Source organism: Diadema setosum, chromosome 4 (genome assembly GCF_964275005.1).
Source record: "Diadema setosum chromosome 4, eeDiaSeto1, whole genome shotgun sequence".
NCBI classification, from domain to species: Eukaryota; Metazoa; Echinodermata; class Echinoidea; order Diadematoida; family Diadematidae; genus Diadema; species Diadema setosum.
Genome location: NC_092688.1, coordinates 271,310 through 397,506, shown reverse-complemented (window position 1 = coordinate 397,506; position 126,197 = coordinate 271,310). Strand labels below are relative to the sequence as shown.

The 126,197-nt window shown below is 38.3% G+C and overlaps 3 protein-coding genes across 5 annotated transcripts in view; all 3 read left to right on the top strand.

Moving 5' to 3' along the window:
* LOC140227497 (inactive peptidyl-prolyl cis-trans isomerase FKBP6-like) overlaps window positions 1-18,879 on the top strand; it is a 19,126-nt gene extending 247 nt beyond the window's left edge. Inside the window, exons 1-14 of one of the 3 annotated variants that reach the window (XM_072307896.1) lie at window positions 280-518; window positions 1,250-1,520; window positions 6,190-6,289; window positions 7,952-8,049; window positions 8,684-8,807; window positions 9,549-9,638; window positions 10,529-10,660; window positions 11,735-11,865; window positions 13,086-13,145; window positions 14,123-14,320; window positions 14,887-15,064; window positions 16,264-16,348; window positions 16,961-17,087; window positions 17,655-18,879. In XM_072307896.1, coding sequence (XP_072163997.1) covers window positions 1,323-1,520; window positions 6,190-6,289; window positions 7,952-8,049; window positions 8,684-8,807; window positions 9,549-9,638; window positions 10,529-10,660; window positions 11,735-11,865; window positions 13,086-13,145; window positions 14,123-14,320; window positions 14,887-15,064; window positions 16,264-16,348; window positions 16,961-17,087; window positions 17,655-17,699 — 1,566 coding nt within the window. In that variant the 5' untranslated portion in view covers window positions 280-518; window positions 1,250-1,322 and the 3' untranslated portion in view covers window positions 17,700-18,879. Of the gene's footprint in view, window positions 1-279; window positions 519-1,249; window positions 1,521-6,189; window positions 6,290-7,951; window positions 8,050-8,683; window positions 8,808-9,548; window positions 9,639-10,528; window positions 10,661-11,734; window positions 11,866-13,085; window positions 13,146-14,122; window positions 14,321-14,886; window positions 15,065-16,263; window positions 16,349-16,960; window positions 17,088-17,654 lie in introns of those variants that run through there. The other 2 variants (XM_072307898.1, XM_072307897.1) reach the window with 2 other exon arrangements.
* Window positions 18,880-46,788: 27,909 nt separating this feature from the next.
* LOC140227105 (green-sensitive opsin P521-like) lies at window positions 46,789-47,751 on the top strand. The gene is made up of 2 exons (XM_072307537.1): window positions 46,789-47,116; window positions 47,402-47,751. The coding sequence occupies exons 1-2, from the start codon at window positions 46,789-46,791 to the stop codon at window positions 47,749-47,751; spliced, it is 678 nt and encodes a 225-aa protein (XP_072163638.1).
* Window positions 47,752-63,261: 15,510 nt separating this feature from the next.
* LOC140226732 (stalled ribosome sensor GCN1-like) lies at window positions 63,262-122,084 on the top strand. Its single transcript, XM_072307160.1, is given in 52 exon segments — window positions 63,262-63,282; window positions 63,383-63,485; window positions 65,607-65,802; window positions 66,197-66,305; window positions 71,346-71,444; window positions 72,019-72,222; window positions 73,391-73,499; window positions 75,908-75,982; window positions 77,094-77,222; window positions 78,463-78,615; window positions 79,082-79,255; window positions 80,232-80,384; window positions 81,528-81,620; window positions 82,534-82,609; window positions 83,153-83,312; window positions 83,557-83,740; window positions 84,642-84,766; window positions 86,481-86,659; window positions 87,192-87,282; window positions 87,949-87,976; window positions 87,979-87,999; window positions 88,002-88,069; window positions 88,524-88,722; window positions 89,686-90,056; window positions 90,868-91,092; window positions 91,935-92,062; window positions 92,507-92,696; window positions 93,039-93,275; window positions 98,572-98,766; window positions 98,976-99,222; window positions 99,982-100,103; window positions 101,671-101,785; window positions 102,588-102,767; window positions 103,010-103,230; window positions 103,772-103,979; window positions 104,703-104,899; window positions 105,625-105,882; window positions 106,260-106,475; window positions 107,042-107,206; window positions 107,693-107,807; window positions 108,506-108,645; window positions 109,315-109,458; window positions 109,916-110,185; window positions 113,160-113,273; window positions 113,730-113,960; window positions 114,460-114,656; window positions 115,009-115,123; window positions 115,967-116,063; window positions 118,398-118,546; window positions 119,519-119,623; window positions 120,164-120,382; window positions 121,437-122,084. Coding segments are annotated over 52 exon segments (8,043 nt in total). The 3' UTR covers window positions 121,560-122,084.
* Window positions 122,085-126,197: the final 4,113 nt, after the last annotated feature.

Genomic DNA, 126,197 nt, shown 5'->3' with positions numbered 1-126,197 from the left:
TTTTTACTGTTCTGAATTTTGTTCTATAGAACTATTTGTTAACATATTGGATGCAATTTCCTCGGTTTTGGAAAACTTGCTATACTTTCACCGCATGCGGCGCACTATCACTTCTAAATTGTGATGACGTCTTCGAAGAACGGAGTCGAGTCGTTCACGACCAGTCTAGCCGTAGCCAGCGAGCTGGCAAGGCTATGCTAGCGCAGCGCAGCGACAGCAGGCCGGCGGGGCCGGCGCGGCTGCACTGGCTAGCGCTGGCGGGGGAGCGAGCTAGCGAGCGCATAGCAGGTGCTGCGCTGCACTATTGTCATTGGCTAAGCCTTTAGACAAAAGAATATTTAATGAACTGTATCGGATTTAATACTGCCAATAATACAGATTACAACTGTGGTACGCTTGGATATCCATTATTTTCGGCAAACTCGTGAAATAGGCCCCACCACTGCGTGTCTGTACTAATAGTAACACTACGGCGACTCGCCTGTTTCAGCCCCACCGTGTGGCGTTCATCTCGGTAGGTAAGCACGGCGGTGGGGCTGCCTTCCACAGTGAATACTCGTGAATGCGGCGAAAATGACTTCATAATATGGCCCTCGGCTCGACTAATTTAACGGCCAATTTAACCATAAATACAACCCTACCTAACCCTAAACCCTAGGAGGACCTACCCTTGCTTGCTATAAACGCACGGGTACGGTGCACGCGCACTGGGGTGGGGCCTATTTCACGATAGCCCCACCACCACTGCGTGTCTGTACTAATACTACGGCGACTCGCCTGCTTTATATAGGCCTAGACCTACTCGTGAATCCAGCCCCACCGTGGCATTCATCGGTAGATAAGCACGGTGTTTGGGCTTCTTTCCACAGTATGATTTTTAGCATAAAACAAAAACTACTCGACCAAAATTGACGATCATTCTTGGTATCGTTTTTCTTAGAAAATGACGCATCTATTAACGACTGAGTGTAAACTACTAGTAGACTGCTACTAGACCTAGTACTACTAGACTACTACTGGTATTTTAACTTGTAAGCGCCGGCCGACGGGCCAGGCCACGGCCGGGACGCTCCCGCTTGCTTGCTGCGGCCGGAGTAGCCGCTCACTTTGTGAGCGAGCTGGGCATGTTCTTCTAATCTACTTACTAGACAGTTACAACTTACAATGTCAGTCATGTAGAATACAGTATATCCTTTCTAACGTTAAACTATATGGGGGCATACCAGACATACCACTCTGTATTTCCCAGGCGATCGTTTCCGTGAGGTCTATTCTCGGGCTTGGTGCCGTGTTCATACGCTCTTGCACTGGCAGCGGGGGAGATGCAGCTGGTTCATATCCGTAAGGTGCAGCCCCACGATAACGTTCTGGTTCATCGGCTGCCTCTCCCTCCCCATCTTCCCCTTCAACTTCATGTGCCTCCTCTTCCTCTCCGCTATCGTCAGAGCTGCAGTCTTCATCATCATCATCAATGTCGAAGTTTACCCATATCGGGGAAGACATTATGCTCGAGGTACCAGGTATCTGTGCAAGCTAACTTAGTGATAATGTACGTGGTAATGCGTACATGTCGACAGTCAGTGTGTCGACCGGGAGCGCACATCCCGCGGGGCCCGGGCCTGGCCGGGCTAGCTATCGTGTACGCGCGTGTACCAAGCTAGTAATCTGAGTGCTTGTGCTGAGCGGCGTCTGCTAACTGAGCACAACTCCGTGCTTATACGTCATCAATCGGTTCAGGGGTGTTGGTCACGTGACTATCTTTTTCGCAAAAGCTGCAACGGGGTCCTCCAAAAATGTGATATTTGGGGGAGTTTCTAGAAGCGATAAAAAACCGGAATGACACTGACAACATATTTACATTGATAATCATGACATATATTTTACATTTCTTTTGCATATTAAAACATTTTGCAAGCATTTTATTAGGTCTTTAAGTGATCACGCTATATTGACAATATCACATCTTCGAGTAACTACACGCTTTCGCGACAGCGGTCTGGTCAGGCTAATCTTCGCCGGGCGTCTGGTCCAGCTACCCGGGCGCGGGCGCTGTGACCAGTAGCAGCCCGACACGAACTCTTAGGCTGCGTTCACATAGAAGTATACTATTCCGGTATTCGGGCTCGTTTTTCGAGGGCACGCGAATAGCTCGAATCGAACGATAGGATTTCCTCACACCAGTTCACATAGGAGGGCACTATTCGAAAGTACCGAATAGATGCGAAAAGTAGGCCTATACTCAAAGCGGAAATCGAGCTTGTTCGATTTTCTTGCTCTCGTTTATCAATATGAAATAATGACACTTTTGGTCTGGATTTGCCCTTTAGCAAAAATAAGCATGTAGACTGACATTCTGATGCAGTTTAGAAATTGTTAATAAGATTTGCTGGGATGTAGGAGGAAGAAATCCTCACGGCATGGGATGGTGAGTTGACAGTGCGGTAGCCCGACCAGACACTGTTACGCTATGCGAAAACAGCGTCTGACGAGCACGGCATGCAGCCTCGAAGTGAGGAACCTCAACACAACTACAAAACTTAGGAACATGTATACTTTACTCCTTTAAACAGAATACTTTACTCACGTTAAATGCATGTTTCTATTACAGAAGAATAGTTCGTCACACTGGGTCCATGGAGACCACTTGCGATAAGTCCGTGGAACAAATAAATGACACTTTCTGGCGCAATTCCTGACCGTCGGGCTTCGTCGTTGCAGGATTCAAAATGGCGCCTTGACTTATGCGCATGCGTGACCGGATGTGCTCCAGGGCGAGCGCGTGTGCGTTGAAAGTGTCGAACAAACCTTGGCGTCTGCTACACAATAACCGTGGTATGGAGCTCAATGTTCCTCGCCCGACCAGACGCCAGCCGCCGCCAAGCCCAGTAGTTTATAGCTGTATACTAGTAACCGTGCGTACGCTGCTTGAGTGTAGCAGCACGGTCGACAGCGCGACCTTTTGAAAGGGCATTCACATCACGTGACCACCCAATATCTAAACTTGGCCTGGCGTGAAAGATTGTGTACGGTGTGGACATGCTGGATATGATGATCAATTTCGGTAAGTTTCATTACGTACATTTGAATACTGATAGCATCAGACGTAGAGTAAATATTGAAGAGTAGGCCCTATACTCGATGAGTTTAAGGTGACAAAAATGATCGTAAGTATCAAAAGTCAAAGCTATCGTGATACAATTACGTCGCTCTCCTAGTGGTTGGTGGTCGCACTCGTACAGCCCTGTCGCGACGTACCATGTACAGCGACTGGGCTGTGTATAGTTAACAGTGCGGGTGATGGTGTACTCGGTGCCCGAATAGCGAATAGCGAATAGCGAATACCGAATACTATTATGTGAACGCAGCCTTATCCATCACATCAGTGAGGTAGCTCCGGGGCGCTGTTAGCGTTAGTGTATCACATCACATCACATCACATCACATCACATCACATCTGATACGGAAGTAGAGGACTGGTCCTGTAGTATTCCGGTCTCAACATAATATAATCATCTTCAACTTTGTTGCTTTATGTGCATTGAGGAGCAGAGGTTTTAAATCCCCCCCCCCCCCCCTCCAATGTCTGTCTAATAAATCTTTGAAATTATTAATCGAGGAAGCTTCAACAACACTAACAGGCAGTCTCTTCCAGTCAGCAACTACTCTCTAGCTGAAAAATGTACTTCGCAGTTCTAATCTTGAACGTTTGGTGAAGAGCTTGTATCTATGACCTCTTGTTGATGAGTGGATGGCTGGTTCGAAGAACATGTCACCAGAAATCCCCAACTTTCCATTGAGCAACTTATAAACCGTAATCATGTCGCCTCTTCGTCTCCTGTAGTATAATGAGTGCAGGTTGAGTTTTTCCAGGCGTTGTTCATATGACAAACATTTGAGTTCAGGAATTATGCGAGTGGCTCTTCTCTGCACTCTTTCAACTTTGTCAGAGTCCATTTTATATCTCAAATGCCATAAAATGTTGCCATACTCCAAGTGAGGTCAATACGAACAAAATAGGAAGTATTTCCGTCGTCATTTGTGAGAATGTCCTGTGTATAATCCCAAGTGTTTGATTTGCCTTTTGGACAGCTGCTGAGACATGTTGATGGAAATTTAATTCTTCATCTATTATAATGCCAAGGTCCTTTTCCTGCTTGGTTGCTTCCAACTCTACACTATTCATTCTGTAGTTTTCCCTTGGGTTATTTTTTTCCAATATGAAGAATCTTACATTTACTAATGTTGAAATCAAGTTGCCATCTTTTACTCCATTCGTCAGCATGATTTAGGTCAGTTTGAAGCGATTCCTGTTTAGGGCTGTACTGACATCACCGATGATTTTGGTGTCGTCGGCAAACATAAATACTGAGTTATTCATTATATTTGGCAAATCATTTATAAAAATAACAAAAAGGACCGGTCCGAGTACACTTCCTTGCGGAATTCCACTGCTAACTTGACCCCAGTCTGAACTTTCACCATTTATCACGACTCTTTGTATTTTCACATTCGGGCCTGTGCGGGGCGCGGGGCTGTCTTGTGTTGCATCGAATACTAGTAATATTTGCAGGTACCCGTTTAAGAAACAGAAAGAAAGGAAAATTCCCAAGTGGTGCACAGCACAGTATCGCCTTGCTACAAGTTATCAAGAGATCTGCGTGCAGCTAGCCAAGACATCGAGGCGAGGGGCATTATACTATTTACTAACATTAGTACAATCATATTTTTACTGAATGCATCAAGATAGAACATTCACAAATCGTTTCCACAGATTAGACATTAGTTTATATGATCTCAAATTCCACAAAACTAAACCGCACCTTTTAATCACTTCCCACCTCCCTGATGATCACAAGCTAAGGAAAATAGCTCATAGATTTGGACCAATTTGGTTCCCAAATATTGGGATCAAAGCACCAGTATTAAAGAACAATGCATGTGGTGTTCACAAACATCGCAGCATGCAGCGTGCTGTCTACTTAGTCTACTTGAGCTTTGAGTGACCTGCACCTCGTCATAGTTAATAATAATATACTGTTTAATGCATAATGCATAATCCATACATGTTTGAATCACACTACGTCACATGTAAAATTCTACGAAATCCCACTCACTTAGAAGGAAAAGTATTGAAGATTCCATCTAACCACAAGCTCAGTGTTAGTTACAGTACCAGAAATTCACAACTATCGTCAAATGGAAATGAAGCTGAATAGTTGTATGCTGAGGAAGGGGGCCTGCACCTCGCCACCCCACGCTCTAATAGACAAAGCACGTAAAAGATGTGTGCGGGTGACCTTGATGATACCGGTACTGATAACACATATTCCTTATAAATATGAATTTAAGATTTTCAATAAAAACTGTTTGGCTTTCACCTCAGTTTGCTTGGTTGTGGTAACCCTGCAAAGTTTCAAGCGTGGCTTTCACCTCAGTTTGCTTGGTTGTGGTAACCCTGCAAAGTTTCAAGCGTACTGAACACAGTCCCAGGTGACCATTTTTTGTTTCCAGTGCGCTTGTAGCAATTTTACGCAGGGTGACAATATTATGGCCACTGATGAGATGCGGGTACCTCTCTATTACATAATCTGAAAGTGATGTTGGCTATCTATATAATCCCTTCTTGTGCAGATACGAGGGTACTGGTATGGTGTTTTTCAAATGTAACTGGGAGTCTCCCCCAAATGGACAGATAATTAAAAGAAACTGGTTGAAAAATACTTTCCTAAGGCACACAGAAGTAATACACACACACACACACACACACACACACACACACACACACACACACGCACACATGCAAACATGCTAGAAATTACTCTGCTCTGTTTTTCCTTGCCTTTTTTACACTTGTTGATAGTTGAACTTCATTGGTGTCTTATACAATGTATTTTGACTATAACCCTTTTTACCAAAATTGTGCTGACATTTGGTCTTTGTTTCCCTTTTGTTTGTTTAAATTTTAAGAAATACATTTTTTGGTTTCAGAGTGAGGGTGGCAATGTCATGACCTCAGATCAAAGTTTGTGTAAAGATTAAAACAAGATTCTCTAAAGAAAGAAGAATGTGGCAGAGCAAGTCTGTGAGAATATGATCATATTCGAGTTAAGTATGTGCTGTTAAATGATTGATATGCATGGATGTCAAAGATTCCCAAGTATTTTTTTTTTATGTTCTTAATTACATTAGTACCAGGACTGCACTGTGGAGCTCCAGTCGGGTCTGGACCTACGAGAGCTCAGGACCAAGGGTGAGACCTTGTTTGAGGTCAAGGCCCCTCCTGAAGAGGGTAAGTAATGACACTTTCCTCCAGACACTCCCACTTTCCTCTGCACACTCCCAGCTCTCCTCCAAACACTCACAGCTTTTCTCCAAACACTCCCAACTTTCCTTTAGACGCTCCCACTTTCCTCCAAATATTCCCAGCTTTCCTCCAAACACTCCCACTTTCCTCCAGACACTCCAAGCTTTCTTCCAGACACACCCAGCTTTCCTCCAAACACTCTCAGCTTTCCTCCAGACACTCCCACTTTCCTCCAAACATTCCCAGCTTACCTCCAAACACTCCCACTTTCCTCCAGACACTCCCAGCTTTCCTCCAAACACACCCAGCTTTTCTCCAAACACTCCCAACTTTCCTTTAGACGCTCCCACTTTCCTCCAAATATTCCCAGCTTTCCTCCAAACACTCCCACTTTCCTCCAGACACTCCAAGCTTTCTTCCAGACACACCCAGCTTTCCTCCAAACACTCTCAGCTTTCCTCCAGACACTCCCACTATCCTCCAAACATTCCCAGCTTACCTCCAAACACTCCCACTTTCATCCAAACACTCCCAGCTTTCCTCCAGATACTCCCACTTTCCTCCAAACATTCCTAACATTCCTTCAAACTCTCCCACTTTCCTCCAGACACTCCCACTTTCCTCTAAACACTCCCACTTTCCTCCAAACACTCCCACTTTCCTCCAAACATTTCCAGCTTTCCTCCAAACACTCACTTTCCTCCAAATATTCCCAGCTTTCCTCCAAACACTCCCACTTTCCTCCAGACACTCCAAGCTTTCCTCCAGACACACCCAGCTTTCCTCCAAACACTCTCAGCTTTCCTCCAGACACTCCCACTTTCCTTCAAACATTCCCAGCTTTCCTCCAAACACTCCCACTTTCCTCCAGACATTCCCACTTTCCTCCAAACATTCCCAGCTTACCTCCAAACACTCCCAGCTTTCCTCCAGACACACCCAGCTTTCCTCCAGACACTCTCACTTTCCTCCAAACATTCCCAGCTTTCCTCCAGACACTCCCACTTTCCTCCAGACACTCCCACTTTCCTCCAAACAATCCCAGCTTTCCTCTAAACACTCCCACTTTCCTCCAAACACTCCCACTTTCCTCCAAACAATCCCAGCTTTTCTCCAGACACCCCCAGCATTGGTGTCCAATGTCTTTTACAGTTTTCTCTTTCAGATTAGTTCCCAGTTCCCCTGCTTGTCTGCCTAGTATTGATCCTAGCTTTCTGATAAATGTGCAATACCAAGCACATCTTCAATGGATCACATTACAGATGAAAATATCAGAAATTGTTATTTTCTTCATAATGAACACACACACACACATACCAAGAAGAAGCCACATATAGAATAGAAAAAAAACAAACAAACAAACAAACGAACAAACAAACAAAAACATGCTAATACTATTATAAAACAACTTAAAAACTGCTTTGATGACAGACAGACAAACACATACAGGGTGTTACGTAAACTACTTACCTCATTGCCCGGGCCAGTGAAAATTAAAGTCGGGCAAGCGTTTTGCAACATTCTAAATCTGTTTGCCCGACCGAGCAAGTGGTAAAAAAAAGAAGTTATTTAGCACCGTGATGTCCTTGTCAAACTTCTGATATACTCTTTGTCTAGTTATAGATTATACTTCTTAATACTTTACAGATCTATATCCAGATGAGAACTTTGACTCAGAGGATGTTTTCAAACAGCTGAATAGAGAATGTCTGGGAGAAGATGAAGACAACCAAGATCCCAGCCTTGTGAGTACGCCCTCTTGTGGTCTTTTTTGATGCATCAAACAAATCTGAAGACAGCCAAGGTCCTCAAAGGTGTAAAGGGACATTCTTTAAGTGAGCAGTTTTGATGTAATGCTAGTTTGAATAGACCAATGGTCCAAATTTGTAAATGTGCCCTCCATAGTCCATGATTTGTGGCAATTCTCTATTGTACCACTTTGTTGTGTTACACATTTGAATATGTCATTCTGTAAAACTTCCGGGATTGGACTGAAATTGAAACATTATCTAATGTGAATGGGAGTGACTATATGGAGCCAGGCATGTAAACTGCCACACCTGCGGTTGTTTGAACACCTTTGGGTATGATCCCATTAAAAGCAGTGTTTTATGCCTTTATGGCATCTTCACACTAATGATACTATTCTGTACATGTAGTGTTTCTACAATCATATGCCTCCATGGGTTATGTTCATGTACACCAAGATTAGTTGATGGCCTTTAGTGTTAAGAAATTAGATGACTATACACAAGACTGAAGTAATCCAACAGTGTAAAAAGCAAACATGTAAGGGTAGAAATTTGAGAGTTTGTGAAGAAAGCATTTTGAGATATTTTCAATGCCATTTTAGTATCTGCTTGATTATTTTCTTCTCAGACACCTTTCCAAAGACTGGCAAAGAAGATGGAGGATGTTACGCCTGAGAAGAGTGGGAAAGTTCAGAAGCTGGTCATGAGATCAGGGACAGGAAGCTTACCAGCCCTGGGTGTCACAGCCTCAGGTAGCAAAACAAATAATCAGAGAGTAAATCTTCCTTTTGAAGCTCTCCTGAGTTTCCTCATTTTTCATTTGCTGATGGTATTAAAGTCGCTATATGGCAGTATGTGTGAAGTCTTTGCAATGCCTCTTAATGTGGCATACTGTAAAAGTGGATATTTTTGCGTGACTAATTTTTCGCGCTTGGCTGGGTCAGAAGAGTTTGGCGTATTTTTGATTTCGCGGAATCAAGACAGCACGCACATTAACGTATGGCAAGCAAAAATATTTGCATGCTTTTATTTTCGTGCTAGTTTCTGGTTGCGCGAAATGCGCGAAAATTTCAACACCGTGAAAATTTCCACTTTTACAATATTATCATATGATTTTGATGTATTTTTGCTTGTTTCGTAAAGTCATCTATGGCAAACCTACAAAATTTGTTTGTTACAAATTTGTAGAGGCCTGCCCCATTGAGAAACAATAGATGAAAAACAAAACAAAACATAGCAAATACAAATAAAGAAATAGAGTTAAAAGAAGATGAAACTAACAGGTGGCTTCCAGGACATTCAACCCAAACTTGAGTAGCCAGGCTGATAAACCGAACCCCCTAGCACGTTAGCAAAACAAATATTGCAATGTATTGTGAGAAACTAACCTCGGTTAGATGTAGATTCTGTTTGAAAATATTTCAAAAATAACCTCTGTTTGTTCTGTACACAGATTTATCCCAGATTGTTTGTTGTTTTGTTGTATGGTACAGTACATTACAACTGCTATGTGGAGTACAGTGATGAGCCTTATGACTCAACTCGTCTGAGGAACAAGCCAGAGAAAGTCAGACTGGGTCATGGTGAGTTTGGAATTCCTCATGTTTAAATTTAAAGGTCATGTTTACCTTTTGGAGCAGTGATTTAAATCAATGGTCAAGATATCACTTTTGATGCATATATATGTATATAGGTCAGTTGTATCATAAAACATCCTGCCATATATTTTTTTTTTTTGCAATATAGTGATTATGTAGATATGAATAAAAGGTGTAATGTCCTTAATGTTTCTTAGAAATTACATTTTGGAGTTATTATGAGTTTGAATATTGTAATACAAAGTCAAAAAGTTGATCTATTTGTGTGTTATACATGGCAACTGTATTACAGACATTAAATAAATTGTTTACATTCCATTATGATAGAAAAGTCAACAAATTAAGAAAGCAGGGGTCCATACTGAACAAATGCTCCTCAAATTGGCAACTCCTTAAGGCATTGCATCAAAATTATGACCAGCAGGATCCAGAGGGATCCTGAGGGATCCTGCTGGTCATAATTTTGATACCGTTTATGTCATCATTTCCTGCCAAAACGTGGGGTAAAGTGTGAGGTACTCTTTATGTACTTGCGAGTCAGAGTGTCATTGGTCAGAGGAAACTTTACTCCACATCGCATGCACCTTTTTAACTTTGCCCTTCTTTGTACTTCATAAGTGCCTTCAATTCAAACTGACTCTTCTCTAGAAAAGATCTCAGTTATATTAAAATGACCCAGTATAGTTATTTTTGAATAGCAGTAGAGTTTTTTTTTTTTTCTCTCTAAGATTAATAATTAAATAATTAACTTCATTGAAATTTGTGAAATATTTCCATGGAATAAGTAATAATGAAAAGGAATTGTTGAATTAGTGTTCTTAATGCAGTGTAAAAATCCCTCTATGATAAGTCATGTAGGGTTATGTCTTGTGTAGGAAGTTTGATTGATGGCATGGATCTGGCTGTGACTACCATGAGACAAGGGGAGCTGTCCAAGTTTCTCATCCATCCTGACTTGGCCTATGGCAAACTAGGAGTTCCCCCACGAATCCCTGGAGATGCCACAAGTCAGTATAAATTTGTGTTGAATTGACTTTTTGTGAACTGTTTTGAACTGTATCAAGCAAAACCCATTTAGCTATGTCATACCAACCAACATTGACTGTTTGGACACATCTGAGAACTCTCAGCTCATTGGAGTTGTACAAGGGACTCCCATAATAACAAAAAAGTCCTTGGGACTAACATTTTTCTTTCATTGTATCAAAATTTCATTCTATCCAAACAAATAAAATGTGTAAAGATATCTAGATGAAATTTTTGAGAACTGAATTTTATTTTGTTGTACTTGTATCCAAAATTTGTTATGTCCATGTTCATTTTTACAGGAGTGTAGTGTAGTTCAATTATGACATTGTGTGGTTCTGGACCACTTACAAATTGTATTCCATGTACATATATTTGTAGCAGAGCTGACATTCATGATAGGCTTGGTGCTGCTCAACATATTGCCCTACTGTCTACATGGCAAGATGTAAAGATACAGAGAAGAAGGTGCTAGAGAAAGTTCATGCTCATTCCATTATGATGACAAAGTGTTTTGTTCACAATAAGTAAGATACAGCTTTTTATGGATAAAATCAGCATGAATAGTCATAAGTTACCATGATGTCAGAAATCAGAAATCTTGGTTGCAAAAATTCACCATTCTATGCAGGTTTTGCTAATAACTGGTTTCAATTTCTATTGTTAATCTCATCTGTTTGGGAGCTATTTGGGCTCAGTGGATCAGACCATGGACTATTCATCACAAGGTCCTTGGTTCAAATCCCCCGGCTGCAGTGGTTCTAGCCTTAGACCAGGCACTTCATCCTCCTTGCCTGTAGAGTCCTTTGGAGGGGACTGCAAGCAGTTGGTCTCATTATTGCGTGCTTCCAAATAGACGCACATTGCTTCCTCAGTGGTTATGATAGTATCAACAAACAAACAAACAAGCTAACAAACAAATAAACAAACAAACAAACAAACAAACAAACAAACCCATGATTAGAAATTCAATAATGTGCCTGTGTTAGTTCTGTGACAGATGATGCAACTGACTTGATATTTTGTTGTATATTTTTACATTTGAAATCATACAGTCTTGATGGAGATTGAGATTCTGAAATTTACCGACCGAGCTGAACTGGAAGAGTTTAACACGATGAGTGAGGAAGAGAGAAAAGAGATCTCATTCAAGAAGAAGCTGAATGTTGTCAACACTGAACGAAGGGTGAGTTTAGACTGCTGAAACTCTTCCTGAATACAAGATGTAAGTATGTGTATATCACAGGGATGTATATCACAAGATGATTTGAGGCCAACTGCAGGATACTCTTACGCTTGAGATGACTCCTACAGAAGTGACCTTTTATCTACCTTCCGCCACATATTTTGAGTTTGTTCTCATGTCATGTGAATAGAAAAAAAAATTCTACATACTGAAAGTATTCTCTGTGTAAGGTTTATTCAGGGGTCATCTCTCTTGCAGTCCAAACTTTGAGCAGGACGATGTTTGCATTGTATATATTAAAGCCCTAATAGTCCACAAACCAGAACGTCAATACGTCAAGCTCTGCTTATGATGACGGTCCCCTGTATTGATTTCTCCTTTGTTAATAGATACAGTGTGCCTTAATATGTTATTTTGATTCATATGTCACTTCAGACTGATGTTGTTACGCAAATGATATTTTTTTTTTGTATTGATTTGTATGTTATCTGTATCATTCTGTTTTCATTTGCAATTGTATTTGGAGAAAGAAATGCAGAAATAAACCAAACAAACAAACAAGCAAACAAACAAACAAATGATGATAAATCTTGTTACCTGCTGAGACATCAAATATTCCAGTTATGCAGGTAGACATGTATCTTAGCCATGACACTTTGATAGAAAGACTTGTGGATTAATTTAATGCGTTGCCTTTAATCAATATCATGCAAAATAGTTATCATGGCAATGACAACCCATATGGATATTTACTCTAAAAGCAGACATTTTTGTGACATAATGATAAATTTTGTATTTCACAGAAATCTAGCCTGAAAATAAATCAACCGAATACTTTTACTTCTTATATATGTACTTCTGTTGGCTATCTTGGTTTTGAAGAATTAAAATCATGCAAAATTCATGTTGCCCGGCCCAGCTTGAAAAATTACTTGTGCAAAAATATCTACTTTTACAGTACCACGTAAAATGCATAAGTGTACACATTAACTTACAGTAATTTCTATGTGGGTAATTCTGAATAACATGTAGGTCATATATTGGAATGATTTTGGAATGAAGTGTGAAATTTGTTCCTTTCCCTAAATCTCTATTGCTGTTAATATTACATAATGATCAGATATTTGATGGCAGTATCTTCCCCCTGCTGTGTATTGGGAAGTTTGTTTCAGAGAGATGATTTCCATGGCTGACATCAGTTATTGTCTTGTGTATTTCAGGAGGGCAATGACCTGTACACGTCTGGCAACCACTCGAAGGCACTGTCAAAATACATGAGGGTATGTGAAATCAGTTTGGTTTGTGCATTTCATGTCATGTATCCTGTCAAACTATTCCTGTATGTATGTAAATATATGAGGATATTTCTAAAGAAGCAATGATGTTGTAGGTAGTGAGTCATCATGACAGGATTATATAGGTCGAGATGACCCATCAATTTGTAATGGTTGACATTTATAATGACTTACCCAGTAGTAATGGTTAGAAAAGCATGATCTGTCTCCATCACAGGAAGCAATGTAAAACTGTTACTGTCCCCAGCTGTCAAGGCAGAACCCTGTCTTGTAAAACTTGTGATAGAAATCAATTTCAAATGTCATAAAACTTGCAAGTGATTTCAATGTGCAACTACATACTTGAATATCCATCTTCATATGAAGATCAAAAAATATATCTAACTTTGGTATCTTGAAATTGTGAACTTGAAATTACTTTCACTGTACAAAGCCATTCTTCTTCTATCTTATGATGCTCCACTCATAACTGCAATGTCAAGAATGACTGATTAGTTGCAATTCATAGCAACATACAATTTGCCAGTGATTTTTTTTTTTTTAATTTCCTGCAGTTGATTTAGAAATGATTTTCAACTTTTGAGAGATTTGTAATTAATTAAGTTAGCATTTTGCTCTTGATATCATTCAGGAAGTTGTGATTTATTGAGGGACTTTTGATTGATTGGATTGATTTTGATTGATTACAAACTGTGATCACAGCTATTTTTAAGACTGGACTCAGGTATATTATATTTGTATTGTGGCTAATGGTTGATTACATGCAAGAAGGGTTAGAAATAAATGAAAGAAAAATTAGATGATTTTTCACAATGTTTAATGGATTATCAATCAGAATCTTGTTATTAACCAGTGGAAGGCAAAGAAGTGAATGAATACTGATTGGAGCCTGTGAAAATCAACCAATGCTGAGGGGAAAAAATAAGTTTGTGTTTCATGCCTGCCCTTTATGGTTTTACCAGGGGTTGCGGATTCTGGACAGCGCCCACATGCGAAATGAGGAGGAGGAGCGTCAGATGAGACACGTCCAGGTCAAACTGTGCCTCAACATATCTATCTGTGCCTTGAAGCTCAAGCAGCCAGAGAGGGCCATAGCTAACTGTACCCGTGTCCTGCAAATTGAACCCAAGAATCCCAAGGCTCTCTTCAGGAAGGGACAGGTACAGAGCTGCTTCCTTACAAAATAATCCAATGCTTGCAGAGGTTTCAGTTTCTCCACACGTCTAAAATGAAACATAATTAATTTCTCTGTGCTCATGCATTCATTAGGGAAAATCTAGCAGTGAAAAAACATGATCTATCTTGACTTGAAAATTCCAATCAAGTTATAATGCATATCAACAAATAGAATCGTTCATAGGGTGTGATTCGATGTGTGGCTAATTTTTGTACATTCTTTTCATGTCTATGTCACTGTGCCTATTTATGTGTTTGGTGGATAGAATGTGGGCATTGGAAATCTTGTTTGCTCTTAAATCAACATATCTGTCTGAATTAAAATCAAAGTGAAATACATACACTGCAGAACAAAATGGCAGAGGGAGAAATTTTCCCTCAGAATGGAGAAAAGTCCAAGCTGTGCATTGTATGTTCTTTTTCAATGCGAACTACCTATCTGGGAAATACAAAGCTATAAAGGGATGGTAGGATGTCTCAAGTAGCAATAAACTGAAACAATCGAGAACTTGTCTCTTGTTTTCCTGCCTTCATTCCATCATTCCTCCAGGCCTACCTGCAGCTAGGGGAATTCCCTGAATCCCAGCGATTTATGACCCGTGCCCAGCAGCTGCTACCATCTGATCCATGTATCGCTAAAGGTCTGCAAGATCTGGAAAGGAGCTGGAAGCATTTCAAAGCTCTTGAGAGGAATTGCTATGGAAAAATGTTCCCTGAGTGGAAGAAAGGTTAGTTAACTTTTGTGTGACGATGTCAATGCTGTAACATATCACAGGATGAGTAACCAAGTTGTAAAGCAGGTTGATGTGCTCTGAACTGTAACTGTTCAATCTGCAGTTAATGAAAAATCAAAGCATACAATGCATCACATGGCAAAAAAGAGTGACACTCTTGCACTGTGTTATCTCATGAATACATTTTTATGTCATGTCTACCAGTAGTTCATACATTTTTATGTCATGTCTACCAGTAGTTCATACATGGGTCATTTATATTGTGCTCTGTGAGTTGTGAGAAACGTCATTGACGGTTGTCCTGATGCAAAAATTACTGTGACTGAGGCGTGCATTTGAGAATTATACTTTGTAATTAGACAACACCTGAAAATAATGCAGCTATCTGATTGGTCGATTGTCCATTAAGTGATGTGTAGTAAAAAGTTCCATCGCATGCTGTTATCGTCAGCCGTGCAATTTTGTTTTGAGCAAAAATGGATATCTCATGGCTGATGTCACCCGTTTCCATTGACTCCTGTGTGAAACTCATGAATGACTTGAAGTTTTCTGTTTCATTGCACAGCTCAGACGTCACAGTTAAACAACATTTGTGCTAATGTGTGCTAAAATACAAACACTGTTTATCACTCGGTTTTGTATTAAAACAACTTTAATAGATCAGTTTCACATACATACCTACATACTTGTACATGGCTGACTGTCACTGTACTACTCAGTTGCCTTTCAAGGAAATTGGTTGCCATTTCTATGCTGAAGTCAAGAATCTGGGTGGACTACATCTGTTGATGTGAGAGATGTTGTATAAAACAATTTGCGCATCGTCTTTACTGGTGAAATGGAACAAGATTTCGCACTCGGTGAAAGATGAGGCGCACTATTTAACTCAGCTTTGCCTCGTTGAATAGAGTACCTCTATCTTTCACCTTGTGCGAAATCTAGTACCATCGCACTTGTGACCTTTTACTATTCATATGATGTATTTACACCTTGTATGATTTTTGCTGCATGAAAAGGCAAATGTAACTGACTTAAACGTGAAAGAGCTTGAGATATGTCCACATTGCCAAAAATCAATTATTCAGTAAAGTTCCCTTTCCCATACCTTTAACATTTGCTCAAACATATTTATTTTTTTTTTTTACACTTATTGTATTTTTGCAGTCAATCTGTTTATCTATTGTTTGGTATAGATACATACTCCACTAAGAATGGTGAGGAGAAAACGAGAGGGAATGTGACCGCTGAATTTCAAGCCATGATGAGAGAAAAACTGAAGTAAGATGAAAGAAGATATGCTTATGAATCACTTTCAAATCGTTCAGTAATGTACAATATAATGAGGATATTGCAATGTACCAGTAATAATAATGTGGTATGATAAGAAGGATATAACAAGTGTTCATCACTTCTTTGGGTTGTGAAGATGTACAAATCAGTTAGATAAAGTACACTGAGAGAAAGGGATGTCTTGAACTACATGTTTAGAGTCCATAGACTGGGATGAAGGGTGTGTCATTCAATTTCATGTTTCTGTTCGTGTGTTTCTTTCTTTTTTAAATTCATTTCCCCCAGCAGCTTTAGGAAACAACTTTAAACATTCTGGTGTCATGGAAATCAAAGTTATCCTTTATGGCACTTAATGTTGGTAAAGAAGTAAAGAAAAATCCCCCAGATACCATGTATAATTGGCACAAAGATCATTAAAAAGGGATGTGATATCTATAATCCAGTGTATCTTTGCCTGCAGATTATGTTTCATCACAGTATGTCAAACAATATTTTGTAAGATATATATTTTTGTCAATGTGCTCTGCTGTGAATTGTTTATATTTGAATTGATCGAATTGATTTCTTATTTTCATACCCACTTCCTTTGATTATTACCAGCACTTTCCAGGCAATGGATAACATGGTTGAGATGCCCATCCAAGCCAAGTCTCTGACACCAGCAGAAATCACCTTCCTAGAGTCTGTAGCGAAGGAGTTAGGCTTGAAAACTCAGAAGAAAAATCATGTGAGTGTGCACTGGCACTCTTGTGTGCATGATTGTGCTCTTAAACTAAGGAAGTAAATCAGTTGTTAGGTAATAGACAGCTTTTAAGTCAGAAGACTTTATATGAAATGGGCAATATAAAGCTTCTAACCTGTTGAGGATGGACTGATTTTGCTACAACGCACATTTCCCATAGACACTTGCCCGAGTATACTTGGGACTTGTCCTCAAGGGGTTACGGTAGTATTTAGGTATCAGTTAGTAGGTAGTAGACAGATTTCTAAGATAGTATCTATTCATGTTTCATGCTTAGATGTCCTTTAACTGATGTTTATTTACCAGTAAAAGCACACTGCTTGTTTAGCCCATTAACATACTTGGCAGAACCATTTGGGATCTGATTTATTATTCATTGCTCAGAAAAAGTATGTGTTATCAGAATCAAGCATCAAGTATATTTAAAATATCTTACTTGGCAACAAATTGGTACCTTACATAAAATGTATTCCAACAGCGTAATAACTTATATGAATGAGGTTCTGACCTTACTCACCTTGGATCTCATCTTGGTTGATTTTGTTTTCATAGCGTGGTGAGGAGTACGTCAAGATCACCAAACCAGACCGAGAGTGAACAGCTGTCCCATGGGATCCTGCCCTACGTGTGAATATTGGATGGTGTATGGGTTTTCCTCAGGATGAAGGACACAAACTGCAAGGTCCAAGTTCTTTTTGGACAGATTTGGATGAAGATCATAAATATTGACAAAGGCTGTAGACTTTCTTTGACTGGAATGATGGAATGTTTCAACATATGTCTAACATTCCTTTATCAGACTCTTTGGAAGTAGAAACCATTACCTGCTCTGTATGAATGGTTGGTCCATGATGGATGGTCCTGACACAGGAATCTTAATAATGATATGGAACATGACTTGACATCATACACTGCTGTTGTGATTTCACCATTATAAAAAAGATAGAAACCTTTTTTTTTTTATTTTCTGTGTAGTAAAAAAAAGTAAGACAAGGGCATTACCTTTCAGTTGTTGCATCAACATCAATGACTACAACAATTTGATGTACTCACAATAGATATCTACAGCTTTAAGCCATGAACAAACTCATACCATAAGTACACATCCTGAAGACACTGGTCAAGTTTGATTATGGGTGAAGACAATCAAGGGCAAAGGTCAAAAAGTCAATGAACTTTCCCTGAATAGCACTGTACTTGCAATATTGTGGTGTATTCCCAATAACTTTTCAAAACTTTGAGCTATGATGGCAAAACTCACTCCTCAGGTAGATCACTTAAAGGTCCTAGTCAAGTGCAAATATTGATGAATTCTTACAAGGTCAAAGGTCATGAGTGCAGTGAACTTACATTGAAAAGCTGCATAATGAATAATCACAGTATTTGGGTGACTCTCAATAATTTCCTGCGTTCCCCTGCTTGAAAGCTGTGTCAAGTTAACACACCGTATACAGAACGCAATATGCAGGGAGATAATGTTTGATTTATGTTGTGTTCCTTGTTAATTTCAATGGATTATTTCAGCTATGTGAGAAATACCTGAAATCTAGCATACACTGTGATGACAAAACAGTGCTTGTCTTCTGAGTCATAGCAATTCTGTGATCATTCTCTCTCTGAATAGGATTGTGAGTCAGAAAGTAAGCTTCCCATATAAAGACTTTTTTCATTGTATTCTGTGATTTGCCTATTGCTTAATGCTTAATGAAAAGGCGTCGAGAAGCATTTCCTACAATACGTTTCACTTGCTCATTCCACTTGAGGTCATCCTGAATGATAACTCCAAGGAGCTTTAAGGAAGAACAGGATTGCAGAGGCACATCGTTGATTGTGAGATGAATAGGAGGGGGAGCATGACGAAGAAATGAAATCTGCAACACTTTGCACTTCTCTGGCTTTGGAGTCATGTCGTTACCATCACACCAACGACTCAAAGAGTCGAGAGTTGACTGCATTTCGGACGGTTGCGAATGATGCACAACATCCACAAGCGACTAGTCATCGACGTACTTCCAGTGTTCACAATCTTCAGCAGCATTGTTGATCATGACAAGGAATATGATGGGACCAAGTTTCGTTCCTTGGGGCACGCCGCAAGAGAGCTGACGGGACTCAGACGACACACCCGTGAAACGAACAGACGAGTTCTGTGCGAAAGAAAGCTGCAAATGGTTGGAAGAATTGCCCTATCAACACCAAGATCGTTTATTTTCCTGATAGCAATCGTATGGTTGATCTTGTCAAACGCTTTACAGAAATCGATAGCACAGACGTTCGCGACAAAACCGGGATGATCTAAGCCTCTGTGAATATGGTCGAGCATATCAATGAGGTAGTGATTGACTGAAGAGCCTTTCATGTTACCAAATTGGCGGGGATCCACTCGGGACTTTATGTTCTCCATTACCCAGTCAGCGAGAAATCCTTCGAATACACGAGCTAGAATGGGTGTGATAGAGATCGGTCGCAACTGGTCGTATCCTATGACAGGACTGCTCTTTGGAATGGGACAGACTGATGAGTTTTTCCAGGCATCAGGAAAGCATCCGGTTTCCAGACAGAGGTTGAAAAGTACAGTGAGAGGTTCTGAAAGCTCATAAGCGAACTCCTTTATCAGGCGGGGCGGCAAATCCTGAGGATGACACGCCTTTGACACGTTCAAACGACGAAGCCGGTCGTAAACTTGACGACGGTCGATGATAGGCGGGCAAGTAGCAGGCGGAAGATAAGCAGGGAGCTCACATGTGTCAAGTGGAGGGAGGGTAGAGCAGATATGGGCAAAATATTGATTCAATTCATTGGCAACATCTGCGGAGGACTTTTCGTTGTCAGGGAGACGCAGTGACTGCTTACGAAGTCCAGCCATATGCCTAATTTGCTGGTGCCATTTGAATGGTTCAGCATTTCTTAGATTGGCCATTTTCTGTTCATAGAAAGCCTTCTTGGCAGCTTTAATCTCCCGTTGGACAGCATTTGCAGAGAGTTGTAAGAAACACAATTGTTCCTGAAAGCCTTGTCACGCTTCAATATCAATCTGTGAATTTTATTAGTAATCCAATTTTTGTCACTCGGTCGACGCTTGATCGTGACGAGTTCAAAGAAATGTTGATGTTGACGAGCGAGTAGTTGTTGAAATTGCTCTGCCATCAAGTTAGGATCATCGCAATCGATGATGCAGGACCAATCCGTCTGTGTTACCCACTGACCGAAAGCGCGTACAGCTGAGTCTCGCAAGGGGCGGAAGGAAACACGTAACGAAGACCGCGGAGAAATGGCACATTTGGAATTGAGAGTGACCACAGCATGATCACTCGTGGAAATCGGGGCAGAAATGACTGGTTCCTCGTAATGATCTGCGAGATCAGTTATGATCTTGTCGAGAATTGCGGACCACGAGTCGCTTTGGTGACCACTTGAGACATTAAAGTGTGCTGTGTTATACTGGTGGTGTCAACGTCATTAAAGTCACCCATGATGATAAACGACGATCGATCACATGACGATCGAACTCGGTCTACCATGGCGATGATGTGATCAGATAGCTGCTCTTTGAATTGTGATCGGGGAGGTGAGTACAACACACACACATAGATGTCATTCGGGAGACGAACTGAACCGGACGATCGAAGTTTCACCCACATAACTTCGAGGCACTCGGGGACAAGGTTGGTAAATACCTCACAAGCACTGATGTCATCCCTCACAAACAGAGCAACTCCACCGCCTAAGCGCTGTTGACGATCACGATGAAACTGACAAAAGTTCGGCAATTGGCAAGAAGACGCGGGGTTGTCAGCTGAAAACCAGGTTTCGGTAACAGCAATCAAATGATGGTTGCAGTGAATAGATGCGGTGACTGCCTGAAGATCGCTAAATTTGTTGTTGAGTGATCTTGCGTTGAAAAGAAGTACGGATGGTAGGGATGGATTCAGATGCACATTATTGTGTGGATCAGATTAGATGTGTTTCTCCCACGAGGACTGAACGTTCTTGTTTTTGGAGAGAGTGGCTGGAGGACAGAAATGCGTCTGCGCATATGAGAACCAGCTCGACGACCACGGGGTCTGAATTTCGAAGCCCGCGAGATTCCAAGCGACTCAATGTTTGCGTAGGCATCTGGGGGTAAAGGAATTTCACCAGTCACTGAGCGATTACGTAACTCGTCGAGTTCAAGTCTTGAATAGCTCATTGTGGGACGATCATCGGCCATGACCGTGAACGACATGCAAATCACGCAGAGCAACATCAATTTGCATATGAAAGTGAAGGTTTGAGTTCCTGCTGCAAATGGTGTAGGTATAACCCTTCGTGTAAATCTGCAATGCACAGAGCCCAACGTACCTTCGTGTTCAGGTTCCATACTATTCCATTCGGCAAAAACTGGCAACGAGTCCAAGTTATCACGCAAAACTGGTCTTGTGAGTCCTCCAACTTAGAATAAAACATTGAATAAAAAATTTGACACACAAATGGGTCAGTACAGGTGAAAAATAAGAAATTTGACGAGAGAAACAAACGCATGATGTTTGGTCGCAGTGATGACAGCGTAAAGGTAGAAATACATACACTTTCAGCAATTTGATTAATGCAGACACAGCACCTGATCAAAGTTGTTTATTTTGGACTTTTAGTACAACTTTTAAGTACATATTTTCACTTTCCCGCTCTGTAATTAAACATTTTGTAGATTGTTACAGGTCATTTGCTCAGTATGTGCCAATTTGCTCAAGTGTGCTATTTTCATAGTTATATTGTTCTCTGTGAGTAAATCTCTGTCAACTTTCATCTTCTTCTTGGAAACAGATGACTGGATTTTGACCAAACCTTGTCAAACAAGCAAGGTCCCAAATTCCCAAGAGTACTTTTCATGAGATCTTCTAAATAGCCAGATGCTGGATTTTGACAAAACTCAGCAGGAACTGTTAATGGAAGGAAGTATCGTCAATGGGATTTACCAATGATGTGGGCCCTTGGATGGAATCAGATATCCCCCAAATTATAGCTACTTTTCAAAGTTTAGACAAAGTCATCTTCTTTCATAAAACATGTCCATTTTGACCAAATTTGTCAGGAATCATCAGTGATGGGAGGAAAGCATTGTTTGAAGGTATTAATTTTTTTTTTTAACTCCCACGCTAGATGTTGATCAAATATCCCATATTGGGCAAATGAATATTAATTTTTATTTCATCATTGTATTTTCCCCCTTAAAAACTGGTGATTGGATGTTGAGTAAACTTAGCGGGCTGGAATCATCGATAGGATGGGGGGGGGGGGGAAGATTATAGTTTAATCTATAGTGGTAGTAGTGCTCCATAGAATGGCCCTTAGATAACCAAAACTAAGAGTGTTACTCAAGGAACCTGCAGCAATCCAAGAGTCTCAAGATAATTTAAAAGGGCATTGTACCGGTTTTTTATTTTTTTATATGTTGTTCTTTTAATTCTAAAAGACCCAGCGGTGCAAACAGAATCAAAATTTCATAACGATTAAGTCCGTAATTTAATGTTAAAAATTGAACTTTTTAGGTGAGAATTATGCTAATGAGCTGACGAGCCCGGATGTTATGATGTCACAGGTGCTCTTACTATTACTGATTACAAGTGCTCGCATACGCGTGCGTTAATTCGTATCGAGTAGCAGACGACGCTTAGGCCTAATTTAGCTAGCAGGCGGCGCTTGTGTACTGTTCTATCCATGTAGATATCTCAAATTTCACTAAACCAAATCGCACCAAAATTACAGGATATACTTCATAGCATATTTCAGAGTATTCTCTTATATTTGAACGAAATCAGTAATCGAGAAGTATCAATATTGACGTCGACTTTCAAGTCGTCACTCAAAAAAAACTCACTCTTCGCGAGAGATCTTGGCGAACGCAAGATGCACAATCTAGCACTGAAGTTAGCCGACTGGTACTGTGCGAACGGGGAATTTACGCGAGAACTAAACTAAAAAGTGTAATGATTTTTGCGACTTGTGTGATATAGGAACTACATTTTTCATTCAACTTACCACAAAAAATTGTAAATTTATGTATTGCCCCCGATTACTTGAAAGATTTGTCTTATGATATTAAATGGCTAACTTTAGTCTGTGCGTGCGCAGCAGGTAGACACTCCTAGGTAGGGCCTGTCCGCAATCACTCATGTTAGTCGTAGAGCAGATTATTTTTAGCGAAGCCGACAGGAAAGTCGACATCTACACTTACGCTTCCCGACATGTGATTTGTTTCCAATTAACGTGAGCTGTTGGATATGAATGATAAAGTATTTCCTGTGAGTTTGGTGCCATTTTGAAGTGAATTTTGAGATATCTACATGGATACGGAAGTACGCTAGCACTATACCTACACCAGACACTGTGTTAGAATCTACGTGGTCAGGCCACTCTTCCGAGATATGGGTCCTAGTAGGCCTACTGAAACAAACTGTTAGATCTAACATTAGTCCTTGGTGTAAATAACACCACTATGAGATTTATCTCGACTACAAAACATCGGAAATCCATAAAGCAGATACCTTACCTGAAAAATTCAGCACAGGAACAACAGTGCCTGCAGGACAAGGGTCCAGATCTAGATCTGGAGTCTGGACTTTCGTCTGGACTTTCTTCAAGTTCTGGCAGCAGGGTATGTAACGTTACGCTGTGCCTTAGCGCTGTGCACATAGGGCCTACAGCTGCAATGTCGACGGTGAGTGAGTGTAGGGCCTACTCATCAAAACTTGGACTGCCACGTAGAACCTACTCCTTGATTGCTCAGTAGTCCTAGTCCTAGTTCTAGTATTTCAGAGTCTATGTGTACTGGGTACCATTTTCATCTCACTAAGCGTAAATCGTGCGTGCCGTTGGATTTAGATTCACTCAGCCCTCATATACGTTAGATAGTTTGAACTGGCGAACCATCGCTCGATCATGATCATCATGCGTAATGTTACTTACACACAGTCTTCTATGGGCAGCACGTTCGGATAACGATGCCAATTTCATTTTGCATATCTGGAATTTCCCCAAAAGTTTTATCTAAATAAAAAGCTGTTGAAGAGATTGCTTTTAAAGATTAATAGATATTGTTTAACATGTTTATTATAGCTCCATATTGCAATTATACTAGATAACAGCTTATGCAGTACTGCGTGTGAGATTTCATCAGTAAATTGGCATTATGTAGTTCGTCTTGCTAATGTCGGAGTTGTGCACCAAGAGCACCTGTGACGTAGGCCAAATTGGGTGGATCGTTCCATGACTTGCTCGTTTTCATTTTTTTCAAAAAAATCATTACAGGCTTATCCTGGGTCTTACAATCCTCTCTTTCCAGTAGTAGGCATCAAAAAATGTAGATTAGAATTATCAGACAATTAGAAAATGTCAGTACAGTTTTCTTTTAAGTAGTTGCCACAGATGGAGTAGCAGGTAAAGTATGCTGCTCAGGTGAGCACTTTACCTTACATACTTTGTCTTTTTATGCCTCCGCCACGGAGAGGTGCCGGAGGCATTATGTTTTCGGGTTGTCCGTACGTATGTCCGTCTGTCCGCTTTCGTTTACGCGATAACTTGAGTAATATTTCCTGGAATTTTACCAAACTTGGTCCAAGTATGAAGTATGATGGGGCAATTATTTGATAAGATTTTGGGTGAAATCGGCTAAAGGTCAAAGGTCAAAGGTCAAGGTCAAATCATGAAATTGTATCCGTGTACGCGATAACTCAAGACTGGATGGAGCAAATTTCACCAAACTTTTTTGGAGGATGATGTATGATGGGACAATTACTTGATTAGTTTTTCAGTGAAATCGGACAGAGGTCAAAGGTCAAAGATCAAGGTGAAATCCTAAAATATACGTGATTACGTGATAACTCAAAACTGGATGAAGCAGCTTTCACCAAACTTGGTCCAAGGATGATGTATGATGGGACAATTAGTTGAGTAGATTTTGGTGACATTGGCAAGAGGTCAAAGGTCAAAAGGTCAAGGTCAAATGCTACAAATGTTGCAATTTCCCCAATATCTATGCAGTGCCCAAAGGTATTTTCTTGAAACTTGGTGTGGACATGTACTACTGTGTAAAGATTCTCCAGAGAGAGTTTCATGTCATAAGGTCAAAGGTCAAAAGGTCAAAGGTTAGGTGAAAATGTTGCAATATTACTTTTCTCGTAAATGGTTCAATGTATCTTCATGGAACTTGGTACATATGCATGTGCTGTCTGGCAGGGATTATCTAGGGAATTTAGGGGTCATGGGTCAATACTCAGGGGTCAAATGTCAAGGTCAACTCCTCAAAATTTTACTATTTCCCTCATATATTAGTATATGCAATGCTTGCATTATTAGTTTCAAAACTTAATACATGCATTACCTAATGGAGATTCTCCGGGAAATTTCCAGCCATAAGGTCAAAGGTTAAGGGTCAAAGGCCAGGTTTCAATGCCCTCCCCCCCCCCCCAAAAAAAAAAAAAAAACTATTTTGTACCGTCATCACACTCTTTCTTCGTACCTTGGAAATTACTCAATGCATAAACTTCCCCAAAATTCCCGAAATATGTGTACCTGCACTCTTAGAAAATTATAGCAAACCCAGTTCAAGACATTTCTGACAAACCAACCTGTCATTTCAATATTTTGCCAGATATGTGAAACTGTCATGGATCACACATTGTGAAGAAATTGTACTATACGCCTATTGGGAGAATCACGCATTATGGTGGAGGCATCAGTCGCCATAGCGACATTTCTAGTTTGGTTCTTCTTTGCTTGCTTGTTTGATTTTTGCTTGCTTGTATGATTTTTGCTTGTGTCATTCCTTTTATTTCTGTGTTCAGTAGCAGACATTATTTTGTTAAAATGCTTTCAGTAATGATATGAGATCAGTAGTGCAGACAGAATGGGGAGGATATTACGGGATTTTACTTCGATATTGACCACTATTTGTAAACCACAAAGTCTACAAGCCATGAAACACCCAAGATGTCATTTTATAGCAGCTGATCTAAGTGGTCATTCCAAACCTGTAGTTTGATCATTTGACAACACACTACATGTATCTGTAACACACTACTAGTATCTGTCACACACTGAGTTTTAGTTCTTGTCTCATGAATAAACCACCTAAATTAGGAAAAAAATAAACCAAAGAAAACTTTTCTTGATTTGAAGATTTGAAGAGGCTTACATCAATGATAAATGAAGGGAAAAAACCTGACAGTTTGATGTTATTCATTAAGGGGCTTTGTCTCCAAAGACTTGGTGCAAGCAGCATACAAAGGAATTTTCACTGGACGTAGTGAGCTGTGATGCAAGAAGACACAAAAAGCAGCCAACCATTAATGTACCGAGTACTTTACAGTGGACTCCCATTAAAAAAAAGTCCTTGGGACCGTCGGTTTTCTTTCATTGTATCGAAATTTTGTTATAACTGAACAAATAAACAATAAAGTGGCATACAGAGGATAATGTCGCAGCCTGAATTTATATTTTGTTATAACCATGTGGGATATAATAGGAGTGCACTGTCTTCTGTTGTACCTTATGCAGTGATCTTCTGTTAAACACATTTAAGTGAATTTTCAGTTACAGTAAAGTAAATATTCAGGCTGCTGCAACATCATCTGCTGTATGTCTTTTATTGTTTGTTTGGCTAGAACTTTATAATGAAAGAAAACTGCCGGTCCCAAGGACTTTGTTATGACAGAATTCCAAAGTATGCCAAAGTGTAAAAAGAGGGTGCTGCTATACTGCTCCTGACTCTCCATTATGTGTAAGTAATAATAAGTTTGTTTTTCATTTGTGCATAAGTGTGCATTGACATGTCAGGGCATTAAAATACATGTAAATATTACTGAAAAACAGCTTGTTAATTTCTGTAGTTATTTACACATATTTTATTTTTTTCTCATTGCTTGTCTGCTGGTCCTTATCTATCATGTTTGCTTTCAACATCTTCTGAGCTGTTTGGTTGAATGAAATATGTGATCGGGAACAAAAGCATATTGTTGTGATTTTTGTGATGATATGATTGGCCACATTTCTGTCTGAAGGTTGAGAGAAGTACAGTGTATTATGTAAAACCCATAGCCACTTTGAAACCACACTTTACTGACTTTTCATTGATAACATGGATAGTGCAAAGTGCCTGTCATGAAACATAGCAAAAATTTAACCATGTGCGATACCTTTTTACTACTACACAGTGTATTGTACAATGTACATGCACATTTACTACCCAGTACGTGTACATACTGACATTCTTACGAGATTCCATTCCACTCCACTCACAGCTCTTTACAGGACTACCTCACACACACACACACACACACACACACACACACACACACACGTTACACCAAACTGCAATATGATATTAATAGGTCATGTTGCATTGTTACAATCCGTATATATCTATTCCAGAATTATTTTTGTTTTTGTTGCTGTTTTTGTTGTCAGAGCAACATTAATGTGACTAATTTGAAGTAAAGGATTGTCAAATATTTGATAGTATTAGATGAATTTGTATCTAGTATTTCTGGCATTCCGGGTTGCCACTAATGTAGTGCATTACTGATATAGGATCATGTATCTTAGAAATGACATTTTAACAAAGCAGAAAAAATGCTGAGTACCGGCATACGTTGTAGTGTACAAATGTGAAACGCATGTACAATATTTTAGATCTCTTAAAACCAACTGACACAGAAACAAACAAAAACAAAATCACCATCTTTGTTGCTGGTAGCAACAGAGCCGAAGAGACAAAGAGAGAGAGAGAGAGAGAAATGGTGTGACTATTGACTGGGTTTTTGAAAAGTCTGGAACGGCATCCACGTAGCGCGTTTCAAGAAGCATGGTCAGGAATACACCTCCACTGTCATGTTTAAAATAATACACGCTGCACGTGCGCGCACACAGATCACTTTTTTTTTTTTCATTTTCAAAGTATTATTAGTGATATTTCATTGATTACACAGTAAGCACTTGTAACCCCATAATTTAATTTTATTAACTTCAATGAAAATTCTTCAACAGCATAATTGATTACACAAGAAAAAGTTAATGAATGAAGTCTAATTTCAACCATCCCATTCAAATCATGATCTTTTTTCTCTTCTGTCATTTACGAATAATAAATCTTGCAGCCCCAGATTTGAAAAAAAGCAAAGAACGTAACATTTAATTTATGATGCAATTTAATTTGTAGTAATTTGGCATAATATACAGTGTTATAGGCCTTATAAAATTACACCACTCAGCCACACCACTCACACATAGAAGCACATTTAAACACACACACACACACACACACACACACACACACGAACTCATCCACACAACACACAACTCCCTGCTCACATTCCGACTGCAACAACTGCAACACATTTAATTCAAAAAATAAATAAACTTCCTCATATTCCGACACGAACGCCTGCCATTTTGTATCGCTAAAATCTATCAACTCATAGGTCCCAAGTATGTAGCTTTCCATAACCGTTTAACCTTACAACAATCTTCAAATAGGAAGAAAGATTTGCGGTGACACCATGTGTATGTAGTCCTTAACCGGATCGTTGTTTGGAAGAAGAGCTTAGAAAGAGGAGAAACGAAGAGGGAAGCGACATATGGGGGTTGTGAGGAGGGCAAAAAGTGAAGAGTGGGAGACAGTAATGGGCTGGAAGTTGAAATCTTCAAATAAATATGAATACGCTTCCATCTCTTGTTTTCAGACATGTCAGAACGAATACAATTGTCTTCCACGAAACAAATCTTACACAATTGGGATGTTCTTTGGTATAAATCGCCTCGTAGTTTAATAAAAATTTTCGAGGTTTGCCAACCAGAGTTACACGCCTAACTAACATCTCGTAAACCCATCTTGAATGATCACCTAATAAAAAAAAAAATGCCTGCAATTGCTATGCATTCTGTGTAACTCTTTTTGCAATTCACTTACCTGGGCTCTATATCGAAAACTCACAATTTTGCATGAAATCTTCAATGAAATACTATTTCTTAATCATATAAATATCAATATAGACCAATGTGCTATAGCATTTCCCATATCTTAAAATTGATTCTCCTATAGACCAAATATTTACAATATCATCTCCACTTGAACCCATACTGTACTCTGAAAGTGCATGTTTTTAATCAGCCCTCGCATACACTGAATATATCATCAGAACGGAGTTCTGAGTTTTGAGTTAATGTCATTCTGCCTTTCATTATATTGTTTCTATTATTAAATATTGCATTGATCGACGAGTCTACACCCCTACTTATCTTGTCATGCCTTAAGAATTCCAATATGAAAGAAGGGTGATCTCAAGCGCATCATACTACGGTTATGATTACAGAGAAATCTTCAAGAACGCGCAAATTGTAACGAAAAAATATAATCGAAATATGATTTCTAACCCGTATATTTTTATCTGCACAGAAATCTATTTACTCACATAAATCTGTTATCTCTATCTCTAAAATTCTGACACAGTCATGATTGCACTTTTAACCCGATCTTTTCCATTTCAAACAAAATCAAATGAAACCCTTATAACTCTACAAAATCAATGACCGTTTCGGAACGCTTAACGATGCGGAAAGATCATAACTTATATAGACCCCCTAAGCATATCTGCACAATGGATATAGTTTACCCAAATTCACATCCTTTTGTTTGCACCACCGAAGATGTATATTCATTGTTATCAATATTGCTTTATAATTGGATTCCTCCCTTATTTTCATGTTATAAAAAGAAATCACTCAGAGTTTAATTCCGTTTATGATTACCAATATACTTCTGAATCACACTATAATCCTCAGTCAAATCCAAATTTCTCTTCTCCGATGTTAATTCTGAGACCATTTACTTCCCACAAAGCTTGAAATGACATGTCCTGCAAGTGTACTTTTTGTGTGTTTTCAGTAAATATTGGAAGAATATAACACACACGTACTCGCACATAACATGCTATCAATATCATGTTGATTCGCAGGCATATCAATTCATCACCAGGGGAATTAAACTCTACATTTCAATGATCGAGGAGTTTTAACGTTTTTTTTTTTTTTTTTTTTTTTTTTATAGTTTTAGAAAGTAAACTATCTCCTTAACATTAACACTGAATAGTTAACGCTAGATTTTTCCAGTTAGGGCTGTGTATCACATCGACATACAGGTAATTTGTCGAATCACATAACGAAAGGAATCTCAGAATAAAAGTAAAAAATAAAAGTAAAAATCGGTGCTCTTCATTTTCTCCACTTACGCGATTTGTCAACTTACACAATGTAGATCAATACGAAATGTAATATATACATATACATATATATATATATATATATATATATATATATATATATATACAATACTATTATTAACTATATAACGAGAGAGTGAAAAAGATGTTGAAGATACGGCGTTTGTAAAATATTTAGGTGGTATGCCAGAAAACAAAATAAATGTTTGTTTGAGTCAACGCATCTGAGCTCTCTTTACAAAATTGATCGTAAAGTGGCTCTGAGTGGCAGTGAATGATATGTGTTGATATCACGCATTGTGATGCACTGTATTCAGTATAGCATATATAGGGAACAATAGAGAAATGGCGAAAATACCTAGGACCATTAGTAGTCAAGGTCAATGAGCACGGCATAGTATTGATATCAAAATGATGAAGATATTTGACATGATGATAGAATTACCGATTATGATGGCAATTATGACGATAGTCATAACAGTAGGAATAGTGCTTACAATTATAGAACTTGGTGTATAGACATATTGAACGTCTTCAGTGGTATCTCATAATGTTGGAAAGTGTGATCTCATCTTTATACTGTGTATCTCAAACTTAAAATCGATTCTTTTTTATTTCCTTTCCTCTTCATCGTTGGGAGAGCTCTTTTGATTTTGATAAATGCCATATGTATGATTTCTTTAATGTCGTCGAGAGCGAGGAATCTTTTCACCATTCGCATGAATAGGCATCATTTTTCTTCACAGAAACCCATTAGAACTGTAGTACAATAGCTTTTATGCCATTGAATTAGTCCACCGTCAATACGATCTTCTAAGAATGAAAGGTCTAAACATTTGAGTACTTTATCAGACTGGCTTTCGTATGGCAAAAATCGATGAGAGAAAGATATTCAATAATACTGTTGACGACTGATGGGAGGACAGAAATTAATGCGGAAATCAAACTTCACTTTTCTAGCAAACTTTGTGAACATGAGAGAAGACAAAGAATGCCACTCTGTGCCTCATGGAAGAAGCAAATGATTGCTCGGAAATATTTTCTATCATTTTTATGTAAAATGTTAAGCATCGCATTGTCTGTGATCACTTGAAGAAAGTTGCCCAGACTAATATCTTTTTTTAAAATCTTACTTCTTTAACGACGGTATAAATGACTTCGCTTAATGACTCAGTCCTTCAGAATAGACGCGCTGTTGATGTGGGGTCCTCGATCGCGATGATATATTCTAGATTAATCTTGTCGAAAGAGACGTACGCATTAAGGCAGATCCACTTTACATAGCCACTTTCTGATACACTATATATCTCTCATAACAACTTGCTGCTGGAAGCAATTTCCCAGAAATTGTGACGAATAATCGAGGAAGCTATAATGGCCTCCACGATTTTTACCAATGAATCACTTAATAATGAAGAAAGCGATAGCAACTTACCTCTAAGAGCTATTTTCTCAGCGTTTGGGATCTTTGGCATTATAGGCAACGGTGTCGTATTCGTTGTCATTGTGCTCACCAAAGACCTTCACAATTCGACCAACTTTCTTATCGCCAATCAATCCGTGATCGACCTCGCAGCATCTTTATTCCTCTTGGCCCTTCAGCTGCTACCCGGGTCTCTCCCGGTGGACAGGCCACTGTTCGCTCAATTGATTTGCGCTTTGTGGGTCAGCTGGAGTCCGTTCTGGATGTCCGTAGCAGCCAGCGGGGCCAATTTGATTGTCATCACTTGTGAAAGATTCTACGCCGTCAAGTTCCCTATCCACTTCAGACAAAACCAGAGATCCACATGCTTAGTAATCATGATTTCTGTTCCTTGGATATATGGTGCCATCTATGGTGTTCAAATCTATTTATGGACAAATGTCGACCATCAAACTTGTTACTTATATCTATGGCCGAGCTGGCAAATTCGAATCTTCATAGGAGTGATGGTATTTATTTTGAATTTCTTTGCACCTGCTTTTATCATGGCTTCTTTGTATTCAGTAATAGCCCTCCAACTGAAGCGGGGACCAGGTCAAGAATCTGAGAAGATGACCCGCCGCGAAAGAGCGCGAAGAGATGTGGTGAAGACCGTCTTGGTCGTCTGCCTGGCTTACATTGTGTGTTGGGCGCCAAATGACTTGTATGGACTTTACAGCGTGCTGGGAGGAAACGTGAGCTTTAATGGTGTTGCATACGAACTGACAATTCTTATAGCTTTCTCTAACATGTGGATAAACCCTATCATATATTCCTTTAGATATCATAAGTTTCAAGCGGCAATCAAGCGTCTACTTACAGGTCAAGAAAAACATAAATCTTCCACTGTGTCTGCGATCTCTTCGATTTATTAGTGTAGGGTCTATAGTCAATTCATAGCAGAAACAGAAGAGTGAAGTGAAGATACTCTTCATATTCAAAGTTGACTTATAGACTTGACTGAAGTTATTCGTTATTGCAAAATCGAACAAAGTAATGACAGGGAAATTTTGACAAAATCCCACAAAACAAAGGGGAGAAACGAATTTCAAAATTTGGCATTTTGCCTAGATCAGTGAGAATGAAGAGAGGCATTGTTACATGTAAATTATCATTATTATGAGATGATATATGGCCTTTGAGGTCACACATAAATGTCCTTGTGCTCAGAGTACTTGCTAGAAGTAAAAGTAGAAATGTTTCTTTAGAATGTAATAAAGCATGCAGTAACGAGCTTTGACGGGTTCATAGTAACTATAGTAACAATTCAAGAATAACTTCAACATAGTTTTATAATTATCAAAATGGATGTCAGTGTGTTGGAGGATATCATGTACACATCATTGCAAATTTCACAGTTCTCCTATATAAGTATAAGATAAACTATATAACTTGCACTTTTCTATTAGTTTGTGTATATCACAAAATATTTACTATCAGCTCCGTTAAAATGTACCCAAGGGTATAATTCCTAATAATATCGCAAATAATCTAAAAGGGACGATTGTAGCATAAGCAACGTCAAACATCTTCATTGATCGAATAACACGTAGTGGATCACGGTTTGAATAGATTCTCCCTATATTCAGCTTCCAGTCTTGCCATAGGTTATCTACTGAAGATAGGAATAGACTCGTAGGCCTATTGTTGTGTGTATAAGGTGTCCGATGAATGTTAATGACTCTGCAGAAGACAGAAGATAATGTTTTGTTTTGATTTCTTCACAACTTTTGTTTTTAGAGTTTCAGTAATGCTGATGAGAAAAAAAAACTACTAATCACTTGATACATTTTCGTAACTAGATTATTCATAGCCAAATCGACTTTTTTTTTTCTTTGAGGGGTGTGCATGCAAATACAGCATGAACGTTTGGGTTAATAAGACTTCTCCAGAATGTCGTCAGACTAGTTTCCTGACTTGAAAGACCCATGGTCACTGACATCTGTTATTGCCACCCCTCCATTCATCTCTTCTCTGACGTCCGTATACCCCACCTGTTTTCCAGCAATCTGTCTATCAGTGTACCAGTAACCCCCCCCCCCCCAGGATTAGTCTTAGGACTCCCTCATAGCTTTTCGCCCCAGTAGCCACGTAATGTTCTTTTCAGAGTGACCGACAGCTACTTTAACAAGGAGCATCGCTTCAGCGCCTGTGTGCGACCTATCCGTGACAGGTCTGGAAGCGTCGGCAGCGTAAAGCCGGTGAGAGAGATCAACGAGACAAGTCATCGTCATACACAGGCAAATATTTGATTATAATTATGTAGCAAAGATTACGACCGAGTCTGTAAACGAATTGAAGTGAATGATTGTACTTCAGTGAACGACGAACAAGCTAAAACGTTTGTCACTGGATTATTTTGTTAAAACGCAATCCCAGGTATTATAATGAACTCGGGAGTGTAAGATTCGGGTTACACGTAAGTCATGCATGCTTTCATTTTTTTTTCTTCGTGGCGGGACAGGCAAGCTTAGAAATGTTGTAATTCTGTGGTAGCCTGAATATTTTTTTTTCGGCTTTATACCAGTTGGGTCAGTAATAATATCTTCAGGTTTAAGAAAGCCTACCAAAATGTAGAATTGCCTATAAATGAGCAGAATCTCTGAGACCACGAAGGATGAAATTAAAACTCAACATCCGAATACACATCCCGAACTCTTACTTCGAAAGAAGACAAGTTAATGCGTATCAAATCAAACAACCATTTGAGATTGACAGTATACACATTATACGATCTTCACTGTCTTAATTGGTACGTCCAAAAGACTTGTCATATGACCCTACAAGCTTATTAAGTGTTCAATGACAATCCGCTAAATGACAACATTAAACAATTACACTTATTTGTACATTCAAAAAGAGGTATAAATATTAATTTCGTTTTCAAGGAACATCTGGTGGAAATTCTGTCATAAAACCATATCTTCTGATGGCAGGATGGTTTTCAAATTTTTGAGCGTTCTTTGACGTACGTCAGAACATGGAAGCACACATAAAAAATGTGTGAATATCATCATGCCTAAATCTCAGCTCTATGTTGATCTACTCTGAATAAAAGGAACCACATGCCTATTCACTCATTTTTGCGATTATCATTATTATTACTATCAGAAGTAGGAGTAGCAGTAGCAGTAGCAGTAGCAGTAGCAGTTCTATAGCAGTAGTAGTAGTAGTATAAAGTAGTAGTAGTAGTAGTAGTAGTAGTAGTAGTAGTAGTAGTAGTAGTAGTAGTAGTAGCAGTAGTAGTAGTAGAGTAGTAGTATTGAATTGAATTAATTGAATTGAATTGACTCGATTTGAATTACTGAAACTGCACGGGTCTTACACTCGAGACACAGCTAGTGAACAGTTCCAGCACGTTTATTTTCGCGTTTCACTTGACATTTATACATAAAGGCCTGCTAAGCCAAAAAAAAAAAAAAAAAAAAAAATACAACTAGCAAGATACATGAATATGATATTAAGTGGGTCATAACAAGAAAATGTTCCAGCATATATTATGTACATGGAAGATATTTTTTAACATGTAAAATATGATGGAACTGCAAAAGCAAAGCTTATAACAGCGGATTCCAGGAAAAAAGTAGGCCCTATATATACCTATACATAAATTCGTTTTGCAATGGAAATAGGACACAAAGGACTAACTACGAAACTATCATGAAAGCTAAAATAGCAAGATACAAAGGGCAGAAGAAGTAAAGAAAAAGAGAAAGAAAAAGGAAAAAAGAAACAGGATGAGAACTGGTTGAAAAAAAGCATAAAAATACACAGGTATATAAGCATATATCTATACAATCAAGTTGTAGTAGTATTATAGTAGTAGTATCACTATTATTATTATTATTATTATTGTTATTGTTATTATTATTATTATTATTATTATCATTATTATTATTATGATTATCTAAATCATCATAACATAGCGTAAACAATCTTGATCGATCCTTTTTTATCCACGCCTTGTATACAGTATATATACGGGAGAAAATTGAGAAAATGACACCAATTGAATGTGAATTATGACCTGGATCGATCAAGTTCCCATATACTTATGACAGGGTCCTCTTGAGGTGGACTGTGTAGTTGTGTTTAATGTCCTGTTTACTGCTTTAGAGTGCTGGTAAGCCAGTTATATCATCCTGTATGGCCCGACTTCATAATATGTTCTTTAATGTTAGCTTTTTTTTAGTGTATTTTCTGTTTTCTGTAGTATTTTCTTTTGTGAATACTAAAGCAAACCCTTAAAATAATCATCAGGAATTGAGAGAGCTATAGAGGAATAGAGGAATAGAGTGACCTCAGGGATCACTCCAAAATCTTCGAGGTATCCCTGAAGAGGTCACTCCAAAATGAGTGAAAATGAGCATTTTCACTCAAACTTTACTCCACTTTCACTATAAATTTACTCTCTTTTTTTTGTATTCACTCCTTCAAGAGTGAATATCTTTACTCGATTTTTTTAGAGAGTTAGTTTAGACAAGCATGAAAAAAAGAGCCCCACAAAGGTCAAAAAGTCAATGAACTTTCCCTGAATAGCACTGTACTTGCAATATTGTGGTGTACTCCCAATAACTTTTCAAAACTTTGAGCTATGATGGCAAAACTCACTCCTCAGGTAGATCACTTAAAGGTCCCAGTCAAGTGCGAATAAGATGAATTCTTACAAGGTCAAAGGTCATGAGTGCAGTGAACTTACATTGAAAAGCTACATAATGAATAATCCCATCAGTATTTGGGTGACTCTCAATAATTTCCCGCGTTCCCCTGCTTGAAAGCTGTGTCAAGTTACCACACCGTATACAGAACGCAATATGCAGGGAGATAATGCTTGATTTATGTTGTGTTCCTTGTTAATTTCAATGGATTATTTCATCTATGTGAGAAATACCTAAAATCTAGCATACACTGTGATGACAAAACAGTGCTTGTCTTCTGAGTCATAGCAATACTGTGATCATTCTCTCTCTGAATAGGATTGTGAGTCACAAAGTAAGCTTCCCATATAAAGACTTTTTTCATTGTATTCTGTGATTTGCCTATTGTTGCTTAATGTACAGTTTAAGTTTAAGGTGCTAGGTGTGGGGTCTTCTTATTTTCATTTTTTTTTTTTTCATTCATGAGGAGTAAATGCAATCTGTTCCAGAGAATCCATTTTAGCTTGTGAAAAGTGGCATTTGTTGATACAGGAATAGTTTAAACTCCACAGATATTCACTTCCATTTATTTATTTATGAGATTGATATCAAAGCAGGTTTAGCAATGTAATCTGTTCCAGTGTGAGCTATTTTTGCTCATCATATTTCCACGAAATTTCCTTGTTAACTACTTTGCATTTTGTTCAATTCAATTCAATTCAATTCAATTCATTTATTTTAATTCTTCTTCTTTTTTCTTTTTCAACAAAAACATAACACAAGATAAATCAGGTTTTACATCATAAACAAAGAACATTTGTCTTAATTAATAAATGGTATCAATAAACATAGGAGCGCATACTGGCAAAAAAAAAAAAAATATATAATACAAAGTCATGCTTCAGTTGAAAAAAAAGGAAGAAAGAATAGAGAGGTCCACTAAAAAGCAAAGCTTGTAGATTGTGAACCACTCATAAAATCTATAAATTACTTATTTACAAACACTTGTGACGAATATAATATACGACAGGACGGGACAAAACAGAAGAAACGCAACAACATGACACAACTTGCCAGAATAGATGAAAAGTATGGAAGGAAAGAAAGAAGAAAAGAGAGAATGAGAGAATACCTACACGCTGAATAAGGGAAATGGAACAGAGGATGGTAGAGAATGTGCTTCATAGAGTTGGTGCTGCATGCAGCTGAGCAAGGATCGTAATGGCTACTTCTTTACGTAATAATAAATTCAGTGTTTGAATGATTGGTGGGTGGATGATGTTCTAAGTGTTCAAATTTTAAATTGCAGTGTTCACCACCATATGCCGTCTAAAGAAGCATAAAGGTAGAAATACATAGACTTTCAGCAATTTGATTAATGCAGACACAGCACCTGACATGCCTGATCAAAGTTGTTTATTTTGGACTTTTAGTACAACTTTGAAGTACATACTGTATTTTCACTTTCCCGCTCTGTAATCATGGTACACTATAATTAAACATTTTGTAGATTGTTACGGGTCATTTGCTCAGTATGTGCCAATTTGCTCAAGTGGCTAGCTGGAATCATCAATAGGATGGGGGGGGGGGGGAGATTATAGTTTAATCTATAGTGGTAGTAGTGATCCATAGAATGGCCCCTAGATAACCAAAACTAAGAGTGTTACTCAAGGAACCTGCAGCAATCCAAGAGTCTCAAGATAATTCAAGTAGTTGCCACAGATGGAGTGGAAGGTAAAGTATGCTGCTCAGGTGAGCACCTTACCTTCCATACTTTCTCTTTTTTGGTTCTTCTTTGCTTGCTTGTTTGATTTTGGCTTATGTCACTCCTTTTATTTCTGTGTTCAGTAGCAGACATTATTTTGTTAAAATGCTTCAGTAATGATATGAGATCAGTAGTGCAGACAGAATGGGGAGGATATTACGGGATTTTACTTCGATATTGACCACTCGATTTGTAAACCACAAAGTCTACAAGCCATGAAACACACAAGATGTCATTTTATAGCAGCTGATTTAAGTGGTCATTCCAAACCTGTAGTTTGATCATTTGACAACACCTCTACATGTATCTGTAACACACTATTTGTCACACACTGAGTTTTAGTTCTTGTCTCATGAATAAACCACCTAAATTATGAAAAAATAAACCAAAGAAAACTTTTCTTGATTTGAAAATTTGAAGAGGCTTACATCAATGATAAATGAAGGGAAAAAAACCTGACAATTTGATATTATTCATTAAGGGACTTTGTCTCCAAAGACTTGGTGCAAGCAGCATACAAAGGAATTTTCACTGGACGTAGTGAGCTGTGATGCAAGAAGACACAAAAAGCAGCCAACCATTAATGTACCGAGTACTTTACAGTGGACTCCCATTAAAAAAAAAGAGTCCATGGGACCAGCAGTTTTCTTTCGTTGTATCGAAATTTTGTTATAACTGAACAAATAAACAATAAAGTGGCATACAGAGGATAGTGTCGCAGCCTGAATTTATATTTTGTTATAACCATGTTGGATATAATAGCAGTGCACTGTCTTCTGTTGGGGGTCATCCCAAGAGACCGACACCCACGAGTCATACGGTCCACGAGACCGACATCAAAAATAGGTCCATGAGTCATACAGCCCATGAGTTATACGGCTCACGAGTCATACAGCCCATGAGTTCGACACTACACAATTAAGGCTCACGAGACCGACAGTACGCAAAAGAGGCTCACGAGACCGACACTAGGCAAAGGAAGCCCACGAGACCGACACTAGGCAAAGAAGGTTCACGAGACCGACACTAGGCAAAGAAAGCCCTTAAGACCGACACTAGGCAAAGAAGGCTCACGAGACCGACTGGATGAACAGCGTCATCTACATGTCAATTACAAATATGCACCTGTACAGGGTGTTCCGTTAAGGGGAAAATTACATGCTGGCGGGTACAAATTCGTTACGCTGTCCAGCGAAAGATTGTTACTAACTAATAACAGCACCATCTACATATCAACGACATTAATTATGTATTTCTACACTTGTGGCTTTTAGGGGGCAGTTCTGTCACGCTACGGGGAGCGACATTGTTACCATTTTTTTCTATAGAATTGTCCTCTTCATAGGACCTCCCCCCCCCAAAAAAAAAGAAGAATGAAAAAGTGATAGAGGACAAGAACAATGAATGGTTTACTTTTAGATGCCATCATGCTATATCTAAAAGGCTTTCCTAACTTCTACTTAGACGGTGAACAGGATCTAAGTTTTTTCACCCTTTTCTTTCTCGCTTCACAAGTTAAGTAGGCCTTATTAATTATCCTTTCTGCCTGCTTTTACCCGCCTGCTTAGAGTTCAATTTGTAATTTTCTCTTTAACTTTACTGTATGAAATTCAACGGATGAAAACGTTTTTGTTTTTTCTTTGTTTTTTTTTGTTTTTTTTTTATCGCAGCGATTCACCTCGATTTCAGTAGCTTGTGTTTGTAAGATTATTCTTCTCAAAACAGTACGTTTTTCATGAAATAGGAAAGTTACTTTTATGGATCCATCTTCTTTTTCCGAATTCTTAACGCTGCCTTAATTGACGATTACATGATTTTCTGTGATTTTTTTTTTATTATTTCAACACCTTTGCAGATGACTGCCCCCCCCCCCATATCATATAAAGCAGGTGTGCCGTACAACATTGACCATTTTGTGAATAATTTTCTTGTATTGAACTTCATTTCATACCTGGGTATTTTTCTAGTTGGTTGATCTGAATGTCGACATCATTTTATTTTTATTTTTATTTTTTCTAAGTAGGTATACCGGTATGATGGGCTTTGCAGATAGGGAAACGAGGGTGACTTGGCATTTTCGAAAGTAATGTTGAAACATCTCATGCACATTACTGAATTTTGTTGATTTTTTTTTTCACAAACACTCACATTCGCAAACACAATTAAAGATCTTGAACCATTCAGGGGGTGAGGGAGGGCAATTGACGGGGTAATACCCTAGCAACTCTCCTTTTCCATCTCTTATACCTTCTTTATGCCATTATCTGGACACCCTATGCAATCAATTGGTCTATAGGTGGCGCTGTTCATCCTGTCGGTCTCGTGGGCCTTCTTTGTCTAGTGTCGTCGGTCTCGTGAGCCTCTTTTGCCTAGTGTCGGTCTCGTGAACCTCTTTTGCCTAGTGTCGGTCTCGCGAGCCTTTTTAAGTGTAGTGTCGGTCTCGTGGGCTTTCTTTGCTTAGTGTCGGTCTCGTGAGCCTTTTGTGCGTAATGTCGAACTCATGGGCTGTATAACTCGTGGGCTTATTTTACTTGATGTCGAACTCATGGGCTTAATTTACTCAGTGTCGAACTCGTGGGCTGTATAACTGGTGGGCTGTATGACTTGTGAGCTGTATGACTTGTGGGCTGTATGACTCGTGGGTGTCGGTCTCGTGACGTGCACCCTTCTGTTGTACCTTATGCAGTGATCGTCTGTTAAACACATTTAAGTGAATTTTCAGTTACAGTAAAGTAAATATTCAGGCTGCTGCAACATCATCTTCTCTATGTCTTTTATTGTTTGTTTGGCTAGAACTTTATAATGAAAGAAAACTGCCGGTCCCAAGGACTTTGTTATGACAGAATTCCAAAGTATGCCAAAGAGTAAAAAGAGGGTGCTGCTATACTGCTCCTGACTCTCCATTATGTGTAAGTAATAATAAGTTTGTTTTTCATTTGTGCATCAGTGTGCATTGACATGTCAGGGCATTAATATACATGTAAATATTACTGAAAAACAGCTTGTTAATTTCTGTAGTTATTTACACATATTTTATTTTTTTTTCTCATTGCTTGTCTGCTGGTCCTTATTTATCATGTTTGCTTTCAACATCTTTTGAGCTGTTTGGTTGAATGAAATATGAGATCGGGAACAAAAGCATATTGTTGTGATTTTTGTGATGATATGATTGGCCACATTTCTGTCTGAAGGTTGAGAGAAGTACAGTGTATTATGTAAAACCCATAGCCACTTTGAAACCACACTTTATTGACTTTTCATTGATAACATGGATAGTGCAAAGTGCCTGTCATGAAACATAGCAAAAATTTAACCATGTGCGATACCATTTTACTGCTACACAGTATAGTGTACAATGTACATGCACATTTACTACCCAGTACGTGTACATACTGACATTCTTACGAGATTCCATTCCACTCCACTCACAGCTCTTTACAGGACTACCTCTCTCTCTCTCTCTCTCTCTCACACACACACACACACACGTTACACCAAACTGCAAGATGATATTAATAGGTCATGTTGTATTGCTACAATCCGTATATATCTATTCCAAAATTATTTTTGTTTTTGTTGCTGTTTTTGTTGTCAGAGTAACATTAATGTGACTAATTTGAAGTAAAGGATTGTCAAATATTTGATATTATTATCCATACAGAGGATTTTTAGATCCCAAATACAAGTGTTATTTTGTCGACGCACCTCATAACCTCCGACCCACTTAGAAAGTTTGTTGACCTCGACCAATATTTTTTGCCGAGGCGACCAATATTTAAAATATTGGACGGCAAGAGGGGAATTCCCCAAAGTTTTTTATAAACTGCACCGTGATTGGTTGAGATATACGAGATGACCCGAAATATGAAATAAAAACGTCTGTGATTGGTCAATCACGAATTAACTAAAATATCGTTTCTTTCTAAAACTCTGTGTCTATACAAACAAATTTCATGTATTAATTAGTTAATTCGACGTTGATCTTCAGAGTTTCCTTTGGAATGTACATCAAAATACATAGATCACATATGGGAATGAAGTGGATTAACTTGCACTGAAGAGTGTACCGGTACCATACCCCATGTCAAGATCAAGTACAGTAGGAGACCATACAGCACTCGGAGACAGAAAGGGTAAGTGAAAATCTTCTTCGCTAAAATCCTCTGTAGGATAATAATGATAATATTGGATGTCCTATTTTCGATTAATACAAGGAAATATTGGACTCGCTAAGCAAAATATTGGACTCGTCTTCGACTCGTCCAATATTTGTGCATAGCTCGTCCAGTATTTCCTTGTATTAATCTCAAGGCCATCCAATCTAAAGTATTAGATGAATTTGTATCTAGTATTTCTGGCATTCCGGGTTGCCACTAATGTAGTGCATTACTGATATAGGATCATGTATCTTAGAAATGACATTTTAACAAAGCAGAAAAAATGCTGAGTACCAGCATACGTTGTAGTGTACAAATGTGAAACGCATGTACAATATTTTAGATCTCTTAAAACCAACTGACACAGAAACAAACAAAAACAAAATCACCATCTTTGTTGCTGGTAGCAACAGAGCCGAAGAGACAAAGAGAGAGAGAGAGAGAGAGAAATGGTGTGACTATTGACTGGGTTTTTGAAAAGTCTGGAACGGTATCCACGTAGCGAGTTTCAAGAAGCATGGTCAGGAATACACCTCCACTGTCATGTTTAAAATAATACACGCTGCACGTGCGCGCACACAGATCACTTTTTTTTTTTCATTTTCAAATTATTGTTAGTGATATTTCATTGATTACACAGTAAGCACTTGTAACCCCATAATTTGATTTTACTAACTTCAATGAAAATTCTTCAACAGCATAATTGATTCCACAAGAAAAAGTTAATGAATGAAGTCTAATTTCAACCATCCCATTCAAATCATGATCTTTTTTCTCTTCTGTCATTTACGAATAATAAATCTTGCAGCCCCAGATTTGAAAAAAGCAAAGAACGTAACATTTAATTTATGCTGCAATTTAATTTTTAGTAATTTGGCATAATATACAGTGTTATAGACCTTATAAAATTACACCACTCAGCTACACCACTCACACATAGAAGCACATTTAAAAACACACACACACACACACACACACACGAACTCATCCACACAACACACAACTCCCTGCTCACATTCCGACTGCAACAACTGCAACACATTTAATTCAAAAAATAAATAAACTTCCTCATATTCCGACACGAACGCCTGCCATTTTGTATCGCTAAAATCTATCAACTCATAGGTCCCAAGTATGTAGCTTTCCATAACCGTTTAACCTTACAACAATCTTCAAATAAATATGAATACGCTTCCATCTCTTGTTTTCTGACATGTCAGAACGAATACAATTGTCTTCCACGAAACAAATCTTACACAATTGGGATGTTCTTTGGTATAAATCGCCTCGTAGTTTAATTAAAATTTTCGAGGTTTGCCAACCAGTGTTACACGCCTAACTAACATCTCGTAAACCCATCTTGAATGATCACCTAATGAAAAAAAAAATGCCTGCAATTGCTATGCATTCTGTGTAACTCTTTTTGCAATTTACTTACCTGGGCTCTATATCGAAAACTCACAATTTTGCATGAAATCTTCAATGAAATACTATTTCTTATTCATATAAATATCAATATAGACCAATGTGCTATAACATTTCCCCTATCTTAAAATTGATTCTCCTATAGACCAAATATTTACAGTATCATCTCCACTTGAACCCATACTGTACTCTGAAAGTGCATGTTTTTAATCAGCCCTCGCATACACTGAATATATCATCAGAACGGAGTTCTGAGTTTTGAGTTAATGTCATTCTGCCTTTCATTATATTGTTTCTATTATTAAATATTGCATTGATCGACGAGTCTACACCCCTACTTATCTTGTCATGCCTTAAGAATTCCAAAATGAAAGAAGGGTGATCTCAAGCGCATCATACTACGGTTATGATTACAGAGAAATCTTCAAAAACGCACAAATTGTAACGAAAAAATATAATCGAAATATGATTTCTAACCCGCATATTTTTATCTGCACAGAAATCTATTTACTCACATAAATCTGTTATCTCTATCTCTGAAATTCTGACACAGTCATGATTGCACTTTTAATCCGATCTTTTCCATTTCAAACAAAATCAAATGAAACCCTTATAACTCTACAAAATCAATGACCGTTTCGGAACGCTTAACGATGCGGAAAGATCATAACTTATATAGACCCCCTAAGCATATCTGCACAATGGATATAGTTTACCCAAATTCAAATCCTTTTGTTTGCACCACCGAAGATGTATATTCATTGTTATCAATATTGCTTTATAATTAGATTCCTCCCTTATTTTCATGTTATAAAAAGAAATCACTCAGAGTTTAATTCCGTTTATGATTACCAATATACTTCTGAATCATACTATAATCCTCAGTCAAATCCAAATTTCTTTTCTCCGATGTTAATTCTGAGACCATTTACTTCCCACAAAACTTGAAATGACATGTCCTGCAAGTGTACTTTTTGTGTGTTTTCAGTAAATATTGGAAGAATATAACACACACGTACTCGCAGGCATATCAATTCATCACCAGGGGAATTAAACTCTACATTTCAATGATCGAGGAGTTTTAACGTTTCTTTTTTTTTTATAGTTTTAGAAAGTAAACTATCTCCTTAACATTAACACTGAATAGTTAACACTAGATTTTTCCAGTTAGGGCTGTGTATCACATCGACATAAAGGTAATTTTTCGAGTCATATAACGAAAGGTATCTCAGAATAAAGGTAAAATATAAAAGTAAAAATCGGTGCTCTTCATTTTCTCCACTTACGCGATTTGTCAACTTACACAATGTAGATCAATACGAAATGTAATATATATATATATATATGTATATATATATATATATATATGTATATATATATGTATATATATATATATGTATATATATATATATGTATATATATATATATATATATATATATATGAAGAGTTTGTTTGCAAAAACCGATAAGTCCATATTTGCCAAATGGAGATATTTGCGGTTAAAGGTCAAGAAAAATAAAGAGAATAATAAGAAAATTTGTGCTTCTTTTGACCATAACTAAAAATATGCCTTTATATGTAGTGACCAATATATCATTTAAAAGGTATTATTTTGTACTTTATGACAGAGATCGTACTTCAAAATCTTCAAAAATGGACTTATCGGTTTTTGCAAACAAACCCTTCATATATATATATATATATATATATAATGAGAGAGTGAGAAAGATGTTGCAGATTCATATGTAAAATATTTTGGTGATATGACAGAAAAAATAAATGTTTGTTTGAGTCAACGCATCTGAGCTCTCTTTACAAATGTGATCGTAAAGTGGCTCTGAGTGGCTGTGAATGAAATGTGTTAATATCACGCATAGTGATGCACTGTATTCAGTATAGCATATAATATTATAGTGAAATATAGAGAAATGGCGAAAATACCTAGGACCATTCGTTAGTAGTCAAGGTCAGTGAGCACGTCAATAGTATTGATAGCAGAATGATGAAAATGTTTGACATGATGATAAAATTACTTATTATGATGGCAATTATGACGATATGACAGTATGGACAATGCTTACAATAGAACTTGGGAGTAAAGATATATTGAGCGTCTTCAGTTGTGTCACGTAATGTTGGAAAGAGCGATCTTATCTCTGTACTGTGTATCTCAAACTTAACATCGAATTTTTTTTTGTATTTCCTTTCCTCTTCATCGTTGTCAGATTTTTTTTTTTAATCTCGATAAATGCCATGAATGATTTCTTTAATGTCGTTGAGAGCGAGAAATCTTTTCACCATCCGCATAAATAGATATCTCTTTTCTTCACAGAAACCATTAGAACTGTAGTACATTAGCTTGTATACCATTCAATTATAAGTCCACTGTCAATACGATCTTAGTAAGAATGAAAGGTCTGAATATTTGAGCAATTCATCGGCCTGGCTTTCGTATGGCAAAAATCGATTAGAGAAAGTTATTCAATAATACTGTTGACGACTGATGGGAGGACAGCAATTAATGCGGAAATCAAACTTCACTTTTCTAGCAAACTTTGTGAATAGAGAGAAGGTAAAGAATGCCATGAAAGAAGCAAATGATTGCTCGGAAATATTTTCGACCAATTGTGTGTAAAATGTGAAGCATCGTAACTTGATGTTTGTGATCGCTTGAAGAAAGTTGTTCAGACTAAAATCTTTCATACATTTTTCTTTTAAATCTTACTTCTTTGACGACGGTATAAATGACTTCGCTTAATATCTCAGTCCTTCAGAATAGCTGAAGAAAATCAGACAACACTATAGACGTACGATTGTACGCTGCTGAAGTGAGGTCCTCGATCGCGTTATATTTTAGATTCATCTTGTCAAAAGAGACGTACGCATTAAGGTAGATCCACTTTCTGATACACTGTACCTCTCTCACATCAGCTTGCTGCTGGAAGTAATTTCCATGAAATTATGACGGATAATCAATGAAGCTGTAATGGCCTCCTCGATTTTTACCAATGAATCACTTTATATTGATAGAAGCGATAGCAACTTACCTCTAAGAGCTATTTTCTCAGCGTTTGGGGTCTTTGGTATTTTAGGCAACGGTGTCGTGTTCGTTGTCATTGTGCTCACCAAAGACCTTCACAATTCGACCAACTTTCTTATCGCCAATCAATCCATGATCGACCTCGCAGCATCTTTATTCCTCTTAACCCTTCAGTTGGTACCCGGATCTCTGCCGGTGGACAGGCCACTGTTCGCTCTATTGATTTGCGCTTTGTGGGTCAGCTGGAGTCCATTCTGGATGTCCGTAGCAGCCAGTGGGGCCAATTTGATTGTCATCACTTGTGATAGATTCTACGCCGTCAAGTTCCCTATCCAATTCAGACAAAACCAGAGAGCCACATGCTTAGTAATCATGATTTCTGTTCCTTGGATATATGGTGCCATCTATGGTGTTCAAATCTATTTATGGACAAATGTCGACCATCAAACTTGTTACTTATATCAATGGCCGAGCTGGCAAATTCGAATCTTCATAGGAGTGATGATATTTATTTTGAATTTCTTTGCACCTGCTTTTATTATGACTTCTTTGTATTCAGCAATTGCCCTCCAACTGAAGCGGGGACCAGGTCAAGAATCTGAGAAGATGACCCGCCGCGAAAAAGCGAGAAGAGACGTGGTGAAGACCGTCTTGGTTGTCTGCCTGGCTTACATTGTGTGTTGGGCGCCAAATGACTTGTATGTATTTTACGGCCTGCTGGGAGGAAACGTGAGCTTTAATGGCGTTGCATACGAACTGACAATTCTTGTAGCTTTCTCTAACATGTGGATAAACCCTATCATATATTCCTTTAGATACCATAAGTTTCAAGTGGCAATCAAGCGTCTACTTACATGTCAGGAAAAACATAAATCTTCCACTGTGTCGGCGATTTCTTCAATTTATTAATACAGGGTCTGTAGTCAATTCATAGCAGAAACAGAAGAGTGAAGTAAAGATAATCTTCATATTCAAAGTTGACTTAGAAAGTTATTCGCTATTGCAAATTCAAACAAGTTAATGACAGGGAAATTTTGACAAAATCCCACAAAACAAAGGGTAGAAAACGAATTTCAAAAGTTGGCAAGTTTTCCCAGATCAGTGGGAATGAAAATAAGAGAGGCATTGTTGCATGCAATTATTATGAGATGATGGCATGAACTCTGAGGTCACACATTAATTTCCTTATATTCAGAGTACTTACAAGAAGTAAAAGTAATGTCTTTTTAGAGTGTAATGAAGTATATACAGTAATGAGCTTTGAAGGGTTCATAACAGAGAATAACTCCGTCGTGATTTTGTTTATACCAGTTGGGTCAGTAATAATGTCTTCAGGTTTAAGTAAGCCTACCAAAAATGTAGAATTGCCTATTACTGAGCAGAATCTCTGAGACCACGAAGGATAAAAAACTCAACATCCGAATACACATCCCAAACTCTTACTTCGAAAGAAGACAAGAGAATGTGTATCAAATCAAACAACCATTTAAGATTGACAGTATACACATTATACGATCTTCACTGTCTTAATTGGTACGTCCAAAAGACTTGTCATATGACCCTATTTAAGCTTATTAAGTGTTCAATGACAATCCGCTAAATGACAACATAACAAATTAAGCAATTACACTTATTTGTACATTCAAAAATAGGTATAAATCTTAACTTCGTTTTCAAGGAATGTCTCGTGGAATTTCTGTCATAAACCATATCTTCTCATGGCAGGATTGTTTTCAAATTTTTGAGCGTTCTTTGACGTACGTCAGAACATGGAAGCACACATAAAAAATGTGTGAATATCATCATGCCTAAATCTCAGCTGTATCAGAGTTGTAACGACGTTGTTTGATCTACTCTGAATAAAAGGAACCACATGCCTATTTACTCATTTTTGCGATTATCACTATTATTGCTATTAGTAGTAGGAGTAGGAGTAGCAGTAGCAGTTCTATAGCAGCAGCAGCAGTAGTAGTAGTAGTAGTAGTAGCAGTAGTAGTAGTAGTAGTAGTAGTAGTAGTATAGTGTAGTAGTATAGTAGTAGTAGAGTAGCAGTAGTATTGCATTGAATTAATTGAATTGAATTGACTCGATTTGAATTACTGAAACTGCACGGGTCTATTATACTCGAGACACAGTGATCAGTTCCAGCACGTTTATTTTCATATTTCACTTGACATTATACACATAGGCCTACTAAGCCAAAAAAAAAAAAAATAAAAAAATAAAAAAAAAATAAAAAAAATACAACTTGTATAAAATACATAAATATGATATTAAGTGGGTCATAACAAGAATATGTTTCAGCATATATTATGTACATGGAAGATGTTTTTTTTTTTTTTAACATGTAAAATATGAAGGAACCGCAAAAGTAAAGTTTGTATAACAGCGGATTCCAGGGAAAAAAAGTAGGCCCTATATGTACCTATATGTAAATTCGTTTTGCAATGGAAATAGGACACAAAGAACTAACTACGAAACTATCATGAAAGCTAAAATAGCAAGATACAAAGGGCAGAAGAAGTAAAGAAAAAGAGAAAGAAAAAGGAAAAAGAAATAGGATGAGAACTGGTTGAAAAAAAAACACCATAAAAATACACAGGTATACATGCATACATACAATCAAGTTGTAGTAGTATGTAGTATAGTAGTATCACTTTTATTATTATCATGATGATGATGATGTTCATCATCATCATCATCATCATCATCATCATCATCATCATAATCATCATCATCACTGTAGCGTCAACACTTCTGATCGATCCTTCTTTATCCACACCTTGTATACAGTATACGGAAAAATTTTGAGAAAATGACTTCAATTGAATGTGAATAATGACCTGGCTCAATCACGTTCCCATATACTTATGAGAGGGTCCTCTTGAGATGGACTGTACTGTAGTTTGTGTTTAATGTCCTGTTTACTGCTTTAGAGTGCTGGTAAGCCATTTATATCATCCTGTATGGCCCGACTTCATATCTTCTTCAATGTTAGCATTTTTTAGAGTATTTTCTGTTTTCTATAGTATTTTCTTTTGTGACTACTAAAGCAAACCCCTTAAGATAATCATCAGGAATTGAGAGAGCTCTGAGATGGTTTGTATATTAGATTCGTGGCAGCAGAGCCTGAGCTGGATCACTTAAATATTTCAATGATTCTTCATCAGTGATAAAAGGTGCATTCCTTCACTCAATTGCATCCGTTAATTAGTGTCATAGCATACTTACACAGGTCCGATTTAGGGCTTCAAAATGATTCCAAAATGTGAGTTAAGGATAAAGATCACCAAACATGAAAATCTTCAATCAGTATAATCAATGTAGGGAGCTTAGAAAGAGAGAGAGAGAAAAAAAAATGAACTGCATTTTTTTCTGAAGTTGCGATTTCCCGGTGCGGTTTGTGTTACCGACACGTGTGAAATGCGACAACAACACGATTCCCCAACGGTGCTCATGGCGAAGAAATTCTGGAGGTATAGGCCCCAATTCTTCTTCTCACACAACGTGAGTATAACATGCCCTCTATAAAATATGGTAGTATAAGAACGGAATACTTAGAAAGTCACGACTGATATCATTTCTTTGTCTTTTTTTATTTGTTTTCCGATTTGTATTTTTTTTTCATTTACACTGGTCCAAACTACTGCAATTCTCTGAACCACGACATAAAAACAGCTCCTTCTTTGTATTCATTTAAACGGAAATTATTTTTTTTTTTGCAACTTTACAATAACATCTGTCAAGAATCGGATTAGTTTTATAAGTCATTCATTTTTTTTTTTGGTTGGTTTGGTTGGTTTTATTTCCCGTCATAAAAAGCATACAAATGAAATATCTTTACAAATATACAGTTTACAGAAATGCAATGTTATACAAACTATACAAACAAGAGAAAATTAATATCATTAAACGGTACGAGTATGAGTTTACAAACAGGGAACCGAAACAATAATAACAAAGACAAAGTGATAGATGAGATAGTGGAAAACGGCTGGAAAACCCATATTCAGCGACACTGTTATAGAGTCACTGGTCTTCCATGGGGACCAGAAGAAGAAGAAGAAAAAGAAGAAGAAGTAGAAAAAAAATATAGAAAAAAAAAAGTGGGAGGAAAGGGGGTAATATCGTCTTGTAATAACAATAATGATATTCAATATTATCTTCTCATTCAAATTAAAAATCGATATACAAATCAAAATAATCATTAATCATACAAACATCATACATGACAAAATCTTTGAATTGTTCATAAAATAGACACCATTGAGTCTTATTCAGTCTAATTGTTTAACAATAATCGCTTAAATGTTACAATTGTTGGGCAGTTACGAATACAAATGGGAAGACTATTATGCAACTTTATACCTCTCTGAAAAAATGTGCGTTTACAACTATTTGTTCGAGGTTTTGGTAAAGGAAGATTGTTGTATCGAAAATGATAGGGTTTTTCAACATATGATATATTTTCTTGCAAATAACTGGGTGTTAAATTGTTCAAAACTTTAAACATCATAATTTGAACGTGACGAATTTGACGAGATTTCAAAATTTCCCACTGTAATATTTCATGCATGGATGATACGGAAAAATGAGATTGTAGCTTAATCTTTAAAATGATTCTTCCTGCTCTATTTTGAAGTTTTTGTATTTGATCAAGAAGTTGCCCACGTGATGATTGAAATATAATATCTGCATAATCTAGATGAGGTAAAATAACCGTTCGATATATCAAATTTACATATTTTCTACTGATAAATTGTCGTAAACGACGAAGAAATGAAATCATGCGACCAACCTTTTGACACAAATGATCAATATGAACATCCCATTTAAGTTCAGCATCAATATAAAGGCCCAAATATTTCACACTCTGTACTTGATTTATCACATGGCCCTTTATGCTAAGATCCAATCTATTATACCTTTTAATCATATGACGGTTCCCAATGAGCATACTCACAGTTTTTTCATAATTGATTTTAAGTTTATTTTTGGAAATCCACTTGTCGAGTTTCAGAAGCTCATATCGCAAAATTGATTGAACTGTACGCGGGTCTTTATGAGAAACATATAAAACTGTGTCGTCCGCATACAAATGTATGCTACATAAGTCGAATACAGAAGGTAAATCGTTGATAAATATAATGAATAGCAAGGGACCTATGATAGATCCTTGAGGCACCCCCAGCTCAATGGGTAATTCTTCAGAAAAACAATTCCCTATACGAGTAACAATCCTCCGATCCGAGAGATAGCTTTCAAACCATTTAAGCGAGGTGCTACTGATCCCTATTTTACGCATTGTATTGAGAAGGCATTTTACATTGACCAGGTCGAAAGCCTTTTGAAGATCGACATATACGGCACCTGTATACATTCCTTCATCCATGGCTTTTAACCACGTATCCGTGACCTTAATCAGTGCTGTGGAAGTAGAATGATTAGGACGAAAACCCGATTGTTCTATTGTGAGTATATTATTCTGATTCAAATGCTTAATCAACTGATTTTGTATGACTCTCTCAAGGATTTTGGATAAACATGACAATATAGAAATTGGTTGGTAATTATTTGGAATATATCTGTCACCCTTTTTATGTACAGGAATAATTTTACCAATCTTCCATTTCTTGGGAACGATACCAAGGGTTATGGATTTATTAATCAAAAATGTTATAGGTTTAACAATTTCATTCTGAGAAATTTTCAAAATATGTACAGATATACCATCTAAACCTACAGATTTCTTATTTTTTAATAATTGTATTTCTTTTAGAATATCTTCTTTACTAACAGTACACAGTTTGAAAGGATGATTGACACAGGTATCAGTAATTGAATTACAATTTTCAGGCTCATTCTCAGATGAATCAGGGATCAGTCCAGTCGCAACATTAGCGAAATGGTGGTTAAACTGATTTGCCATGCTCTGGCACTGACTGGGTGGAGGCTGGGAATTGGAACCTTCCTTTGGTAATAATGAAGCCAGTATTTTCCAAGACTTGCTGGCGTTTTGTTCCTTGGTTAAGTGTTCAGTATAATAGCTTCTTTTCGATTTTTTTATCAAGAAGGTTACTTTGTTTTTCAGAACACGGTACATTTTCCATTCAGTTTCGTTTTGGGACTTAATAGCTTTTCTTTTGGCTAAGTCTCTTTTTTTCATAAGATCAAAAATCGAATCATTAAGCCATGGGGATTTATTTGCACGCACTCTCTTAGTTTTAAGAGGCATATGCTTGTTAACGTGAAACAAAAGCTTTTCGAAATTTGCAGTAGCTTGATCGATGTCATTCTCCTCCTCAACCTCCATCCAATTCATCTGAGATAGATCAGACAAGAACATTTCAATGTCAACACCTTTCGATTTTCTGTAAGTGATATAATTCACGCCTGATTGAGTCCGATGGGCTTTCCATACAAGGTAGCTCATTGAGTGGTCGCTTACACCATTGTGTATAACACCAGAAGACTTTATCATTTCAATACTGTTCGTTAACATATGATCGATAAGCGATGCAGATTCATTAGTGATTCGGGTGCATTCAGTAGTGTTAACAAAATTCAGAGAGTAAATATCATTTATCCGTATATATCGTTTAGTAGTACAATCACTAACCTCCTTTTGAATGTCAAGATTTATATCGCCCATGATAATGAGGTGACACTCAAGACTTTCTGTAAATTCCAAAAAATGTTCATATTGGTCAAGAAGATCACTTTTAGAGTTTGGAGGCCGATACCAGTTGACAATCACAATAGGTTTTGACTTTTTCGGACGAATAATCAAAACAATTGCTTCCAGTCCTGACATAGGAGAGTCTTCTATGATTTCGAATTCTAAACTCTCATGGATGTAAAATGATACCCCACCTCCAGATCTGTTACGATCTTTTCTAACTATATTGTAATGAGGAATTTCTATTTCACGATCTATTATATTGACTCATCAACATTATGAAAACTTTCCCCCAATTTCGGACACAAGCCTTCCGAGCAACAACGTGTGTGCACGTTCAGGTCACCGGGTCACGTTGTTTACTCATCTCACGCTTGAACGGAGATAGCAAAGAGACGGGGCGTTTCCATTATCAAAATAGGGGTTCGCTGCATTGCATGGAGGCATTTGATGAAGCATAATTTCTGCGGACACACTGTTACAAGCTACAAAAATCCTTGCATCTGATTGCCTGAGAGTAAATTTGTCTGACAGCTTTGTCGGACAAAAATGCTTCCTGAAATGCCTCAGGATTACATAGACAGCCACAGCTCGAGTATGAAAGCAGGGACTCCCCACCTACCTGATGGAAGCCAGTATACGTACAGTACTGTAATTAACCATACGCAAATTTGTACATGTGGGACTCATTGCAACGAACCGATCGTTCATTGTTTGGCTGCCGAAGGACCTCATTCATTACCTCATTTTCTGGCTATGTAGACATTTTTTCATGAAATTATGTACGCTTCCACCAATCTTAAAGCATACTTGATCATTTTAACCACCTTCATGGCCGTTGTAAAAAAAAATTTTCGGACAAAACAGGAGGATTCCTCTTTAAAATACCTTGGGAAAGATCACCGTTGTCACATTCGGGCTTCTCGCGTGAGTGACAATGGACTGTACGTACGTACAATACCACGTACATCCGGTCATCTCCCTTTGCGATGAATAGTATCGCCCATTACGTCATCGCTAGGTTTTCTACTTTTGAGACAGTTTTTCCAATTGATCAGTAGTTTTAGCCTAAGAAAGCAGCGGAGTTAAATAACCAATAGCAATGAGTTTTATATAGTCATGTAGATTACAGCCTGCTCTATCCAAAACACTTCGCCCCAAGTTGATACGTTATATGGTTCTGATTTGATCGATGTTGAAAACCAGCGAGTACGTACGAAATCGTGGAAATTTCTTCATTTTCCATAGACTTTTTACAAAAAGTGAACATGCTTAGCCAAATCAAAACTTGAAAAGCAGCGAAGATAAATACTCTCTGGAAAAGATCATAACATGAAAAGAAAGTAAATTTTGTCTTCTTTTCAAATCGCTTCGCCCCCTTCCGTGCCAGCAACAAGAAATATGACATATTTCAACATATAGCATCGAGATACGTTTTTTGATGCGAGAAATTACACGTTATAGCTAATCCGCGCGTGTGCGCACCGCTCGCGCAATCCTTATGTCCACGAAGTTTCACAATGTCTCGTTTCATTTAAAGCAAAAACGTGTATATCATTACAGCACAAAATTGAACGTATTTCATCAATATGTTTGACAAGACTTACAACGTTCAATTGAACAAACTTCAAGCCTTTGCCTGAAAGATTTGAATATACCAGATTTGGTTTAGGGGGGTTTGAACATCGGTGTCTAACAATTTGGGGCTACATAATTGATCAATTTGGCTGTCATTACAAATGTCTGTATCAAAAAATGGTAGATGTTGCATAATACACCGCGGACATTCCCAGCCAATAAACTGATGAGATATATCATTGTACAAATTTATTGGTACATTACTACAAGAAATATGAACCCATTGATAACAAGATGTGCATAGAAGACCTTTTTGATTTGCTTTGACAGCAAGATTACATAAGACACAAGGATATTGTGTAACCAGAAATTTGCCAGTTCAAATTCAAGACGAATGTGGATAAAAAAAAAGGCAAAAAAAAAAAGAGAAAAGAAAAAGAAAAAGAAATATCAAAGAAACTACTTAATTGACATAAAAATTGCACAAATTAATGTTTTAAATAGTGTGCGTGATACAAACTTGAAAATCACACGTTCCGTGAAGTGTCGATATGATATATGAATGAAATTATCTGACTCATATAAGCAATACATCAAAATGATATAGCCGCATAACTGGTGAATGCATGCATCTTAAACTGCGGCCATTATATAAAACAACCCAATATATCACAAGTTATTTGACGCAGCTGCATATAACATGAAAACTTGAGAAAGACTACGAAGGAGCACTGAACGAATGGCTGTGACACTGGTAAAAACAGGAGAAAGCAGGAAAATGGCTCTACACAGGTCAAGACATAATAGAACATTGGAACTACAAGCAGGTCAAGATCTACCAAAAGATGCCAAGAAGAGATAAAGCAGCCCACGATTGCATAAACTGGTCAAGGCATACTACAACACGCAGGTCATTAGGGCCCACTGTAAGCAGGATAAAACATTGTAACAATTGGATTATAGACTTTAGTAGAGGTAGATGCTATTTATGAGTAGAACGCAAATACAAAAGAAAAGCCAAAGTGCTTGCCATACAAATGGACGTTCAAGCCCTCTAGGCTAATTAAGCTCAGTATAGTAATTGCATTGGAAGACATGCTTGTACAAGAGTGGCATTTGACACAATACACAAGAAGACCATCTGGTCTTGGGCAAGCAAGATTTTAACAATACGGCACCAGCTCTATACAAAACATGACAAAGAGATGTTTCCTTTCAGCCATTGTTAGGAGTTCTTAACTTTTTGAGGTCAATTTTAGACACGAAGGTAAGACGTCGGTCGTCTTGTGTACGTACATGAATTCGGCCATCTTGTGTCCAAATGTGTTTCACTACTTGTTTGAAGTTTGATTTGATTTCCCAGAAGAGGTCCCCTCTCATCTTCGTCAAGCTCTCCTGAATGAAAATCGGGACTCCATTCAGATTCCTCAGCTTCTTCCGGGACTGATATATACGATCACGCACTGCATAGTTCGTGAATTTCACAATGATTCCTCTTACTTTCCCCTTCTTGGCTCCTAGACTGTGGGATCTGTCAATGTCGTTTCCCCCAAGCTCAACATCCAGCTTGTCAGAACACAGATTCTTGACGAGAGTATCCGTCCTTTCGTTGTCCTTTTCTTCAATCCCATGAATAATCAAACAATTTCGCCGGGAATATTGCTCAGCTTCATCCTGTTTTTCTTTTATTCTGTCGATCTCCATTTCGAGCTTTTCGATCCTGTCATCTCTCTCTGCTAGATCAAACTCAAACCGCTCCTTGATATTGTCAGTTACTTTCCGCGTAATGACGGTGGTGATTTCCTCAATCAATGAGTCTTTTACTTTACTTATGAGAGTGTCTAGAAGTTGACGGTTGTCCTCAATTGCCTTAGACACCTCTTCACGAATATCTCTGGCAAGGTCACTGGCGGCAGCATCCTCATTCTGTCCCCGTTTCGAACTCATAGTGTCGTCGCAGGTGAAACCATATAATCGAAGTAAATGTACATGGGACTAAGCCGATTTCGTGGGGTGCGCTGCCAGGTGTTGAGATATGCAGATCACTCAAACAAAATGTATATTTCGACAGTATTAGAGTGAGAAATATATGAGTATTACCGTCAGTATAAGTCAACAGAAGCAGGAATGACTTTGGAGTCCTTTATCGATGCATTTTTCAGAGTTAACACTTCACGGAAACGATGAAATATAGAGTAGAGTTCAAACGCGTCCGATCATGCCGATCAAGCCGAAAGACATGGCAAGACATTTTGATACCCCTTTTGTAAAATCCGCTTAGTTTGCTTACACATTGTCGCTCGTACTGGCTGACCACCGCCAAGTTCGTATAAATAAAGGTTTCGTATAAGTTTGTCCCGCAGTTGATGGGTTTTTCTTCGAGATCTGCTCTCTCTCTCTCTCTCTCTCTCTCTCTATATATATATATATATTATATATATGCTCAAGATAATGAGGGAGTTCTCTCCGTCTTGTCTTGTTTTTGACTTGTTTTTGTTTTCCATCGTCCAACCCCCGTGTATCATTATCTCCGTTGTGCTAGTCTTGCTTCCTGTCGTAGCCTGTCTTTTGCGCTTTTATACTATCCCCGCCGCGCCGATGTCCCAGTGTCGCTTTATGTCTGTTAGTATGTTAGTGCTGTCATTATGTTTTCTTTTTCCCTTTTTTGTCTGACTCTTTTTGGGCTTCCATTTCCATTTCTATTTTGTCAATTTTTTAAAAACATTTTTCTCTATATTTTTTTCTTTTTTTTCTAATAATAATAATAGTGGCCTCTTATAAAGCGCTGAAGTCCATCAATAATGATGCTCATGGCGCTTTCTGCTGTTACAATTATTTTCGCTGTTGTTGCTTCAGACATTTTTGTTTCTGTTCTGATGCCAATTGTTACCAATATTTTCACTGATTCTTTCTTTCCCGAGGGGCCCACACTCTACAAGCTTTGTCTTTTCAGTGGGTCCCTCCGTTTTTCGCCTTGCGTACGTTGATATTTCACCTTATTTCAATTTACTTCAGGCATTATAATATGTATCTTTACTGTAAGTATACAACTTACAAGTACTGTTTTACTCTGTTCAACTCTGTTTTCTTGATACGATTTCGTTCACTGAAGAAAGAGTGATGTATGTTATGTTATTTTTTATTGTCGAAAACGGAAAGAACTTGAATTTGAATTTGAATCTATTTGAACTTATATGGATTTGACTGAAGATTCTTCATTTGGCCCAAAACCACTATTTCGGCGCAATTGGTCAAAAATCGTGTCGCTTATGTTCCTGCTCACCTAGGAGAGATAAAAAGCACTTTCAAAATGCCCCTGTGATTTTATGTGATGCCAAGGGATATATAAACAAAAACTGAAATCATTTCGAAGGCGAAATTATACCACTAAGCCATTGGTGGAGGGTTAAGTTCGGCCAACAGGCTTAAAAGTGCATGTCGCCAACGATGATTTTTAATGTTTTCTCAACTTTGTGGGAAAATATGAGCATAAAGAGGAAGCTTACTCACGGTTTCAGATAAGTGGCTTCAGGTTCTATGAAAACCTAACACAACTTTTTAAACTAACTATTCTTTATCAACAAAATAACTGATGGAAATGTGTCGCCAGATCCGCTGAAACTTACGTTACCATCTTTGTACTGCCAACTTGGTTATGCTCTTACAGTGAGTACTACACAATTGTATTGTTTTTCTGACCAAAAGGGGTGTAAGTTTATGTTCAAAGATATTTCATCACTCAGCTTCAAAAGACATGCGACTGCTAATCTCGCAAATATAGATTTTAAAAAGGTAGATTTAAGAGAAGTAACATACATTACCATCTTTGTAAAAACTATGAAGGTGCATGGCTCTGAATGATTGTTCCAGAGTTGAGACTAATGGAGTAGAATGCTGTCATACCCATGGGTGGCAAAAGATTCATTATTATGTTGCTAACTTATACGATTTAATCCACAAGTGTAACATACGTGATGTAACTTACGTTACCACCAAATGACAGAAAGCTTAATTACACCATTAATTACCACCTAAATGTACATTTCTCGGATCTGTGCCGTCGATTTGAGGTCATGGGATAGCTCAGCAACTTCTCTCAATGGCATCTTGAGCATTGGCAGCGCGCAAAATACCTTTACATGATGTGTTGAAAAAATGAGTAAGGATTTGATTGTTGGAAATGTGTTGTTGTTTTTCATAGAATCATGCTTTACTTCTGTTCATTGTGTCTTTATTAAGTCAGTAGATTCCACCGTAAAAATCCAGTTATTGCTTTGCTGTACAGGCTTATTCTTTTGAAATAAATCACTCAATTTATTACGTAACGTATGTTTCAAATTTTGGTAACGTAAGTTTCAAGATGTTGTCATGTTGATAACAGACAATCCACAGAAAAGCCCATTTAATTTGAGACAATTTAATTGTTGCAGTTATGATGTTGATGAGTTTCTCCGTCAAAACATATCAAATTTATTTACAGCTGTATGTTCTTGTTTGTTAGGAGGATGCAGAAAAAGGGGACATAATCATAGTATCTTTGAAAAAAATCGTTTGGTGGGCGTTGATGTTCAACTTGGCTTTAATGATGTCATATTCCAGGTATAAACAATGAATTTAACATTGTTTTAAGAAAATTCAATGAATAGCTAATAAACTTAGGGATTACGCAGATCTCTACTTCAAAACTATTGGATCAGGTCCCTGCATTAATATAGTAACGTAAGTTTCTAGTTTTGGTAACGTAAGTTTCATCAATTCATGTCATTGAAAAAGGATATTTTAGAGAATGTGCGTGGATAAGAATAACATTTAATTGTTCTAGAACTATAGTTGAAGGAATTCCATAGGGAAATAAGTCTTTTCAATTATATCTATCTTCGGTCATCATAAATCAATATGGTGACTTACTACTACCTGACTATTTTTAACGGAGAAAATTAACTCAAATTTGTGTCGTTATATTGTTGATGATCTCAAAGTGAAGAAAAACACACTTTGAATGAAGAAAAGGTAACAAAAATACATGTGCATTAAAGAAATGTAATTTTAACTATTACTGAGTATACCATCATAGATCAGGCCTACATGATAATTATAGTGATGTATGTTTCAGTAAGATATATGTTTAAGACATCAACATTTTTTTGTTCTTCCTTCTCGTTGAAGTTAATGCAGTTGCAATGGGGAAGAGCAGTGCTAAGATTAAAACCCCATATATAGGGAGCGTATAAGCTGCAATCAGATTGGCGAAAAATCATATCTCTAAGCAAAGATTCAAGAAAAAAAAACATGTACCCGTCGCGTAGTTGACAAAAAAAAAGAAGCAAAGTCACGCATCTTTTTTTTTTTTTATTTACCCTACCAGGGTAACTATAGGGGAGGGGGTTCGAGGTCCCCCGCCCCTTTGCCAGCAGTCAAAATATAAACAAAAGGAAATAAAAAGAAAAAATGAATCGCAGAATCCTCCTCCCCAGTTTGAAATAAACAAATAAAAAAACATGAAATTTGGCTTGTACTGGCAGCATAGAATTTAAAGCTGAAGCCTTTCTTTATATTTCTTCAATTTTCTTTTCTTTCTTTTTTTTCTTGCTTGTCAGTCGATGAAACCCGGTAAAAGAAATTAAACAAAAGAAAAAATGGCATGGGAGCTTTTATTTTTCTCCCTGTCAGGTGATTAAAACTGGAAGTAGTCGACTTTTTCTAAATCTGACCCCATCCCCCACCCCATGAAAATCCTACTTACGGGCCTGCCTGTAATCATTATCAGTGCCTTTGTTGTGCATGTATAGCAACTTGTCCTTTCACTTTTCTTTTGAAAGATTCAAAAACATTTCTCCATGCAGGAGACAATTTCCAGATACGGCAAGAATTATTAATGCAAGACTTGTTATTCTTGTTATAGTTGTGGATTATACTGTCTTATGCATACATTACAAGGACAATCGAGTACATCATTTCACTAATGACAATTTCATTCATCCTACCCAGCATTGTGCTAATGCAACTATGTAATTTGACGTTATTTCATCGACCTCATTTGCCATAGTCAACTCAGTAAAGTGGTCATTTATTTAATTAACAAAGAACATTTCTTGGTTCCTTCTGTCCATATTATCTCTTGTTTACTGAGTTCAGAAATTTCATATGCAAGCAATACGGCGTTATTGTTCATTATGAAGCACTTTAATAGAGTAACCATCTCGTTTCTGCCGTTTCTTGTTTCATACAATTCCCAGTGTTAAAATTTTGTGAATACTATTGTATTGAAACTGCTATTTTCAAACTGTTCCTGCATATAATAACTGTTTCGACAGCAAAGTTATGGAGTCTGTAAAGTTATGGATTCGAAACATATCTTTCAACAGCATGAAGTGACAGCTGAAGATAACAAGTTACAAGACATCAGAGATAACACGTTACAAGACGTCAAGCATACGAAAACTTCCATTATGATAAAATTGAAGTGAAACCTACGTTACCCACCACTCGTTTTATATTACACGCACATCATGACAATATTTTCGTCCGTGAAAGCACGTGAAAGCATGTTCCCAACTCTTATCATTTTAATGCCATAAATTCATAAGTATGAAGCCAATTGTCTTCAAAATATCAACAGTAACGGATTAATGTTCTACTCCAGAGTTTATACGCGGACATGTTATAAAGTCTTGCAGTTTTACAACTATTTCAATTGTAATTTTTGAGAATTGTATCACCATGATATTGCGACATCTTGTTATGATATACGTTCACTGAGAGTTGACGAGAAATTAATGTAAGAATATATACCAAAACCAAAAAGAAAAAGTACCAAAATCAGTTGCACATGTAGTAGTATTATCTTTGTAACTTACGTTACATTAACGTGAAACATACGTTACGTGGAATCTGACGAATATATTTTTGCGCACATAGATTCACATGTTTCATCGATGATACTCAAGAATTGGCTGGCAATTTGGGACTGATAAATGTTGAAAATATTTTCTGAAGAAAGTCTGACATCAACTTATCGAGAAAACAAATGAACATTACATGAAATAAGATTTAACACAATAGGACATGCTGTGTTCAGTATAGCATACAGGTCATTTGCCATCCTTCCCATCTGCAGGCAGCATTTACAAACATGGCAGCCGATGGTATACTTCACATCTGACGCATAATTATCTCAATCATAGACTGTAGTCACCAATCTTAAAGCATTTGAAATAGAATGACATTGGTAACGTATGTTACATGATGAAATCTACGCCCTATGAAAGAAATTAACACACCACAAAAATAAAGCAAGATTGTGTGTTCATATTTTTCAACTACAAACTTGAATATTAATTGTGTCATGGATTGGTATGAAAATGAAACCTATTCTAAAAACTTTAATTTTCGCGTTTTGCGATTGTCCAATTGTGCCGAAATAGTGGTTTTGGGCCATTTTCTCATATTCCATTATTTTTTTGCCTTTATCTTTGGAGGGTCACAGAGACATTTAATAGAGATAATACGTTGATTTTTGCATATTAATTTGCATTTCTTATTGTGATGAATTTGCCTTTTGTTCTCATTGTTTGATATAGAAGAGCACTCGTATACGCTTGAATGACAACTTGACCATTTTTGCAATTCTTAATTTTGCGCCTTGGAAGAGAAAAACAAATGTGTTCACTCACGCGTAAAGTTTCTCTTTTTATGGACCTATGAGGTTGATAACCAATTAAATTACCTTAAATATGGTATATAAAACATTATTATTAGCCAGATAATCTATATGAGAAAGATGAACTTGAAAAGGGTTTACTTTCTTCTTCTTCTTCTTCTTTCATTTTTTTTTTTTTTTGCTGAGTGTAGGCTATTATACATCACATATGCAAGTTATATATTCCTTTCAAACTCAAATCAAAGACAAAAAGAGTTGAATATTGCCTAAGACCGAGGATGCAGGAATAGGACTACTCTTTGCACCTCAAAAACAATAACGATAGGCCGATTCTAAGGCTAAATTCCGTTATTACAACATCAACCTGTAACAGAAACACACAACGCCGTTTTTTTTTTTTCTTTCTTTCTTTCTTTCTGTCTGTTCAACGCCGCGCCGCGGCTCCACACGAAATAAGGATGGACCGGCAACGCCATAGGCATCCTACTACTGAGTCTCGAACATGGCGACTGACAGCAGTGGTGTAAGTACACGTGGAAATATTTAAATGCTGAATGAGGAGGTGTCTGTGATCATTGATGAAGTAAAGTAAAATTTGCATTTTCTCCAAACTTTCTTCACAGATTGGCCCTGTTCTGAAGACCTTTGTTACTAAATTTGCCTCGTCAAATACAAAAGAAAGATGTCAGCTGCTATCGGAAGTTCGATCGTGCGTAATTAGTGAAGGTAAGCCTATTCGTAGTCCCATGTATTATTATTCGTGTGTGAGAACTTTGTGAGGCCACGCTCCGCAAAAAAAGGAAGATGAATGGAACCAGACAATCCAGGGGTTTAGAGGGGCATGCCACGCGCAGTTTTATGATCTTAGAAGTTAACATGACTCTATTCTCTTGGACACGTCTAACTACACCCACCACGCCACGGCCAGTGCCACTATAATAAATGTTTCCCAGTTTGGTTGAAAGGCAGTGTATACAACCACACGCGTGTGTCTTTACCATCCAGCCACACGAGTGTGGTTGTAGCCATGGCCCTAGTTGCTGGATACAGCCACACTCGTGTGTATAATGTACTGTACTATGTACATATCCACAAACGCGTCGTAGCGGGAATGTGTGTGGTGTGGCCGGCCACATCAACACGCGATCATGCAACACTGCAAAGCAATGAACATGAACCTGCCTCCTAGAGTCCTAGATTATCACACCATCTACAGTGTAGACAAATTTACTTTTTTTTCATTTTTAACTTTATTCTCATTTTCTTGATTTGATGAGGTAAATTTAAAGTTACAATTGATTTTGATACATCGTGTCGTTATTGAGACTTCACCTTCGTGTCGTTCGTTCGGGTACTCGCAAATAGCGCATCCACGATCCAGCGTACACATGCAGCCGGCGCGCGAGTCCGGCTCCCTCCTGGGGCGGGGCAGGCGGCACAACTGCGCTGGTTAGGCTGCAGCTGCACTGAGCGATCGCTAGCACACCACCAGCAGTTTAGCAATGTCAATCCAAAGTCCCCCAATTTAGCGGCAGTTGTAACTTCGCTATTAATTCTAAACCCATCATATCAAGCAAACAAGATGAGAATGGAGCGAAAAATATATTTGTAAAATAACAATATTAAAAGGTATGAAAATGAGGTTACTTTCATCACTTTGTGAGCAAGCTGATTGTGTGGCGTTTACGTGTTTGACATGCACGCACGGCGATCATCTTCTCCGCACCGTGTGTGTACATTGTATCCCTATGTACATTAGCCCGACCAGATGCTGTTAATACGCTACGCGAATCGCGCTACGTATGTACAGCGGCGACTGGGCTGTGTATAGTTATATGTACATGTACATTACACATGAGTGTGGCTGTATCCAGCGACTCGGGCCATGGCTACAACCACACTCGTGTGGCTGGATGGTAAAGACACACGCGTGTGGTTGTATACACTGCCTTGGTTGAAAAGACCCAATTCACCCACTTCACCTTCGTGTCGTTCGTTCGGGTACTCGCAAATAGCGCATCCACGATCCAGCGTACACATGCAGCCGGCGCGCGAGTCCGGCTCCCTCCTGGGGCGGGGCAGGCGGCACAACTGCGCTGGTTAGGCTGCAGCTGCACTGAGCGATCGCTAGCACACCACCAGCAGTTTAGCAATGTCAATCCAAAGTCCCCCAATTTAGCGGCAGTTGTAACTTCGCTATTAATTCTAAACCCATCATATCAAGCAAACAAGATGAGAATGGAGCGAAAAATATATTTGTAAAATAACAATATTAAAAGGTATGAAAATGAGGTTACTTTCATCACTTTGTGAGCAAGCTGATTGTGTGGCGTTTACGTGTTTGACATGCACGCACGGCGATCATCTTCTCCGCACCGTGTGTGTACATTGTATCCCTATGTACATTAGCCCGACCAGATGCTGTTAATACGCTACGCGAATCGCGCTACGTATGTACAGCGGCGACTGGGCTGTGTATAGTTATATGTACATGTACATTACACATGAGTGTGGCTGTATCCAGCGACTCGGGCCATGGCTACAACCACACTCGTGTGGCTGGATGGTAAAGACACACGCGTGTGGTTGTATACACTGCCTTGGTTGAAAAGACCCAATTGCAAGTCATTGCATCGTTCCTACAATATTGACAAACTTTCCAATGATCCTGACCAAGAGAGAGAGAAAAAAAAAAGGTTGTTAGAATTAAAATGTTCAGAACATGTCAGAAACATCAAAAAAGAAATGTGGGATGATGTCAAATATGAAAAAAAAAAAAAAAAAATCATGCATGCAATGCCATTGCCAGAGACCTGGTACGCACTGGTACTTGTGTTTTCTTTCCAGCTTTCCCTGAGTCAGCAGTGAAGCCCATCTGCAGAGTTCTGTCTCAGACAGTCCACATCTGTAAGGATGGTAAATCACGGAAGGATGTCCTGGCTGTCATCTCTTCACTGTGTGGTAGACACAGGGATGCCACTGTCAAGACTCTCAATGAGATCATCTCCTCAAAGGCAGAAGGCATCAAAAATGTTCAACCTTGGTATGTTTGTAGAGTACACAACTCAACTGCTGTTTATATTACTCTGAAATGTGATGAAAGCTAATAGTAATGAGCATTTCAACACATTGTCACCTTTATATAAGATACATAGTAGAGTCACCGTGTAACCATTAATTTAAATCTGACACAGTTTATATATAATTGTACATATTCATAGATCTTGTAATCAACTGTCATCTTTCCCTTTGCCCTGTGTTACTGAGAAGGAAGAGGCCAAGCAAAGCAGAGCATCTATTTGCAACAGCATAAGTACAAGTGTGTAATCGAGGTCACCCAAATCTTGCATAGAATTTGTGTGACTTCTTGCAAAATGACACAGATGTGCTGTGTGCTTTGGAACAATAAAGTCTTACTTTATCATTACCAATTGCAGGAAGGGCACTGGATCTATTCCATATGTCTTGTTATGTTGGACATGTGCTGTAGTCCGCCATGCCTTTGGTGATGTCAGTCAGCGCTCTGGGACTGAGTGGGCTGTGCTGGTTAGTATGTCACAAGCAAGATGATATGTCACCTTGGAACAGGTTGAATATTCTACACGGTTGCTTTTGAAGGCTAAAGACTACATTTGATGACATACCTTGAAGGAAACCCTAGCACTGTATAATATTTTACGACTAATAAGCAACTGGATATTCAGCCTTCTGTATGATAAGCCTGTGGATCTTTGTCATATTTTCATTTTTGTGCCTGCTTATGTTGAAGAACAAAATTTGTGCTTTTGAGTGTTGGATGCCGAGGTGCATTTTATGTCCTGACAGAGCCGTGTTACATCATTGCATTAATGACCTGAACACACAATGAAAATTTTTAAAGATAATATAAAGTTTTGGTATTACCTCAAAAGATTCCCTGAATTTCCTTGTCTTAGTTTGTGTTTCAGGTTAAAGTACCTTTCATATAACTAACACTGTGAGACTTACTCGCCCCAAAGTGCTCTCATGTCTTAGTAATCATTCAATAATGGTTTCGTACCAGAGCCGCCGCCGTATGACGGCGGCGAGGTAGTACACGTATTGTGCGAGATAACTGCGACCAGCAGCGTGCAGCCCCATACGCATACTGTGTAGCGAACTGCGACCAGCAGCCCCATACGCATAGCTAAATGGGGCTTCGCATTGTAGCTTACAGGATCATGACAGATTTAGTATCGCGGGTAAATATCAACTGAAAATCCAAAAATTTCTTCAATTTGAAGACTTACCAGTTAAGTTGAAGTATTGAAAACAGGCTTTGGGCAACGTTTGGTTTTGCCAATAGTCCCTTTCTGTTCGAATTGATGACTGAATGTGACTCGGTCGAGAGGACCTTGGGAGAGCTACACTGAATTGACGGCCAGCGCATGCGCACACAAACATCTTATCCGTTCATGGATTTGAAATTTGTTCGCATGTGATGTGTGCGTATGCGCTGGTCGTAGTAATCAGTGTACGTAGCTCTCCCAAGGTCCTCTCGACAGAGTCACATTCAGTCATCAATTCGAACAGAAAGGGACTATTGGCAGAACCAAACGTTGCCCAAAGCCTCTTTTCAAGACTTCAACTTAATTGGTAAGTCTTCAAATTGAAGAATTTTGTGGATTTTAAGTTGATATTTACCCGCGATACTAAATCTGTCATGATCCTGAATGCTACAATGCGAAGCCCCATTACGCTATGCGTATGGGGCTGCTAGTCGCTATGCGTATGGGGCTGCTGGTCGCAGTTAATTGCATGATTACTAAGAAATGAGAGCACTTTGGGGCGAGTAAGTCTCACAGTGTTAGTTATATGATAGATACTTTAACCTGAAACACGGAAATTCAGGGAAACTTTTGAGGTACCAAAACTTTTTATTATCTTTAAACTAGAAGCTAGTCCACACACTGTTCTGAATTTTGTAACAGTGATTTCTTTTTATGCCTCCACCACGAAGTGGTGCCAGAGGCATTATGTTTTCGGGTTGTCCATCCGTCTGTCCTTCCGTCCGTCCGTCCTTCCGTCCGTCCGTCCGTCATGAATTTTGTGGACAGTGTAACTAAACAACCTTTTGAGGAATCCTAATGAAACTTAACATGTATGTGTATTACGGGGTGAAGTTGTGCCTATCAACTTTTGGGTGCTCAAAGGTCAAAAGGTCAAGGTCAAATACATAAAATTTCAATATTTCCACCATATCTATGCAATGCCTGAAGATATTTTCTTGAAACTTAGTGTATACATGTATTACCCAATTAAGACTCTCTGGGAAAAATTTGGGATCATAAGGTCAAAAGTCAAAGGTCAAAAAGTCAAGTAAAAATATTAAAACTTCACGTTTTTCTCCATACCTTGGAAATTGTTCAAGGTATCTTCATGGAACATATACATGTACTGACTGGCAGTGATTACTGTACGAGCAGAAATTTTCGCGGTGGTTTTATTTTCGCGAATTTCGCGAATCGCCTTTGAACCGCGAAAATAACAACACGCGAAAATAACAATGTGCCAATAGGTAAGTACAGTTAGACCTCGCAACCGCGAAATTAACAACACGTGAAAATGTCCTCCTAGTAGCAATTCGCGAAAATATCTGTACGCGAAAATTTCAGCTCGTACAGTATCTAGACAATTTAGGGTTCATGGGGTCAAAGGTCAGGGGTCAAAGGTCAAGGGCAACACTTCAAAATTTTACTATATATCCCTCATGTTTATGCAATGCCAGCAGGATTATTTTTTAACACTTGGTGTATGCATGTATAACCTAATAGAGATTCTCTGGAAAGTTTTTTTTTCTTTTTTTTTTGCCTCAAAGGTCAAAAGGTTAACAATGAAAGTGCTGAACTATTTCCTCCATATCTCGGAAGTGGCTCAAGTTATCTTGAAACTTACTACATGTTTATGCATGTTCTGTGTGACAGTGATTATCTTATGAATTTTAGGGTCAAAGGCCAGATGAAAATGGTAACAATTTACTATCCAATACAGAAATTGCACTTTTTCTCCATACCTTGAAAATTACTCAATGCATAAATGTATGAATGGGTCAAAGTCAAGTTAAAGTCCTTAAATCCCCCAATACATGCTCTCCTATTCATCCAATTAAACCTAGGTCAAGGAAGGTGAACATTCAACACATATGTGACAAACTTGTCATTTTAATGTTTTGCCAATTTTGTGAAAATGTAATCACACATTGTCCACATGTACTATCTAGACCTATTAGGAGAATCATGCATTATGGCGGAGGCATACCAGTCACCATAGCGACATTTCTGGTTTTGTTAGCTCACCTGAGCCAAAGGCTGTGGTGAGCTATTGCGATCGCCCTTCGTCCGGCGTCCGGCATGCGTCGTCTGTCGTGCGTCGTGCGTAAACTTTTTACATTGTCATCTTCTTCTTGAAAACCCCAGGACTGATTTTCACCAAACTTGGCAGGTAGCATCCCTAGGGGGTTAGGAACTCAATTTGTTAAAATGGGCACCATGCCCCACCCAAGGGCCCCCCAGGGGGCCCGAACCCCTCAAAATAAAGGAATCTTTAAAAATCTTCTTCTCTAGAACCAGAAGTGATAGAGCTCAGTTAATACTATGAGTTAGTACTTTGATGACTGTAGTTTCAAGTTTGTTCATGGCAGAATCAGATTCAGGGGAGGGGATGGGGAGAGGTCCAAATGGGGCCTAATTTGTACATTTTCATCTTCTTCTTGAGAACCCCATGACCAATTTTCACCAAACTTGGCATGTAGCATCCCCTAAGGGGTTAGGATCTCAATTTGTTCAAATGGGCATCATGCCCAACCCAGGGGCCCCTAGGGGGGCCCAAACCCCCCAAAATTAAGGAATCTTTAAAAATTCTTCTTCTCTAGAACCAAAAGTGATAGAGCTAAGTTAAAGGTCCAGTTTACTTTTGGGAGCAGTGATTTAAAAATGTGCAAGATATCACATTTGATGCATATGTGTAGGTCTGTTGTATCACAAAACATCCTACCATATACAATTTTTGCTATGAAGCGTAAAATATACGGAGATATCAGTGTTTTTTTCAATAAACCGTAACTGTAGACGGTTTAGTCTGGCAACATTTGTATTATAACTTTTGTTCACATTTTGTGTATTTAACAACACTAAACATCGATTATACGGATTCAAATTTTTACAGTGGTTGTTTCTAGCCCTAACTCACATTTTAGAACTATTTTGAAGCACTAATGCTGGGTTTTTGTTTTATCTGCAAATGTTAAATTATGCCTTTAATACTATGACTTAGTACATTGATGACTGTAGTTTCAAGTTTGTTCATGGCAGAATCAGGGGTGCCCCCCTTGGGACCCAGGGGAGGGGGGTGGGGAGGGGTCCTAATGGGGCCTAAATTGTACATTTTCATCTTCTTCTTGAGAACCCCATGACGGATTTTCACCAAACTTGGCAGGTAGTATCCCTAGGGGCATAGGATCTCCATCTCTTCAAATGGGCACCGTATCCCACCTGGAGGGCCCCAAGGGGCCCAAACCTCCCAAAATGAATGAATCTTTAAAAATCTTGTCTAGAATCAGAAGGATAGAGCTAAGATGATACTATTAGTGAGTACATTAATGACTGTAGTTTCAAGTTTGTTCATAGCAGATCCAGGGGTGCCCCTCTTGGAGGCGGGGGGGGGGGGGGGGGGGGGTGGGGTTGGGAATGTCCAAATGGGGAGCCTGAATTGTACATTTTCATCTTCTTCCCGAAAATCTCGTAATGGATTTTCATCAAACATGGCAGGTAGCATCCCTAGGGGGTTAGGATCTCAATTTGTCAAAATGGGCAAATTAAGGAGTCTTAAAAATTTGGGCCCTTATTGTACATTTTCATCTTCTACTTGAGAATGCCTGGTCAAATTTTGGTAGAGCTGTGAATAATGTAGATTAGTGACTGTGTGAAAGGTGAACTTGCGATACTCAGGTGAGCGCTAGACCCGCGGGTCTCTTGCTTAATTTCTTTTTCCAGAATTTTCTTGGTCCCAAAGTTTAAGTACTTCTGAAATAAGTAATAATGCTCACATTAATCTTAACAGGATACACTGACTGATAATGCTGTAAGAGAATCCAGCCTGTCAGTGGCTTAGATGTGAAGCAATTGATTGCCTCTATTCAGGGCTCCAAACTAACTTTTTTTTTTTTTTTTTTTCTGATGGCGCATTTAGCCACTAAGTTCTTTAAATTTGAAATTTCGGTGCCCGACATCAGTTTCTAGTTGCCTTGGATGACTGGGCCACTGGTAATGTGGAGCCCTGTTATAGTTCTGAAATTGCATTTACAACTGGGCAGAAGAAAAGACATAAGGATAGTGCTTAAGTATATGTAATCCAGAAGGACGTGGATGTTTAAATGGCATGGAGTTAGATTGATTCTTAACTCACTTCAGATGTGTAGTAATTTTCTGAAGATGGGAACCATAACTCTAAGATGTGATGTATGTGCTGTATATTGGATACCCAAAACAAAATTAAATGACCTGATGACACCACAAGGATTGAAAATGCAATGTCAACAGAAACTCATTTACTGTGTGTTGTATGCCTTAGGTGGAGACCCAAGCTACACTTCTTTCAGCTGCTTTGGCATGTTCCAGGAAATCTCTGCACCATGCTGCCTTCACCAAACTCAAGGCTCTTTGGAAGCAGGTAAACTTGTTTCACTGTCTAGAGAGTGAGTTGGGAGGGTAAAGGAATGGAGGCTTCATTGATTGCTTTGTGGATGAGCGGGATATTTGACAGCAAATTTTACTTTAAAACCTAGCTGACATAATGTTCTGTTGCCCTTCAGGACATTTGATGATAAATGATATATCTTGACTGAAGTGATGTGGTGCATAAATATCTCTGTAATATTGACGCAGCTGGACATTACTGAGATTTGATTGGTCAGTTGTCATTGTTGAAATCCATTTGCCCACCCTGTGGGGCTTTACACTTATTTCCTTGATGGTTCTTCGTTCTGTCCTATGAGTTGGGTTAATGTGGGTAATAATAGATGTTCTTTTGTCTTCTTTGATTATTTTCTTCCATGTCCTGTGTTTTATAATTGCACTTCAAATATCATACATGTGATATATCACAAATGTGATATCAGAGGGAGTTTGTCAGTGTTGATATCTGTATGCTGTAAGCTAAATTTTGCACAAAGTTGAAAGTGTCATATTATAATGATATGTGTGTTGTCTTTACTAATTTTGTGTTTGGTTCACACATCTGTCAGGTTGATGGTGTTTGGGAGAGCTGTGTGAAGACTGTCACTGAGATAGATCCCTCCAGTCGCTCCCTCTGTCTCCTAGCCATGCTCATGAAGTATGCCACTGAGAACAAGATGACAGCATCCATTGCAAACCACAAAGCAGCATTGATGAATGTATACATCAAGACTGTGTTCAATGGAAAGATCAAGCCAGCTGCCCATAGTGTGGTGAGTGTCTGAGTAGCCTGCTTTTTGGGGAGAAATCATAGATGTTGTCAAGATCATGAACAAGACATGATAGAAGTTGTCACAGTGTCATGCAAGTGTTATTTTGTGCTACCTATTCTGTGTCCTCAGTATCAAAACCAATTGCAGAGCTGAACATATTTTGTGTAATAGGAGTGTTAAGATGACAGAGTTTAGAAATGTAACTTTCTTCATATTGTCATTGTCAGAGAAAAAGATGTCTCCTTGAATTTTTTTATGCCTCCGCCAACGAAGTGGCCGGAGGCATTATGTTTTAGGGTCGTCCATCCGTCCCGTTTTGTTTTTGTCGATATCTCAAGAACCACGTAGTGGTTTTACATCAAACTTGGTATGAGGGTATATCCTGGGGGGATAATACTTTGTTTGGATTTTAGGGTCATCTGGTCAAAGGTCAAGGGTCAAAGGTCAAGTGAAAATGTTAAAATTTAACTTTTTTCTCCATATCTCACAAATATTTCAAGACATATCTTCATGGAACTTAATATATATGCATGTACTGACAGACAGTGATCATTTAGGGTATTTATAGGTCATGGGTCAAAGGTCGGGGTCAAAGGTCGAGGTCAACTCGTCAAATTGTCATTATTTCCCTCTCATCAATGCAATGCCTGTGGAATTTTTCCTTGAAACTTAGTGTATGCATGTTTTACCCAATACAGATTCTCTTGGAAGTTTCTTGTCAAAAGGTCAAAGGCCAAAAGGTCAAAGGTCAAGAGAAAGTGCTAAATTTCACTTCTTCTTTAAACTTATAAAAGGGTCAAAAGTTGGGTACAAATCCCTAAATATCTGCACTCTTATTAGACAGTATAGCCATTCATCCAAATAAACCTAGTTCAAGGAAAGTGAACATTCAATGCATTTGTGACAAACCTGTCATTTTTAATATTTTGCCAGTTATGTGAAACTGTCATCACACATTGTCAAGACATTGTGTTATAGGCCTATTCGGAGAACCATGCATTATGGCGGAGCCATACAGTCGCCATAGCGACATTTTTAGTTTTTGTCATGATTTCAGAAAGATTGTCCCTCTCTCCTCAGTCTCGGTTTTCATCTATACCATGCATGATAATTCTAGAGTTCTTTCTGAGTATATCCTAAATTATTGCTGCAATACTTTCCTTGCCAGGATGTGAGTCGCTGGCTGCTGCAGCACCTGTCCCACAAAGATTTTGAAGAGAGCATCTTACCTGCCATACAGAAAGCAATGCTGCGTAGCCCTGAGAATGTGGTGGAAGGTATGTAAAATCTGAAGTGCACTGCATTATAGACAACTCATAATTCTTGTCTTTTTTATCCCACATTTTGAATTTTACCCATTGTTTGACCTAAAGGAAGGATGATTAAAATAACCCAACAGAATGTACCTCCAGGCAAGGGTCTGTAGTTTGCCCACTTCACAAAAAGACATTTGTGCTATCTGTTTGTGCAAATATGTAAATGCTGTCAAGTATTTCTTCACAGAAGTCATAGTCATGCTGTGGATATTTCTTTGTCATGTGTTTTTAAAGCAAGAACAGATCAGCATCTGCCCACTTATTATTTCTGTGCTGCAGCTACAATGTAGTATGCCTAATACAATGTACACTCTTGCATGACAATATAACATTACAGTCAATAGAGGGCACTTTGTTTAGATGTGTTTTGATGTATTTGTCAAGTTAGAGGGTCAACAGTTGAATAATTTTTCAAAGCTACTCACTAATGACCTAGTGACATGAACGTTTAATGAAATTTGGTTACCTGAAAATACATAAACTATCAAGTGGACAAATGACCTTTACTGAGATTTAGATGAATTTGTCAAAAAGCAAATGTCAATGGTCAGAATGTACATGTAAATAACTTTATTTTAGAATGGCAAGTATAATTTTTAGAACATGGAATCATTGACCTTTACAGCTTTGGAAATATGATCAGTACACATTGACTGGTAGTAATAATAGTCTGTAGTTTGAAGATTGAAAAGTGTGGCCTTTCTTAATGCCGCATCACCTGATACAGTTTTGTTGATTTGCTTTACCATTAAACAATGAAGATTTTCATCTAGAAGCAGGTATTATGAGTAGGACTGTAAGACTTGTTAGTTCAGTACTTACTGACTGCCCGTTATGCTGATCGGCATGTAGGGCAACAGTGAAGGTTCTCCACCCTCTGCTTGTCTTGGGCCATCCTTGTCACCGTTCCCCAATTTTGGGTTAAGGTCTTTAACTCATTCTCAACCGTTCTCCGCCAGGTGTTCCCGGGCCGTCCTGTCCTATGTCTACCATTAGTTCACTAATATGAAATTATTCTTCTTACCTGGAAGATTTATTGATGGTAGTGTGAGCACTTCAGTTTCTAATCAATTTTGCAGCAGACACTTCACAACCTGCTGTGTTCTTTGCATTGTACTATCCTTCTGCATTATAGGTCTTGCTGCTAAACTTGTAAATATTACAGGGTAATAGGCTGAAAATTAGGAACTCCTGCTTACAAACCATTTCTATGTTAAGATAAGTGGTTAAAGTGAAGGCATGTCACAGTTCAGTTAATTGTTGATTTGTCCAAAAATAGTGTGTTTGTGTTTGTTTATTCAGAGCTACATCGTATAACCTATGAGCTATTAGAACAGTCAGAGCTGCTAATTCATTCATGTTAGTATGGTTTTGTTACCATGATCACATCTGACATAAAGCTAGGATTTGAGACAAGTCTTGCATGGATATAGGAGGGATGACAACAGAAGAGATGTGTGGAAACGTGATATCTTTTCATATCTTTGAGTATTAACCCTAACTAGGCCGGGCTATTAAGGTAGATCATAGAGCCGGGGGGGGGGGGGGGAGCCTCCCAGGCCCCCCCCCCCAGATCTCGCCCGTCGACCGCGCGATCGCGACGAAAATTGGCACACACATTGCCTATGATGTAGTCTAAATTACTATGAAGTTAGATTTTAAAAAAAAAATTGTCATTTATGCTAAATTATGCTAATTTATGCATAATGATGCATGAAATCAGACAATTTGGTATAAATCACTAAATAAAGCTCGAAATGGGCACATTTTTTTTGCAAATATTCTTTTTAGTGTCCTTAGCAAATATAAGAGAAAAAAATTGAGCCATCCGAAAAAATTTCTTAAGTATTTTATTGTTTTTTTGAATTTCTTATGTATTTCATTGTTTTTTCGACTTTATGTTTTTCATTATTTTTTCGATGAAACTTGTCCGTGACATTGTTTCGAACAAGAAAATATGTTATTAGTTGATTTTGATTAATAAAACCCCAAAATAATCATGCTTTTATGAAATTTGACTGTAAGCACAGTTTCCATTGAAATTGTACAGGAATTCACGTTTTTGAGCAATTTTTGGTCTGACATGCATGTACATGTTTAAGTGAAACTTCGGAACCGCACTCCCGGGCATCGCAAATTTGGTGTCAAAAGATGCGGGAGACTCGGCAGAAAAAAGTCATGAAACGTCGCGGCGATAGCTTATCACGTTAGCGATACATCGCGCGGAACGTCGAGGGGGGGGGCGCGGGGAGGCCCCCCCCCCCCCCCCCCCCCCCCCCCCCCCCCCCCCGGCCTAGTTAGGGTTAAACAATGTACTCTCCTATCATATCTGGAGTATTAAACCATGCACTCTCACTTTCTTTTCTTAGCTGTGAGTTTGACGTTGGCTGGCCTGTCTATTGACCTCAGTCAGTATGTCACAGATCTGGGGAAAAACATAGCAAGTAAGTATGGTAGCTGTTCGTTCATTCAGTTCTCATGACTTCTTTCCTCTTGTGTCATACAAACATACAAGAATCTCGGCATCATTCACCCTTACTGTACAATGACAATGTGAGTGGACAGCATCAGAGTTTATTTTCAGGAATTATTTAGATTTGGATAGGTTGCTATTTGATCTGTCTGTGAACATGGATCAATATGACATGTATGCTCTATGCTCTATCTGACTTTAGTATGCTCATACCTCTTTCAGTGTGATTATTACATATGATCATTGTATCTTTTGTTGATGATGATTTGACAACGAGGGTAAGCGTTGAAGATTGTTTGCCAGATGTTGTAGTGTACAATTCATGACTCATAGCCTCTATTTCTGTAATAAAAACCCCCATAAGACTATTAACTAGTGTCCCTTCTTTTTCTCTAAGAGAACATTTAGCATAACAGAAGAATGCTAGTAGAGTCTGACAAGTAAATGTATGTTTTGATCCATAGATAACCTAATGTAATCATGTTTTGATGAATACTGCAAACTTTGTTGAAGACAGTGAAGAAACTGAGAAAATACAACATGATTGAGTTGAACACTCCATAGCAATGCGGCAGGCATAAGTGAATAGAAGACTTTTGTCTGTGTAATTGCTATTGAAATATGTGAAGGTCTCTCATCACATACAAAATGGTTACTTACCTGTGGTATTTTCATTGCTTTAAGACCAGACCTCTTAGACATGAATTGGTAGATCGATGTGAGCTCCAAATTTTCTGACTGTTAAGAGTGTTTTTTTTTATTTTTTAAATCAATTACTGTGTTGTCAACATTAGACATTTAGATTTTCAAAGATGAATCGCTGTTTTGTGTGCAATATGCAAACCTTCAATCTACAGTTCTGTAATTTTTCTTCACAAGCTACTAATCATGGCATTATTCTCCCACTCAATGCTCAAGCCTTGTATGTGTAAATTGCTGCACTAGTTAAAGTCACAGGATTCATTTTGCATTATTCTTTTTGAGTTACTTAATTTCATGTCTCTGAACTGTCCTTAGTCTACTCCTGTCTCCAAAATCTGTTTGTATATCAATACTTTGTATGCTATCTCTGCTCTCCCCAGTCCAACTACATGCTAAAGACGAGTTGTTACGCCAGGAGGCTGTGGCAGCCAGTGCCAACCTAGCAGCTCAGTGCAGTGACCCTAGCGCTGTGGAGTCTCTCTGTAAACACTTCTTTGCTGTCCTGGGAGGTTAGTGTCACTAGAGGGCAGCATTGCATATCCTTTAGTGCTGCTTTATTTCTGACTTCTGTTTAGAATTGCTGCTTACACCATGGTTTAGTCGTTATGTATTTGCCTCAGACAAGGTATACATATATCTTCATTTTTTTTTTTTTGGTATGACAGGAAAAATCCACTAGTCATCTTAAAATTTTTTGATGACTTGGTATTGGTAGCTCTACAAACAAATCTGTTGTGTTATGTTTTTTCTTTATTTTAGCTCACCTGAGCCAAAGGCTCAAGTGAGCTATTGCGATCGCCCTTCGTCCGGCGTCCATCGTGCGTCGTGCGTCGTCCGTCCGTCGTCCGTCGTGCGTGAAATTTTTACATTTTCATCTTCTTCTTGAAAACCCCAAGACCGATTTTCATCATACTTGGCAGGTAGCATCCCTAGGGGGTTAGGAACTCAATTTGTTAAAATGGGCACCATGCCCCACCCAGGGGGCCCCCAAGGGGCCTCAAACCCCCCAAAATTAAGGAATCTGTAAAAATCTTCTCTCTAGAACCAGAAGTGATAGAGCTAAGTTAATACTATGAGTTAGTACATTGATGACTGTAGTTAGTTTCAAGTCTGTTCATGGCAGAATCAGGGGTGCCCCCCTTGGGACCCAGGGGAGGGGGTGGGGAGGGGTCCTAATGGGGCCTAAATTATACATTTTCATATTCTTCTTGAGAACCCCATGACCAATTTTCACCAAACTTGGCAGGTAGCATCCCTAGGGGGTTAGGATCTCAATTTGTTAAAATGGGCACCATGCCCCACCCAGGGGCCCCAGGGGGAGGGGGGGGGGCAAACCCCCCAAAATGAAGGAATCTTTAAAAATCTTCTCTAGAATCAGAAGTTATAGAGCTAAGATAATACTATGAGTGAGTACATTAATGACTGTAGTTTCAAGTTTGTTCATAGCAAATCCAGGGGTGCCCCTCTTGGGGGTGGGGAGGGGGGGGGGGTGGGAAGGTCCAAATGGGGGCCTGAATTGTACATTTGTACATCCCTAGGGGGTCAGGATCTCAATTTTCATGTGACTTTGTAATGCATTGCAAATAAGAATTCTTTTAGAGCACTAGGATTATGCATTTGAGAGTATGAGAACATGTTCTGTAATATTACCCTATTCTAACATGAGTCATTTGATGCATTGCCATGTAGACAAGGTTTATATTTGCATTGATTCATCATGTAATGAATAAAATGTTGCCTTGGTGAAAGGTTCTGAAGGAAAGCTGACTGTGGTGACAGAGAGAGCTGGCGTCTTGTCTGGGATTGGTGCTCTCAGTTCTAATGGAGTCAGTGGAGTCAACTCGGTGCAGACATTGGTTTCAACCACAGTGAGCCTGTTCATACCATACCTACAGCAAGAAGGTATTTTAGAGAATCATTCAGTATATCCCCTAGGGTTAGTTGACCTTGCTACTTTGCTTGGCATTACTATAATGTATAAGAGTTACAACTGAAATTTACTGCCATCAGTATTGTTTCTGCAGATCTGTTTTTACTTTTTTCCCAAAATTTTAAGATTTACAATACATCTCAAAATTCACTGTATGAGTGACAATTTTCTATTCAATTGTGTGTGTGTGTGTGTGTGTGTGTGTGTGTGTGTGTGTGTGTGTGTGATGTCTTCATCCTTATGTAAGACCCCAGCTTTTCCCTGCTGTTGAATGGAGTCATTGTTTTGTTTGTCATAACTTTAGGGTACTAGTACGATTTTCACAAGTCAGATTGAGTGGAATATGGAGGAATAAATGTCATAGATCATGTAGTTTTTGCTTGTGTTGTTTTTGAGCCTGATATGATTTATTTTCCGCCTCTCTTTTCTCCCTGGCAGCCCATGAAGGGACCTTGATACATGGTCTCTCTATGCTGTCTAAGTGGTGTGCCAAGACATCTACTGACCTGCCCCCAAAGCTTCTAGCCTGGTTCCAAAAGGCAATGACTCAGAAGCAGTCGACTGCTGGAAGCAGGAATGGTTGTATCACCGTCATGCTGGCCACACTCAAAGGTAACCATAGTAACTCAACACAAAGGAGATACATCTTGATTTCATTCAAGAAGGGAGAATGAGTTGATAATGTGCTGTTGAATACTGGACAAGGCATCACTTTTTCTCTATTTCCAGCTTCACAGAAGAATCACTTGGCAAAGAAGAAAGACTCAATACACATGACTTGGCAAGCTAAGAGTCAGGTTTCAAGTGCTTTATTCTGAGAAGTCATAGTGCAGTGTAAGGTCAAAGTGTACCCCAGTGGAATAATGTCATTTAGATAAATATTTTAACACATTGAAGTGTGGACACCTTGAGATGTAGATTATAAAGACACTGAGTGGGTGTAACGTATTGATTAGATGATGCACAAGTCAAAAGAGTGAGTTTCAGAGATTTGTTTGATTTTCCATCTGAAAAGATGGCTTGATAGCCAATATCCAGCTACTAGCACCAGCTGGTCAGTGTCCATTATCTCCACGAATGATCATTATTATCAATCATCAATGTATAAGCTGTGTCAAGACTGTACAGGTACTTCTCTTGTCATTTATTCTGGTAGAACTAGTGACAAACTTGTCTCATATAAGATACAGTGGCATTTTGAAATTGTGGCTCTGCAAAGTTTACCAAATCTGACGTTAGACAGTGATACATGTACATGACAATTAGTTTTCAATTCAGTGTGGCTGAATGACTCGTAAATGGTCATTGTCTTGGCCAAGAATGGATAGGAAAAATTTTAGGTGACTTTTTATATGATGCAAATAGACTCATGCACATCCCTACACACATACAAATATACAAGCACACAACTCTGTCATATCCACACAACATTTCAGGCAAATGATCTGATTTACATTTTTTTCCCCTTTTTCTAGGGGTTTGAAATATTTGTTTGACCCTGATGTCAGGTTAATCTAAAGTGTGTCAACTCAAGTGAAGCACATGTGTCTTTTACTGGTTTATTTTCATGTTACTTCCATGACTGCAGGTGATACCCTGGTTCATGGCATCGACATCATCCCTCTCCTCAAATCCTCCCTGGAAAGAGCACATCAGCAACCCAACCAGGTTGCCATGGTAACAGAGGGCCTGTCAGCAGCCTGTCTCTTGATGAGGTTGTTGTCATCAGATGTTGAAGCAGGTGAGTTGACGAGACTGGAATGGTCCTCAACTCCTCGTCTCTGAACTTTATCAAATAAGAAACTTGGTGTATTTTTATGTATACAAGAATTCTCACGTCACTCTTGAATTTTTAATTTACTAGTCAATGTACCCGTGGAGTGTCAGAAATCCTCCATGGAGATTCCCCCAGAAATGGTCAAGTTCACTGGGTCAACAGACGTTAAATATCTGTTTTGCGCTACTCCTTGGTCCGATCTTGGCCAAACTTGCTGGAAGCATAAGTAGGCGTACACCAAAGAGATTTTGAGGAGAAAAATCTCTTTGGCGTACACCTGGGAATCCCCATATAAGTAGGCCTACATAGCGCCCTCTATCTGGTGTCTGATTATATTTCTGGGGGAATCCCCATATAAGTAGGCCTACATAGCGCCCTCTATCGAGTGTCTGAAGTTATTTGACGTTTGACCCCAGTGACCTTGGCCTTTCCAAAAATGAACCCCTCAACGGCAATTTTGCAGTCAACCTGCATTCACCCACTAAGTTTGATGGAGATCGGACCAAGGACCTGGGAGGAGTTGAGGAACAAACAGACAGACAGACAAACGTTGCTCGAATTATAGTATGATTTACAGAGAAATCCCTAGAAGTCGGGAATAGCATCTCGCTAATAGTGATTGCTAAATGAATAAATTTTTACCCTCAAGTGCTGTATACATGTGGACATGTCATGCGCTGTCATAGCAAACATGACATGTAGACATGCTACGTGTAGGAGTGAATGGAGCTAAGATAAGGCATTACACCCTTTTCTGTTTAATACATGTAGTTCTGATGACAAATAGTGTCACCCCTGTATTTTGTTATTCAGCGATATTTTTTTTTCTCTATATTTTGCTGCTTACTGATAAGATTATTTCAGAGAAAATGCAATAAACTTAGCATTACAGGTATTGCTTAATATTTTTATTCCTACTCATATATTCATGTATTTGTTTTTTTTTTTTATTTGATATGTTATAGGAAACTAATTACTAAAGGTGTGAAGCCAAGATGATTTATGCTAGCTTGTCCATTAGTGAAAACTCAGGGCAGAACTAATCTTGATTTGAGGTGATTCCAGAGCTTTCTGTACTTTGAAGTGATTCTTTTTCAATTCCTGTAGAGAATAAGATTGCTTTCCTATGGCCTGTCATCTTGGATGAAAAGAAGCAACTATTCACATCAGAAAAGTTTCTGGTAGCAGCTTCAGAAGATGGTGAGTATCAAGTCTGAAAAAAAGTCCAGCTGTATAGAACAACAGCTGGACTTGTTTAAGATTTGATAGCATAGTTCTTCCACAATATATGTACTAAGGTCAAATTTTGAGTTATAATCTTAATGACATCTAGATTTTTATTGGACTTGTGTGGGTTTTGGGCAATGGCTTTATTTTTTTCTTTGTAATTTGAGCTGAATGTGGATGATACGTAGACAGTGTGAATGGGATATAAAGTTTGTGCAGATTTAATGGCCTGGTAATTCATGTTTGGCTTGTAGTGTATGTAGAGTATGGGTTTGGCAACTTAAGTATCTTAGATTAAGTGATTTGTCGCTGTTAAGATCAATGCAAGGATTGGAATTGACAGGCCCATCTTCATGAATTGAAGATGAGATCACCCATGTCTTCAGCTCACCTGAGTCAAAGCCTCTGAGGATCCCAAGGGATTTGCTCTAGATTTATCGTATGTGAAAGGTAAATGGAAATTGAATTACATATATGAAATGTTCTTGGTTTGGTCCTGGAATGATTTCAGAAAAATATGATATGTTTGGATGTTGTTCAAATGTAATACATGTATGCTGGAAACTTTATGGTCGCTATCATGTTCTGTTTGCCTTGTGTTTTGTTGTAAATCTCATCTTGGTTTATCCATCTTGTGGTTTGCTCTGTATCAAGTGTTTGTCTCCGTTATCTTTGGGTTGTTTCACTACAAATATTTGTTATGACAGTTTGTGCTTGTCAAATGAACAATAGCAAAAACCCATTCATGTAGTTTTCATGATGCTGATGACATTCAGTAGAGGAAATAGTTCTCAGAATAAGTATGTCTCATGTCAAATGTCTTTTTTTATAGTACCGGTAGATTGTTTACTTCAAGAAATTGCTCATGTTATGATTTATTCTGCAGCTGTACTCACACTAATGGAACTTACTGAGAGACTTTTGGCAGAACATTCACGACGTTTGAAGGCAGGAGCAGAGAAGTAAGTGTTTTTGGAGAGTTGTGATATGTTTTACACATAGTTTTCTTGCACTAATAGAATTTCTAAACTTTACAGTTACTACATTTAAGCACAATGTGACATTTCCTTCCTAGAGGTCGATAGACATAATTTTTTGTTGCGCTATTGATACCTTGGTTCTCGACAAGATTTCAGTTGTAAAGTTATTAACATCCAAGAGAAAAGTAAAAACATTGAAAATGATAATAGTAAAAATCTAGCATTCAGGTGTTCTTTTTCCTTTGGTGTTAAAAAAAAAATGAGTTTCAGGTGACATTTTTACTTATTGGTCAGACGTATGTGGTTCTCATATGTACATGTACTTCCTTTCATTTCACTTCCAGTTCATTTCATCATAGAATCAACCTGTCATCCACAGATTGTGTATTTATAGCATTCAACAAAGGGAATTCACTTGTATAAAGTTCACCCCATGGAAGATATCAAGCATTTTGCACACTTAAGAGTCGCATGAAATGTGTTAGAATGATTTGATATAGCGCCCTCTCTGGTCATGTTACTCAGGATGTACCACAGAGTTCTAGTGACTGCCCTTGTCCACTCATCATGGAAGGTGAGGAAGGCGTGTCGACAGACCCTCAGGAAGCTCTTTGCTGCTCCTGGTACCATCCAACTCTCCTTAGCACTCCTGCAGGAATTCAGGACCCTCCTTGCTGCTCAAAAGGCAAGTTCCTTTATTCACATTACAAGTCATGGCTTAACCTGTTGAGGATGACTTTACTGTAATACACATTTCTCTTAGACACCTGCGTGAGTATACTTCGGACTAGTCTTTGATGAATTTTAGTCTGATTCATGTTGTATGATAGTTTTGAGTTTGGGGATTTGAGTTACACCAACATCTTGTTTGATATGTCTCCATTGGTCCATTGACCAGTATGTGTTCCATGCCAACTTGGGTCTTGCAGCCTGTAGAAATGATGACGGAAGCTGCCACACCAGAAGAAACCAAGACGATCAGACCAGACATCCTAGTCTCTGCTCTTCAGACCCTGGTACCAAACCTGAGACCTGATGACAACCCTGACTCATCAGACATTGTAAGACTTGTGGTGGATTGTCTCTTGATTGACTGCCATCATCCCTTGATAGGTAAGCTACTGCAGCACCAAGACTTCTTGTATCATATATTCACCTACCACAAGTGAGCTACTACCAAGTCTTCTCTTATATATTAAACACCAAGATACTTCTTTTCTGGTATCAGTTATAAACTTTTTGCATCAATCATATGCAGCCAACTGCAGAATTGATGATATTTTCTTATTATTGTATCAACAAATTTTGCAAATTTTCGTTCAAAATAGAAATGTTATGAATGTAGCATTTAAAGGCAGGGAAAAGCCAAAAATAGTCCAAATTCACCTCCTTGTAATTACTTTGTGTGTCATGTCTGTGGAAACAGTGAACTACATTTGAAGAGTTTGTTCGCAAAAACCGATAGTTCAATTCTTAAAAATTTTGAGGTACGGTCTCTGTCATAAAGTACAAAATAATACCTTTTATATGATATATTGGTCACTACATATAAAGGTACATTTTTGAAACTATGGTCAAAAGAAGCAAAAAATTTCTTATTATTCTCTTTATTTTTCTTGACCTTTAATCGCAAATATCTCCATTTGGCAAATATGGACTTATCGGTTTTTGCGAACAAACTCTTCATTTGAACTTTAGCAATTACATCAAACCCAGTTCCAGACTGTGTAGCTGTTACTAAAAGTACTTTAGTTACACAGTGGTGTGAAGGTAGTGCATTTATTTCTAAAATTTATTTCTTGTTTTAATCTTGTGAGCTGGGGAATATCATATTGCTTTGGAGATGGAAATGCTAAATAACATCAGCTGTTTTTTATGGGATTAGAGTGTTTTATACAAAAAAAAGTATGTATCTGTGTGGCTACACTTGAGTCAACACATTAAAGGTGATGGAAGCAGTGTTAAAGTCATAGAATTCCTGAAGATTCAAGTTTCTTACTGAATTGACTTTCAGCTGACGTTAAACCATCTCTGTGGGGAGACTTGGCCTCCAGCCTTGTTGGAGATCTTCAGGAGTTTATTTCTGACAACCAAGCTCACATTCTGGACTTACTACTAGAGAAACACATGGCATCAGAAGTAAGTTTCTCTCTATCACTCACTAGAGGTTTGTGTACTTGTGACATGCAGGGCTAGATACTGAGTATACAGTGATTTTGTTTTTGTTTTTTTCTCTCTCTAATCTTTCTCTAACTCTTTGTGCTGCATGTAATATCATTAATTCTTTGTTACTCTTCAGAATGTCTCAGACTAATTGTTAGGGATCTTTTTTTTTTTCTGAAAGAGGAGTCACTTTCTACATTTGGAACACAGATGAGAATCCACAGGGACGCGACACCAAAATGTTTTGTTTTTGTTTTTGTTTTTTTTTCATTTGGTTGCGACCCAAAGTTAAAATATGGTTCTAGGTCCTTTGACATATTTTATATGAATGAGGGAAAATTTAGTGTAAAAGAACTAGACGTAATATAGTGTTCCTCCGTAGGTTAACTTAGGGTTCATGATAGCGACAGAATTATTTTCTGTTACAATACTCTTAGTTTTTTCAACTGGAGAGCAATTTAAGGTAGCAAAGTGAAACAAAGAATGTATATGTGTGACCATGCAAAGATGAAAACACAAAGGCCATTGACCAATTATGAAGTCAGAAAGTTCACATTTTCACACATTGCCTTGTGCATTTTCTTTTTAATAGTAAACTGCAGTCAAGATACATGGTTGTATCAAGACAGGGTAGTTTATTCATATGATTTGAGTGTAAATGAGAGATCACATATGTGACCGTGCATCACAAAACGAGCAAAAAGTCGCAGCCCTTGATTTTGCGTGAGGACCTCAAAAAGGTGAAACAGGTCAACTGAGTCAATCTTGAGTTTTTCATACTTTCTGAAAGATCTATTCTTCGTCTACATTATTCTTAAATTTAGGGGTCATAAAACGAGTTGGGAAGTGTTTTTTCAGCAGTTTTTCTAGTACTCCTTTTTTGTAGAGTAGTGCGATTGGGTACGTCTGTAGAGATCCCTTTTCATTTCTTTAAAATCCTTTGCACACCCTTCACTTTCAACTCTAATAACTTTTGAATAGATAGTGCTACCACCTTGAACATTGGTATTTATTATGGACAGAATGTGTTCATTGAGGATGCTTAATTTCAGCTTCATCTGATAATCCCATGTTTGTTTACTACGATGGTTTGCATCCTGTTTTTTTTTGTCCCATTCATCCAGCAGCCAGCACGGTTTGGAAAGATTAAGCACTTGAATAGACCCTTTACTTCAAAGCCTCTTTTCTCAGTTCACACCTTCCAGATTGTGTGCTTTCTTTCCAATAATTAGATAGGCAAGGAGAGTCCATTTGAATTGAGTTATACACATTTTAAAGCTTAGAATCTGCTCTTTCCATATCTGCCCTTATTTAAAAATCCATGTCTAGTGACTTTTTGTTGGTTTTGTGATGCAGGGTCATCTATAGATGTACTGGTATTAGAGTTTAAGATGACATTATTAGGAAAACAACAGCATTCTTTTGAACTGTGAGATGTGACTTGCCAGTCAGTAGAATCACTGCCTTGTAGATTTTTTCTTCCTATCAGGGGGTCAAAGGTTACAGTGAAGTCTTCTGATGTATCATATGATACACAGCTGTAATTATTACATGGGAGGTGAACCTAGAGAGTGCTGAAATGAAGGCTGGCTGGTGAAGTTATCAACAGAATGATGTCAGATTTTAGTTTCTTTTTTTCCAGCCTGTCACAAATGTCATACTCCCAACATGTTCTCTCTTCTTCCCGTAGGCTGCACAGAGTGCCATGAAGACTGTTGCTTTTATTGCACCCAAACACATCCTACCTCCATTCATCAACCAGTTCATCAGTGTCCTAGGAAACCCAGGATTTGTTGGTGTTACTGTGGAGGAGTTCGCAATTTACAAGACACCAGAGGGCATGCTCTTTGACACATCAGTGATTGAGAAGTGAGATAATAATTCATCTGTTTGACAGTAACTGGAATATATTTTAAAACTAAAAGCACATTATGAGCTGAAATTTTTGCAGTGGTTTTATTTTTGAGAATTCCATGATTTGTCTTTGAACTGCAAAAATAACATGCAAATGTGAAAAAGCAATAAAATATAATTTCCGAAAAAGGGAAATCCAGCCACTATGTACTTCATGCATGGCTTGAATATTTCATTATTATATGCATTGGTCTATGGCAGGCTGAAAGGAAATCAATTCAGTCAATTTGCCATGCGTAAAAAAAAAATTGCAAAAAAAATATTTCTGGTAGACTTTGTCCACTGTTCAATAGAACAGATTGTGCACATGTCTTTTTGTGTGTTAATAGGAATAGTGTACATGCAGTAACAATGGCTTCTAGTCTAAACCCACTTGGCTGCACCTTCGTGGGGTATACAATTCTGCAGTTAACACAGTTCTGACTGATGCACTCAGACCTGTGTAATATTTGTATAACATTCAGACTATATTTATTTCTTGTTACAGGGCAGCAGACGCAGTTGACAAGGGCTCCATGAAAAGAGAGAATAAGGCGTATTCTTTTAAGGAGCAGCTCATGGAGTTGGAGCTTAGACAGGTAAAGTAATCATCCAGGATGTCTTTTTTCTCTCCAGCTTAATTGCTCAGCATCCTAACTCTGTAGCCTTTTTTTTTCTTTTCTTTTCTTTTTTTGACACCATTTAGGATGAGTCCTGAGTATACTCGGGCAAGTGTCTATGGGAAATATGTGTTGTAGCAAAATCAGCCTATCCTCAGCGGGTTAAGATGACCACATTTTAATCATTCATTTTTCTTCTCACATCACGTACATGCTGTTTCAGTATTTTTTTCTGACTGTAAACATGACACTACCAGTAAATTAGCAAATGTCTACAAAAGAATAGTGAACAAATATTTTGCATGGCTCTATATTTACACTGTAATCAGAAACCATAAAATGTTCAGAAAGTTCCAAACTGCATGATATTCTTGGTGAGCGGTAGTTTACTTTCATTGGAGAAAAGCAGGAGGAGAGGAAAGAATAAAGGAGATGTAGACAGACAGGAAAGATCAGACATCTACAATGTTCTTTTCCTAATTCAATTTACCCTTCACTTGTCCTGAACAAGAGAGAAGTAGAATACAAATGACAAAAAAGGTTTAGAGTCTTCTTTCTGTTTTATTCAATCTTCTTCCCTTCTTCCCAAGAGAGTTCAGTTTGTGATGCCATTATTTTTGAATTATCATATGTGTTATCAACCAGGAGATGGAGAGAGAGCGAGCCAAGAAAGGATAAAGACGGAGGTCAAACTGACCAAAAACAGGAGGAGGCCAAGAAGGCTCAACTAGAGAAGGAGGCAGGGATCAGAAAGAGACTTCAAGAGGTAATCTATGACTAACATCTTTTCGTCTTTCCCATTCATGTATGATTCTGACATCTTTCTCCTGTCCCCTTCATGATATTGAGCTGTTTATTATCACTGGGAAGGGAGAGAACTGTCATTGCAATCATCTTGTTATATGATGAAGAGGTTATCCATATGTAGACATATTCAATCTTCTGTGCATGTTATGTGGTATCATATCGCACACATATTTTCTCTCTCTTCTATTTGAGGCGTCTATATGTGTGTTTCACCCCTCTAATCTGTACTTGAAAGAAATCAATTATCTCATATACAGGTATGATCAGGTGAATTACTGATCACACGATGCTTGATTGTATCATATTGAATTTGTTGCACCTCACTTATCTCATCCCGTGGTTTTAACTTGCAAACCATGAGATTTTTAAATATGGTGTGTTAAGGAAATAATGAGTTTCCTGTTTTCTTGTAGCTTAAAGACCAGCTGTATCCAGCCACTCTGTTGCTAAGTGCAGCAGTAAGAGGGAGCCCCCATGGTGTCCGCCAACACATTCCTACCCTCATGGGTCACATGTTCACCCTGATGTCATCACCAATTGCTGCTGAACATCTGATTGCTGCTTTGCTCTCCATTGGACAATGTGCATTTCAAGAGGAGCAGAATTCTCTGGGTAATCACACTGAGTTGTATTCATTGTCAGCTGAGCTCCAGCTTTCATTTGCATCTCTGATTTTGTAACCACTCAGCTTTAGACTTTTATAATATCCTGAAAGTTTATGTAAATTTTGTAACTACTTTAACTCTAATCAGGCTCTGCTTTTTTGCAGTGCTGTGGAGATCGGGGGGGGGGGGGGGGTGGTATCTGAGCTATGAAGCATGGCGGCTGCTGTCAAATGTGGCATGCATATTTCCTTGGGTGTAATCTTCAAGACTGTATAATTGCATCTGTGAAATCAATTCAAGTTCAATTAATGATTAATTGAGTATGCACATTTATGCCCAAATGTATTAGAATAGATTTCTTTTGTTGGAAAGACTTACTACGACAAGGTCTAACAGTGCAACATTGAAATACTGTTACTTTCGGGTCAGTTATTTTATGTTATATTCGTCTTTGCAATTTCTTATGTACATTTGTGTTTCTTCATCTTAAAAAAAGCAAAAAATAAAATAAAAAACCAAACAAACCAAAATATATGTATTACAACACACTGTGACCTTGAACTTGATCAGCTTACCTTGTGAGAACTAACACAAATATTTAAGCTTTAGAATTACATGATTATATAATTGCATAACAAGCTAAAAAGAGTGAATTTAATATTGTTCCTCTTATGCCATGCTAATTTATGTGTTAAACAGATGAAACATTTATTTTTTGGCACATGCACAACTGTAAAACTGCCCTGTGGTGCAATCGCTGTTGGTCCAAATTTCTAACAATTGGTTTCAGAACATGAGCAAGACTCCAGATTGAGACATAATGAAAGGCCAAAGCACAATTTTTCTTGGTTAGAAAATGGTCATGGAATAACATGGGGAGGGCAGATTCAACCCCAGCCTTTTTAGAGTTAATACTACAGAGAATTGTTATTCCTAATTCTCTATTTCATTTCTTGCATCTTTGATACAGCCAACCTAGTAGCCTACTGCATGGTGCGTCTGAAAAAGCCAGCTTGTAAGATTGATGAAAACTGGTGCCTCTTGGACCTTGTTACCATGACAACCACCGCTATCAACAGACTCTATGGACTCGCTAGGGATGATGATGATGTTGATAATGATGATGAAGATGATGAGTTTGGCAATGCAGTCAAACGTTCAGCAGTAGTGTACCCAGCTCCGTCCTTTGCCTATGCCTTCCCGCTGCTACGCCAGGTGCTGTATGATGGAGGTGTGATGGTCAAGAAAAATGAAAAGGTCATCGAGAGGGCGCTGTGTATCTTGGCAACTCACTGCAATCTTAGGAGCAGCATGGATGTAGAAGGAGATGACTTGGATGAGGTAAACACATTGAAGGCTTCTCTTGAACCATTAGAATGTATAATAGGTATGATAACATTTTACATACATGTATCTTAGAATTATACATTCTGGCAAAGATTGAATGCCCAAGTATTTATTTTGAAACTTGTAGTTATGTTTTGAGCAGTCAGGAATGCATCATAGATATGCATGCATGGCATTCTGGGATTTAATGACTATTCATAGGGAAAAATATTAAAGCCAAAAAAATAAAGTTGGATTAGATTTTTGACTCTAAAACACACACCAGCATTGGTATGAATATAGGACACAACCTCTTGTTGATATCTGCTAGTTTGTAAATATATTACTCTTTTATTCATTTTATGTTTTTGTCATTACAAAAATCTAATGTTTTGTTCGTGTTGGCTGTGTCATGCTGTATTGTCAGTTGATTAGGAAGCAAAATATAGCAATGTGTTTAAGAGATGTTTTCCCCAAGTCTAAGTGTAGTAATGAATTCACTGTGAAAACAAATCAAAAGTAGAAAAGGATGACGTATGATGTTGCTTATTGCATATTGCTCTTCCTTGTTATATGTCATATCTATAGTATAGTAGTCATCTGTTTTGAATTTGTTGAGTTTCCAGTGTTGCATAGATGTATACAGCTCTTTCACGAATCAGGGGTTCTTTATGATGTACAATTTAATAGTTTAAAGTTATAGAGACCAATTATAGGATTGCTGGAGCATCCTAGGCTACCTAGAACCTCTCCTCTTGGTCCTGTTATCCTCTGGGTATGTTATCTTATGTTTTCTTACCATGATTCCCTGTGTCTTGATAACCAGAATGGTCCTGACTTGCTCCCACGTCGTGACATGATGGCTCTCCTAACTCGTCTGATTGGTATCAGTGGAGTCCAGCAACAGCAGCTAGCATCAGAAGCCTTCATCCAACTGTGTAGGAGTGCTAGTGGAGACAGTGGCTGTGCTGTGGTTGAAGAGGATGAGATTGCAGTCATTCTGGAGGCTATGACTAGTGCAGTGGTGGATGTCCGCCTTGCTGCCCTCAAGGTGTGTAATGTGTCATTTTATTTCTTGTCTGTAAGGTGTGTAGTGTGTCCTTTGGTTTCTTGTCTGTAAGCTATTTGTAGTTTGTCATTTTTTTTTTTGTTGTTGTTTGGAGGTGTTGAGTGTTTCATTCATTTCTCTTCTGGAGGTTTGTAATTACTTTGGCATGGTGTACATCTTGGTGTTTGATATTCTAAGTATAGCATGTGTTTTGTATTATGAGACATAAATTATATATTTATGATGATATCTTCTGTCTATCTGGGTAATTTAACAATATTTGTAAGATGTTAGCTGTGCCACTGGTCAAGATTGCCAATGTACATTGTGTCAAGGTTTGTGGAATGATGGTGAATGGTGTCTTAGGATTTGTAGAGTGTTTACGTACTTATTTCGAAATGTATCTAGCAGGCAAAGTGCTTGTTTTTCCTTTTTAAAGAGATTATTGTGAAGCAACTGATCAACAGATTTTCCTGCATTGATTTAATTCATTTATTTGAATATTGTGAAGCTTTATTTTCCTTATTGCATGCTTATATCTTGTTTGAGTCTTCCCTGAATGGCAGACACAAAATGATGTACAACTTGTAAGATACAGACTTACAGTTTAATGATAAAGATTACCAGTTGTTACTGTAACAACAGTAGACTGCCCAATTCATGTTCTTGTGTACTAATACAGAATTTAATAAAGTGTATATGGGTTGCAAGTCATTTGCTAGGGTTATTCACTTAAAAACGATTTGTTTAAATGTTTTACGAAATATAGAAATGTCAGATATCATGTACAGTTTGGATTTAGACCTAGACAAGAATGAGTGATTTCCTGTTTCTGTTGATTTCAGGGTCTTCGAGAGCTGCTGCTGGTCCTTCCTAGTCAGGATGGGGATGATCCCCAGGGCCTACAGGTGGCCCAGAGAGTCTGGGTGGCCAGGAAAGATGTGGAGCCTGAGGTACAGGCTATCGCTGATGAGTGAGTAATGTTTCTTGTATCACTGTGAGAGGCATGCCGACCAAAGTCTTGTTTATAGTAGTGTTTCATCATGGAATCCAGTTCTTAAGGAAGCATGCACCTGTTATACACTGTACATCTTTGCGGCATGGTTTTTTACAGCAACGTAGCTTGTGGTTTCAAGGTTACCATTTTGATGTGTTAGGAAAATTTTGCTGTTTGATTTGTCATGGGCTTTTATTTTACTTTTTCACACTCTTTTTTTTTTTTTTTTTACATGAGAATCTTTTGCTTATGTTTGAGTAATGGATCATTAAGAGTTGATTCTTAAAGACCATATTCTAATAGTCAAGTGTATATTATTTCTTTGTGTTATTTTGCAATGATGTATTGCAGATCAAAGTAATTTTCCAGTGGTAAGTGAGAACTGTTCTGTTCTAACCTTGTATTGTTTTTTATGACCAGACTGTGGACTGATGGTCAGATGACAACAAACCCTGCTCTCTGCACCATGCTGCTGGATGATGTCATCCATGATGTTGCCGTGGTGAGGAGTAGTGGGGCTGCTGCACTGTCAGCTCTGCTGGCTGAGAATCCAGAGGAGCTTGACAAAGTTTTGGACACACTCTTCGAAAAGTACAGAGAAAAACTTGTGGTAAGTAGGCACAAAAACTCTGAAGCAGGAACCAAGTTACATGTTAGCCCAAGTTAAAGTAATGGTTTAGTCTTCATAGCCATGTGTCAACATTCAAAGTACTGCTATTGTGTGTAAATAATAGTGAGACTCTTATAAAGCGCACATTTCTATCTAAAAAAGATACTCAAGGCGCTGTAGGTATAAATACACTGTAGGTATAAATCAATGTAGGTTAGATGAAAGATTTTCTCATCATTCCCATAAATGTATTTATGTCCAAAGTGCTGACAATAAATACTTGTCATAGATAGTGCAGTGGGTGAGGTTTTCTTGCTGACCATCATTCTATCCTTGACCCAGATCCCACCTCCAGTGCTGGACAACCTTGGACGGGTCATCTCTGAGTCTCCTCCTGATCAGTACGAGGCTCGATGCGGCATCGCCATGGCGCTCTCTGAGATTGCTCCTCATCTCCTCAGACGTCACATTCCTGATCTCTTCAAGTTTCTGGTCCCCACTGGTCTGGGAGATCGAAATGGGGAGGTTCAGAAAGAGATGCTAAATGCAGGCATGGCTGCAATCAACCAACAAGGACAGGTTTGTTGTGCTCTATGGTCTACTATTCTTTTTTATGCCTTCGCCACGAAGTGGTGCTGGAGGCATTATGTTTTCGGGTTGTCCGTCCGTCTGTCCGTACGTCCGTCCGCTTTCATTTACGCGATAACTTGAGTAATATTTACTGAAATTTTACCAAACTTGGTCCAAGTATGAATTATGATGGGGCAATTATTTGATTAGATTTTGGTTGAATTTGGTTAAAGATCAAAGGTCAAAGGTCAAGGTCAAATCATGAAATTGTATCCGTTTACGCGATAACTCAAGACTGGGTGGAGCAAATTTCACCAAACTTTGTTGGGGGATGATGTAGGATGGGACAATTACTTGATTAGTTTTTCAGTGAAATTGGACAGAGGTCAAAGGTCAAAGATCAAGGTCAAATCCTAAAATTTATCTGTTTATGTGATAACTCAAAACTGGATGAAGCAGCTTTCACCAAACTTGGTCCAAGGATGATGTATGATGGGACAATTAGTTGAGTAGATTTTAGTGACATTGGCAAGAGGTCAAAGGTCAAAAGGTCAAGGTCAAATGCTACAAATGCTGCAATTTCCCCCATATCTATGCAATGCCCAAGGTATTTTCTTGAAACTTGGTGTGGACATGTACTACTGCGTAAGGTTCTCCAGAGAGAGTTTCATGTCTTAAGGTCAAAGGTCAAAGGGTCAAAGGTTAGGTGAAAATGTTGCAATATCACTTTTCTCACAAATGGTTCAATGTATCTTCGTGGAACTTGGTACATACGCATGTACTGTCTGGCAGGGATTATCTAGGGAATTTAGGGGTCATGGGTCAATAGTCAGGGGTCAAAGGTCAAGGTCAACTCCTCAAAATTTTACTATTTCCCTCATATACTAGTATATGCAATGCTTGCATTATTAGTTTCAAAACTTAATACATGCATTACCTAATGGAGATTCTCCGGGAAATTTCCAGCCAGAAGGTCAAAGGTCAAAGGTTAAGGGTCAAAGGCCAGGTTTCAATACCCCCCCCCCCCCCCCCCCCCCCCCCCGGAAAAAAAAAACAAAAAAAAACAATCTATTTTGTACCGTCATCACACTCTTTCTTCATACCTTGGAAATTACTCAATGCATAAACTTCCCCAAAATTCCCCAAATATGTGTACCTGCACGCTTAGAAAATTATGGCAAACCCAGTTCAAGACATTTCTGACAAACCTGTCATTTCAATATTTTGCCAGTTATGTGAAACTGTCATGGATCACACATTGTGAAGACATTGTACTATACGCCTATTGGGAGAATCATGCATTATGGCGGAGGCATCAGTTGCCATAGCGACATTTCTAGTTTTTTATGCCTCCGCCATGAAGTGGTGCTGGAGGCATTATGCTTTCGGGTTGTCCGTCCGTCCATACGTCCGTCCGCATTCGTTTACACGGTAACTTGAGTAATATTGACTGAAATTTTACCAAACTTGATCCATGTATAAGGTATGATAGGGCAATTACTTGATTAGATTTTGGGTCAAATTGGCCTATGACCAAAGGTCAAAGGTCAAGGTCAAATCATGAAATTGTATCCGTTTACGCGATAACTCAAGACTGGATCGAGCAAATTTCACCAAACTTTGTCTGAGGATGATGTATGATGGGACATTTACTTGATTAGTTTTTTAGTGAAATCGGACAGAGGTCAAAGGTCAAAGATCAAGGTCAAATCCTAAAATTTATCTGTTTACGTGATAACTCAAAACTGGATGAAGCAGCTTTCACCAAACTTGGTCCAAGGGTGATGTATGATGGGGCAGTTAGTTGAGTAGATTTCAGTGACATTGGTATGAGGTCAAAGGTCAAAAGGTCAAGGTCAAATGCTATAAATGTTATTTCCCCTATATCTATGCAATGCCCAAATTTATTTTCGTGAAACTTAAAGATGTACTCCTGCGTAAAGATTCTCCAGAGAGAGTTCATGTCATAAGGTCAAAGGTTAGGTGAAAATGTTATAATCACTTTTCTTGCTAATGGTTCTGTGTATCTTCATGGAACTTGGTACATACGCATGTACTGACTAGCAGGGATTATGTAGGGAATTTAGGGGTCATGGGTCAATAGTCAGGGGGTCAAAGGTCAAGGTCAACTCCTCAAAATTTTACTGTTTCCCTCATATACTAGTTTATGTAATGCTTGCATTATTAGTTTTAAAACTTATATACAATATGTATTACCTAATGAAGATTCTCTGGAAAATTTCCAGCTAGAAGGTCAAAGGTTAAGGGTCAAAGGCCAGGTTTAAATGCAAAAAAAAAAAAAAAATCTATTTTGTACTGTAATTACACTCTTTCTTCATACCTTGAAAATTACTCAATGCATAAACTTATAAAAGGGTTGGTCAGAAGTCCAGGTAAAATCCTCAATTCCCCAATATACGTGTAGTTATAGCAAACCCAGTTGAAGGAAAGTGAAAATTCAAGATATCTCTGACAAGCCTGTCATTTCAATATTTTGCCAGTTATGTGAAACTGTCATCACACATTGTGAAGACATTGTACTATACACCTATTGGGAGAGTCATGCATTATGGCGGAGGCATCAGTCGCCATAGCGACATTTCTAGTTTTTTTAATATCTTACAGATATTTCAGATTCTTTAAACTCTTTTATTGTAGATGATAGTTTTCTCACAAGTTATGAAAACTGACTGTATACAAGGGATGTATGTACCAGGTATGCATTCTATGTTTAAATGGTGGTTATCTGTCATATCATATTTGCAGCAGCTTTACGGCTTTCAGTTTGGACAAATTTTTGTCAGTGGAATTTGTAGACGCTTAGAAAATTTCAAAATACAGGTGAACCAGATACTTTGGACCACAAGAATTTTCTTGGTAGTACAAAATCTTGTTAGGAAGAACGCCCATAGGTTGCTACATATATACACACATGTCAGACTACAGATGGTCATGAAAGCCTCCATGGAGGAGAGAGTGTTATCTTGTTGGTATATGTTAGTGTCAAATACAAAGCATTTGGAAGGTAAGTTTGTAAACATAATTTATTTTTATTTACTGACAGTGGAACCTCTAGATTGTTCAGCCTGAATTTTAAGTTTATTCGTGGATCAAATGTGGGGGGGGGGGGATGGGGATGAGAATAATCACTGCTTTCCAATGACAAGGTTTCTATGGAAACCAGCCATCCATATGAGAGTTGAAATATCTGCTAATTGTAGCCAAATAATCAGTTGTGCCCTTTCCTGCAACCATGTGTGTAAATTAATAGATAGTATGTTGTATACTGCTTGCTGCAGAAGAGAAACTTGTGCACACTAGGCGCAGTCAGACTGGCAAAAGATCAAGAAGTTTAAAGGTACTAGCCCACATTTGCAAACCCACGAAAATCAAAACTGCATAAAACAGGTCCAATATGACTTCAAGTACAAGTTATAACAGTAACATACCTCACCTGTTGCTCTCTGTCTATACCATTCGATAAAAGAGAGAAAATCATCGTTTTAAAATCAATTTTCAAACCGGGTCAACCCGACCCAAAATCAAATTACGAGCGCGGGCTAGCTACGTACACTGTACTAACTGCGACCAGCCCCAACGTGCAGCGTTGGGGCTGTGCCGTTTTCGCATTCAGATCGAGGAGTTGTACAAAACGGGTGCCGTTTCGGTGCTATATTTCCTTAATTTTTCAACAAAAACTACTAGGAATACTTACATGGGTCGATTAAACCTAAATGATTAATTTCGGCGACTGTTTGATGCATTTCATTGCTTATGATGCAGAAAATGTTGTCTTATAACGCGAATATCTTCAGCTCACCGATGCTCACTGAAACTCACAATCACTTGCACAGGCGCACAGCATGCATGCAGTGCAATGCATTGAGAGCATGCGTAATGCGTACTAATGGATATAGCAGCAAGTCTCTCCAGTGTTGCACTAGGGCAGGCCGCTTTTTACTCCTAAAAAAATGTAGAAAATTTTGCAGTTTCTAGATAAATGGGTGAGAAAAACCAAGTCGAAAAGGTAATGTATTAATTGTCACTGTGTTTATGATAGAAATTTAGCCGTGCTTTATTTGTGAAGTCGCCGTGAATGTGGCAGTGATTTTTGCTCCCGCTCAGCTGCGAGGTAGCCGCCAGGACCGCGCCTTGCGGTGCGGTCTCCGGGGCTAGCTACTAGTACGTACATGTAACTTACACATGTATCGCATGCAAGTAGATACGTACGTGGACCGGAGCTAGCGAGCGTTATACACATGCATACGGTGCATTTTCATTTATTTTTATGAAAGTAATGGACTCATTGGAACGAAATTTTGCACAGGTGTTACTGCAATCATACCCAAACTGCATGCTAACTATGAGACCAATTGCTGCCGGTTTACAAATGTGGGCTAGTACCTACAAGATCGTGATCTTTAAGATCTCAAAGTTTTGCCATTGTGACCGCAAACTTCCAGCGAAACTTCTTGATCTGTTTGCGGGCGGTGTCTCCGAAGCGCGAGGCCATTGTCATGTACAGATATGCATTGTTACGTCACAATCACTAGCCATCGGATGGCGCACTCTTTCTTGCGCGCGTACCAATGGCCCAAACTTGGCGATCTTAAACTTCTCGATATTTTGCCAGTCTGACCACGCCTATAGACAGTGAATGTCACCTCCCTATTCCATGTGTGATAGCCAAGGTGCAACATGCACCACATGTTTGTCGGGGTTTAATGTTTCTTAGATGTGCAGCTGGTTGTGAAGCATGTATTTAGAAGTCAAGAATTTCCCCACAATTCTGTCTGTCTATAAGGGGAAATATATAGAGTTTTAGTGGTAAAAATCCTCTTATACTTAGGAAATCTTGTTATGTGTTTCCTTTAATTTCCTCTCCATTTTGAGTGATTTGTGCTGTGGACATATTTGATAGCAAGGTTGTACCAGCAGAGTCTCACAGTGAGGAAATTTTGTTGTATTGATATTTGTGATAACTATAAGAGTTATCATCTGTACAAAGCTCAAGAAATTGCTGTCTAGTGACTTCATTAGGTTTTTGTTGTGATGAATCAGATACTGAATTAATTTCATCACATGTTACTTGATTGAGAAACTTGGGTCACATACATGTACTTGATAAATCAGAGTGTCAATGCTGTAACACACATTCTTACTTTTGCAAATAATATAAGCATGTTGTCATGAATTCTGTCAACATACTTTCAAATCAGCTGCATCGTAGAAGATGCATTTGTCTTTGAGCTGTAAAGTCTTGAGATTAAGAACTAAGTTGAGGCATCTGTTTCTCTTTTTTCAGCCAAATGTTGGAACCCTGCTCCCTGTTTTTGAGAAGTTTTTAGATGAAGCTCCAGACTCGTCATCATATGACACTGTGAGACAGAGTGTTATTATCTTGATGGGATCCTTAGCACGTCATCTCAGCAAGGAAGACAAAAAGGTCAAACCCATTGTAGGCAAGCTGATAGAAGCCCTGAGTACACCATCACAACCAGTAAGTATACAAGGCTGCTCTTGCCAAGTGGCATGTTTTGTTTTGTTTTTTGAGCCAAATGTAGTGATACAAATAGCTAAAAAAATGTAGGTGTGTCTGATCTATATGAGGATACTCACACCGCTAAATGTGTTAATCTTCCTCATGCACAGAAGTATGAGTAGTACAGTGGTAAAACTATAGTATTTGGCTGACTTTGTGTGTGACAGGTACAGGAAGCTGTGGCTAAGTGTCTCCCTCCACTAGTGCCTGCCATCAAGGAAGATGCTCCAGGTATCGTCAAGGAACTCCTCAGACTCCTACTTGAGTCAGAGAACTATGGTGAGAGGAAAGGAGCAGCGTATGGACTGGCTGGTATGGTGAAGGGACTGGGGATCCTGTCTCTCAAACAGCTAGACATCATGTCAACCTTACAGACAGCCATCCAAGACAAGAAGAACACCAGAAAGAGAGAAGGTGAACTAATTGTTATTACTTTGTTCTTATTGGAATTGAGAGGATTTTCCCCTCCCACCATTTACAAGCTTTTCAGAAAGATTGGGACATACAAACCTTTTTTCTTTTTTTTTTCTTTGTAAGTGTGGTTTTTCTGGTACTACTGTGTATAATTTTTTTTGGACATGATAGTGATTTGCAGATTTTAGAGAGAGGTATTCATTTCATTTATGATTTGATATGGCGGGACTCAAAGACCAAAGCATGACTTCAAACTCACGAAAATTACGATATTAATTATTATGTTCACATGACTCTCATTCCTTCACTATTGAAAATATCTGTTCCTCCTCTTGAATGTATTGAAAAGGCGCACATTTATCACTACAGCTGTTATAACAAGAAAACTTCTTAAATGAAAGAAGGATATTATTCAGAGGGGTGAAGGTTCAGGTGTAAGTTTCTTCAGTTTGTCTCCCTCTACAAATTAAATTTGTTAAGATCGCAACTGCTGATCTTTAAATTAACAAACACGATGCAGTTGCGATCTTAACAAATTTAATTTGTAGAGGGAGACAAACCGAAGAAACATACACCTGAAGAAAACTTCTTATTTTCTTGAATAATGCATATAGACATATACACACATAGTGTCACACACGCACTCACAAACATACCCTCGCATATCACTCATACGTAGTTTGGCGTTTATGCTTGCAGTCTTGACCATTATTCCAATATTCTCATGGTGACAGTTTTATGCTCTTGTTTGGTTTACAGGCTCTTTGTTTGCCTTTGAGATGCTGTGCAGCATGTTAGGACGTCTATTTGAGCCATATGTTGTACATGTCATCCCTCATCTTCTACTCTGCTTTGGTGATGGCAACCAGTATGTCAGAGAGGTATGACTGTAGTCTTTAATGAATCACAGATTTGCCTCAATTTCTAGGCAGTACATGAAAAACACCCAGTTGTCACAACATTTGTGAATAATTACCCGTTTCATTGCAAAGCTTGTTACGATTCTCTGTATATCATATGTGTATGAATGAGATCACAGTGATCTCATGTATTTTTGTATTTTGTGTATGACTGGAATTGGAATTGTATGTGAATGGTATGGAAAGGGAGAGGCGAAGCCCTGTGCTGTTCAGCTGCACAAGGCCAGTGTGTAGCCAGTGTGTTCCTGTATAAGTTTGTCCTGTCATTACATGTCTCGCAGTGTTTCTTCCCCATGGTGAAGATCCCAATAAAGAGATGCTCTAAGTTTGTGATGAAAGCCAATGAAGGTTTTCTGTCCACTGTGTGGCTCAAGTCTGAAATTATTAAAAATATAAACAAAAACAGAAACAAATAAGAGTCACTGTCAAGTCAGTTCTTACTTACTTACTTTACTTTTACTTTTCCGGAACGATGGTGTAGGACAGAGCCTGTTCATCGATCAGGTAGAGTTATCTCTTGATGCTCTCTTTCCAATCAAGCAATTGTCCAGCGCTGTTACCCTTCTTATACAATTAACAGCTCAACTTCTATTGCGTATTTGTGTTATTACCAAAAATGGCCTATGGCAGGAGTTGACAGCTACTGGAGACCAAGAGCATGTATTATGTACCAAATACACATACATGTAATGACTATCCCAATCAGTCATAAGCAAACACAACACCTTTCCAGTGCTTGTCTAGCCTATTCTTAAAGGCATTTATGGAACAAGCAGAGACCACTTCTTCTGGGAGAGAGTTCCACATACCAACAACTCTGTTAGCAAAGAAATACTTTCTGACATCTAACCTTGCAAACCGTTTTCCCAGTTTCATAGAATGACCACGTGTTCGTCCATTACTATTATGAGAGAACATGTCAACCTTTGTGTGGTAGTGTCCATGTAGATACTTGTACACATCAATCATGTCCCCTCTTTTTCGCCTGTAACTGAGAGATGGCAGTGAAAGGTGGCGTAGACGTTCAGAGTAGGACAAATGCCTAATCCCCGGAATCATTTTAGTCGCCCTTCTCTGAACACTTTCAAGTCTTCTTTGTTCACCTAGCTTGAAAGGTGACCACACAGCTTGACCATATTCCAAGATGGGTCTCACAATGCCTTTAAACAAGAGCCTAACAGTATCCTCATCCAAATATACAAAGGATCTCCTAATAATTCCTAACAGCTTATTTGACTTTGCAACAGCTTGGGAAATATGGTCCTTGAATGTCAATTGTGAGTCCACTAAAACACCCAAATCCTTCTCAGCTTTTGTTTGAGCCAAGACAATTGTGTCAGACCCTTTCTTCATGACATATTGGGAGTCTGAACATGACCGACCAATTTTCATTACAACACATTTGTCAGTTCTTGACATGTTGATGTAATTTCTTATTCTTTCTGTTTTGTGCTGTAGAGATATGCTCTATTCTTGTGACCAATATGAAAAACTACAAGTTTTCTGGTTTATCTTTGTCTCTGAGTAGGCAACGGATGATACAGCTAAGGCAGTGATGAGTAAGTTGAGTGGTCATGGGGTCAAGCTGGTCCTACCATCTCTCTTGGCTGCCTTGGAGGAGGACTCATGGAGGACCAAAGCTGGTCAGTACTCAAACTAGTCTATAACCAAGCAGTACCTGTCTAGGCAGTACTCAAACTAGTTTATAACCAACCAGTGCCTGTCAAGGCAGTACTCAAACTTTATAACAGGCCAGTGCCAGTCTAGGCAGAACTCAAGCTCTATATCCAACCAGTGCCTGTCTAGTCAGTACTCAAGCTCTATATCCAACCAGTGCCTGTCTAGGCAGAACCCAAGCTGTATAACCAACCAGTGCCTGTCTAGGCAGTACTCGGGCTTTATAACCAACCAGTGCATGTCTATGCAATAATGCCATTTATGAGTTTCTGTTCACAAATAATTTCTTGATTTTGTGCTACTTTAAAGAAAAAAAAAATGATCAGAACAAGTTACGTAATTGTCAAAGCAGCTCTATATTGTAAATGTTGTAATTAAGAGGAAAAAGGAAACTGTTACTCATCTATCTTAATAAAAAATGATGTGGATATAGGTAGTGTTTGTGTGTCTGTACTGTGTGTAATGCATGTCTTTTAGGAAGTCTGTGTTCATTTTGTTGCCAGTGTAGCTTAAGATTGAAGCTACAGCTCCACACTGTAACAGTCTGATACATCTGCTATGTTTTTCTTTCTTTTTAAACTGGAGGTCAAAAGCTGAATTAAAATTGTAAAGTGTGATGAATGAATAGAAGTTACCAGTAATTGTCTAATAGAAGGATTGGAAGGGAAATTAGGATGAGGTAATAAGAGACTTAGGAAACATCATTGAGAGTGAGCACTACGAGTACTTCTATCTCTCTTTCCTTTTAATGTATGCCTCTTGTGACAGGTTCTGTGGAATTGCTTGGTAACATGGCATACTGTGCTCCCAAGCAGCTGTCTTCCTGTCTGCCAAGTATTGTTCCCAAACTGACAGAGGTTCTCACTGACTCACACGCCAAGGTGCAGAAGGCTGGTGCTCAGGCTTTGAAGCAAATTGGCAACGTTATCCGCAACCCAGAGATCCAAGGTAAGTTAGGTTTAACGTGTACTGGATGGATGATGAATGTGTACAGATCTGTAGACGTGTGATAATTAAACATGTTTGTGTCATTGCTGTCAGTAGAATCCTCATGGTGGTATGGAGGCAGTGTCTCAGACCTCTTGGAAAATTAATCTTTACAAACTGCAGTCTGTGTAATGCTGTCAGTAGTCAGTAGTGTCAGTCCTATTAATCACAAGTGATGACCCAGGTTTGATGTCTTCTTCCAGCCATTGTACCCACCCTCCTGGAAGCCCTGTCAGATCCCTCAAGGCACACAGCTACCTGCCTCAAGGTTCTCCTTGACACCAAGTTTGTTCACTTCATCGATGCTCCCTCTCTGGCCCTCATCATGCCTGTTGTCCAGCGATCTTTCCAGGACCGGTCTACCGAAACCAAAAAGATGGCGTCTCAAATCATAGGCAACATGTACTCTCTAACTGACCAGAAGGTGGGAGTCAAATCCTTCTTGCTCAGAATCGTAAAGTGTTAATATCATCACAAAGTCCTCCTGATTGGTGCAGTGACTCTTCGCTTTTAGCTTTAAAACCTTTGCCCATGATGGTTACCATAGGGATATACCATAGATAAGCACGTGATTGATGGTTTTATGAATATTTGAAGCAAACTTCTGTGCTGGTTTATATTATCCTCTCTCACTTAGGTTTTATCAAATAAAATTGTGTGGTTTCAACAACTACACAATTCCCAAGGTCACAAATAAGCCTGAGTGCTACACGTGTAAGGATAAAAGTATTTCATTCCATCTGACTCAATGGAAATGTGTCAGATACGATTTGTAAGTGATGAATGTGCTAGGTTCATCTGATACATAAATGAAATCTTGATAGCCAGAGTGGCTGGAGTTTAAAATGTGTATATTTGTGCGTAAGACATGAGGAGAAAGATGGCATGATCTACCATCATGTAATACATGTACGTACAAGCTGTGATGGCGTGTCTAAATGAGTGCCTTCTTGTTCTGCTCTCAGGATCTAGCCCCATACTTGCCCTCTGTCATGCCGGGTTTGAAGGCTTCACTGCTGGATCCAGTACCAGATGTGAGGAAAGTGTCAGCCAGAGCTCTGGGGGCCATGGTGAAGGGGATGGGGGAGAGTAGCTTTGAAGACCTCCTACCGTGGTTGATGGAGAAACTTACCTCAGAACAGAACTCAGTGGACAGGTCTGGTGCTGCACAGGGTGAGTACAGGGAGTTCCTTCTTTATGACCTTTGCACAGGGAGTTCCTCTTTTATGACCTTTGTACAGGGAGTTCCTTCTTTATGACCTTTGTACAGGGAGTTCCTTTCTTGTGATCTTTGTATAAGGAGTTCCTTCTTTTATGACCTTTGTACAGGGAGTTTCTTCTTTATGACTTTTGTTCATGGAGTTCCTATTTTATGACCTTTTATTTTCATTGATTTTGTAACAAGGAGAAAATATGTTTATGGAGAATTTCTTTTGAAAATTTGAAAGCTATTGTACTATTAGGATTATTGTAAAGTGCAGTTCTGAAATCAGTAGTGAAAGAAATAAAGGAATCATTTTTCATCTAAATCTAATGGACTGTACCACTGGCAAATTCCTCTAATATTTCCTCCAGTAAACTAGAGAATTTAATTTGTCTATTATAAGATAAGAGGAATTTACATGTTTAACTTCATTCATCATTAACAGAACAGAACATTTATGATTATATTGATATACAGTGTATGTCCTTATACTAAAAAAAAAAAAAATGGTGTGATTTGTAATACAAATATGTAATGTGTTATATATATTGATGAATTCTGTTACACAGAGTCAACAATCTGAAATGTAGGAATAAGGTAAAAACATTAAAGTTACTTGTCAATCAAAGTCAAGATTGTGCAGAAGCCTAAAGCCTAGCCTGCTATATCTGGTGTGTGTACTCTTCCTCCAGGTTTGAGTGAGGTGTTTGCTGGTATGGGTATCCAGACATTAGAGAAGTACATCCCAGACCTTGTGAAGACAGCCGAAGCTCCAGACATTGCCTCTCACATCAGGGATGGTTACATCATGATGTTCATCTACCTCCCAGGCACTTTTGGAGACAAGTTTGCTCCTTTTGTTGGCCCTGTTATTTCACCACTCCTCATAGTACGTCTCACTTCCTCTCATTACATTTGTTTTTTAATCTTTGTAAAAGATCATTTTTCGGTTTATTACATGAAAGTTTTTTTGTAAAGAGAGCAGTACTTCCCTTAAAATGACACTCTGAGAAAATGTCTAAGCAGTTCGGTCAAGTTTTGATATTGTGAATGTATAAAGCAACTTCTTGTCTTCTTTCAGATAAAATGGGTCGAAAACTAACAGCATTTTTCATGTACCTTTGTGGATCAAGATGTCCGAAGATGTTCGTCCCAAACATTTACGCACGTCGCACTCGGAAATCAATCCCGCACATATTAAGTACTGTACGTATAAGAGTATATGTACGCCACACATGTTATGCACACAAGAAAGGCCGGCCGGCAGCCCGAACTAGAAGTTGTTTACAGGATTAAGAGCGCGTATAGTAGCGCGCGACACACTTGTAACAACTGATTGAGTGCGCACTGCTAGTGCAAACATTGTGACGTCGGCCGTGCATGTTAGTGAGAAATTAATACAAGCACACGTGACTCATTTCAGCGCTTCCAATTGGCTACATTCTCGAACCCATTTTATAATGTCTTGCAGCGTAATCTACATGTATTAAACACAGTCTGAGAAGGCTGTGGATGTTTTATCTCAAAATAGTTTTTCTGCACTTTGATATTTTATGACAATTCTAAGACATCTTAGATCAATAATTGTGGTTTCTCTCTGTGGTACACCTGTAGGCTTTGGCCGATGAGAGTGAATTTGTCAGAGACACGGCCCTAAGAGCTGGTCAACGCATCATCAACATGTATGCAGAGACAGCTGTCAATGTCTTCCTACCAGAGTTGGAGAAAGGATTGTTTGATGATAACTGGAGAATTCGATACAGCTCTGTACAACTCCTGGGAGATCTTCTCTATCGCATCTCTGGTGTCACTGGTAAGATGACGACTGTTGGAGATGAGGATGACAACTTTGGCACAGAGCATTCCACTAAGGTGAGTCCCAACCTCATTTCTGCACTCTGAATCTTGGGTGCTGCTATCTACTGATGAAAAGTAGCATTTACCAGAAAAGTTTACTGGTGTAACGGAACAAAATTATGACAATATTATCGCCTACTGTCATAATGAAAGCTTTCTCTATGGAAATATAAGCATATGTATATATGGATTGTAACTGGTGGGTCTGAAGTTAGTATTATTATCAGGTATGTCACCAATGATTGGAAGGTTTTACAGTTGATAGTGTGTAAAAAAGTGACTTAAATATCAAAGCAAAGTCATGAAACTCCCAGAAAATGTGTGATGTCTAATTCTTACAGTATTATATTTGTTGTTTCTTCTTTACTATGGATGTTTGTTCTTTATGGCAGGCAATCATCAATGTCCTTGGTGTTGAAAGGCGCAATAGAGTGTTAGCAGGTTTATACATGGGACGATCAGACACAGCTCTCATGGTACGGCAAGCAGCACTCCACGTGTGGAAGGTTGTAGTGGTCAACACTCCACGTACACTGAAAGACATCCTCTCTACTCTCTTCACTCTCCTACTGGGCTGTCTCGCTAGCACTAGCTATGACAAGAGACAGGTATACAGCTACTCTCCCTGTTTATTTTCTTTCATTTGTAACAAACCTGTTTATTAAGGGAAAAAACATAGTTATATGGTATGAGGCACATATTGTACGTATGTGATCTTAAAGAATATTTTATGTTCATTAAGTTATAATGTATGTAATGTTCACTCCCACCAATGATAGATTCTGTGGTGCATATTGAAACATTCACTCATGTTGCAATAAATTTGTCTTCAGTGAGTTGAGGAAGCTGGTTTGGCTACAACACACATTTCTTCTGAGACACCTACCCAAATATACTTTGGACTAGTCTACAATGCATGAAGTTCTTGCATTGCTGTAGCAGCAATGTATAATAATTTTTCTAACTATATTTAATATGCTTGATATCTAAGGTATGCTAGTTTCCATTGTTATTCAACAGTACAGGGAATAAGATGTGGATATAGAAAAGGAGGAAATTGATATTGATAATTAATGATTGGTTTGATAATTAATTTGAAATAAAAATTTCTGTATTATACTGTGTTTAATGATGTGTAGTCCCATCAGTAAACTGATTTCTGTTCATTGTTTAGGTGGCTGCAAGGACCCTTGGTGATCTGGTGCGCAAACTTGGAGACCGAGTCCTACCTGAGATGATTCCTGTATTAGAGAAAGGCTTGGATTCCACAGAGAGTGACCAAAGACAAGGAGTGTGTATTGGCCTCAGTGAGATCATCAGCTCCACTAGCAAAGAACAGGTGGGTATGACTCTTGTCTCTATCTAATTCAAATGGTCCATACAGTTCACATGGTCTCTGCAATTCACATGATCTTTACAGTTCACATAAAGAGTATGGTCTGAGCAGTTCTTATTCATTCTCTTTATATGGTCCTTGGTGCACTGTTAGTAACTGGAACAATCTCTAATTTGATTGATTAGTTTATTACTTTCTTGTCTACTTTGAGGCTGTAATGGAAATGAAAAAAAGAAAAGAAAATATGTTGAGCATATATCTTAAATGTATTTGCATGATAATGTTTCTCCATCCCGCTAAGAAAATTCCTATTATGCATATTATATTCACTTCCAGTAATCTTGACATTTAACATTTTGTTGTGTGTTTGAGTGACAGTGCTGTTTATTTACTGTCGATGAGAATCTGCTTTCATGTCACATCCATGCTATGTTACTGGTGTGAAGAGCTTACACTGATCCCGTCATCACCTAATGTCTACTGCCTCAGGTTCTCACGTATTGTGGAAGTCTGGTACTGACTGTCAAGAGGGCGCTATGCGATCCCCTGATCGAGGTCCGGGAAGCAGCAGCCAGAACATTTGACAGTCTTCACAACACCATTGGTGAGAGGCTGACATTTTTCTTCATTGGACTTGAATACATTACTTTGGTGTATTCAAACACTTGAAAAGCATGTTTACGCTGTGCCATTAACTAGTCTTGGCAGCGATGGACACCAGTCTGTTGTTATTCTAGCTAGTACAACAAACTGTCCAAGTCCTATCAACAGATGTAGATACAAGTTGCCTGTTCTATGTCTCTGAGTGGCATTGTGAACCAGGAAAAGACATTTATCTCAGGCAGCCATCAGTGGTGTGATGAATTCAGAAAACCAATGTGTACATACACCAATAGAATTATACCCTTGTAAAATGGGTTGAGTTGAGAGTTATGGTAGTCAATCTAATGAATGTGCTGCACCTGTTATAGTAGTCTGATGGATCTAATGAATGTGCTGCACCTGTTATAGAAGTCTAATAAATCTAATAAATGTGCTGCACCTGTTATAGTAGTCTAATGAATCTAGTAGTTACAGTAGTCTAATGAATCTACTGTAATGAATGTGCTGCACCTGTTATAGTAGTTTAGTGAATGTAGTAGTTATAGTAGTCTAATGAAGCTAGTGAATGTAGTAGTTATAGTTGTCTAATGAATGTAATGAATGTAGTAGTTATAGTAGTCTAATAAATCTAATGAATGTGCTGCACCTGTTATAGTAGTCTAATAAATCTAATGAATGTGCTGCACCTGTTTACTGTAGGCCACAAGTCACTGGAGGACATCTTACCTGACCTCCTGGGGAAGCTAAGTGATGAGGAGGTGGGAGAGTTTGCACTGGATGGACTCAAACAAGTCATGGCTGTCAAGAATAGGGTGGTCTTACCATTCCTCATCCCAAAGGTACAATCAGTAACAGGCTCACATTGTGTCAATGAGAAGACTCAGATAGATTGATAATGATGTTATGTTTATTTTCAAAGTTAGCAGTGAAGAATAAAATAATTAGATATTCATTGCTTTAGCTGATTCAGAAGGATGAAAGATGAAGAATACCTGTATGATATTCTCATACAAACCATGACAATTATGCAAGGTAATCAATCTGTTATTGTATTTTTGCTCAAATCATAGAGTAACAAAATTTACCTTTACTTCATATTTTGACAGAATCCACCATGTAGATAGTTATGCAACAAACATGTCACATTGACATTTATTATTATCACTGTCTGACAGCACGAGAAGTAAATTGGCCAAACGTGAGGTACATTACTAGAGAATCTTTAATACACATCAGTGTGCTGCATAGCCCTTGTAATTTAGTGATGAATTTTTCTGTGTAAAAAGAAGCCTTGAGTGTTTTATCGGCAATATCTCTAGTTGGACACAATCTTGCACCTAGAGTACTTGTACATGTACACTGTATTTTGTTGTTGTTGTCGTTTCAGTGTGTGTGCTGTTAACAGTGCTTGTCACACAGGTTTGATTGCATTGTACAATTAAGTACAAATGTAAAGCATTCTGATGGTTGGTGGTATAAATGTTATTTAATCTCGTTTCTTCTTGCAGCTGATCCAACCTCCAGTGAACACAGGTGTACTAGCCATCCTGTCTGAGGTGGCAGGAGACTCCCTGACTAGACACCTAGCTAAGATCCTCAATGCTCTCATGACAGCAGTAGATGATAGTATTGGGACTGAGGCAGAGCAGGAGGTAGGCTACTCACTTATTTCCATTCGGAGATAGTTTAATGATTTAGGCATTATCCTCTTTGATGATGTATTCTTCAAAAATGGATGGCACAGTACCACACAGTAATGATATTAGACAATTTTCAAATAAGTGAGATCCAAGCTATGAATGCAGTGTTTCCTGTGTAATTCGAAATGAAAGTTCCAAAAATGAGTTTAGTATTCTTTTATATACGTGATAATGTGTAGATTTATCATTACACATCCATATACAATAATATTCCATATTTTACAAGCCAATGTATGGTGATTTGATACATGTAAGTTCATCCCTAGTGGACTTTATGTGACTATTCAGATCTTTTATGCCTGTCTGAAAACTTTTAATGATATAGCTTTGTACAAACAAAATGTACAGTCACAGTAAAGAATAAGGATTTTTTTTGTGTGTGTGTGTGTGTGAAATTTGTTTGCACCAGGCCTTAGAGCACTGCCAGACAGTGATCCTGTCAGTTCAAGATGCCCAGGGACAGCACACTATCATCAATGAACTCCTTCAGAAACTCAAAGCAGACAAACCTGGTCTGAGGGTAGCAGCAGCAACACTCCTTCATGTCTACTTCAGCAAGACAACAACAAGCTATGTTGATTTTGTGCCTCAGCTTCTGAGGGCTCTCATTCAGTCCTTCAATGATTCCGATGTGACGGTTCTAGAGAGAAGTTGGGAAGCTCTTAATGCTGTTACTAAGGTATGTTGTACAGGCTGAGAATTTCTTACCATGTATAGACACCAGCGAACTGCGAAACCCTTACATATGAGTAGACACCAACAAACTGTGGACCCCTTACCATGTATAGAACCAGCCAGAAGGAAAAACATCTCTGCCATGATGAACAAACAAAAACTAAAGAAAACTTAGCAACAAACCTTCCGGCTTTTAATTTTGCATTCTACATTTGTATGCATTTCACTTTCAAAGCCGACATTGAGTTTTAAGTAGTCCTACCCAGTATATGTAACAAGTATCTGAAGGGAGTGAGCTATTGAGAGTATGTGTAATATGGTAGACCACATTGATTACTGTATGTTCAAATTATAAGATGAATGGTATTGAGTAAGAAGACATGCATGCTCTGTAGGCAGTCAGGTTTGTGCACTCTATTTATCGTAGTGTCTGAAGACACACTCTTAGTCCCATGCTCTTGATCTTGAGAATATTTTTTCTTAGAATTCTAAAAGTAAAAAATGATACAAAGTAGAAGACATCCAAAAACCACAAAGGATACTGTATACCACTGGTACATTTCATAGTTGCCTTATATATCATTTAATGATTATTTTCATTAGGACTGGAGGGATGTAATCTGTGACATTTTGATAGATACCGTCGCCGGGGCGACAAGACCTTGTGTCTCAAATTTGGATAGAAATCACTTTTTTATGCCTCCGCCACAAAGTGGTGCCGGAGGCATTATGTTTTCGGGTTGTCCGTCCGTCCGTCCTTCCGTCCGTCCGTCCGTCCGTCCGTCCGTCCGTCCGTCCGTCCTTCCGTCCGTCCGTAATGAATTTTGTGGACAAGGTAACTATCGAAACCTGTTGAGGTATCCTAATGAAACTTGGCATGTATGTGTATTAGGGGGTGAAGTTGTGCCTATCAACTTTTGGGTGCACATGCTCAAGGTCAAAGGTCAAAAGGTCAAGGTCAAATACATAAAATTTCACTATTTCCGCCATATCTATTGAATGCCTGAAGATATTTTCTTGAAACTTAGTGTATACTTGTATTACCCAATTAAGATTATCTGGTGAAAGTTTGGGTCATGAGGTCAAAGGTCAAAGGTCAAAAGGTCAGGGTCAAATACATAAAATTTCACTATTTCCACCATATCTATTGAATGCCTGAAGAGATTTTCTTGAAACTTAGTGTATACATGTATTACCCAATTAAGATTCTCTGGTGAAAGTTTGGGTCATGAGGTCAAAGGTCAAAAGGTCAGGGTCAAATACATAAAATTTCACTATTTCCACCATATCTATTGAATGCCTGAAGATATTTTCTTGAAACTTTGTGTATACTTGTATTACCCAATTAAGATTATCTGGTGAAAGTTTGGGTCATGAGGTCAAAGGTCAAAGGTCAAAAGGTCAGGGTCAAATACATAAAATTTCACTATTTCCACCATATCTATTGAATGCCTGAAGAGATTTTCTTGAAACTTAGTGTATACATGTATTACCCAATTAAGATTCTCTGGTGAAAGTTTGGGTCATGAGGTCAAAGGTCAAAAGGTCAGGGTCAAATACATAAAATTTCACTATTTCCACCATATCTATTGAATGCCTGAAGATATTTTCTTGAAACTTAGTGTATACATGTATTACCCAATTAAGATTCTCTGGTGAAAGTTTGGATCATGAGGTCAAAGGTCAAAGGTCAAAAGGTCAGGGTCAAATACATAAAATTTCACTAAAGGTGAAAAGGTCAAAAGGTCAAGTAAAAATATTAAAACTTCTTTTTTTTCTCCGTACCATGGAAAATTGTTCAAGGTATCTTCATGGAACATAGTATATACATGTATTGACTGGAAGTGATTATCTAGAGAATGTAGGGTTCATGGGGTCAAAGGTCAAGGATCAAAGGTCAAGTGCAAGACTTCAAAATTTTACTATTACCCTCATATTTATGCAATGCCAGCAGGGTTATTTTTTTACACTCGGTGTATGCGTGTGTAACCTAATAGAAATTCTCTGGAAAGTTTTTTTTTTCTTCTTTTTTTGCCTCAAAGGTCAAAAGGTCAAAGATCAAGTGAAAGTGCTGAACTAACTTTTTCCTCCATATCTCGGAAGTGGCTCAAGTTATCTTGAAACTTAGTACATATTATGCATGTTCTACCTGAAAGTAATTATCTTATGAATTTTAGGGTCAAGGGCCAGATGAAAATGGTAACAATTTACTATTCAATTCAGAAATTGCACTTTTTCTCCACACCTGTACCTTGAAAATTACTCAATGCCTAAATGTATGAATGGGTCAAAGTCAAGTTAAAGTCCTTAAATCCATAGATACATGCTCTCCTATTCATCCAATTAAACCTAGGTCAAGGAAGGTGAACATTCAACACATTTGTGACAAACTTGTCATTTCAATATTTTGCCAATTTTGTGAAAATGTAATCACACATTGTCCACATGTACTATCTAGACCTATTGGGAAAATCATGCATTATGGCGGAGGCATACCAGTCGCCAAAGCAACATTTCTAGTTTGATGTATTATCAGATAATCCATTAAGTAATACCCTGTCCAAATTCTAGCTGTCTTACCCCAAAAATGAAGCCATCACAGGATATCAAAGGAAAGGCTCTCCCATTTAATATAGTGCTTTGACTACCATATATATATTTTTTTTTTTTTTGCTTTTCTGAACATTTTACATTTTGTAGATACGTTTGTACAAGGTCTTGTCACCTGAGCGACAGTATTTTGTTATATCAAAAGACTGCAAAATGCTATCTTGTGATCATTGGGGAATATTCTGCCCTTATCCTACCTGACTGGTGAAAGTTGTGGTGTGAGTGATATGTCAAACAGGACTTAAGAATGTAGTGTCTAGGAAGTCAGTAAGTATTGAGGCAAGTCACAAAGATCCTCACCATGACATGAGAATAGTCTTTATTAGTGGCACCCTTCTCATTTGAGACGATTGTTTTTGTACCTGTAGAGTCTGAGTGCAGCAGAGCAGATGAGTCACATCCGGGCTGTCCGGGATGCAGTCCGCTATGCGTCAGAGGACTGCAAGGAAGAAAATCTTCCTGGTTTCTGCCTTCCAAAGAAGGTAAGTCCATGTCCAAGGGAAGGTTCTCTTTTTTTTTCACTGAAAGATTTTTGTTGGTAAACTGTAGATTTTCTTATTCAAACTGTGTTATTTTTTAATCTGGTAAAAAAAAAAAAAAAAATGTTGTTTCATGACTAAAGATTGGAGCAAGAAGATTTTACACCCTGAAATCATATTTTTTACCTTTTCTGCTGTTTGTCCCTAGATGAATTATAGTGATTTGATTTCGTACATGAAGAAGTAATTATAAACAGATTCACCATAGAGGTTAATACTTAGTGTCTAGTGTATCTCTAAGAGAGTCGGCTTTCTAAATCATTGCACGAGTGACATGTTTCTTTAGTCTGATGACCAGGCCTAATGACGTCTGGAATGAGGTTGTATTAGGAATACATTCTAAGTGAGTATTGTCTATACATGACTGCCATACTTCTGTCTGTCTCACATGGTATGTAGGGCATCACTCCAATCCTACCATACTTCCGAGAAGGTATCCTGTCCGGGTCACCAGAGGTCAAAGAGCAAGCAGCCCTTGGCTTGGGAGAGGTCATTCGCTTGACCAGCACTGCAGCCCTCAAGCCTCAAGTGGTAGCCATCACTGGACCTCTCATTCGTGTCCTGGGAGACCGATTTACCTGGAATGTCAAAGTGGCCATCTTGAAAACTCTTGGACTTCTCATTGGAAAGGTATGCTAGCTGTCTTGAGTTGTAGGCCTTGTGAGAAGACAGCTCCATGGTGCTATGTTAGGTGTGTTCAATGGTGGATGTGTGTGAGAGGAGGAGAACAAGAAGTGATCCAACCTCAGATTATGTTTTAGGTCCCTAGTCAGAAAGCCTGTACAATTAAATCAGCCAATATGTTCATATTCAAATTAATGATTCTTGCATTGAGCTGTTTCTGTTGGAATTGATTAACAAATTGCCCGTCATCGATCTGAATATATAGTGATTATCATGGTTACTATATAAACACTGAAAACTAGTAATTGGTGTTTACATTTGTATTGGTGTCAATGAAGGGCACTTTGTCAATCAGTTGCAACAATGAGATCTTTGCATATCGTGGGAATAGTAGTTACCAGGCTGTCACCTTGCTACCTGCAATGATTTTGTAATGTTGTATGTGTAGTTTTAAAGGAGACATTAAACTAAAAGCCTTTGTCTATGAACTCTGTGTTTATATCAGGTTGGGGTCCTCCTGAAAGCCTTCCTGCCTCAGCTACAGACAACATTCATTAGAGGTCTGAGTGACCCAAATAGAGCTGTCCGTCTGGAGGCAGCGGCTGCCCTTGGTCAGTTAGTGGTCATCCATGCCAAGGTGGACCCACTCTTCACAGAGCTTCATAATGGTATCAAGAACATGGACAATGACACGGGTGTCAGGTAATATTACCAGCAGGGATTATAGTGATATCAGTGTTTAAGTATTGACAGTTGACACTATCAGTAATCACAGTTTGTAGCCTTGACACCAAGACTACTGGGTGTGACTTGACATTTTGCTTTGTTTGTCTTAGTCATAATGAAAAGATTATATGTCTTGACTATTCTGTCCTGTTTTCAAATCATGTCATTTGACATGCTTTTGTCTATTCAAACAGACAGGTATTTCTAGCCCACAATAGCAATGTTGTATGGTGTATATTGATTCATCATAATATTGAATTGTTTGTGTGTAACCATATGATACTGTACAGAGTGCAATGATGGTGACCTTTGACCTTTGCCCTCATAGAGAGACAATGCTTCAGGCTCTTAGGGGGTCAATAGCTGGTGCTGGGGGTAAGATTGGTGACCCCATCAAAAAGACCCTGATGACCACTCTCCTTGGCCAGCTTGCATCCACTGAGGTAGGTCACTCCTGTGCCATGCTGTACATTGACCAATGGTGTAATCAGAGGTCAAGTATCTGACCATTGTCTCACTGATTCTGCTCCAAATACATCAAAGATGTCATATCCTCACAAATCCAAGAGAAATAATAAGGAATTGTTCTTTGAGACTTCAGAAAATTTTATGAGAGCTAGAAATAATGGAAACAATGCAAAGAGCTCTATTCATCAATGCTACTTGTAAATAACTTATTAGCTTTCAGGAAGATCCATTTTTCTTGGCTTCAATTTGGCATTCTAAAATTGTCACCAATCTGTCATTGTTTTACTTCCTTGTCAAAATCCTTTCTGTAAAGTCAAATGTCTCTAGTGATGCTGTCATCCACTGGCATGTAATTATAATGAGAGAGAGTGGTTGAACAAAAGATCAAAATGAATTTGATTTTGCTCTTGAGAGAAGGAATGTATTCTGGAAATGTATCTCTTACTGTATTAAGGGCTCAACATGAACAGTGGCCCGCTGGCTCAGGGCCACTAAAAGTTGATGCCAGACCACCAGATCTCCAAAAAGGCTATCTGTTGGTGGCCTGATCAGGCACTTAAGATCCAAAATGGATTGTTATGTTTCCGTTTATGTTAGGCCTCTAAAATTTCAGATTTAAAGACCTAATTGGTCTGAATGGGCCACAAAAAAAGTGTCAAATGCTGATTTATATGTAAGAGGCTTATAGTATTTCATGTTCCGTGAAAGATATTTTGAAGATCACACCAAACTCACTTTTTTTTTCTTTTTTTGAAGACCAGAGAAGATATGTTGTCTGCCATGCTGCTGCTTTATTTTGACATTTTATTTTGTTTTAGGGAAATATTCGGATTTCATCTGCTGGATGTTTGGGAGCATTGTGTGAATACCTGAGTGATGAAGACCTAGAAGAAATTCTCAAGACTCGTCTGTTAGGTATGTGTCATGTCTTTTGGTCTGTCTCAATGTCTGTATGGAGGAGTGTGAAAGGATGTGTAGTGGATGTATTACTCATTGGATATTGACTGCTAGACACTTCATCTCAGAAGATGGTGTTAAACCTTTTACAATGAATGTCAGTTGTTTAAAAAAACACAAACAAACAAACAAAAAATAGTTACACTGTAGCAGGTAATTAATATGGTCTACCACACACAGTCTTTCATGTTATTAGGGATGTTGACTGCTTCCAAAGCAAAACTTGGCAGCTTAGCTAATGGGGAACATGGGGAAGGAATTAGATTTGAGGTGTCCTAAAGTGTGATTTGTAGAGTTCACAGGGTGGGGGTGGGGGTGGGGGGTGAGGGATGGGGGAAGTGAATCAACATAATTATGTTTATTATAAGATGAGAACCATGACCCGATGAAAGTTACATCAAGTATTTTACTGAAGAGTGCATTGATTTTTTTTTTTTTTTAATCAAGTTGACTAGGAATTACCTTGAGAATATGGAGGATCAGTTTATGTAATACTTCCATTTCTCATCATAAGACTAGGATGCAGCCTCATCTGATTCTGATCATGTAACTGGTGATATTTTCAAGGATAGAATATTGAACAACTGAAGATGACCCTGTAAGGATTGTACAAAGAGTAGTAGAGGCTCTACCAGAGATTTCTTCATTTCATTAGTTTAGGTTAGGTTGGTTTGCAGTAAACACCTGAGGGACTTTGGATGCCTTAAGCCATTGTTTGACATGGAGTGAAGGAAATTGAATATTTCTCTTCAATTTCTCTTAGGTTTTTTATATATTTTATTTGAAATTTGGCACATGTGACAAATATGATGTGCGGGTGTGTAAATTTTACTTTTAGTTAAAATCAAAATCAAATTATTAGTTGAAATGGTAACTGTATTTTTTTTCAATGATCAGCTGTGTGTTGACATGTTGACAGTAAATTCTTTTTTTTTTCTCTCTTTCTGTTTTTGATAAAGTAATGTCAGTATCGATTGGGCTGGTACACTCACTGATAAAGTTGAATTATTGTAATAGTAACAGTATTTTTTTCCCCTTTTTTTTTCAGCTTTGAGCAGTGTGTTTCCATGTTGACAGTACTGTATAAACATATATATATATATATATATATATACATATATATATATATATATATATATATATATATATATATATATATATATTTAAAATGGGTTCAAGAATGTATCCAATAGGAAGCGCTGAAATGAGTCACGTGTGCTTTGGTTATTCTAGTCCCATCGCACTGCGTGTTAAATCCACTGTGGTTAAATCCTATTGCCGATCGTCTGTGCGCACGGCTCCTTTGAATTGCATGCATTATACAGTACGCGCTGTCAATCCTGTAAACAACTTCTAGTTCGGGCCGCTGCTGGCCGGCCGGCCTTTCTTCCCTTGTGCATAACATGTGTGGCGTACGTATACTCTTATATACGTACACTTTGTACAGTACAGTAGACCAAGCGTTGTGGGACCGGACGCGTACATGGAGTCACTTTGAAGGGCAAATCCAACGATTTAGCAGGTTAATTCTCACGCCGTTTTCAGAGTATGTTGTCTAGTAGGCCTATATGAGGAGTCTGTATCAAGTCTTTAAGGTAAAGGGTGCATATTCTATGTAAAATAAGTAAGTTTTCATGCGGGAACTTAAGTGTCCGGAAACCCAACCCCCCATCATACTTATACTGTATGTGCGGGATTTCCGAGTGCGACGTGCGTAAATGTTTGGGACGAACATCTTCGGACGTCTTGACCCACAAAGGTACGTGAAAAATGCTGGAAAATGCTGTTAGTTTTCGAATTTTCGACCCATTTTATAAAACAAATGATGCACAGGATTATTTCGTGGCGTAAGTGGAGGCGTAGCTCACTCCCGGGTATTTACAATGTAGTGCAACATGCACTAATTGTAAATACCCTCGAGTGTACTATACCCCTCCACTAACGCACTCTATCCCGTGCATCATTTGTATAATATATATATATATATATATATGTATGTATGTATATTTATTTATTTATATATTTGGGGGTTTTTTTTTTCTTCATTTTTGTTAGAGCAATTCTTGTATGGATTAGGCTGCTACCCACACTGATTGACCGTTTGTTTTGAGATTTGCCTCATGTGACCACCATACTGTTTTTAAATTCCATGTCTTTATATTTCTGTTTTTTTTTTTTTTACAGAGCACTGAATTAATTATGATTGTAGGCATGTGCAATTCAGCCTTTGGCTGTGAGACATGATTTATAATAAAACGTGTTCAATTCAATTCAATTCAATTCCTCTTGTAGTAAATGATCCCAACCAGAACTGGGCTGTGCAGCACAGCTATGCCTTGGCCTTGTCTGTCGCCCTCGCTCGGGCACCAGACAGAATTCTAGCATGCAGCGGGGATGATGCTGTCTTGGAGATTACAACCAAAAACTCAACCAATGACAGGGTGAGATTGCACTTATGCCCTTAGTATCACAAGATTTCTATTTTGTGGCTGAAAAGCCAAGTGAACACTCTTACCGATAATTTCGTCACTACAAAGAAACATGAATTATCTTTTAGAAGAGATGGAAATTTAACAAGCTGCCTGAGTTGGACAAGGTTTTTTTTTTAGAGATATGAAGTTAATATTAAAATTTTCACTGGCCCAAACATATGGTGTGAGTCAGAGGTATTGATATGGTGTATAGTATGTACATGTAGGTCAGTATGAAACAAAAGTACTTATTTTAGCACATATGATAAATCCAAGATATCCTGCTTTGATAGAGTGGTTCTTTCTGCAGACATCGGTTGAGATTAAATTGAATTTTGTTTTTCATGAGAAATAAATCTACAGCCAGGAAACCATATGAGGTTATGAAAGATACGATTTGTGTAGATTGACGAATGTTATATTGAATGATGTGGTTTGTGTAGATTGATGAAAGTTATATTGAATGATGTGGTTTGTGTAGATTACCTCGAGTTATATTGAATGATGTGGTTTGTGTAGATTACCTCAAGTTATATTGAATGATGTGGTTTGTGTAGATTACCTCAAGTTATATTGAATGATGTGGTTTGTGTAGATTACCTCAAGTTATATTGAATGATGTGGTTTGTGTAGATTACCTCAAGTTATATTGAATGATGTGGTTTGTGTAGATCACCTCAAGTTATATTGAATGATGTGGTTTGTGTAGATCACCTCAAGTTATATGGAATGATGTGGTTTGTGTAGATCACCTCAAGTTATATGGAATGATGTGGTTTGTGTAGATCACCTCAAATTATATGGAATGATGTGGTTTGTGTAGATCACCTCAAGTTATATTGAATGATGTGGTTTGTGTAGATTACCTCAAGTTATATCAAATGATATGGTTTGTGTAGATCACCTCAAATTTATTCAAATTGAATGATGTGGTTTGTTTAGATCCCAGTCTGTGTGGCCGGAATCAGAGGGATGGGTTTCTATGGCAAACACTGCATTCTATCAGGGAGAGATGCCCCTCAAGCCCTTGTCATGGCCTTTGTCAAGGTAAGAATTATTTACTTTTACCTTAAAATCAGATTTCTCTACATTTATGAAGTATTATCACTGCAGTGAAATGGTTGCACTGTAGGATAATGTATGCCATCTGCCTTGTATACTGCATTTGGTGATATATTCCAATTTCAAAGGAAACTAGGTCTGTGAAACAGTTATGATATCAGGTAGTCAACTGTACTCTTTGTTTAACATAGTATTCAAGGATTATAAGTGGCAAGATGAATAACTACTTTTTAACATAAAGTAGCATGGAAAGGTGGATTATTTGTACAATGATTTTTTTTTTTCCCAGGCTGTTTATAGGTACGTGTTACTCTTTCAGAGAGTATGATAAGCAAACTCTGAATATTTATCAAATCTGCACTGGTGGTTCCACCCATTGACCTTTGATGAATGTAATAGCAAGATACAAATTTTTCGAACCAAGTTGATTTTGAAACTATGATGTAGAGAGTATGATAGATGAGTGGGTACTGTTAACTTGAGCCCCAAAGACTTACTGCCCCTTTGTCTGTACCCATCTACCAGTGCTTGAACCACTCATCAAATGACATCAAGATGACAGCTGCCCAGATGGTCAATCACATCGCTACGACAGTTGACCATCCTCTGGACTCGGCTTTTATTCGGGCACTCATTGTGGTTCTGGTCAGTAACACTAAGGACAAGAACACAGCAGTCCAGGCTGACAGTGAGTGGGCCTTGGTGGCGCTGCTCAAATTACGGCAAGGGGAGGAATTCCTTCAGGTAAAAAACTGAATGGGATCATTTCTGTGTAAATAACTCTTTTATGTGTGTGTGTCCAGTTCTAGACTCATTGCTTCAGAATCATGAATGTTAACCCTAACTAGGCCGGGGGGGGGGGGCCTCCGCGGCCCCCCCCTCGACGTTCCGCGCGATGTATCGCTAACGCGAAAAGCTATCGCCGCGACGTTTCACGACTTTTTCTTTCAAGTCTCCCGCATCTTTTGACACCAAATTTGCGATGCCCGGTCGCACGGTTTCGAAGTTGCGCATAAATATGTATGTGCATGTCAGACCAAAAATTGCTCAAAAACGTGAATTTGTGTACAATTTCAATGCAAACTGTGCTTACAGGCAAATTTCATAAAAGCATGATTATTTGGGGGTTTTATTGATTAAAATCAATTATTAATATATTTTCTTGTTTGGAACAATGTCGCAAACAAGTTTCATCGAAAAAACAATGAAAAACATAAAGTCGAAAAAACAAAGAAATACATAAGAAATTCAAAAAACAATAAAATACTTAGGAAATTTTTTCTGATGGCACAATTTTTTTCTCTTATATTTGCTTAGGACACTAAAAAGAATATTTACACAAAAAATGTGCCCATTTTGAGCTTTATTTAGTGATTTATACCAAATTGTCTGATTTCATGCATCATCACTCATAAATTAGCATAATTTAGCATAAATGATAATTTTTTTAAAAATTTAACTTCATGGTACTTTAGATTACATCATAGGCAATGTGTGTGCCAATTTTCGTCGCGATCGCGCGATCGATGGCCGAGATCTGGAGGGGGGGCCTGGGAGGCCCCCCGGCTCTATGATCTTCCTAAATAGCCCGGCCTAGTTAGGGTTAAGACTTAAAAGGGCAGTTGGTAACCGTGTGATGGATGCTAATGGCTGAAGGCTAGACTACAAGAGGTTTTGTGCCAAGTTTGCAGAATGGGAAAGTTATGAGGGTCCATGTTGGTTCTACCTGCTAAGCTTACCACAGTGTATCATTCAGGCCAGTTGACCCTCAGTTTCCATGTCTTGTTTTCATCCTCAGAATGTCCTCAAATGGCTTGATGCTGTTCCAGCAGCTAACTTGACAGACTGTCTGAAAAGACTGCGTAAAGTGGCTGCACAGAACGCCCCCAGCCTGGAGTTAGATGACACAGTCTTACGCTGACGAATGAAGAACATTGTAGGTCGCCGTGGAATGTGCAGATTTGATTTTAAGAAATACATTGTTTCTTCTGTATGCTAACTTTCTGAAGATACATAATGGAGACTTTTGTCATTATTGCTAAAGAGATATTTCCTCACAAGTGTTTGTTTTTCATGACAAAATGAGTTGTATTGGAATTTCTTCCAGAAGCACAAAATGAAGACATAAAATGTTACTCTAAAGCAGAATTATGGAATACTTCATTGAATGGAATTCCTTTGCCCTACAGACTGAGTGACACATTGAAAGTCCAAGAGTTCTCATGGGAGATGATGTGAGTTCAAGGTGCCTCATGAAAACCAGAGGAAATTTGTGACATAAGGTCAAATACAAGAAGGGTATTAGAAAGGGTACCCTTTTACTATTAAGTGTTATATTACAGGAAAATATATGCTTAAAATAATCTTCATAAGGCTTATAGGAGTACTAGAATGTTGAAGCAATTTGCCCTCTTCATTTGTGCATATGTCTCAGGGGCTGCGGAAGCGGGGGGCGGGGGGGGGGGGGGGGGGGGGGCATGCAGCCCCCCCCCCCCCACACTTTTGGCTCTTAAAAAAAAAAAAAATTGTTTAAAATCACCCATGAATTTCAATTTCCAAAGATTCCGCCCGTAGATTCTTCTAAACGGGCTTGACCTTGACACCTCCCCCCAATCTTAAAAACGTTCCGCGGCCCCTGTGTCTGCTAAAAGGTATGCATACACACATATACACATTACATTAACACAATGCATTCACATGAATCATGAACAAGAACCTTGGCGTACAGTTGTACATCAAAGTAGCATGATTTGCACACAAGATTTGTTTGTGGTTACCACTTACACTCAACACCTGTGTACAAAGTTGGAAACTATTTCATCAAAACAAGAAGACTTTAGGCTAAAGAAATTATTGTCATCTTTTTCACTGCTGGTAAAATTTCCTTGTAGCATGCTTGACGTATGTTGGCAATACACACAGATTTCCAGCCATGTACAGTGTTTCATCTCTTTAACAATGTGATCAGGGTCTATACCTGGCTTTTTTACTGTTCTGCAGGATAAGATATTTGAGGTCACGTAACTCTGGTATGTCATACACTGTGTATATCTGCTGTGTGTTTGACATGCAAAATGCGAGAATGATGCATTACAACCAGACATGAACTTTGCTTGCACTTTACAGTGTCTGGACAAGATTCAAGGCATTGGGTAAAGAAAAATGTTAAAAGAAAACCAGCAGTCCCATATATTGTTGTATTGATAGTCTCTCCACTGATAAATTGCAACATCCCATTTCTTGTCATGTAGCTCATGCAAATGGTGATTTTCTGCTGTACTGCATAATGCACATTTTTTCTAATTTCTAAGTAATGACTTTTTAACACATCATTATTGCTAGACTGTATTTCTTCTTTCTTTTGAGCAGGAATTTAAGGAATGCACGACTATGTTTTTCTTTCATTCCATTATACTGTGATTTTGACTCTATTTAAGATCATTTGCAAGAAGATAAATCTACAGGATAATCTCCTGTATGCATTACTAGGAATGTGGTAAAGACATGCTGATCAGAATTTGCTGACTTTATTTCTGATTTAATAATGAGACGTTATGGTTTCTTGACTTGATTGTCTTCTCTATGAGTGATGGAGTCCAAGGGATACACCAATTTTCATGTCCTGACTTTAGATGACACAAATAATGAGACAAAGATTGTTATTTTGACCTTGGAGATAACAGAAAAAGAATGTGGATGCTGGAGTGATTCATATTTACGCACTTTGTCTGCTTTTGTCCCTCAAATGTTGGACATGATGTCTTTTTGCTGTTTTTAAATCAGATATATGTGTTGATTTGATTGATTGACCGTTGGCTCTGTGTTATCAAGGGCTTCTGTTTATTTAAGTGTATTTTTTTTTTTTTTTTGTTTTGTGGGGGGAGGGCGGGGGGAGGGGGATTGGCTGATACAAGCCTGCTATCTTCTATGTTAATCTTAATTTGGAATAAGAAAAAGAAAAGCTTCTTAACCCGTTGAGGACGAGTCCCGAGGATACTTGGGCAGCCGTCCATGGGAAATGCGTGTTGTAGCAAAATCAAACTGTGCTCGATGGGTTAACTTACAAGAGTATTAAAGTCAAGCTTTACTTACATGACAAAGTCAGAAATCGGTTTGGCTTCTGAGCAGTTTGAATTTAAATGATGCTGGAAGTGTTTGACATTGTGACATTCATCCATGTGAGTTTCAGTTTTGATGTATATCATTGTCTAGGTATACTCTATGCATGGCATTGTCATGGCGATGGATAATGTAAATTTTGGAGCTGAATATAGAACATGGGATAAGAAGAAGTTCAACACTTGCTTACATACACTTGTCTCTACGAGTCAGAATTTTTCCCTTGTGTAACAATGATTTGCCTTGAATGAAGTGGGACTTCTGAGACACTTTTACCTGTTAAAGAGTAAAGAATGTTGGTACCTGTGTACATACATGTCATTTGGGACTTTATGAGGGTGGGTGAGAGGTTTGTGCCAACACTTGACTCACCCTTATACAATGTATATCCTGGCTTCAGGGTTCAAATGTTAATTAAGACTTGGTACACTAAGTACTGGTGCTATTGTCTAAACAAAAAAGAATATCAGTTCATCAGATACGTTTCATTGATCACGTACAGAATGTAAATCACGACACTGGGAATATACTTGTAGACATTTGTGTGTGTGTGTGTGTGTGTGTGTGTGTACATATGTTAATTCAACATTTTATGATTATTGTCTCTTGACTGTACAATTATTGTACTCTTTGATGTGAAGTCACTTTCCCTTGGACCCTATCAGTGGAATAGGTTATTTTTGATTGATGTGATGTGGAGGTAAAAGGAAACAACAGACATATAAGGCAGTTTTTGATAGCCATCTGCCGGTGACCCGACTTAAAAATTAGTCTCATATGAAAAGTGAAAAGGTCCCGTTCTTCAGCTATAGTCCAGCTTTGGTCAAAGCGTAGCTGAAATGTGAACATAACAGATACACAATATTTTTGTTTGATGTTATAAAAGAAATGCATCCTCTGATTTTAGAAAAGGTCTTAAAGAATCTTAAATCAATCGTAGTTAATGTAATTTTGTGAGTAAAGTATGGCTGTATATTATCCATCAAAAGATGCACTCATGATTTAATTCGTGGAGATGACAATGTAATAAAAGTTTACCCAACCACTAAGGCAGTTTTCAAAGAAATTCTATTCTTATGACTCGACATCCAGCTCTCTTTTCTGAGTCTATGGCTGAAATAAATGAGCGAGGCCTTCCTTCACACTACTGTTCAGAAACACACACACTAACATACACATCATATACTCCTGTACAACGCACTTTGTAGCAATAACTAGCAATGGTAGACAGTCATGGGTAGGTATGTAAGGTTTAATGTTCCCCTCAGTTTGTACATCACAATCAATATCCCCTCGGTCAAACACTTGTCTTTGTTTCCTTTGTCAATAAAGACAGGATATTGGGTAAACTTTTAAACCAAATCCATGTAACATAACACTTACTGGATATGAGTTTTCTTCAATTTGTCTCCCTCTGTACAAATAAAATTTTTTGATGGTACTGCTGATCGACAGCTTTAGCAAACGTGTCGGAAAAAGGAACCAGCGGGAATGTAGATCATCAATTGTAATCTTACAGATTTCATTTGTACAAAGGCCAACAAATTGAAGAAAACTTATACATCATGTCTTCACCCCTTTGCTTAATAACCCTGTGCTTTCAATAATATCACACTTATTAGGGGAGAAAGGTAAACATTTTGCTTATCTCCTGCATGGTTGTCTCACTCTTCCCGATCTCTGTAAACTTGTAATCAATCATCTCGGTTTGTTCCTCTCTAGACATGCTGAACCAAGATGCTTACTTTCATAGCTACAACATTCAAAGCTGTTAATACCAAACTGGATTAACCTATCTTGCCAACCAACGATCCCTCGGTAGGCCTACCTACAGAACTCACCTCTCCTTCTCATTCATCACTGTGAAGTCCATTTGGACAATCATGTATATTCCTATATAGGGGAGTGTGCTATGTGTACATACATTATTACGTCGTAAAAGTTGCTGTATTAAATGGGTTTACATTTACAGGATATAAATACGGTAACCTCCCAAGGTGTCTCATGAAAAATTCGGTAGCATTACCCTTGTCACTGAGTTTATTCGGACGGATTATATTTTGTTTTGTGGTCTGCCGAATTCAAATTTACGTTTTTCTTTTGCTCAGGCACCTGTGCATTTTCTTTATCTTCTGACAAAATAAGTTGTCTTGTAGTTCTTGTACTTCTGAGTGTACGTCATTTAAGATAATTTTGTAATTACAGTGTATTTCGGAGTAAAGTGCTCCCCATGCGATTGTGATTGCTATGAAATTGATGCCCTTTTCGGGATCTGTAGCAGGTCCACTGTTACGGTGTAGTGAAAACCGGCTAAAAAGTATACATCATTCTCTTTTCGTAAACTGCCTTTAAACAGGGAAATATCTCAATATCGATGTGTAACGAAGAAATGGCTGCTGTAATTTAGAATCGATAGTACATGTACGATGTAGTACGTTAT

Coding starts and splice junctions, on each gene's coding strand:
- LOC140227105 (XM_072307537.1), top strand. CDS start 46,789: ATGGCCTCCTCGATTTTTACCAATGAATCACTTTATATTGATAGAAGC. Junction 47,117..47,401: donor CTGGATGTCCGTAGCAGCCA/GTGGGGCCAATT, acceptor CTTTGTATTCAG/CAATTGCCCTCCAACTGAAG.